The sequence below is a fragment of the Candoia aspera genome, chromosome 1 (genome assembly GCF_035149785.1).
Source record: "Candoia aspera isolate rCanAsp1 chromosome 1, rCanAsp1.hap2, whole genome shotgun sequence".
In the NCBI taxonomy this organism is placed as follows: Eukaryota; Metazoa; Chordata; class Lepidosauria; order Squamata; family Boidae; genus Candoia; species Candoia aspera.
Window position 1 is genome coordinate 215269614 of NC_086153.1, and position 144179 is coordinate 215413792.

At 41.0% G+C, this 144179-nt stretch overlaps 1 protein-coding gene across 1 annotated transcript in view; it reads left to right on the forward strand.

Moving 5' to 3' along the window:
* Positions 1-143719: 143719 nt before the first annotated feature.
* Positions 143720-144179, forward strand: part of DDX18 (DEAD-box helicase 18) — a 19091-nt gene continuing 18631 nt past the window's right edge. The window contains exon 1 of the mRNA XM_063288722.1: positions 143720-143943. Within this exon, the coding sequence (XP_063144792.1) occupies positions 143793-143943 (151 nt within the window). The 5' untranslated portion in view covers positions 143720-143792. The remainder of the gene's footprint in view (positions 143944-144179) is intronic.

Below are 144179 nucleotides of genomic sequence, written 5' to 3' on the forward strand. Positions count from 1 at the left end.
TTTTTTATAAGAGGATTGGGCATGTTGCAGTGCTTGTTGAATTTTTTGCCAAGAGTCTGTCAGATTCTGTGCCCAATCGGTTAGAGATGAAGGCAGAGATTGTGGGTGTGGGAGTTCAGGTATGGGGACAAAATCACGGCCGAATACAGCTTTAAAAGGAACTTGGCCAGTGCCTTGATGAACGGCATTGTTATAAGCAACTTCAGCAAAGGGAAGCAGGTCTACCCAATTGTCTTGTTGATAGTTAACAAACGCACACAGATATTGTTCCAGTGTAGAATTAACAGCCTCAGTAGATCCATCAGTCTCCGGATGCCACGCCGTAGAGAGGGCTTGCGTGGTTCCTACCAGTTTCATAAATGCCCGCCAGAATCGTGACGTAAATTGTGAACCTCTGTCGCTCACCAAACGGGAGGGGCTCCCGTGAAGGCGGTACACGTGTACAAGAAATAGGCGGGCCAGCTGTTGCACGGTGGGAATGGACACACAGGGGATGAAATGCGCTTGTTTGGAGAATAAGTCTTTGACCACCCAAATCACTGTTTTACATTGACTGGGGGGTAGGTCAACTATAAAGTCCATGGAGATTTCCTGCCAAGGGTAGGCGGGGTTAGACACAGGTTGCAGCAAGCCTTGGGGTTTACCAACCTTGCGCTTAGTCGCCGCGCAAACAGGACAAGCGGCTACATAAGCTTTAATATCCCTGATGAGAGCTGGCAACCAAAACTGACGTCGGGTGAGATGGAGGGTCTTAAGGTACCCAAAATTTCCAGCCAGTTTATCATCATGGCAGTGCAGCAAGATCGTCTTTCACAAAGCCTCTGGTACGTAAAGACGATCATTTTTCCAGGCAAAGTCCCCATCAAAAGTAACAGTGTTTAGGTTTGCCTGCAACCAAGTATCAGATTTCAGGTGGAGCAGAAACTGTTGTTGCAAATCGGAGGGAATTGGCAAACGTCCCGGACTGGGAGGAGGAGTAATGGCTGGCCGTTGAGCTGGGTGGGCACGCGTCTGACTGCGCGTCACCGCAGCCAAGCCCAATTGTTTTTCAGTCCACACTGTACCCTGAACTAATGCCGCAGGGCCAGAATCTTGGGGTCTGCGGGATAAAGCGTCTGCCAAAAAGTTTTTCCTTCCTGGAATGAACTTAAGAGAGAAATCAAAACGGCTGAAAAATTCAGCCCATCTGAGTTGCTTGGGGCTGAGTTTCCAACTAGTGCTTAAGGCTTCGAGATTTTTATGATCAGTCCAAACTTCAAAAGGGTGAGAAGCCCCCTCTAGTAAGTGGCGCCACATTTCCAAGGCTGCTTTTACCGCAAATGCCTCTTTTTCCCAAACATGCCATCTCCTCTCTGTCTCCGTAAACTTGCAAGACAAATATGCGTAGGGTTTCAAACTGCCCGAGTGGTCAGCTTGGAGCAAAAGGGCTCCGATAGAGAAATCGGAGGCATCGACCTGCACCACAAGCGGCTTAGTCGGGTCGGGGTGCCTTAGGATGGGTTCAGTTGTAAATAGCTGCTTGAGCGTGTCAAACGCCTGTTGGCAGGCTGGAGTCCACTTAAGTAGCGCGCCTGGATTTTTTGAACGCCGCGTATCCCCCTGAGCTTTAGTTTTTAGCAAGTCAGTGAGTGGGAGGGCAATTTCTGCAAAATTCTGGGCAAATGCCCGATAGAAATTGGCGAAACCAAGAAAACTTTGTAATTGGCGTCGCGTGCGGGGGGGTTCCCAGGCAACAATGGCTTCAATTTTAGCAGGGTCCATTTCAATGCCCCCTTCTGAAATTCTGTAACCCAGATAATCAATTTGCGACTGATGAAAAGCACATTTTGACAGTTTAGCATACAACTCAGCTTTCCGCAGTTTAGCAAGCACTTGACGCACCAAGTGAATATGTTCTGCCATTGTTTCAGTATAAATCAATACATCATCCAAATACACCAACACCCCTTTGAACAGGTGGTCATGCAAGACCTCATTGATGAGCTGCATAAAAACCCCAGGTGCCCCCAACAAACCAAAAGGTAACACTTTGTATTGAAAAGCCCCCAGAGGACAGTTAAATGCTGTTTTCCACTCATCCCCTTCCCTTATACGAATGCGGAAATAGGCTTCCCTTAAATCCAGTTTTGAGAAAATTTTACCTCTGGCCAGATGTGATAACATATCTTTGATGAGGGGCAAAGGATATTTGTTTAATATTGAAACTGCCTTGAGCCCACGGAAATCTGTACATAGCCTCAAAGAACCATCTTTTTTCGGTCTGAAAAGGACAGGTGCCCCCACCGGAGAGTTAGCTGGCTCAATAAAATCCCTGGCCAGGTTCTTGTCAATGAACTCCCTTAATGTGGCCAACTCTTTTGGGGACATAGCATAGATTTTTGGGTTAGGCAATTTGACATTGGGCAGAAATTCAATGGCACAGTCCGTCTTTCGGTGAGGTGGTAAACGATCCGCCTCCTTTTCTCCAAACATATCTGCGAAGTCTTGATATTGTGCAGGCAGCCCTTCTAGTGGCTCAAGTGTTTGTACTGTGGTTGTGGCTGCCCGTCCACCCTCATTGTCTCCCATTAAATCCTTCTCTGGCACCTTATAAAATCCATCAGCAAATGTCACCATTCTATGCAGCCAGTTGATAACCGGATTTTGCTTGACAAACCAGGGCATCCCCAAAATGACTAATGGCCCCCCCACCAGTGCTATGACGAAGGGTAATTTCTCCCAATGACTACCCATTTGCAGTGCCACTAGTCCCGTGGAGTGGGTGACCGGTTTCCCCCCAGCCATTGTCCCGTCCAATTGTGTGAAAATCATGGGCCGCTTCAACAGGAACTTGGGTAGGTCTAAGGCGGCTACGAGATCGGGATGCATCAACGAGCGAGAGCAGCCTGAGTCAAGCATAGCCCACACCTCCACAGTTTGAGTACTGGATCCCAATTTCACCTTGACCATCAGGGTAGGAAAATTCCCACTCACCGAATCGTAGTCGCGCCCATCTCCTTCCACCTGCCCTACGGCGCCCTTCAGAGCAGGTGGTTGCCTTTTCCCGCTGGCTGTTCGAAATCCAGCTCTTCTTCCTCTCCCCCGAATGGGTTGTCGGTAGGATCGACCTCCGCACGGGCAGCCCTCACCTTCCTTGGTCCCGAAGGTGACTTGCCGGACGACTTCCCTGGCCGCTCCTCGGATCTCTTTCTTGGGCACACCGCTGCATGATGTCCCTCTTTTCCACATCTTAGGCACTGCCCTTTTGCAAAACGCCGTTCTTTCTCTTCCTCCCAACTTTTCGGTTTGGGCCGGCTTGGGAATCCCGGGGCACGGGCACTTTTACTTGACTTCCCTTGCTTCAGTTCCTTGTTATGTGCGGAAGTCTCTAGGGCGTTTTCAGCATTGCCTGCCAGCTGAATCCACCCATACAATGTTTTCGGATCATCGCGACCCAAAGCCCAGCGGAGGACCTCCGTCTCCAGTCCCTGTTTAAACATTTCCACTAGAGTGGACTGGGACCAATCCTCCACCTTCCCAGCCAGGGCTTTAAACTCCAAGGTGTAGTCCGCCACGGAGAGAGATCCCTGGGCAAGTTTCCTCAGTGCCCGTTTCGCTCGTTCCTGGGCCAAGAGGTCTTCGAAGTGCTGTTTTAATGCCCACAAAAACTCCTCAAATTCTTCCAATTCCGTGGCTTCATCTTGGCATAGCTGTACATACCAATCCGCTGCCCTCCCCTTTAGTTTGTTGGTGATGGCATTGATTTTGCCATGTTCTGAGCGAAAGCTTCGCCCCCAGTCCCCCATATAATTCCTGGCATTAATAATGAAGAAGGACAACTTGGTGGGATCGCCATCAAACTTTACCATGAAAGGCGGAGGGGTTCTTGTTGACTCTTTCAGCTCAACTGGTTCCGCGAAAGCCAACGAACATCTGCCCACCGCCTGTGACCCTTCCCTGGTCACTCCCAACTCTTTTCCTCTCGCTTGCCGGAAAGCCCAAGTCCTACTTCTGCCCCTGGGTGATGGGGACCTCGCCCCCAGATTGGGCTGTCGGGTTGATATCTCCTCCGGACCCTCTCGCGGGGATCCCGACCCTCGGGAGGGTTTCCTTTAGTATGGCAAGTATGGATTCGATTTTTTCCTCCAGAGTTTTTATGCGCGTGGGGGTAACCGGTTCTTCCAACGGCCCCTTGGTCACCACTACCGTAGGTGACAATGGGATCTCCGGTTCCCAGGACGCCTGGGGCGATTCGACCTCGGAGTCTCCTTCCTCCCCAGTTCGATAGTCATTCCCTGTAGCACCACTCACTTCAGACGGTAAATCCTGGTCTTCCCTCTGAGTGCCCCGCTTATCCCGGCGGGCTGCCCTCTGAGCTCAGGAGCTCGGGGCCACCAACGCCTTTGTGGTGTCTGGCTCTTCCTCACCCCCTTCGCTCTCTTGCAGCCTGGGTTCGGACATCGCTAGCGTTCCCCTTCACCAATCACTTGGATGGGGCTAGCGGAAAATTTACTTATAGATTCTCAGCTTTATGTAATGGTTGCTTACTCCAAAATACTCAGTCTCACAAGCCCAAGCTTAAAGATAACTGATTTATTAAAGGAATAGTATGCAAATACAGAGAAAGCTGAGAATGAGCAAAAGCGCGCCAAATACAAACTAAAAACCCTCGCTTCAAAACCAACCCCACCCTTCCTCCCTCCTAGCAACCACCCCTTCCCAGGTGTTAGCAACCGTTACCCACATCGGCCTGAGAAAGTAACCTTGAACAGAGTCACTAACCCAAACATACATTCCACAGTTGCAGTAAGAAGATTACAGCCTGGCACGGCTGGAAATTTCCAACCCGCAAACACGGGTTAGAAAAGTGACATGCGAAACGTTACAATGTATACAGAACATTGAAACGATGAACATGTCAGCATAACACATAACATTTACTAGTATTCTTACAAATGCTGTTTAAAAAATTGATCCAATCCAAATGTGTGCGTTTGTTCCCCAAATCTTCATCACTGTACCCTAAAAGGATACTTTAGCTACACAGTTAATACTGTACTCTAATACATTTGAAGTTATATGCTAACATTGTTAAAGGACTTATCCTCCCCTTCACTAAATCTTGTGTTATGCATAGGGCCTCCAAAGTGGGAAAAATGGAACAAAACCAACCTATTGCTGTCTTTAGTAGAAGGATTGCCCACCTCCTATCCTATATTTCTGTTAATTCAACTATAATGATTAAGCTAACCCAATCTTGACAAAGAGATTGGTTTTAAGATACATTGAAGGTAGTAGACTCCAATTTATTTGACTGCCAAAAACCCCATTTCCCCAGAAGAACAAAAGATCTTCAGTTGGCACCCACTACCTGGCTTCTGGGATGAGCTATATATCCTGATCTAAAAAAGTCTCAGTGGAGAAGTTCCTGTATGCTTCTCCTATGGGGATGTAATGGAAACATGGGAACCCAGAAAAACTGCAAACCCTTAGAGAGTTTATTGTATCTTGAAAGACAGGGCATTCACATACCCCCATTCACAAATTAAGTACCAGAAACCTGAAGTCTACCCATAAAAATTTTGTCAAAAATTTCCTTTACTTTCGGGGGGGGGGGAGAAATATTTCTATTACATTAAATGAAAGATGATGATGATGATGATGATGATGATGATGATGATGATGATGATTAAAATTATGATAGCACACTATGCAGAATCTAGAGCTGGACTGCACTTACCCTAAGAGTTCCCTTTGGTATTATGAGCAGAGCTGGAGTAATCATGAAGCAGAAATGACACAGGCGGAAAAGTTAAATCTAGAATAAAATCTTCAGTGGAGCAAAATAGAAAGGAGCACAGTGGATTAACACCTGGTATATTTGGGGAGAGAACTGCAGAATCTGATGGCTCATGGAAGGAATCTAAAGGAGCCTGAAACCTACTATAGAAAATAATTTAATGAATTACATTATTTTCCAAGTGTTAGATGCTTTTAACAGTACTTCCATATATAGATGCTTTCTATATGAAGAGAATTTGTCCTCATTTACTAAATACAGTAATACACAATGGGTATGCATATGATGGCTAATTTTAACCAGTTTAATCCAACCCAAGCAATCTGCAATTTTTCTCTTACATCTCAGTTTGACATCTGTTCCATTTTGTTTAAAAAAAGTCATTTCTGTTTCCATCGGATGAATTCTTTAGTTCTTTAAGGCTGCTGCCTATTGTTTTCCTTAGGGAGTTCACCAGCACCAGGACTGCAAAAGATTAGTTGTTAATAATAGATTAGAAGAGAAATCCAAGCAGGTACATGGTCTCCCTCCTCCTTTCCTTCCTTCCCAACTTTCTAAAGTATCTTATATCCCTACTAGGGACACTATTTATCTCCCTATAATTTACTAAAAAGATTTAAAACAAAGCCCTCTTTGTTCACTATTTATCTTCTAGACTGTCAGCTCATCTCTTGTTAACAGATAAGGATTGTCATCTGTCCCAGTTTGTAAGTGTCTCACTTACAGTAATAACCCAGAAATTCTACTCTTTCTTTCATAAACCAAGTATTTGTTATCATAATCACCAGTGGTGACTCACAGCCATCTGTAACTAGCAATGCCATCAGAAACAGCACTGTCTCCCTCTGCTTGTCTCTAGTGGAGTATCAGAATATCATCTTCAGAATTTCTCACTTCCTTCCTTCCACCACTTAATCTCATACACACAACCTATACATATTGAATTCATATTTTGAACACACAGCCTAACTGGCTAACAGCAAGAAGACAGCTTATGCTCATCATCCAGGTATTTATCAGTGAGGTGTAAATATTGCCTACACTTCTGTAAAAGTTAATTGGAAAATAAACAATGAAGATCAAAATTAACATTAAATTATCCACAGCACGTTCAACATTACTCATTAAAAACAAAAACCAGCACTGTTTGCCTTCTAGAAAGCCATGTGACACATCTGGATGGTTGGGTTTATCTGAAGCTAACATTTTGTCACTGACATATTTGAAACTGATACTTATTTAAATTGATACATTCTTTATTTGAAAGTAACACACAATACATCTGGATGGTTGGACTTTTTTTGAAAATGCTACTTCCTGCTTGTCAAAGGAGGTCATTCAACTACTACCAAGTTCATGACTGAAGTTCTGTCAAGACCCACAGAGCTTAAAACTAAAGAAGCAAGAATCACACAAATTTCAGAAATGCATCTTTAATATTTGTTGGGGATAAAAATATATTCTTGAAAACTGTAGAAATAAATTCCCAGGGAGACCTAGAGTGAGTTAATTAAGGTGGAGTCCCGGAAATTTCTTCCTACACATTTCTCATCTGGACTGTGTTGCCCCTTCTCACCTAAACTGTGCTCTCCTTCCATTTCCTTCCTAGCATCTCTCATGGGTCTTTATAGGTAAATACATTCTGGGTAAATCTGAGGAGAAAAAATTAATAATCTTCATGGTGTATGCATACACCATCACAGAAAAGTAATCAGCATGCACAGTCATTTTAACTGGCCCAAAAACTAGAGTTTGCTTCTATCCATATGCAAATCTAGGAATTAGAAGTATTAAAACCATCTCCCAAAACAGGAAATCCACTTTACTTTATCAGAGTTTACTTCCAAATAAGAAATAAATGTTTTAGTATGATTACTGGGGCTGTGCAACAGTTTGAACTCAAGTTTAAAAAAACATTGCTTTAGGATACAAAAAAGATTAGATATGAATATATCACCTGTCTGAATCTTTTAAAAGCAGCCATATATTTTCCAGGGATTCTGGAAGAAGCTGCTTTCAAAAGTTGCAGACAGAAGACTAAATGATTACTTATTTAAACTGGTTTAAAGTATGTAGGTTTAAACTGGCTCAAACTATGTGAGGACTCTGCTTGAGAGTCTTAAGAAACTGCAGCTAATGCAGAACGTTCCAGCTTTATTGTATTGTAATCTTTTTAACTTTACTGTAAACCGCCCAGAGTCCCTCTTTTGGGGGAGATGGGCAGTGATGAAATTTGATAAATAAATAAATAAAAATAATTAAGTTATATAATGGACTCTGCACTGATTGTCAGTTAACAATGGAGCCACTTTCAAGCTTCTGCTGTTAGTTTATAAGGCCCTGCGTAATTCAGACCCAAATTATCAGAGGAACCTCCTGCTTTCTTACAAATTCCTCTGGTCTTTGTATTCTGGTGAGACTATCCTGTTAATTGTATTATGACCTGGGCTGATGCAAAAGTACACATTTGAGAATGATACCCTCCGTGCCATATAACACCCAGTGGAAATTAGATGCACCCACATCCACATAATAGAGAATTTTCATTAAAAACTAAAACTTGTGAGTACAGGCCTTGATCTCTCTTTTTATCAACTGTCCATGTGATTTTCATTTATTATTCATTAAGTGATGGTTTTACCCCTTTGGAGAGTTTTTTTAACTTTTAGCATTTCCTATTTTTATTGTATCTATGATCATGCTTTGGTTTTAACACATCCTTGTTAAAGATGTTTAAAAGAAAGACTGGCTTTAAAATAAATAATGTCCTTTCATAACAAACCCCCAAGGAAGGCTTCATATTTCCAAAAAAGAACTCAAGATCTTCACTAACAAGCGATGTTCTTTGAAACAAATGCTCCCAATTGGTAGAGAATAAACCAGCCTTCCCCAACTGGATGCTTTCTACATAGGCTGCCAATACAAGTCTCAGAGTCATTGGACATCCTGGCTGGAAATTTATTTATTTATTTATGAAATTTCTATCACTGCCCATCTCCCCCCCAAGGAGGGACTCTGGGCGGTTAGGAGGGACTCTGGGTGGAAATTCTGGATGTTGTAGTCCCAACACATCAAGAGGACTCCCACTGAGGGAAAGTTGGGTCAGGCAAACTTAGCCTGATGGGCAATTTCCTGATAATATACTGGAGGAGTTTTCAAGTCAAGCCATCATCTCAGTCCAGGAAAACTTCAATGAGAATGTCAATTTATACCATAGAATGCTCAAGATACAGTGTTTACTTTATTTACTGTTTTTAATTCTTTAATTTTTTTTCCTTTCTTTCTATCCTAAATACTACAGCTGTGCTTGCTTCAGATCTTGTGCTAGAACAGAACATCTCCACTCTTCATCGAAGCAACCCTTCTTGTTTCAGATTTCCAGCCAGCCAGAAAGAAAATGTGGCCACTCTAAGGAGTCAGTTTATTAAAATGAATGGGATGCTTATTTTCAAAGGGTAAATAGATGCACAAAATATATCTATCCATTTCAGCATATAACCAGAATATCAGCAGGACACATTACATTTGTTTCATTCTGCACTATTTGCCAGGTATGAGAGACAAGGGAAATGTTGATATGGGATAGATGGCTGTGAAATAACCATATTTGATTGAAATTCAGTCAAAACATTTCCTATCCAATCTTTCTCACTGTTGCTGCTTTCCAGAAAAAACAGTTGAGCTTTTGAGAGATGCTGTCCTGTGGAGCCAACATTAACATAATTTATAAAAAGAAGCCTCTTTTCTTGATCTAATCTTTAAAAATCATTCCTTCAATTAATCTATTGTGGTCAGTTAACATTTTAACTAAATCTATTGGGTAGGTCTTGCTGCCATTGTTGTTTATTCGTTCAGTCGCTTCCGACTCTTCATGACTTCATGGACCAGCCCACGCCAGAGCTTCCTGTCGGTCGTCAACACCCCCAGCTCCCCCAGGGACGAGTCCATCACCTCTAGAATATCATCCATCCATCTTGCCCTTGGTCGGCCCCTCTTCCTTTTGCCTTCCACTCTCCCTAGCATCAGCATCTTCTCCAGGGTGTCCTGTCTTCTCATTATGTGGCCAAAGTATTTCAGTTTTGCCTTTAATATCATTCCCTCAAGTGAGCAGTCTGGCTTTATTTCCTGGAGGATGGACTGGTTGGATCTTCTTGCAGTCCAAGGCACTCTCAGAATTTTACTCCAACACCACAGTTCAAAAGCATCTATCTTCTTTCTCTCAGCCTTCCTTATGGTCCAGCTCTCGCAGCCATATGTTACTACGGGGAACACCATTGCTTTAACTATGCGGACCTTTGTTGTCAGTGTGATGTCTCTGCTCTTAACTATTTTATCGAGATTGGTCATTGCTCTTCTCCCAAGGATTAAGCGTCTTCTGATTTTCTGACTGCAGTCAGCATCTGCAGTAATCTTCTCATCTAGAAATACAAAGTCTTTCACTGCTTCTACATTTTCTCCCTCTATTTGCCAGTTATCAATCAAGCTGGTTGTCATAATCTTGGTTTTTTTCAGGTTTAGCTGCAAGCCAGCTTTTGCACTTTCTTCTCTCACCTTCATCATAAGGTTCCTCAGTTCCTCTTCGCTTTCAGCCATCGAAGTGGTATCATCTGCATATCTGAGATTGTTAATGTTTCTTCCAGCGATTTTAACTCCAGCCTTGGATTCCTCAAGCCCAGCATGTTGCATGATGTGTTCTGCGTACAAGTTGAATAGGTAGGGTGAGAGTATACAGCCCTGCTGTACTCCTTTCCCAATCTTAAACCAGTCCGTTGTTCCGTGGTCTGTTCTTACTGTTGCTACTTGGTCGTTATACAGATTCTTCAGGAGGCAGACAAGATGACTTGGTATCCCCATACTGCTAAGAACTTGCCACAATTTGTTATGGTCCACACAGTCAAAGGCTTTAGAATAGTCAATAAAACAGAAATAGATGTTTTTCTGAAACTCCCTGGCTTTTTCCATTATCCAGCGGATATTGGCAATTTGGTCCCTAGTTCCTCTGCCTTTGCTAAACCCAGCTTGTACATCTGGCAATTCTCGCTCTATGAATTGCTGAAGTCTACCTTGCAGGATCTTGAGCATTACCTTACTGGCATGTGAAATGAGTGCCACTGTTCGATAGTTTGAACATTCTTTAGTGTTTCCCTTTTTTGGTATGGGGATATAAGTTGATTTTTTCCAGTCTGATGGCCATTCTTGTGTTTTCCAAATTTGCTGGCATATAGCATGCATTACCTTGACAGCATCATCTTGCAAGATTTTGAACAATTCAGCTGGGATGCCGTCACCTCCTGCTGCCTTGTTATTAGCAATGCTTCTTAAGGCCCATTCAACTTCACTCTTCAGGATGTCTGGCTCTAGCTCACTGACCACACCAACAAAGCTATCCCTGATATTGTTATCCTTCCTATACAGGTCTTCTGTATATTCTTGCCACCTTTTCTTGATCTCTTCTTCTTCTGTTAGGTCCTTGCCATCTTTGTGTTTGATCATACCCATTTTTGCCTGGAATTTACCTCCAATGTTTCTAATTGTCTGGAAGAGGTCTCTTGTTCTTCCTATTCTATTGTCTTCTTCCACTTCTGCGCATTGCTTGTTTAAAAATAATTCCTTATCTCTTCTGGCTAACTTCTGGAATTTTGCATTTAATTGGGCATATCTCCCCCTATCACTGTTGCCTTTTGCTTTCCTTCTTTCTTGGGCTACTTCTAGTGTCTCAGCAGACAGCCACTTTGCCTTCTTGGTTTTCTCTTTCTTTGGGATGTATTTTGTTGCCGCCTCCTGAACAATGTTGCAAACTTCTGTCCAGAGTTCTTCCGGGACACTATCTACTAAGTCCAGTCCCTTAAATCGATTCTTTACCTCCACTACATATTCCTGAGGGATATTAGTGAGCTCGTATCTAGCTGATCTGTGGGTCTTCCCTAATCTCTTTAGTCTGATCCTAAATTGTGCAAGAAGAAGTTCGTGATCTGAACTACAGTCAGCTCCAGGTCTTGTTTTTACCAACTGTATAGATGTCCACCACCTTTGGCTGCAAAGGATGTAGTCAATCTGATTTCGGTGTTGTCCATCTGGTGAAGTCTATGTATAAAGCCATCTCTTAGGTTGTTGGAAGAGAGTGTTTGTTATGCAGAGTGAGTTGTCTTGGCAAAATTCTATCAGCCTGTGTCCTGCTTCATTTTGTTCTCCCAGGCCATGCTTACCTGTAATTCCAGGTGTCATCTGACTGCCCACCTTAGCATTCCAGTCTCCTGTGATGAAAATAACATCTCTTTTAGGCGTGTTGTCCAGTAGGTGCTGCAGATCCTCATAGAACTGCTCTACTTCAGCTTCTTCAGCATCTCTGGTTGGGGCGTATATTTGGATCACTGTGATGTTAGATGGCTTGCCCTGAATTCGAATTGAGATCTTTCTATCATTTTTTGGATTGTACCAAGCACTGCTTTAGCCACTTTACTATTAATTATGAAGGCTACTCCATTTCTTCTGTGGTCCTCTTGTCCACAGTAGTAGATCTGGTGGTCATTTGATGTGAAGTGGCCCATTCCAGTCCATTTCAGTTCACTGATGCCCAAAATGTCTATCTTTAATCTTGACATCTCACCAATAACCACATCCAATTTGCCCTGGCTCATAGATCTTACATTCCAGGTTCCAATAGTGTGTTGATCCTTAGAACATCGGATTCGCCCTTCACCACCAGCACCGTCGGCCACTAGCCGTCCTTTCGGCTTTGAGCGAGCTGCGTCATCACGTCTGGGCCTAGATGAACTCATCCTCTGTTCCTCCCCAGTAGCATTTTGACCATCTTCCGACCTGGGGGTCTCATCTTCCGATGGTATACCGACATATCTCTGGTTGTACTGATCCATTTAGTTTTCACGGCAAGAATACTGGGGTGGGTTGCCATTACCTTCCCCAGGGATCGCATTTAGTCTGACCTCTCTGTCATGACTTCCCGTCTTGGGTGGCCCTCCACGGTTTAGCTCATGGCATCACTGAAGTGCTCAAGCTCCAGCACCACGACAAGGTAACGATCCTTTGCTGAAGTTGCTGCCATTACAGACAACAAAATCAGGTCCTCATTCAATCACTCCAGCAAGTTCTTCCAATTACATAAAAGAGTCCATTTGCTCTATAATGTTCTGCCAATCTTTTTTTTAATAATTTTATTAAGCATTACAGTTATATAGATAAAAACTAATAAAAACTACAAGGAATAAAGGAATAAAAAGAAAAGATAGGGAGTGCAGAAAATAACAAAAAAGAGAAAAAAGAAAAGTAGAAAAAGAAAAATAGAAAAATAGAAAAGAAGGGAAAAATAAGAAATATATAAAGAAGTAACTTCCCCCTTCATCACAAGTATAAACAATTTTAACAACTTATCACCTTCTCTTAAAATACAACAATCTCTTCATCCCATATCTCATCTATAAACAAATCCTTATAAACTTGTCATTCAGTCCTGATGTCAGCAAAAGTCCATTCAGGGTTACCAGAGATAGCAACATATCTATTTTAACCCTGATCAAATAAACCAACTTTATATTCCTTCCTTTTACTTTTAACAATCTTGGTCTTTACTCCCTTCAAATCGTGTCCTAGAACTTGATTTCTTTGCCTTTTTTCTTTGTCCCTTCTTACCAAGTCTTTCAAAACTTTAACACATCTCCTTTGTAAATCCAATATAGGAAAATTATCCAAGTCACTCTTCTGGTTTGTTATTTCTATGTTCCTTTTAATTATTAGAACATCATCTGGTTTCATCTGTATATCCAGTATATCATCTTTTTTCAAAACATTCTTGTAGATTGTCATTTTAAAATCCACAAATCTAGTTCAATCTCATCTGGTAGAATTTGTTCCTTTTCCATAATTTCATTTACACATAGTCTGTCTATGATGGCAGACATTCTTAAAATTAACTTCTGAGTCCATTGTTCACAAATAACCTTCATTTCATCCAGCGTTAAAGTATTTTGCTCCATTCTGAGTTAGCAAGTCAAATTTAAGTTTCTTCTCCTTTAATTGTAATCTTTAATTCCTTCTGGCTCCCTCTAGTGTCCAACCTTCAAAGTCCCATCCTATCATTTTTTTTTTCAGAATTCAAAATGACAGCCATTTCCCACAGGAAGGATTCTTTTAATTAATTTCAAAATCTTATTTCAAATCCATATGGACCCTTAGTTTGTTTATAACTTTCCGAAAACAACACTCTAATCACCCTTTTGCTGTTTATTCCAAAAAAAAGAACTTTTCTAAGTCATTAAACTTGTGCTTAAAACTTCTTTTGTTAAGGACTGAAGGAAACTCACCCAATGAATGCCATAAAACTTGCTGATCTGAAGGTTCTTAATATTTGAAAATCAGTAAAAAAAAAATTCAAAAGTGACTAAGAAATTAGGTTCAGCCAAACTTTATGTCCATATAGGCTACATTATGACTGTGAGCTTAGTTGGAATCTCCTCCCAGCCACTCAGCTCACCAGCCAACCATAAAAACCTTCGTTCTTGCAGTCTACTCATGAGGAGCAGCTATCCAGAGTACATGTGGGCAATCTCATGATCTCTCCTTTCTCCAGAGAGATTTCACTGGGCAGCATCCATTGTCTGGCTGCCGATTTCTGCTGTATTGCCTTCCCCACTGTTCAGACCATGTCCTGTTCAGACCATGCACCAAACCAATTCTCAATAAAAGTCTTTATTAAGAACTATTTACAATCAATAAATAAGGAATAAGGAGACTGAAGTAATCAAGGCTAGACAATGTAGCAAGGCAGCACTAGGTATTATCTGGGAGTGAGACTGGATCCAAATGGAACATGAGGACTGGAGACAGCAGATCTCAAACTGGAATAAACCTGGAAGAACATGACATGGGATGGCTGGCTCAATGGATCTGGATGCAAGGCTACGATCAGCAAACTGAAATATGCAGAATCTCAGGCACAGTAGTTGAACTCAGAGCAAGGCTGGACTCGGCTGGAACCATCGGACTGGACTGGATCTCTAAAGTAGACAAGTTGGAGCAAGACTTGGAACTTACCACTGGGCTAGACTTGGCTGGGAGCCCTGGACTGGACTGGATTCGCCAGACAGGAGACATGGAACAAGGCTTGGAACTTGGGATTCGGTTTAACTTGGCTGGAAGCCCCGGACTGGAATGGATTCACCAGACAGGAGATCTGGAACAAGGCTTGGAACTCGGAACTAGGCTGGACTCGGCTGGTAGCCCCAGACAAGGCTGGATTCACTGGGAAGGAGACTTGGAACAAGGCTTGGAACTCAGAACTAGGCTGGGTTTGGCTGGAAGCATCATGTGTGCCATGAACACAGATCCTGAGCAAGGCAAGCAACAACCTTGGAAATTTGCAGGGGTTTGTGAAGAGCAATTGCAGTAAACTGCTGATGGGTGGTGGTGTGAAAAACCCTCAGCTCGGGTGTGCTGCAGAGAGCAACATGAGCTCTCGAAGCTGGAGGCAAGGTGCTGGCTGCCGGGCTTGGGCGATGCTGGTTCCTAAAATGCAGTGGGTCCAAAGATCCCTTCCTCAGAATTCAAGTCTGATGCTGCTGCTTCTTCAATCACAGACGCCACTTCTGATGTCAGTAGGGAATCTTCTTTTGAAATTGCAGGTCTGGAGGATCAGTTGTCTCCAGCAGCATGCTGTCTGCGCTGCTGCCTTTTATCCCATTCCTTGGCACGCCTGGAGTCTCCTGCAGCCAATCAGGCTGCCTTCTCCTTCGCACACTTTTCAGCGTGTCTCTGGCACGCGCTGATTGACATATTCAAATCCCCCTCCAGATCTCGCCCAATCAGCATTGTAGATTCTTCCCACTCTGCTCAAGTTTCGTTTCTCCAATTCCAGCACAATAAGTTTCTAATTCCTCCTCTGACTCAGAAAGTGAAACTAAATCTGAGCCAGAGGCAGGCCTGGTCCTGACATCCACTCCTTCAGGAACATCTAGCTCACCATGTCCTCACCAGAAGTCAGATAATGTCCTGCCCATCTTCAATATACCTTTTCTTTGTAAGATATTGGGAAGTTTGGTAAGGCTCAGCTCCAGACTTTCTTAGGTGAAGCTGATTGTTTAAATCTTTTCCAAGCAACTGAACTTCAGGGCAGAATTAAGTTTGGACAGCTCAATGGATGATAAGTGCCTGGAATTAGACTGGGAGCTAGTGTGTCTGCCAGGGGTCAGAAAATCAAGATGGTAGCTATGATTTTGCAATCAACCCCCCATCCCATTTTTACCTACTTCTGGGGAGCCTTAAGAGTTGGATTGGTGAAGTGGGATCCAGCAGTTCCAACACTAAAAATTGCCACACCACAACCTCCAGATTTAGCCCAAAACATTCAGAGCCTCAGTTTTCCAGTCATTCCCAATATATTAATCAATGAAGTTATATTCCAACATTGCAGATATAAAATTACCGTATAGCACTCAGAAAGACAATTTTCATATTCATTATAAATTTCAATTCAAAATACAAACAACAGATAATATGGTCATAATATTTCAGTCATTTCTTACACATTTCCCTAAAAATGGGATGTGAGTATCCTCATTCATTTGGGAGGAACTTATGAAAAGCAAATCGTAATCAACATCTGGGAAGCTGCAGATGTTAGATTATTTTTCTGTCATGTTGGGCTGCTATTGACAACGACCTGGATAGTTCAAGCAGCACAGAATATTACATAACCAGGAATAGCAATTTGTTTGGATTGTGCCCATCTTAAAACAGCTATACTGACTGCCTATTTGCTTCAGGGCCCAGCTTAAGCAGTCTGCTACTTCTTATGCATTCAGTTGCTCCTCAAATAGAAGCTACTTTTAAAAGAAAGAAATACTGCACGTTCTGTAGCATTCCTGCCCAAACAGCACTCTCTCTTACAATTACATAATTTCACTGAACAATTCTGGATGCCTTGAATGACTCCCCTCTATCAGTGTCATGATTGATGGAAGTTTTACTGCTTCAAAATATCACAGAACAGCCCACCCTAAGCCCCAGTTTGAGATTGGTTTGATGATGGTAACAGTAACCTTAGAATTCTGGCACTTTCGCAACAGTCTCTGTTGTACGCTGGTATGCAAAAAGCAGACCCGAAAGTGTGAATAATGTGTCTTTGTGTGCTCTGGTGTAATCTCAAAGCCTCAAAGCACTGAGTGAAACAGTTCTGCCTAAAAGCAGAACAGACGGTTGGGTAACGAAAGGGAAGATTAATCAGCCCATAGGAAGTGGGTAGTTTAATACTATGATGTGTAATATATATTTACAGTAGCTTCCAGTGCCTACTTCCAGCTTTTTGTTCATGGCTCATCTATGTGCAGTATGCCTTGGCCAACATTGCTCTTTGATACACCTTGAAACAGGCAAACTACAAGGACCAAATTGAGTATAAGTGTCAGCATCATGACAGGACTGACATGTTATGACATTATTTAATAACATAAACAAAACTCCATGCTGAATATCTTTATTAACTCATGTTTTCATATCTTCTGTGGGATATTTTTTGACCTTGTTTTACTCAAGAGATTGCCCTGTGCTTTACATCTAATTTATCTGTCACCACCTTAATGTATATAAAGAATATCAGGTAAAGGATGGACAAACTCAAATGATAGTAGATAGAGCTCACTTTTGAGGATTGATAATATTAATATTGTTGAAAGGATCAGGAAAAATCTCTGATGTCATAATAAACACTGAGTTAATATCAGTACAAAATGAGGTATCACCACTTTAATATTAAAGTTGTTCTTTTCTTAACATTAATATCTATCTAGACCCCTTTCAGTCAGGATTCAGGCCTGGATATGGGATGGAAACAGCATTGGTCACACTTATGGATGATCTCTGGAGGGAGCGGGATGGTGGCAGTGCATCCATCCTTGCTCTTCTTGATCTCTCAGCGGCTTTTGATACCATCGACCATGGTATCCTTTTGGGGCGGCTCAGGGAGTTGGGGGTGGGCGGCATGGTTTTGCACTGGTTCACCTTCTTCCTCCAGGGCCGGTCCCAGTCAGTGGTGATGCGGGGGAGAGATCCGACCCTTGACCCCTCCATTGCGGGGTGCCACAGGGTTCAGTTCTCTCTCCTCTCCTATTCAACATCTACATGAAACCACTGGGTGAGATCATCCGTCACCATGGGATGAGGTATCATCAGTATGCTGATGATACTCAACTGTATATCTCCATCCCAGGTGAAGTAAGTCATGCTGTGACTGCCCTCTCCAGGTGTCTGGAGGCTCTGGGGGCCTGGATGGGGAACAACAGGCTTCAGCAGAACCCTGGTAAGATGGAGTGGCTGTGGGTTAAGGGCTCCTCCGTATCTGGGACTTTGTCATCTTTGGTTCTGGATGGGGTTGCACTGCCCCAGACAGACCCAGTGCATAACTTGGGGGTCCTCTTGGACTCACAGCTCCTGCTTGAAGAGCAGGTGGCAGCCGTGGCCAGGAGGGCCTTTGCACAGCTTCCTGTTGTGTGCCAGTTACGCCCCTTCCTGGATCGGGAAGCCCTTCGAACGGTCACTCATGCCCTTGTTAACTCCCATATTGACTACTGCAATGTGCTCTACATGGGAAGTATCCGGAAGCTTCAGCTAGTCCAAAATGCAGCCATGCGGCGCCCCTAGAAGGGCGCATATAACACCTTTGCTACGCAAGCTGCACTGGGTACCAGTTTGCTTCCGGGTCCAATTCAAGGTGTTGGTTATCACCTTTAAAGCCCTACATGGCATGGGGCCAGGTTACCTGAGGGACCGCCTCTTCCCCGTTACATCTACCCGCCCCACCCAATCTTGCAGAGAGGGCATGCTGAGGACCCCGTCAGTAAGAGAATTCCATCTGGCAGGGTCCAGGAAATGGGCTTTCTCTGCAGTAGCGCCTGCCCTTTGGAACATCTTGCCCCCGGAGGTGATGCTAGCCCCTGGCCTTTCAGAGAAACTTGAAGACCTGGCTCTGACAGCTGGCCTGGGGCAGGGAGGAGAGGAGACATGCCTGGGGTTGGCTAGTGCCTTGAAGTGCCCCTTCCAAGTGAAGACTGAATGAGATATAGCCATCCAGACTTTATTTTTATCTATATTATTAATAATTTGTAATTTTATAATGTAATGTATATATTTATTGTTTTACTGAGTATTTTGTTGTAAACTGCCCAGAGTCCCTCTGGTGGGAGGAGATGGGCAGTGACAAATTTGATAAATAAATAAAAATAAAAAAATAAATAATACACACACACAAACACACACACATTTTATCATTATCCTATAATTGGGAAGGTCTAGTCTCATAATTTAATTAAATTAAACTGTAACATATACACACAGATATATAGAGCAGCCTTCCCCAACTATAGTAGTACTCTAGTAGCCTTCACGTTTGTAAATTAACACACAAATGTTAATCAAATGTATGGATTAACACGTGGCCATTGCTAAGAATTCTAGACCTTGAAATCTATACGGCTGGCAAAGCTGCTCTGTAGTCTTCCCGCAACATTCCATTTGATGATGAGTGGTAGCAATAACAGGAACAACAACAACAACACATTTCTCATACCCTTGGTTGGGTTTTTGTATTCTGTGAGAAGAACTGGAGAGATGGGACTTTCCTGAGAGTACTGGCAACTGGAAAGAGAATTCTCAGATACACAGAGCAGCATCCATTCAATTACTCTTTTAATTACCTGCATTAAACTGGTGATAGCTAGTCAGTTTCAGGGTTTTGCACTGTGGAGGCCTACTAGTTGACTAAACTGTTTAAGAAAAAAGGCTGCAGCTGTGGAAACTGGGCTCTGGTCTCCTTTGCAGACAAAGGGGCATTGTAAAATAGTTACTAAGACCAGTGAGCAGATAGAAGGGGGTGGTCTCAGTGTAGACCTGCTGGCCAATTACAGACAAGCAAATTGCCACTCCTGATTGCATCTCCTCAAGCCTCCTCTTCAGTGTGCCATGGATTATCCAGGTAGGAGGTCTTGTTATATTTCCCAGGGAAAATACTACTTTATAACAGAACACTTGAACCAGCTTCTGCCTGCCTTGGCAGCAGACCACCTGCAAGATGGATGCTGCGTGGTGATGATCTGTCCTCAGCAAACAGTTAAGTGGGCTGTGCAGATGAGCCCTGAGAATCAAAAGGGAGGTTTCTGCACATCTAGAGGAACTGCAAAGTTTGTAGAGGTTTAAATGAACCACTCACTGAGAACTATAGATGTTCAATAATCTCCAGGAACCAAGAATGCTAATTGAAAAACGTTCGTAACAAATCATGATTATGGTTTGTATTTCAAGGAGAGAGTGAGAGGCATTTCATTACTGTTGAATAATAAAGTTAGTGGGTGGCATAAGAGGAAGAGAGACTACATCAAGCATGTGAGAGCTGAGGCATTTGACAGTATAAGAGGGAGAAAGGGAAAGGAATGCGCTAAGTGGGAATGGGTTTAGGGGATTATAATTCTCATTGCATTAACCTGTGACTTCAGTTTACTGAGAATGCATTGTTTTCATTCTTTTTCAGAGAAATACCCTATTGAGAGACGATGTGAAACCTAACATTCCAGGAACAGATCCAGCTATTCAAGGGTGATTCAGCAATTTTTTTTGGAAGTTCATGCTCCAGATTGAAAACAATTTGGAAACACTATGCACTGCTTCTAGTTCAAACAGTCTTGAAGAAATCGCAAGACTACCCCTGGATTGGGATGGGCTCAAGGAGGAATGGAATGTTCTTGAGTTATCTGGAATGTTCCATTCTTGGAACTTTAAGCCCTGTAATTCCTCACCCTGTTAAACAACTTTAAATAAATGTCAGTAAGTCCCAGGCTCAAAGAGGTTGAACTGGGTGTGTACTCAGACTCAGAACAAAACCCACATCTAGGGCAAGTCAGGGCAATTGAAAAGTTTTATTCATATAAAGTGAAGTAAATGTCTCTAACCCACATGTCCCAATTCACAAACCTCTCTGAAATTTCAGCCCAGTTGGTCATTTGAAAGCTCCATTGTGTTGCAAATCATCCCATTCCATTGTGACAGCCATTGTGAGGATTAAAAACCTGGGAGGACAACTTGATGGGGAAGAGGAGTACCGTATTCAGTGATCAACTGTTTTATTCTAAACTCAGAACGATCCTTGAGATCAGAGAACTAATGGTATCCTGTTTGATGGATGGTCAGATCATAGGGATGGACTCTTTCTTTTCCTTAATTGGGCAACAACTGAGGACATCAAAGAAGGGCAAGAAAGCCTTTGAGGCAATACTTTCAAGGTTGCAGTCCATCTGGGGAGACACCAGGACTGTTACCAGAAGAGTGCTTGGGGGAACACTGAAATAGTCTTTTGGAAAGGAATGTCACCACTCTCTATGTAACCCCACTATACAGATGGTTAACCTATTCTCCTTTGAAGCCATTTAGTGGCCTTCTAGAACCACAGAATGGAGCAGAGCTTAACACAGAGGAGAAGCTGCGCACAGAAAAAGAATATTATCTTAGATAGCTTCAGTGAGCATGCCAGAAAAACAAAGCTTATTGGTCTTACACATTCAGCCCTCCCGAGCATAAAGAATCACACACTTAGACAGATTAGGTTAAGATAAGTAAAATAATTCTTACTGACTTTATTGTTGTTACATCCACCTTCAGTGTAAAAATGAAGTTCCTTGTATCTTCTGTTCTTTCTAAATTTAATTCACCCTAAACTCTCAGCCTTACAGCTGCCAAGAGCTGCGTGGAAGAAAGGGGGAAAAATCCTTCTTTTCTTAGGCCTGACTGCATGGCCCAAGATGGAGGGAAGAGCAGCCAAAACATGCTGCTTCTCCAATGGTGAAGGAGGAAGAGAGAGCAAGAGGAAGTGGGAGTGGCAACAAACAGCTTCCTCAGAGTTGCATTGTGGGACGAACTCAATTTACATACTAATGCACATGCTAATGAGGCATGCTGGATTTGCCACGACCTCCAACACCCCTTCTCAAAAAAAAAAAAAAAACAGAGAAGGCCCTGCATTGTCATATAGTAGAGGTAGTTTGTGTAATCTCAGGCTTGAGATTATCTGTAGTAATCTTCTAAATAACTGCCCAACCAGTCCAAAGAGAAGGGATATAAAGGGATATATTGACTCCAACCACTTTCTCAGGCATATTTTTTTAACAATACAAGAAGAATCCTCAAAGAAAGAATAGAATTCCTTTTCCCCAAATCATGGTCTGGAACTGAGAGTGAACTGAGAGTGATTACCCTTGAACTAACCTGAGGTGGGGTGTGGTGGACTATTTCCTGAGCCTTGGACTCTGACTTTGAAGTGAGTTAGATATCTATTCATAGCCTTAGTGTGGATATGGAGCAGAGTGCTCACATTTCTCCACTTGCATTCTCCAAGAATAAAAATATGCTGATTGCCAGCCCCTTCCTCAAAGAATTCTTAAAGTAAAGAAAGCAGAAAATGCCACTGGTGTGTGCTTGGTTTATCCCAGGTCTTTTATTTCTGATTATCTGCCTCATTCTACAATTTCAGAGATTTATTTACTTATATATTTATTTTATTTTTATCCCGCCTTAATTATTTTTATAAATAACTCAAGGCAGTGAACATACCTAATACTTCTTCCTCCTCCTATTTTCCCCACAACAACAACCCTGTGAGGTGAGTTGGGCTGAAAGAGAGGGACTGGCTCAAGGTCATCCAGCCGGCTTTCAGGCCTAAGGCGGGACTAGAACTCTCAGCCTCCTGGTTTCTAGCCCAGCACCTTAACCACCAGACCAAACTGGCTCTCAGCTGTATAATGGCTTGGTCTGAGCTGAAATCTGGCTTCTGATTTAAGATTTCTCATCTGTATTTTTGAGGGAAATGCATTCACAAATTACATTTTCATGTGTTTTTAATGATCAGGAGTGCATTGAACTGTTTACATACACTATTTCAACCTTTAGTTCTAATAACTGCCATTATAATTTTAACCACGTCATCAAAGAGAGAGGTCCAAAGCATTGTTACAGAGAGATTTACAAATAGTATTTACAGCCAGACAGTCAAACACCAAAGACAACCAACAGGAGCAAAGCTTTTCTGTGTCAAACAGACAAATCATTACAAAAGGAAAGCAGATTGGTATGTCAGTTAAACGGTACAAAGATAAACGAGAAACAGTCACTTTATCTGTTTCAAATGTTTGGACAACTCAACGCAACAATGCAGACGGAAAAAAGAATTGCTACTGCTGAAATAAAGAAAACGCAGGACAAATGCAAGTTTGAATAAAGAGAGAAAAACTAGTAAAAGGTAATTTGTTCTCTTGGCAATAAACCATTTCTCTTGGCCAAGCATGCGAGCACACACACAAGTCCGCACGCACACACACCTTTATTGATTTTTTTATTTTCAATAAGTAAGAAATGGTAATTATTCAGGAAAAAGTCACAAGACGCAAATGTTTAAAAGCTTCTCTTTGTTCTGACAGTCATTTCCTATGTTTATGTGGCTGTCATATTCCATTCTTTAACATTTTCACCAAGCATTCAGAAGAAAGGTAGAAAAACTCTTTTGTAGGTGAGGGAGTTGCCATGGTAATCATTAAAAGGGATATCTTTGAAGGAGCTTGACTCTTGAAGGATTCAGAATGTTTAATTAGAAAAGAGCATACAGGAATAGAGAGAAAAAGGAGAAATGTGGAAAGATATACCTCTTCGAGTGTGGAAGCCACCACACAGTCTTGGTAGGAGAACATGGCTGTTGCAAATGCCGCAACTTCTCCTGAAGAAAAGGGCAGAAAATAACATGCTGTTCTTGTTCCTTGCATTTCAGATGAAATCAAAGAGTATTACTTTTCCAACTCAGTAACTTTAAACAGCCATCCGTGACTGTTTTCATATTAATATTTTTTTCATTTCATTTTTTGGCTTCACATTTTCATTGCATTGTGATGGTTAGTGTGTTTAGCTTCAATGATTTCAATCAAGTTGGTGTAGAGTATGATGGTTTGGGTGGATTAGGGCAAGGCAGACCACAAAAATCATTGTCAGGGGCCTCAGGTACCATTCTGGCTTTTGTGAGAATTGAATGGAGGTCAGGGACTTGGTATGTTACCTTCAGGGTCTTCAAGCAAAGGAAACATTTTCTTATAAATCTAGAGAACAAGCAAAAATCAGGTGTGGCCATATCTCTCTCATGCATAAGTAAAAGGTACCCCGCAAACATGTTACCTTGTAGATAAGTTATAGAGCTATTATTTATTTCATTTCTAGGACTAATTATCAAGGAACTCAAGGCAGCTACAAAGTGGGTTAAAAACCCTATATAAGAATAAAAGAAGAACAAAAATAATAGACACCTGCTCAAGGAATCCAACAAAATTTTTAAACACCCATAATATGCCAACAGGTTCACAAATTGCCCCAGTGCAGGTCCTACTGGGAGAGTCAGGTCTTTAAGGCCTTCTGAAGGACAGCAAAGTCAGGGTCACAAAGCCCTCAGAAGGAATGCTCTTCCAGAGGGCAGAAGTCACAACAGAAAAGGCATGCTGCTAAGATCCCTTAAGGTGACATTTCTTCATCAAGGGAACCTGGAGCATACCAACTGTGTCCAATCTTACAGGATGGTCAGAGACAATTGGAGAAAGTTAGTCCCACAAATAATCAAGCCCAAATTGATTTGTTTGAACATTTCTAGACTTCCTTCATAACCTAAAACTCCAGTTAATAATAATAATAATAATAATAATAATAATATAATAATAATAATAATAATAATAATAATAAAATGAAGCCCATAGAGCAGAACTCCCAGGTCACATATGCCCCATTGCTGCTACCCTAAAGAAACTTGAAACAAAAAGAACGGGATTAAGGCTCCAAAAGGGATTGACACAAGAATCTTCTTTTCCCCTTTTCATCTTTACAAGAATATGTATGAAAAGAAGGAGCGTGAAAGGCTGGGAATATAAGGAAGGATTCAAAACTAAATTCTATCTAAACATCTGCTTTCAACAGTCCTTTCAAAAGATAAGAATCATATATGGATCCTAAACAAGAACTAGGGCTAAGGTTCTTCTGAAGAGATGCAGAGCAGAGTTTAACTCTCTTTGAAGAATTCTATTTAACGTGAATATTATTTAAATATTAAACTCAATTATTTTCGGTATGTGTGACAGAATGTATTTTTGTTGTTTCTTTTTTATTATTTTTTCCTGTCCATTTTTTTATTCACTTAAGCTCTTATTTTCTTGTTTCCCTCTTTTCCCTCTTGTTTAATTATTTTAATGCTTTAACTTAAAATAATTAAATATATACAAGTTTGGACAAGTCCTCTGAGATTTATTGTGCAAATTTCTGCTGTCTCTATAAAGCAGGATTGTGCAAACTTTTGATAGCCAGTGACCACAGCTGATAACTTTGGGAGACTGACAGCTGTAAAAGAAAGAAGCGTTAAGCTGATGAACCATACCATGCACAAAGACGGAACTGGGATTTTCACAGGCTGCTCTCTGTTTAGGAGCTGCAGTCTTTCTTTGTCTTTATTATGGCATTAACTCTTATTTAAAGTTTATATTGCAGTTTTCATATATCTTCCCTCTGATGGCCAACAGCACAAACATTCAGGACATAGGAGCTGTTCTGTGGCCATTAAGTTCAAAACTTTTTCGTAAAGGCTACAGCCCTGGAAGACCATGCCGGAAGAGCTTTGCTTAGGTTAGGTACTGAACAAGGATGATTATTAGAGCCCTACCTGCCCCATATGTGGTGGGACTGCAGTAAAGTTAATTGCAATTTAAAACTTGGTTCCATTCCTTTTATTCAAGGATCTCACATTCAAAATTTTAAAGCTTATAGAAGGTAAATCGGAAGCACCGCAGTGTTTAAAGGAATTAAGCAATTGGTTTGAAAGCAATTTCTGTCAGCCTCACCCTGTTCTCTCTCCCTCTATGTTTCATTGCATGTCTTTTGTCTTACTGGTTGACAGTGTAAAAAGAAAACATACTCCTTGTTGTTTCTCAGAGGAGTGAAGGCTATTCAACCCCAGTTATTCATTTCCATTTTAAGCACTCTGCATAGTTCTAAATTGTTCATGGATTCAGTCCATCCCTGTGTTCCCAGACCATACAAAGAATGACAAAAGGGAGAGGTTCCAAAAGTAGATTAGAAGCTCCAAGAGGCGGCAAGAGCTTCATACTGAGTGTGTTTGGATGGTTTTGAAGACAGAAGGGGGTGTTATGCACTTTAGGGTTTTTGTCTTTGCAGCCACACAGAGAAAATAATTTCCCATTAGTCTATTATACCCACTGACACTTTGGCTGAGTGTTCACTTGACTGGTCAAAATGAAAACATTTTTTAAACCAAATGAAGGGCACTGCATCTGCCAAATTCACTCTAGCATTATTTTTTTTTTAACAACAACAAGAAGAAAAGAGACTTATTTAGGACTGGAGAAGAATGCATTTTCAGACATTTTTTCCCAACATCTACCTTTTAGTCCTCATTGTTTGGAACGTCCATGCTGTCTCTTTAAGTAATATGCCTTAGGACTTCTTTTTTTAAAAAACTGAATAGCTAAAATATTTTAATGTACTTTCATTTTAATGTTGCTTTCATTGTGTAGGCTGGCACTCACTTTGGCATTAGCAAATAAGTTAGTAAATTAGCCCATTTCCAAATTACTCCATTAATGTTTAGAGAGGAGGTATAGCAAGCTGCTAATAAGCAAAATACCATTCAAACAAGGACATGGCTAATACTGACCTGAAAACAAGTGCTTTGTTTTTCACTTGCCTGATTAAGACAGTTTCTAATCACACTTTGGAAATCAACCTTCTTCTGTGAGCTTTAAAGAAACTCCAAGTCTATGTGACAGAAGACCACAAAACCTGTATAGACAATGTCAAATGTTCAGTTTTGATGCTTGAAGGACTATTATATGTGATTAATTTCACCTTTCATTCTTGCTGGGGAGCCCTTAGTAATCCTTGATATTGCTTACTTTGTTGGTTTCATCTTTCCTAACATTTATTGCTTTAAGGTGGGAGTCTTGTGGGACTGACAGTGGTATAATTCTTCTGGCAGAAGGAGCTGTCTTATTCAGCAAACTGAGACTGTAGAGGAGGCCATTTGGTCCTAGCTGTAAAAAAAATAAGATTTTTCTCTGATTTTAAGAAGCCAAACACATTGCCAAAGAATAATCTATGGTTGTGAGACTCGCCTCAAATTTTCTCATTTCAGATTAAAAAAAGAACATTAAATGTCTTCAGTCTTGGACCCTTCTCCTTTTTTCATCACATCTCCATCTTGGTCCTTTCAGGTACCAATCTCTTCACAAAGATATTTGTCTTCTCCCAACCTTGGTTTAAATAAGATGCTAGGCGGGGACATATGTGTCCTGCATCTTATTTAAAACAATATGCTCCCCTGTTGTGAATAAACTTAACATTTTCTCATTTATTTGTACCAGTGTGGTGCTTTCTAAGGTGACAAATCCCTTTCAGAAGTGAGATGATCAGACTTAAATGAGGTACTAAGAATACATCACCATTTATTATTTATATATTGGTTATTTCCAACTGTTTCCAGTATTTATAGATTTATAGATCCAGTGATGGAATACAGTCATAAGAGCATAAAATCGCAATGTATACAAGCAAACATCCTCAGCAGGTATGTGCAAGGACAAGGCACTCCCTCAAATGTATAGTTCAAGAAATTTAGGGCTTCATATTCACTTTCTGTCAAGCCATATTTTGTCCTCAATAATTCCTTCTTCTACATAACCTTTCAGTAGTCTATTTCCATTTTTGTGTTTAAACAGGATCTCAAATTCTAAATTTCTGTAATTACCTGTTCTTCTCTTGCCCTCTCAGTTGTGCCTTCCTTTATGTTGGAAGTTTGTACAAAGCTTGATCTCACTTTAATTTAAACTCTTAGGAATACCTAGGCAATTTTATATATTCTAGAAAACGTAAGTATAAAGGAAAAATCGTAAGCATAATGGGGAAACATGATTATAACATTAGAAATAATGTGGATAAAGTAGACAAATTATTTCAGAATATCAACATTCAGAGACTGTTCCATTAATGTTGACTGGCATTGGCCTCAGAACAGACAAAAATGTTCTCAGTTTTATTAAATTTAGAGGATAAATCTCTAGTTGAAATAATAGACCTGGTTACTTGGAAGCATGCCCCCTTTAACTGATTTCAGAGTACACATGTTTAAGAAGTGTTATCATAGTCCTATTCACCATCTTCTCTTCTTGACTATCTTCCAATCAGGGTATATCTGAAATAGGATTTTCCCCTTGGTGGCATGGTACCCATGCCACCAAATTTGACTAAGAACAAATTAGTTGGACAGCAATGGACTCTAACAGCAGACACTAGGAAGATTATAATTATGGAGGTAGCTCATAAGGTCACCAACTCTAATCAATACAGTTATCCCCTTTGAAACAGGATCCTAACCAAGTGACCAGACAGGAAGAAAAAACAGACTCTTGAAAAGGCATCGCACCTTCACATGTCTTGTTCTACTTATATTATGTACTTTAATAAAGCTTTGCAGTGGCCCTGTATAGACAGTAAGGAAGATGACCTTGATGGAGATACACAAGAACTGTTACCAAAGAGATGAGAAGTTCACAACAGACTGAAAATAAGTGGAACAGGCTCAAACAGACACCTCCCTAATTCACAAGAGTATAAGAAGGGGTAAGAGTTACAGCACAGACTTGCGAGATTCTGTTATTATAGCCACTCTCAATAAAAGTAGTCTTTCTGTGGAGTTTTCCTGGTCTGGTCTACCTAGTAGCTGACACCCTGTAGTAGAAGGCACAGTAGTGAGCGAAGTGATGGAGAATCCTCTACCATTCCCCGATTTTAAAGTAAAATTCAGGTGTCAGACCCAGTTGGCTTTTGTGTGTGGAGTGTGTCGCTGTGAGTGAGCCTGTTGTCTTTCACCTCAGGCAGAAAAATTGCAGCTTGAAACCTCCTAATATGTATGTTGTGTGTTGCGCAGACTTCATAGAAATGATAAAGTGAGGCAAGTGTAACTGCCAAATGAACATGAGAATGCAATAATAATAGCATACTTTACTTGCCTCATGCTTCTGTACTTAGACAAATTATATTCTTCCATAGCACACCAATAGTCAAGACGTCCAATTTACACTAAGCTCTTTTATACCATATTAACAAAGGAGAGACTATAAGACATATTTTACATGGCCCATTAAACTAGGGAAATAAAGGTTTCACAAAATAGAATTGCCTTCTGACAGAAAGAAAACACAAAACAGTCATCACAGCCAGCTAAATATACAGTACTAATTTAGGGTGGCCTCGTTTCCCAAAAATGATGTATGTCATGATGTCAAATCTCTAATTCATTAGAGATAAGAAACCTACATGGCCATATTGTAAATAATCTTAACACCTTCAACAGTGCTGGGATCCATGTGGTTACAGGTAGTCCTTGGTTGACAATGATAATTGGGACTGGGAACTGGGTCACTAAGTGACACAGTCATAAAGCATGATGTCATGTGACCATGTCAACTTACAATGGCAATTCTGGCAGTTCCACCAGTTCATTGTTAGGTGAATCCCACACAGTTGTTAGGCACAATGTCACATGATCACCATTTGCAACCTCCTGCTGGCTTCCCCATTGACTTTGTTGCATGCAGGCAATGAAGGTGACAAATGACAAATGACAATGACATGACCACGGGATGCTGTGACCATCGTGATTGCGAGCCGGTTGACAAGTGCCCAAATTGCAATCCCATGACTGTGGGGACACTGCAATGGCTGCAACTGTGAGGACTGTGTTCAGCACTGTTATAACTTTGAATGGTTGCTGAACAAGTGGTCGCTGAACGAGGACTACCAGTACTTTTTTTTTTTATCTGAGTGGCTGCACGGAATTATATGTATCTCAGGAGTCACTATGAATGTGTCCTTTAAGTACTAAAACAAGAACATGTGAAACTAGGGCAGAGAAATTTGAGATCCTCATAACATCAGTACTTTTCTAAAACAGATTCAGACTTTGGCAGTTTTAACAATCTGATACAGAACTGTACTGCAGTAAAATTCAAGATGGAAATCCAATATCAGTGCAGCTTTCATTGAAAAATTTTTGGTCTTATCCAGAGAAATAATGTAACCTTGCTTGATTCAATTTATAAACTTGTGAAGAGACTAGTTTTTTAAAAAGAAAAAAAAGCAATATAATTTAGGGTGGCATAAACATACAAAAGAGGAGGGAAGGACCCACACTTCTATGCAGTAGTACAGAGGCTCCCTACCCCACCCCACCCCAAAACAGGAACTGTTTCATTTTGGTGAAGTGAGTCAGTCTTTTAATTTATTTCACTATTCATTTTATAATGAAAAACAGCCATAAGTCATATTTCTAACAAGGCCAATGAGAGAGGGGCTAGGAAGAGAGATCTGCTATCAAGGGCAAGGCAGTGGAGCTTTGGGGGGTTATGGGAAATATAACACTGTGAGAGACATAACAAGATATGCTCAGATCTTTGCATATATATTTAAATTTAAATACTGATGGGTGTATTTAAGAGACTTCCATAGGCATTCCAGCAATGAATGAATGTGATTCAGTTGGAGACAAGGACTGCCCCTGCAACATTGCTGACACATATTTCCTGCTTTAGCACATGCATCAAAGCAAGCGAACATACCTGTCGAAGCTGGGGAAGCTGTGTAGTAAAGCAGGAGAATGAGCTCTCTCAAAACCCAGCAGCCCACCCTTCTTGTAGTCCACCAGCCAGCTATTCAGCAGCCTGAAGGAGCCTGGTTAAGTGAGAGAGCTGGTTCTCCCACTTTTCCATACTGCTTTCCTAGCCCACATGAGTGCTCTTTTAACAAAGCTGCCAAACAGCTGAATATACAAAGGAGTTGTATAGTAAAGTGAGAGAACCAGCTCTCTCTCACAACATAGCAGCCGGCAGGTTCTGCCTTCTCATTTTACCACACAGACTACACAATAACTGTTCAAAGGGCTGTGGAGAACTGCTGGGTGCAAGAGCTGGTAGCTGAATCCAACTCTTTCCACTGGTGGGGTGGGAAGACTGTCCATAGAAAAAAAGTGTCTGGGACTCAAGGAATGGGGCATTCCTAAACCCTCTTGAGGTAGCCAGTCAACATCAGCCTGTTCTTAACTCCTATGAGCCACTGCCTGTTCCACCAATACAATAGTCAGTGAAGTGTGTCAGATTTCACACACCTTCAAACTGTGATGGTTTTTTCCCAGTCTAAGGGGAAAATTCCTACTTTAATACTGGAAGTACTAAGGGAACACAAGCCTGTCTCTCTCAAGGGAATAATAAAGAGGTTGCCAGGACATGTTCTTACTATAGTCAGTTGCAAGTAAGCAAAAGTAATTGAAGAAAGGTGTCTCCCCCTGCTGCCCCCGCCCCCAGTGATTTTAAGCCAATGAGCTAGAGAAGCTGACAGATGGGGGGGTGGCAATCCATTTGTTCTGATTCTTCCCCAGTAAGAAAAGTTTCAGAAAAAAATAGCAAACATGTAATTGGGAAGGAAAACAAGGTTTTAGCACCTCTCACTATGCCAGTATAACACTGCTGCTCCGCGAGCTGCATGGGTTCCCAGTAGGCTTCTGGGAAGGATTCTAGATGCTGGTTGTCACCTATAAAATCCTGCATGGCATAGGGCCAGGCTACTTACGGGACCACCCTTCTCCCATTATTTCCATACGGAGTCATGTATATGAAATGGGTGGCCTATAAATTTACTAAATAAAAAAATAAAAAAATTTCTCTCAAGCCAGCAGTTCTAGCAGAGGACCTCTATTAAACAAAGCCATCTTGTTGGACCCAGCAGTTACGCCTTCTCTGTGGCAGTACCTGCCTTGTGGACCAGCATCCCCTGGGGATCTGGATGGCCCCAACCCTATTAATCGTTCTAAGTCTCTGACGACGTGGATATTTCTCAGGATGTTCAGGCCAGGTTAGGCAAACTGTATTGTGGATGAGATTTTATGATCGAAATGTCTCACTTACCTTGGGCAACATGGGCTATTGTTTTTATTGTTGGGTTTTTAATCTTTCTATGCCACCCAGAGTCACTGCTGTGAAATAGGTAGGCATATAAAATATTTAAATAAATCCATACATGAATACTGTATGTAAATAAGCTTGGGAGACTGGAACAAAATTGTGAAAAGAGAAGCATCTGAATCTTCTCTCTTGAAGAATGAAGAACTTGGTTGTTGGTATTTAATGGTCATTTAGCCCTTTGGAAGCAAGCTTCTAAAAGCAAATCAGGGACTGAAGTATGAGGACACCTCAATAGCATCACATCCTAATATTTTAAAATGGTGATAGGAAGCTTATGTAACGTGGAGATCACTACACCCTCTGATCAACTGCTTGAAGCTGTTGCAGCAAAAATTAATGGCATTGATTTATGGAGATATTTCTCTACCTGGACATTATCAGTGTGATACCTGCTCTAGCAATAGCACCATAAAGCTATCTTTTGGCCTCAGCTAATGTCTCATCAACTAGCAGCCCATGGACTGAAAAGAAGGTTTAATCTTCTCTAGCAAGATGACAGGAGAAAATGCTGTCAGCTCAAAAACATATAAACACATATTTGCCAGTGTCACACTTTTTCTCTTCACCACAAGGGAGCCTAAGAATTATCCTTGCTTTCAAATGAGGTGCCTAATTTCTCCACCAAGAGATATTGTGCCTTTTGATACTTCATATTGCAGATACAAGGAAGAAGATTGTATGAAATTGGGCAATCTTGTGTGTTTTTATTGATACACTTTTTGTAATCAGGAAATGCTTACGGTAGATGCTGCTTTTTTATTAGGACTAACTGAAATGCACGGTGCCAGAATAGCCTTCTGAAAATAAAAATGTCCATCAGAAGGAATGATATTATGTTGCCCTGTCAAAACAGTAACCTATTCTTAGAGAAATAAGTTTGACATGAAAACTGCCATGGCTATGTCCTTAACATACAGAATGATAAAAAATGCAGAGCTGGAAAATGGTTGCAAGTCAACTCCTAGATCTTAAGGTAGATTTCAGGCCAAACAGCTCTTCTGTTTCCTGGATAAAAACTTTTCAGAAGAAAAGTGCAATGATTCCATCCCATAGCATAAATAACCATTGTCTTCATTGCAGAGGATGGTGGGAAGATTACAGACTTCATAATTCAGCTTTTCTAACCCTGTCCCATTAAGATTAACTGCAACTCCCAGAATTCCATAACTAGCATGGCCATTGGATATACCAGCTAGGAATGCTGGGAGTTGCAGGCCCAACATATCTGGAATGTTCCAAGGTGGGAGAAGATTGATCATGTGAATAATAGAGGTATACTAGATTAGACTAAATGTCAAAATTATCCAGTACCCTGAAAAATCCACAAGAAAGACATGAAAGAGACAGATCTCTCATTAAATATATTCCAACTTCAATACAGCACCAGGGAACCAAATTATATCCAGTACAGGGCATCCATTGTGGGGGTGGGAGGTGAACAGTCTCAAAAAAAAAAAGTCAAGATGGTGGCCAGGACCATGTGATCAAAGTCCTGCCCCTGATCCAGGGCATGAAAATTAATTCCTATTCATTTGGGTTTTGTGCTACACACCATTGCATTTATTTTGAGACAGCTTTCAGTCATACCAAATGATTCCAGGAGAGGAGACTGAAGCAATGTATCAACCTGCTTCTTATTTATTCTATGCTCATCCTCTTCCTTCTGAAGAGGTCTCTTGAAATGGTGGTAGTTGCTTTTAGGGTTTTTTTTTTCTTTAAGGTACCAGCAGACAGCAGCACCTAACCAACTTGGGCTAATCTAGGAAAGGTTGGGCCTGGTTAGCAGTTAGGTGGAAGACTGTTATACATCAGGTTGTCCAGTGGGGACCAGTATTCAGGTTAGATCATTTAATAAAATAATATTTAAAAGCTACACAACCCAGCGTGAATATGGACCTCAAAAATGTTTTCTATGCAGGCTTCAGTGAAAGAGGATGATTTTACTGAGGAACAACACAACAAAAGCATGACAGTAGTGATGGAGTTTTTAAATGTTAATAAAAGAACTCCAAGCAGCTAACAGCAATCTTGCAGAGTAGAAGCATGGACCAAAAAAAAAGAGAACTTGCACATCAAGCTTAATTACTGTATGTTCAGAAATAAATTGTCTTTACACAGCAGTTAGATGAAGAAAAGTAGAGGTAGCTTACTTTATTCAGCAGATCTAGATACAGGTAGGTTCATAGTAGAAAGGCACTTCATCATTTATTCTTTGTAGACACTTTCTATGTGGAATAGAAAGTCTGTGTGCAAGCAAGAGGGTAGGGGGAAGGCTGCAAGCCGGCAGCCCTCCCTGCTTGCATGTCTGCCCACGAGGTAAAGATGGAGACTGTGAATCTCCCAGACTCAAGGAGGAGGAGGAAGAGGAAATCAGGTGACCCATGTGACTCCCCACAAGCATAATAGAGACACGCCTACCAGATAAGCCCTCTTATTATGCTCATGAGACAATGCTGAGTTGACCCCTGATAATTCCAACAAGTAGTTGATGGCAAAGAAGGGAAAAGTAGCAATTAATGGTGAAATAACATTTAAGCAGGATTGGAGAAACAGCAGTGAACATTCCCTGTACAGTGCAGTTTTTAGGGAAGAATTTATGCTTTGTACAAACCCTTTTCTTTGCTTTATTGAGGGTTTGGGGGAAGTGGAAGGGAAATATTGGTGCATGCATCTTACCTTCAGGGATTAGGAGTTCAGTGGATGGAAGGAAAAAAGACAGGGGACAAAATGCCAGCCCCTATGTAACACATAGATAGGAAAGAGAGAGGAGGAGGAGGGGACCTGAGAGGTCAACTTGTATATAAAGGCAGATTGGGGTGAAGAGGTGGAGAGACAGAGGAAGGAGGACTACCATACCTTTCATGGTCCTGGTTCTAAAGATAGACAAAGCTGCAGAAGTTCATGGAAGGAGGGAAGGAGGACAGGGGACTTACTCAATGCTTTTTGGTTTGGCATTCTCTTTGACCTCCTGAAGGCACACTTCTCCTGAATCCTGGAATTCAGAGGGTGGGCATATATTGCTCCTTTAGGCAATATATTAGGCAAAGCCAGAAGGCTCTTCCAAGTTGTAAAGCATATCTCAGCGGGAGCTGCTTTAAGGATGAGGAAGGCTGTGCTTCTGAGGGCACTGAAGGGGTTGAGTTCATTTCCTGGAAGACCCAGCAACCTCCCAGGATCTGTCACTGCTAGTCTAACTCAATGGAGCATCCTGATAGGCCTCTGCCACCTAGTGGTTATACAGATTGGACTAGCACTGCACTAATCCATTAAGGAGAACTTACATCAGATGGTTCAAAGAGGTTCTCTCTTCCAAGGCTCTTGGAAGAGGTGAAGGATTGCTTAGAGTTGTCTGCCTATGGTGATCAAGGTATTAATCACTGCTGAGAGGGTGCTGTATTAGGTAATCACAAGAATATATTGAGAAGTCAAAAAAATACCTGAAGAAGATAACAGCAAACCACTTCCATATTGTTACCAAAGACTTTATGATTATATCCATGGACAGAAGTTGACTGACCTTGAGGCAAGCTACTTTCCTTTTACAAAATCTGCAATATGGCAAGAAATCATCTTAGCCAGTTTTCCCATCACTTTATCCTGAAATGAATCTAAGAGAAAAGCATAACAGATTCACATAAGACTTTCTGCAGAAACTAATCCTGATTTGGTGACATGGATAAGTTTCTGGATATTTTGATCCCCAAATCTATGGATCAAGTAGATAATTCATGCATATTTCCAGATCTGTTTACTCATGGACAAAAAGAAGGATACTTGCAGCATGTTATGCATATCCTGTATCACTTTAGATAAATCTGCCTTTCAAAAGAACATTGTGTGTGTGTGTGACTGAATGTGTAGATGGGCACAAAAAACAACTTAAGATTTTCTCTGCTCTGCTGTTCAGGTATGCAATTACATTATGCTGCATTTTTTTCTTTCTCATGCAGATAAGAATCTTTTGAGAAGATAGACGCAAACAGTCTTCAAAAATACACAGGACCAATGAAATGGAATATTCCTCAGATATCAGACTTGAGACAAATTTTATTCAGCATTTTCATTAATAACCCTAGATATAGAATAAAAGCCTGCTGATAACATTTATGAATAACATCATTATCACTGCAAAGCATTATAAATACCACTGAGGATGGCACAGTTATACTACAAGATTGGGATTCTATAGTACCCCATAGCATTTTAAAATGCAAGAGTCATATATGATGGAAGTATACTGTATGTTTGGCAACAATATATTTGGAAGATGTATGGGGATAAACAAAAGGCATCATCTTATAAGCTGATTATAATCTTATCTATAAACAGCATCAGACAAGAGAGCAGATAACTATGTGAATTACCCTCAAAGAGGGATAATATATAATAAATCCCAATTCTGGGATCTAAGTATTCTTTTTTATTTCTATAAAGTTTACAAAAATTTAATGTAAATAACAGTGTTGCATAAAAATGCAAGTAGCCATAGAGAAATCATACATAATTATATACAAGAAATACGGTGGGCGCATTGGGCCCTGACGTTCAAAAGGCTGGATTCATGGACCCAATAACTCCTTAAATTGTAGAGTGGGGAGATGAACCTTGTGCATCCTAGCAGAGATCTGGTTAAGAGAGGAAGCTGTGGGGTAACTATACAGACCAGCAATTATGTCTCATAACAGGCCAAGGGAAATTGTACTGATTCCTTCAAGCTGCAGGTTCTTAGGTGAAACAAATGTATAGCTCACTCTTCCCCAGCGTTGTTTTTTCCTACCAACAAATCTAGTTCAGACCAATTGAAAGAATAAAAACAGGAGAAATGATAAGGGTTTATATTCTAGGCAGGGAACAAGTAACCAGTCCTCTTTACTTTATATACTGAAAAATACTGAAAATGGGAGAGAGAGAGAGAGAAGGAGAGAGAGAGAGAGAGAGAGAGAGAGAATGCATGTTAAATGGAGGCATTAATTAAAGAATAGTGGGGGGAAACTTTTCTTCTTAACAAGCCATAGGTTATTTTCATAACAGGAATATTAATGGTCCAGAAAAAATTGGCTCCTCCAGGAGGTCAGGGCTAAAGTTAGAAACTCTGATAAAATAAGACAAAAGTGGAGAAATTACAGCACATCCCAAAGTTCTTCAGAAGCCTGATTCAATTTGGAGGAACATATATAGGTTAAGGATTCAGTGTGTGTGTACATGTGTGTGTGTGTGTGCATGTGTGTGTGTGTGTACACACACACACACTATCTTAGCAGGTGGCAAGCCCCGGCTTACCATGCCTGGGCTTGTCCAGAATCACGTCTAGTTAGCACATCATTGTGATTCCTCCAGGGAACCTCAGTGCTGAAAGCTAGCATGGGAAGCTGAAAAGACATCTCCTACAAGGCAGTGGCCAACCGCTTCCAAATCAAGCTAAGAAAACTGCATGGCTGTGTCCATGAATTCACTAGGATTCAAGTTCATTTTGAAGCAGTGTTTCCCTTTGAGTACAGGAAATAAAGGCCACAGACAGGACATGATAAACCATAGGCTAGCAGTCATTTCTATGTAACCCAAATCCTTGATTTATAAGCACATGGTCACCCTTCTCTTATTCTGCCCATACCATCCTCATCCTGCAGGTGCCTGCACACATGAAACACGCCTTTTCTCTTTTCTTCTTAAAGTCTTCTGTCCTTAAAAGCCCACTCCCTCTCTTCCCATCAATTCCCTTGTAGGATCTGTGGATGGGTGAGAATTTCATTTGGTTCTTTCAAAAATAAATGGCCATCTGTGAAAATGGCAAGAGAAATTTTTAAAAATGTGAATGCAGAAGAAAGCACCCTGACTGAATCCCCTATCCACAGAGAAGGCTTTGAATGCTTAGATTTCAGTCTGTCTGTGTATTCTGCCCAAGTCTGTGGTACTACGTGAGGCCTGCCAGCTTACCACCTTTTTTTTCTCATATATTCCACACACATAACGGCCACATGACAGAGAAGGACCATATGGCTGAGACAGTGTGATATGTTTGCCAAGCTCCATCTTCCTAGCCTGTCAAGTTCATTTTTTCATCTACCTCTGTTACAAAGTAACTATTTATATACTGAAAATGAGAGAGAGAGAGAACGCATGTTAAATGGAAGCATTAATTAAAGGATAGTGAGGAAAACTTTTCTTCTTAACAAGCCACAGGTATTTTCATAACAGGAATATTAATGGTCCAGAAAAAATTGGCTCCTTCAGGAGGTCAGGGCTAAAGTTAGAAACTCTGATAAAACATTGCTTGAAATGATCACCCTGAACATTTCAGTGCATTTGAATGGTACATTACAAGAAACAAAATAAAGCATAATGGGGTAGCACAAGTACATTATTTCCAGACTTTATTATCATGGCCTTGAACTAATGTTCAGATAGAAGACTCTCTTGGATTTTTGATATCTAACCCATCCAGCTGATATACTAGACCAATCTGATCTGTAAATAATCCATAGAATTCAGCCCAAATTTCTTGGGCATAGTTAATGTCTGTGGTAGCAATTCTGAAGCACCAGTATTATCGTATGTCACAGAATAGGTTGCTATTCAAAGTGGACTAATGCTGGGTTTTCGTTTTGTTTTTAAAAAAGCCTTCAGGTTGATCTCAACTATATGAACATATCCATGCTATCTGTTGGTAACAGTACAACAATCGCTTAGCATTGCCTTTTTCCTGGTGTTTTTCTGTTCTCCCAACCTAGTTTATAGTTCTATGATTCTATGGTGGTCTGTTGGTGATACTCACCAGGTCTGATTCTGCTTCAGTTTTGAGGCCAGCAAGTTTGCCAGATCCAATTATGGAAGACCTTTCAGATGAGGAATATATTTTCACCCTTCCTCTGTGTTAGTATGAGTGGTTATGGTGCTGGACTAGGACCAGATCAATCATGCTTATCACAGACACTCAGGGGGTGAATTTGGGGCAGGCATTTTGAGAGTAAGAGTATGCAGCACTGTGAGCTCCTGAAGAAAAGTTCAGATATAAATTTATCATATAAGCACATGAATCAGCTTTCCTCATATATATTCTACCAGATCAGATTCATGTCCGTTTAAACAGTATGATTTAGTCTGATCAGTTGCAGCTTTCCAAAGATTCATCCAAAGCTCTTCCCCACTCTTGCTATTAAAGTACTTTAATAAGGAACTTTCAGAGCTGAATGTGGTTTAAAAAAAAAAAAAATTGGGTGACACGTCCTAGAGTATTTTCAAAAAATGCCACCAATCTGTAACCTTTTATGAGATAGAAAACAAAAAAAGATTGCTGATTGTAGTTCTCCAGGCTGGATTTTTGTGTTGCAGACATTTTTTCATCATCCTGCTAGCTAACATCTCAGTGCAGAAGTTTTGGAGAAGTGAGGTTTGTTGGTCGGCAGTGATTGTATAGCCTTCTGTCTTGCCTGATTTGAGCATGCTTGGATGAGACAGTCCTCTGGGCAGATTTTTTAAAGTGATTCATGCCTTGTTGATGGTTGTTTGTTTGGCTGATTAGAGAATAGTTCTGTCTTATTTTTGTATTGGTTGCTTCCTGAATCATCAGTGATGCTAATAGCTGTGTGATGGGATGCCTTATTGGTAGGGTGTTGCACTTTCCCTGTGATTGTTGCATTGTAGTTGTTTTTTAGTTGTTCAGTTAATAAGGAGATGGTGCTATCTAGGTGTTGGTTGATTGCTGTGTGATGGGGGGAATGGTGTTGAATATTGGTCTGATGTTGGATCTTTGGTTATATCTTCTGATAGGTCCATAGATAAGGTTTAAATTTATATCACTGTGTTCTGACCAACTAGACTGAATACAGAAGAGGTATTAACGGGTTTTATTTATTACAAATTAATGGGCAACTGCAATGGCTGAAGTGTGTGGGCAGGAATTCAGTCAGTGTGGCTGGAGTCAAGGACTGGCATTGTTTGAGACCAGACAGGGAGCTAGGCCGGACTGACAGACCAAGTCACCAGTGGCAGGATGGTGGCTGAAACAGCTGGACTGGAACTGGCTTGCACAGCGGCAAGGCAATGGCAAGACTGAACTGGTTGGCTGGAATCACCAGCAGCAAGGCAGGGGTATAACCAGGCTGGAGGATTGAACTCACTCAGTGGCCAGGCAAGGAGCAGAGACAAATCAGATTGTTGGCAACAAGCAGCTCCGGAGACAGCAGCAGCGCAATGACAGCCAGCAACTCCAGAGGCAGTAGCAACACAGCAGCAGAGCAGGAGATGAAGTTGCTCTACCCAGCTGAGGAGAACGGATCCAGGAGAAGCGATAGTGCAGCAGCAAAGCGGGAAGCAGGAGATGCAGCTGAGAGACATCCCGGGGGAAGCGGCAGCTCAGTGGCAAGGCAGGAAGTAGGAGGTGCGGCAGAGACAGGGTTCTGAGGAGAAAAGTCATCACAGGAGGTAGGGAGGTCATCTGAGGTGGCGTGCTCTGGGAGTACGGCTGGGAGAAGAGAACGGTTGTCACCAACAACCTGTTCTCTGTGTGGGTGCCTTTTAAACACTTGACTTTCCCACCATTTTCTGCGCGGAGTCAATCGCCTTTCGAGCTCTCTTTGCCACTGTCCACTGTCGAGTGCTGATTGGCTGCTGAGTCTCTTCATCAGAGACTCCACCAATCAGCGGCTCTGAAAGCTCTTTGGTTTTTGCTCCCTCACCAACTGTCATCTGGTTCTTCTCCTCCACTCCATCTTCGGAGTCCTCGGACTCCATCTTTACACACTGCCTAGTCAGAATGACTAGGAATTCTCTTGCATTTTTTCATTGTAACTGCTTCTAGGATTTCACTGTTTCCCAGTTGAAGTTATGCCCAAGGCTTTCAGTGTGGGGGAGATGAATGAAGTTGTGTTGTGTCTTTTCACAGCTAGATGTTCATGGATACATTCTGCTAGTCTTCTGTGTGTTTGTTCTAGATAGTGGCATTCTCAGTCATGTCATTTCATTCTGTACATGACAAGACAGAAGGATATAAAACCCCTGCCAGGCAACAAACCTAATTTCTCCAAAACTACTGCATTGATGATCTTACCTAGTAGGGCAATGAAAAATGTGCAACCACAAAACCAAACTCAGAGAACTCCAACAACCCAAATGCTAACTCTGAGCTACATATCAAATTTAATTAAAGTAAACACAAACCCAATAATATGATTACTCTCCAACTGTGTATCATTTTTTTTCTTCCAGCACATTAATTTTTTTCATCTTGCTAAGAGAAGCCTTACAACTTGGAAGTCACTGAGAGTTATATTCCAGACTTTCAAATGCTGAATGAAGCCCTAAGATGTTAAATTGTGTTCCTCTAGTGTAGAAGTTGTGCAGGGAGTGACAGAACAGTATTCCAACTGCCGGATTCGTGCACAATGCACAGACATTGATCACCTCTGTGAACAGAGATAGGACAGCCAGCATTTTGTAAATGCAATATCATGTGGAAAGAATCTACATGTGTTCAGTTTGTGTGTACGTAAAGAGTATACAACATACAGCATGCCTTTGTAATTCCAATCATCCCACCACAAAGATGCTGGCCAAACAACATGTTGTTTATTCATTAAATTTATATCCTGCCTTTTTTCAGGCAACATGAATAATACTTGCTCCCCAATTTTTTCCCACAACTCCTATATCTAGAATATTTTGGGCTGAGAGAATAACTGGCCCAAATGCACCTATTGAGCTTCCATGGATGAGAGTGGATTTAAAACTTTGTTTCTCCAGTCCTGATCCACCACCTTAACCAGCCTGAGAAAGACCCACCAGAAAGGATATTATACTTCCTTCTGCTGGGTGAAAAAAATATGCTGGAGATCATTCCTGAAGACCGCTAAAGTTCCTAAAGAAAGCTTCACCCAGTACATTTAGCCATATATTGCATTTGACTTCATTGTCTTATTCTAGGATTTGAAAGATGAATGTGCTTAGAAATCTTTTCCAGATGAATGTGCTTAGAAATCTTTTCCAGAACATCATGCTAATACACAGTGGAGCCATGCAAGTGAGAATATTAGTGAGGCTTCCATGTATGTTCCCGCCTACTACACATTTTTAGCCCCCATTCCTCTTGACAAATTTTCAGCTGAGCTGCTATTCATTTCCAAGTAGAACTGGGCTAAGAAGAACAAAGTTCCCATCCATTTATCTTACCTTACTAAAGCTAACCTTGATATTCAATAGTTATGGAGAAGGGAAAGGAAGCATTGGAGTATCATGAAAAACAAATGAAATAAGATAAATAAATTATACCGTCCAACATCTGCTTTGAGTTTAACAAACACTCTACATGTTTCCAACATCATGTCTACTACTTGAGGATTACATTCCATTTCTGATTGTACAATCAGATGTGATCCATCATTAGCTGATAGCAAAGCAATGGTACCAATGAGTCCTAAATACTCTCCTTCATTGGCACATTTTGAAAAGGGGGGGAGGGGAGGATGTTAGGTTCCTTCCCTCACTTTAGCTATCAGTAGAACATGTGTTCTTCCAGTGTCTGTAGGCATTTGCTTTTTCTTTTGATAATTCATAATCCTTTCTGCCTCCTAACTTGCATTTCATTTAGCTAAGCTTGGAGAAAACCCCCTGAATGCAGTTACATTGGCATGCAAGTCAACAACCTTGCAACAATCTCACATTTTGATGGAGATAATTCACTTTACCACCAACCCTGATCTGATACCATGAAGAAAAGTAGCTTCTCACATCTCAGTTTTTGCAGATAGTTCCCAAAAGCAATTGGCCCTGTTGTAACCACCCAGATAGCAAACTATCTCAATGAATTTTTATACCTCACATTTCATTCAGGAGCTGCAGGAAGCATCCATATTGCTCCTTCTTCCTATTTTTCCCCACAGTACACTTGGGAGGCCGGTTCAGCTGAAAGAGAGCAACTGGCCATGGTGACCCAATAAGCTTCTGTAGCTGAGACCCAGGTCTCCCCAGTGCCACTCCAACATCTTGACCAGTACATTTTGAAAACCATAGTACTATAGATTAGGAAAAGCTTTTTGTAATTTGTTCTTGGTTTTATCTTGGTTTACTTTTCTTTTTAATTCTGTATCCCCATCAGCATCATGTTTTTAAGTTTTGTTTTGAAAAAATATATATAATTTATATATATTTTTATATATAATTTAAAAAAACACTAAGAACATGTGCATAGCAGTCATATATTTTAAATCAACATTGGGAAGAGGGCAAGATTAGGCGGGAATGCATTATTTTCTTCTAAATCAAGTCAAATATAATCCTTTCATTCTCAGTGGTTGAGCTTTTTAATGGTTGATTTTTACCACATAATTTATCATTTTGGATGTAGTCAGAGATTTCAATAGTCAGCTTCTCCAGTAGACACTTGGGAACATACAGCATGATGTGCTACCTTATGTACCTAATTTTGTTCCTCCTCCTCCTCCTCCTCCCCCTTTTTAACTTACTTATGAATTTCTCTAGCTTTCTGAATATTTCACAATGTATGCCAAGTAGTGCAACCATTGAATCAAATAAATTGCCTGAGAGAAAGAACTGTTAAGTGAAGAATTTGATTGGAAAAGTTTTCTTCTTTTGAGAAAAGCAGAAATGTGCAGTACATCAAAGCCAAGAGCCCAGCCTTTCCAGACTGAACTATTAGGATGAATTAGAAATCGCCAGGCTTTGTTTTGCCCTCCAGCTTTGTAGCTCATTTTAAATTTGGGATTTTGCCCTTTTTTAAAAACCAAATTAGTTCGCCAAGTGCTATTAATCGTTGCATCTTGTCATTAAAATCCCCAGGACTTTTTCATGGCAATGCTAACACTCTGAGCCAGGTTTAGCAAAAATCAACATCTCATTTTTATGCCAACTTGAAACTGGTGGCATAGAGGTAGTATTTATTCTACTTGCATCCTGTTTTGGAGGAAGAAAAACTGCTCACTGAGGGGCTCAAGCTGGTTAGCTTTCAGTATCTATCTTGCAGATGAATGTCGGTGACAGAGTGGGGATCCAGAAATTATTTTCTCCATTGTTGTATTAGTTACTGACCCTGAAGTTTCCTTTGCCTTCCAGGATCTATCTCTGCTCATTAGTTTGAATTACTGACAGTTTTCTTTCTCAGAATGCATTTTTCATATGCTTTTTGCTTGGGACACGTACTAGCTGTGTCCACAGGACATATTTACCTATATGGAACTGAATCATGCTTTACTTTATTAACACAATTGCCTGATTTTATGCCATACACCACATGATAAACTAAATACTTGGGCTATGTAGCTATCCAGATTCAGTCTCCAAAGGGTGCTTCCAGGGTTTGGGGAGGAACACACCTCACTGCAACACTTAAAAGTAGTTGTGTTTCCTAGGGCCACACAGACAGGTGTTACATTCAGGTTCCTGTCCTGTCCAAAGCACTTCTAGGAGATGGAATCTGAAGTCTTATACACTCTGCTAAGTACATAGGCTGGGTTTGTGCAACACCTGGAGACCCACAGATTAGCCACCCAGATTTTAGCTCAGCACATTGTGTGAATCCAGCTCCTGCAATATGAGCCATAAGTTGGTCTCTGTGAGTCCTAATAGATGCCTCTGACATACACTTACTCTTACATAGTTTTAATTGTTTGAATTAAGGTTTGGAACCATGAACATTCAGTATGTACACATAAAGGCCATCATGTCTTTGAACAGGGACTTGAATTAAGTGACCGTTGAATTTATGTGTATCTGGTTTATTTTTTTTAATCTGTTCAATCATGTCCAAATCTCAGAGACTGCCTGGACACATCCCTTTAGTGATTTGCCTGCTTCCTAGGGCTAAGATAGAATGACTGGCCCAAGGTCTCCCAACTGACTTTGTGCCTAAAGCGAGACTAGAACTCATGGTCTCCTGGTTTCTAGCCTGATGCCTTAACCACTGCACCAAACTGGCTGTCATGTGTATGATAACTTTGCTCTAACAAAATATTTAATGGAAAACTTTCTGTAACATTTTGAGAGGTTTCTTTGTAACTTTTTTGATCAGATGTTCATTAACTTGTTTAAATCTGTGTTTTTAAAAAGTCACTGTGATCCAATAGCTACAGAAAAGCAAACTGGTCTTCATCTGGAAAACAGGTAGTCACAGAAAATTTTTAAAAAGATTATGTAACCTTTTTTTAAAATAATAATTTCCTTTGCTGCTATAGTTGGGCTCACAGATTTTCTTAAATTTATGTTGCTTTATCAAATAGGGTGGGTGAGATATATCCTCTATGGTTTATTCGACATTTTCCCCCATTTTTCAATATATTCAATAAAATCCTATAAATGTGTATTAAAAACCATGTCCCACTGTGTACAGTGAATTCCCATGTAACCATATACAGAAGTGCAACCTTTTAAAAATTCAAATAATGGCCTTCTGTATACTCATAGCTGCATTTAATAGATTTTTGACATCTGAAAATAGTTTATTTTATGCTGCACTTTCATTCTGGAACCTTATTTAGTTGGGTGCCATGGAAGTGTTTCCAGACAGTTCTTTATTTTAAGGATTATCCCTTATTTCAAGACATCAACGCTCCACAGAAGGCAAATATATGTGCCTAATTTTGGAACACTCCAGCTACATCACATTTCATAAAACAACCACACCAGCTCAATTGTAGCTTCTGCTGTTGGAATTTCAATGAGGCAACTTTGGGACTATGCAAGGCTTTGTCTTTTTGGAACACATTATTCCTGCTGAGACATTTGTCACCAAGCTGTGGAATAGTTTCAAAAGGTTGTTTTAACAGCTATTCTCAGTGTTCCATTAAAAAGAGAGAGAGAGAGAGTTATGGAACTAAATTGACTTGACCTATGTCGTCAAAAATTGCACAGATTGGCTATTTGTAGAACAAATTATTGCTCAGGTGGCTCATATACATTTGAAATAGGTCTCCATCTACTCCTAAATAAGTCTGCAATTAAAAAAAAAAAAGAATAACAGCAGATGGTTTGTTGGAATCTCCCAGCATCTTCTGCTGCACATCTTCAAATTGCAACTTGAAAGATAATGAGGAAGAAACTACTGAGCTGTTAAGCTGCTAAATGGCCTGCAGTGACAACACCCAGCATGGGCTGGACCATAGTATCAATGAAGATGTAACCAGAACTTCCACCAGCTCTGGCGGAATGGAAGATGGCCAATGCTCAGGAATTCTTGGAACTGTAGTTCAGCAATATCCATCACCTTTCTAGCCCTATATTAGAGACTCAATTTTCAGCAGGCGCCATTCAGCTATTTTGGGCTGGTTAATATCATAATCCGAGTCCCAGCAACTCACTCCTGTGGGAAAGGACCCAAAAAATGTTCTATGATTCCCCTTTGGGTTTGACTGACAGTAAAACAGCCAAGCAAGAGAAGCAACCTTTCGATTGATCACAGAGACCTGGCTGCTGATGAGTTTAGATGGCTGGCTCTGGTCTAGAGATCTATCAGTATGATCAAATGGCTTTCTCTTAGGGGGGTTGGCAAAGCTTGCCTAGCAGACCATGTGGGAACTGGGTTCCTATATACGAAGCCTGTGCAGTACTGTTTCATTACAGCAGTTTCTGTTGTACACTATCATGCCCAGAAGACAGGCTCTGGCTTGTCTATATTATGAAGGTTATCACAGAAATGAAATCATCTGATAGGAGGGAAGGGAATAATTGCACCATTTTCTGCATTTCCATCTTTTTCTGCCAATAGATGGGGGGAGGAATCCCATAGGTAGTGGGAATCTCTAGGCAATTTTAAAACAGTGTAATGTCTCTCATTTTGTCCAAGAAAACTTCTTTCATTAGTCTGACTATTGAACAATTTGAGAGGTGAAAGACAGGGAACAGAAATGAATCAATGTAATTTTTTCCCCCCCAAAGGAAAAGACTAGCTTAATAACACAGAGCTGTAATGTCTGAGCAGACACAAGCAGCAGGTTCAGAATGATGGTTTTGTGTCAGCATCTGACAAGATGAAGATGTGGTGGAAAGATTATACATTACCTTGTGGATAGGTTTCTGTTAACTGGTTCTTATGAAACTGTGTCAGCTTCGTTCCGGTCCTTTTTTCTCCCTTCACCCACCTCTTTAGTAAGTCACTGGAGAGTGAAAGCATCTTTTCCTACTTATTTTGTTTTCATAAAAAGTGACATGGTGACAAAATACAAACTGTGCTCTGCTTAATTGCATGCATGTGAAATGGATCCAGGTTGAAATGCAATAATTAAAGCAATAAATATGTGCTAAAACAGTTAATCAATCCATCCACCCACCTGATATTTCTCACATAGACCACAATATCCAACCAAGTTAGACCCTTCTACATTTCCTTGGTTTCAACAAGAAGAAATTAAGCACATAAGGATTGGCAGAATCACGCTACAGAGTACTGGGCTATATATATAAAAAAGCAGCTCTCGTATTGTTCTGTGTTTGATGGGGTGTTAAGCGAGTGAAATGAAGACTCAAAAACAGAGTCTCACTCAGAGAACGACACTGCTAGCAGACAACAGTATTTTCCGTTACCCTTGAAGGCTCCTCCTTTAGGGGAAATATTTTGGGATGGTCCAATCCTGCTTTGCATTTTAGGGTCATGAGCTTTGGAGTATCTTCTGATAATACCATAGAGGTAGAAGAATCAAGGAAATTGGATAATTGTAGGGAGAGGAAAGTATGACATTGGGGAGTTACAGTTACAATGTCAGACTTACATACTGTATTTCGTAAGGAGAAGAGCAATTAACATCTTCTGCTTGTTTCCTCTTCTAGTTGTTCCCCCACACAGGTTTGGCCACACTATCCTTTGATCTGTAAGTGCTGCTGTTCAAAACCAGGCCAATAACAAGATTTCTATCACCCGTTATTTAACTAATTGAGAGGGGAGACCTAGTAGGTATGACTAAGACCTGGGTCAGAGATCTAGAGGCTGTTAGTTTCTCCCTGACGTGTCCTTGGATATTTGGCATAGCATCAGAGCAGATCAAAGGTAGTTGCTGGAATCTGTACAAATTCTCTTTTTTCCTGAGCCTTCCTGTCCACTCAAATGCCAATTTAGAGTCTTTGAATTTTGTACTGGTTGTGTCATGAGCACTGATGGTGAGCAGGAGGGCGCCCCTGTCCAGGGGGGAAAATGCATGCGTAGTAGTGAGGAGTTGAGCAGCCATTCAAAGAGACACAGAACAGACCCACCTTGACTTTATCTGTCTGGGTTTTATCTGTCTGGGTTTTCCCACGCTTCTTCAGTTTGTTAGGATTCTGTCTTGTGTAGCAGTAATAAACAGTAGAGACCTACTCCTCATCTCAGCGTGGTTCCTGACTGTTAGGACATCAATCCTAACAAACTCCTACTCCCATTGAAAGAGGGAGGAACAAAAAAAAAAAAAGGAGAGACATTTGGGAAAATGTCTTCGGAAAACCAGGAAATTCGGCAAGCCATCCAACAACTCGCAGCAGCCTTGCAACAACACCAACAACAAGTAGATCTCCAGATCAACACATTACAAGCAGCTATGCTACAGCAGTTACAACAACCAGCTCCGATTAACCCACAACTGGTGCCAGCAGCAGCAGCAGCAGCAGCAGCTCCGCCAGTAGTCTTGAGATCCCAGGGCAGTCTACCAGAGAAGTTTGGAGGAAAAGCAGGACAGTTGAGAACCTTTCTCAAACAGTGCACAATGTTTTTCGATGGCAGACTGGCAGAGTTTCCAACAGACCGAACCAGAGTCACCTTCATTTTAAGTCTGCTAAAGGGCCCAGCAGCCAAATGGGCTATTCCCATGGTAGAGAACAACAACCCAATTCTCAATGACTACCAGAATTTTCTGGCAGGGTTCTGAGCACACTTTGATGACCCAATCAGAGAGGTCACTGCCAGCCAGGAAATTCGGAAGCTCAAGCAAGGCAACAAGAGAGTGGGAATCTACATTGCTGATTTCAAGCTGTTAGCAGGAGATTGGACTGGAATGAGAGTGCCTTGAAAGACCAATTCAAACAGGGGCTGGATGAAGAAATTAAAAATGAATTAGTGCGCCAGGGAACACCAGCTACCCTAGAAGGTTTATATCAGTTGTCTGTGGTCATAGATGCCAGGCTAGAAGAGCTCAGACAGATGCAGCCGGGGAGAGGCAGGGGCCTCAGAGCACTTCCAGGATTTCCAGCTCTCTCCGCAGCATCTCCTTACTCAGGACCAGAGGAGCCGATGCAGATCGGGGCAAGCAGGAGGCTTATTTCCGAGGCTGAGAGACAGAGAAGGAGAGAGAGACCCCTCTGTTTCTACTGCGGAGTCCCAGGGCATATGGTGAGAGCTTGCCCAGCGAGAAGCCAAGCAAATTCCGTAAGAGCCCCAGGGAAAGCAGCAGAACCAAGAGCCACCTCCACCTCTACTTCCAACCAGGGAAACTCCATCGGTCTCCCTCCACAGAGCTCAGCAGGGAGACCATCAATCAATTAAGAAGGGCTCATTATGAGGATTCCAGGCAATCCTTTTACTACTTACCAGTCATAATGCATGTAAACCCAGAGCACCAGGTCAAGCTAGAGGCCCTCATGGATTCCAGAGCTTCCACCAATTTTCTTGATGTACAGACTGTACAAGACCTGAACATCCCGACCATGGAATTGCCATGTCCCATAGAAGTTGAGACCATTGATGGCCAGCCCCTCAAGGCAGGACTGATTCGAAGTTTCACAGAACCTTCGCAACTAACAATGGGAGACCATATGAGTGGATCCAACTTTATGTTACTGCATCACCTTAATGTACCTATAGTCCTGGGCACACCTTGGCTGAAGATCCACAACCCATTGTTGAACTGGACTACGGGAGCAGTCTCCTTCCCAGCTAAGGAATGCCAGCACCACAAGATTCAAGCCACTCTTCTCTCTCCAGCAACCAACGCAGTCATGGAAGCAGGGGGGGGGGGTCCAGTTGCCAGCCAAGTATGCAGATTTTGCAGATGTTTTCAGCAAACAAGAGGCCACAGCACTAACCCCCCCTCCCCACCAATAAGGACTGTGATTGCACCATTGAGTTGATACCAGGAGCCAAGATTCCAGCAAGGAAACAATATCCCATGTCCACCAAGGAACTAGCCACCTTAAAAGATTACTTGGATTCTAATCTCCAAAAGGGTTTCATCTGACCATCTACTTCCCCAGCATCTGCTCCTACCTTCTTCGTACCAAAGAAGCCTGACCCATTGGCACCGGCAGCTCAGGAGGTACCCATGAGAGCGGTGCATGATTTCAGCTCCCTCAATAAGGTCACAACCAAGGAAAATTACCCACTTCCCTTAATATTTGATCTGCTAGATTGCTTACAGAAAGCACACATTTTTACTAGGTTGGACCTCAGGAATGCATACAATCTGATCCAGATGAAAGAGGGGCATGAATATCTGACTGCCTTCGATACCAGGTTTGGTAAATTTGAGTACCTTGTTTTGCCCTTTGGCTTGACTAATGCAGGAGCCCTATTTTCCCAATTTATGAATCAAATTTTATCTGATTTACTAGATAAGTATCTGGTCATTTATCTAGATGACATATTAATATTCTCTGAGGATGCTACAACTCATGTAACCCATGTACATAATGTCTTACAAAGACTGAGAGAACCACCTGTTTGCCAAGCTAGAGAAGTATGCCTTCAATTTAACTGAATTACATTTCCTGGGCTACAGAATATCAACAGAAGGCATATCCATGGATCCTTCAAAGGTCCAGGCAATTCTCTCTTGGCAACCCCCCCGAAATGTGAAAAATGTACAAAAATTTCTAGGATTCTCCAATTTTTATCAAAAATTTATAAATAAATGTAGTGACAGGGCCCAACCCCTCACACAGCTTTTGAAGAAAGGATCAAAATTCATTTGGGGGGAGAGGGAGCAAGCAGCCTTCCAAGAATTTAAGCAACTCTTTGCATCCCAGCCACTTTTAAAGCATCCTGATCCCATGAAGCAATTCATAATGCATTCAGTTGCTTCAGATTTTGCTATCACTGCTGTTTTATTGCAATATACTGACAAAGAAAGGAAGACACTGCTTCCTTGTGCATTTTTCTCTCGCACACTCTCACGGGAAGAGAGAAACTATGATGTTTTTAACAAGGAGTTGCTGGCAATTAAAGCAGCATTTCAAGAGTGGAGGCACTGGCTAGAAGGTGCAACCTTTCCTGTGAAAGTTTGCACTGATCACAAGAATTTACAGCTTCTACAAAACACCAGATCCCTCACCCCACGCCAAATCAGATGGAGCCAGTTTTTCTCCCATTTCAATTTTGTTATTTCTTATGTTCCTGGGGCACAGAACTGTTTGGCAGATGCCCTCTCTCAATCCATTCAGGCAACCCCCGCTACTCACCAGGAGGTCCAGGCAACCTCACAACTTTGATCGGTCTATGAGGGGGAACCAGACAGAGATTTTAGCAGCAGGCAGACAAGCAGAGGACCTATTTACATGAGTCAGAGCTCAGCAACAACAGGACCCGTATGCCAGGGCCAGGATGGATGACCTACAGAGAGGCCCGCAAGACACTGCCTCCACATTTAATGTGGAAGCAGGAATCCTCTGGCATAGTGGGTGATTATACATTCCCCCTCATTGAGGGAAGAAGTACTGAGACTTTGCCATGACCATCAAACGGCAGGCCATGGAGGTGTTTTCAAAACTCTCCATAGAGCTCTGAGAGACTACTGGTGGCCTAAGATGACTGCAGACATAAAGGGTTACATTGCTTTTTGTCATACCTGTAGATGAGCCAAGCCTCTCCCAGGGAAGCCCACAGGACTCTTGCAACCCCTACCCACCCCCAGTAGGCCTTGGGATACAATTTCCATGGATTTCATCACTGATTTACCCCCGGTCCAGGGGCTGACTTCCATACTAGTGGTGGTGGACCTTTTCAATAAAATGGCGCATTTTATTATTTGCAAGGGCCTCCCATCTGCACAAGCCACAGCGCAGTTGTTTATGGACCATGTTTTTAGGTATAGAGGCATGATAAATCACTTGGTGAGTGACAGAGGCCCTCAGTTCACTTCCAGGTTCTGGAGGGCCCTTTTCCAGTCATTAGGGGTCCAGGTCCACCTATCATCATCGCATCATCCTGCTAGTAATGGGCAAGCTGAGAAAATTAACCAATGGTTACAGCAGTATCTCAGGTGTTACACCACTTATCAGCAAGACAATTGGCCAGCCCTGCTCCCCATGGCAGAATTTACTTATAACAACTCTGTGCAATCCTCTACCAAGATGTCTCCTTTCCAAGCACTCTACGGGGTTAACCCTCAGGTGTCACCCACCTCCTCCCAGCAGGGAATTGTTCCAGCCACAGCTGATTTTCTTAAAGAGCAACAAGCCACACAGGAGTTGTTAAAGGAGCAGCTGAACAGGGCAAAGAGTGCTTACAAGAGAGCTGCAGATGCTCACAGACAAGAGGGGCCAGCGATTGCGGTAGGAGACAAAGTGTGGCTCTACCAAGTTTTTTACCTCTACCAGACCTTCCAAGAAGTTGGACTCTAAGTTTGTGGGCCCTTTCACTGTGGTACAGCAGATAAATCCAGTGGCTTATCGTTTAAAGCTACCAGCATCCATGAAAGTCCATCCAGTGTTTCACAGAGCCTTGCTAGCCAAAGACCCTCCCCCAAGTACCTTACGATCGCAAATGCCCCCCCCTCCAGTAATTGTGGAGGGGGAGGAGGAATATGAAGTTGAGGAAACTCTGGACTCTAGGAGGAGGGGAAGGGGCATCCAATATTTAATACACTGGAAAGGGTACCCTGAGGAAGAGCACACGTGGGAGAATGCCAGAGATGTGCACGCACCAGCACTGGTTCAATGATTCCATCAGCTTTTCCCTCACAAACCCAAGCCTCGCACTCTACCAGAGATTCCTCACTTGACTGAGCAAGCAGAGGAATCCCAAGCAGAGGAGTTCGTAAGTTGGCAACCTCCACCCCCGCCTGAGGCCAGAGAGAGAGGAGGAGGGGGAGCCACAGCCCACCACCTCGGGCATGCATTTCCCAAGGGGGAGGGGGGAAGAATCTTCTAATTATCTAGCTATTTTCCAGCAGCAGCCACCTGGGCCAGAAGCGTTATCAGACCTGGAGAGCAGCACTGATTCGTCCTTGGAGGAGTTTTCCTTTGAAGAATTTCCATCGTTGCCCAGTTCCCATGGGAGCTTGGAGGGGGAGATGGACTCTCATGAGACCTCTGGAAGGGAGGGGGCTGAAATGGAATGTGAATCTGGAGGGGAGGGTGATGTCATGAGTACTGATGGTGAGCAGGAGGGGGCCCCTATCCAGGGGGGAAATGCATGCGTAGTACTGAGAAGTTAAGCAGCCATTCATAGAGACACAGATCAGACCCGCCTTAACCTTTGGGGTTTATCTGTCTGGGTTTTCCCACGCTTCTTCAGTTTGTTAGGATTTTCTGTCTAGTGTAGCAGTAATAAAGCACTAGGGACCTATTCCTTGTCTCAGTGTGGTTCCTGGCTGTTAGGACAGGTTGCTTGAGACAGTGGTCTTATCTCTCGGGTTTGGTGGGGAAAGATTGGGCTGGTCTATAACTTCTGGTGGGGAGTGATGCATAGAGGCAGCCAAGGCACTCTGGCTTGTGGAAAATCTTAATAATTTCAAGGCGGGAGGTGGGATGAAGCAAAGGCTACCACCAATGTGCTGCTGCCCCACAGCACCTCTCCATATAAAGGGTTGTAAAGTGTGAAATTGTCATTGTGGCATTTCCAAAAGAGGCCGAACTTTTAACAGGTGATTAATTGGCCTGACTCTCCGAGAGAGGCGGAAGTCCCAAGGCATTATGGGAACATGGAAAGGCAGCATTGATCTCAAATCAGTACGTCTCTTGCGCGTGAAAAAGGCCTTTGCATTAGTGCCAAATCCATTATTAGTAGCTTTATTGGGAAGAATAAAGCCTAAGTCAAATACAATAACTGATTCCTGATTCTTATTTATGCAGACTCTGAGTTCAGAATGGACTGCAACTTAATGACAGCTTAATGTAACATTTTTCTGCAGATTCCACTGCCAATGGGTCTTTACTGAGCAACTAGACTTTGCAGATGAAGGCCCTGATTTCTGAACACTTTTCCCACAGAAAGTTATCTCCTCCCCCTCAAAAGTCTTTCTGCTGGTAGGCAATGATGCTTTTACCTTGTGAAGTGTGGAATAACTTTAGTTTTATTCAGGCTCATGTTTTACTCTCTCTTTTTTTGGCTACTTTTATATATTCAATATTTATAGCTTATTTTTATTGTATTCATTATACTATTATGTCTGCGATATTTTAAGTAGTCATGGTCCTGAAGGGTAAATTAAATCAGTAATACATAATAAAGTAAGTTAATGGGTGGGATATGAGTTCCCAGGCTCATCCTCCATCCAATTATGGCACAAACATGTCCCAACATGTTTTAGACAACATGAATGGCTGCCTTCATTCCCTCCCCAAGTAGAGTTAAGGTACCTTTTGGTGGGTGTTGATCATCTCATTGATGATGTAGCTGATCAGCAGCTAGGACCTGCTCAGCGCTTGTTCACCATTTTAGGCTGCTGTAGACATGCCCCCTCCTGCCTGTCACAGAGAACTGCCCTTCATGGCCATTTTGGGCTGAGCCACTGAAGAAACCAGACACCTTGCTTCCGCAAAGGCATCTGTCCACAAAATACCTGATCATAACTTTCTGAAGCACTGGTCAAGTCTGATGTGGTTCCTTAAAGACATGGGTGTTGTGCTTTTTTAAAAAGAGCACTACACTTGTTTTTTAAATGTGTTTCTGGTGCACTTTTGAAAGAGTGCTAAAACCATGTTTAAAAAACAGGACTACAAAGCACTATTCCTATGCTGCGCAGAGAGTCAGTGGAAACTGGGAAAGAGAGTTGGGTTCCATCAGTTGCATGTGCTGGTTCTGTAACCAGTGAATGAATTGCAGGTTTTCCACTGCTTCAGCTGAGAAGGGATTTGGTGTGGCTATACTTTTTATTGTTTTACTACTTCTGGAGTGGGAGAACCACTCTGCCTACTCTTGTTCCTTTAGTTTCTTCATGGGCTACTTCTGAGTAGAGCCAGCCACAGCCACTTACGACAGCACTGCCATTTCCTTGCAGCAGTAGTTGGGGATGGAGCTTGCTTGTTACAAATCATTCTCTCCTGCTTCACCACCGGCTCTTCCTCACCCACTATGCCCTGTGGCTAGGCTATTTATGGACATGGGTTTAGTGCTTTTCAGAAGAGCGCTAGACTTCTGTTCAAAAATAACCAGCAGAGAAATAACACCTGCATCCTGTTAACTGGGCAATGTGACATTCTAAGTACCTGCTACATTTATCCAACCATGACCCACCACATGTTAAGGACAGCAAGGGGTGGTTGTTATTCCTACTGGCAGGTTATGCTCAGTGGGAGGGGAAATGAGGCCAGGAGAATCTACCAACCATTTCCCTTGATTTGTCCTGCCTTAAAACTGTAAGTACTTTATCAATCACTGGCCCGCTTATTGAGACCAAATAGGGATCAGCAAGGAGGAGAGGACCATTTCTGGCAGTATAAATTTTCTGCCAGGTCATGTCCTAGAGCACAGCACTTTAACATGGCCATCTGGCCGTGCCCTGCCAGCCCTGCGTGTCGATGGCACTGAGTAAGGGAGTTTGTGAACTAGGAAAAGGTAAGCTAAGGCTCCGCATAGGAAAATGCTTAGCTGGCCTCCTTCCAAAGGACTGCATATGAAATAAAACTATTTGAATGCAAACCATTTGTAAAGCCCTTGCTGACTGCCTAACAAATGATAATATAAAAATCAAACATGACACTCTACCTGTAGGACCCGACTTTGACAGATGGAGCTGTGTTTAAATAGCTTCTTGTTGCCAGTTCCAATCAGGGAAAATACACAAAAGCAAAGCTCCAAAGGGGAAAGAAAAGTGTTCTGTTCTGGAAACAGACTAGGAGAGGGGTAAGAGCAAAGGGCAGGCAGAATCCAGTTCCTTTACTGTGGTGTCAGTAGGAAAAAGGCTTCTGAGAAACAAGTGATTAATGGGTGTCTGAAGGGGTGGGGCAGCTAAGATAATAGATTCTATCTGTGCAAATAAAGAGAAGAAGCCTCGTTGCATGCACAGTCTGTGCAATGCAAAGGGGCTAGGTTAGGCTGGGTTTTAGCCTCCCAGGGAGCTATTTTCCCCTCAAATTGGTAGCAGATTCCATCAGCTATATTTCAGGGATGAAGATCAAACGCATGTCTAATAATACTGAAGAAGATGATGACAATGGTAATGATAACAGTTCTCGCTGAACCTTCCCCCCCCCCTTGTTTTCTTCTTTTTTTCCTTTCTTGTTGTGCTTATCAGTTTTGTGGTTGTGTTGATGTTGTATGTATTTCTACTTGTCTTTTGTTGATTAGTTCAGCAAAATAAAATGAAATGAAATAACCTTTAAGTGTAACACACTATGAATATCTGAGTGTTATACACCTGCTTGCCAGAATTAGTAAGCATACTGTATCTTGACTGCTGGCTTACAATTGAGGAGCCAGGGGAAATTTATTGTAGCTCCAGTGCTACAACAACCAAAGCAACAGGGGAAAGCTGGTTCTTTGGTTCATACCTTCCGCTCTACATCCATGAAAACTTTGTAGCAAGGAAAAACTGATCTTTCAGCTTCATAGAAAAAAGGAAGGGAGGGGGCGTTTTGCTGTACTGTGGTCAGGGGCAGATTGGGCAGAAACCAAAAGAAGGCATACTGGGAGATGTATAGGTTAAATAGGACATGAGCTTCTAGCTAGGAGGAAAGTTCATTGACTTAATGGGCTATTGCTGGATCAACTGCAAAATTATTAGAACAGGACAGCTGCCACTCAGGAGAGAAGAGAGGAGCCTGGTAGACCAGGAGGGGAAGGCTGCTCAGGGTAGTGACCAGCCGCTGGAGTGGAGGGGTGTGCCAGCCAATCAGATCTGTGGCTGCTCCCAAACTGGAAGGAAGCATGAGACCATCCACTCTGAAGGGCTTATGAGGGCTTGGATCAGAAATTCCTGTTTTGAATTGAAACCGGACAACACAGATGCACGTTGCATTTGTAAGTGGAAGGAGAAGGGAGTGTGGATGGCCCATACTGGAGTGGGCTAAACAGAAATTGTGGATCTGCCCTAAGATTAGGACCACAGTATGTCAAAAATCAAAATCCTCCTCTCTCCCATCATGACCAAGATATACCCAAAGCTTCTATTTACCAAAGCTGTGCACAAATTTGTCTTTTTCTTTCCTTGGAAAGGAGGCTTCTGTTTTTCTTCTCTATTTTTTTCAGGGTGAGAGCATCTTCCAAATTTCTATTGGTGGTGTTTTGGTTACAATAGCACTGAGGATACAACTGTCAGTGCTGTAGGTTCTATTGCTCATCTTTCCATCATTCTGTAGTATTCCAGGATACCTGCACCTCCCAGTCTTAACTGGCCCAATGAGAAAAGTTCTTCCTGAAAATTTCCTATGGATTTAATTGAATAGTGAGAAGCAGGACATCCACATACATTTTGTAATAAAGTTCAATTCTTTGATTTCAAATGAATAAACATTAAAGCCAAGTAGAATAAAAATGTGCTTGCAGTCCACCTGAAAATCCAAAATGACTTATTATTAAATGTATTATTATTAAATTATTAAATTATTAAATTAAATTATTACATGTACCTATTACAAGTAACAATGTTTTTCTCCATTTTTACTATTGTTTTGAGTGGAGATGACTATAAATTCCTAGAATAATGACGTATGGCTCACTTATGAGTAAAGACAGTGTTACATACTTTTCCTGCAGCAAAACCAAGTTACAAACTATTTACAGCAGTCCCATAATGCCCATCTATTGATCAGCCTGATGCATGTTAATATATGGTGAGAAGAGGTATAAGAATAATCTTTTAGCCACACTTTTAAAAACAGAATACTTTCCATGGCCTTAAGGAGAAAATGACCTAATTTAGCACTTCTGATGAAGATGATACTTTATAAATGAGTTTAAGACCATTTCTCAATTAGGTTTACTTAAGTAATTAATCAATTAAGTCCACGTTTCTCAGTTGGACAAATCTGTTGCTTCTGAGTTTGCAGCTTGTTTTGTCTCATTTGCACACACACCTGCCTACACACAAATAATTATGTGTGTATTTTTGTGTGCTATTTTCCTAGGGTACTTTTTTTGCATACATTTCCTAATTATCAATGCAATGGAAAATTTTATACAAGCACATTTTAATACTCGTTTCCTTCATATGGAGAAATGTATCACTAAACTCAGAGGAGGATGAATATAGTGACCCACTGATTCACAAAGTCTGAATTGAACAAATATAAAATCAGAATGTGTACTCTGGAAGATCATGTACAAGTTCAGATAATGGGCAACTTTGACAGCCAGCTACTATGACCCACCTAGCACTCTGAGAGCAGGTCCTTCTGAACTGTTTCTTTTTCTCGATTCACTGCAGCCTATGGGTGGCATACATTCAGAAAATCAACAATTATAGTCAGATAGCAGCTTATGTTGCAACAATGGCCAGGATGAGCCACCCTCTGGGACTGCAATTGTTAGCAATTGTTTGATTTGTATCAAGTAGAAATAACTGAAGATCAAACTATCCTTTAGTTGGTAAGAGCTCTCAGCTGGATAACCCATTTAAATCAGACAGCTGAAAAGAGGAAAGAAGAATAGTGTTTCTTGGCTTATTTCCATCCCTCTGACAACAATAGATTACTTCCTACAGCACATTAGCATTAATTCTGTTTTATTAATATTTATGCCCTAATATGGTTGGATAGTTCTAAAGTTGTTTGCACATAAGCAAAAGATCTCACAAGAGGCAATCTGTAATCCAAAATAATGATGAAAATTAATTGCAATGCTTAAAGGTTTTGTTCCAGTTCATATTTTAATGTCCAAGTTTAATGACTGGTATGGTGGTACACTGAAAGATTCCATTATGTTCAAAGTCCTATTAGCTGAGACATAATGTAAATTCATCATTTCAGGCACTTTCAAATCTCATTCTGACCTGCAATGCTAAAATCTGATATGGGTACCTCATATGTTTGTGAAGATAAGGAAGGTAGGGGTGTGTGTGTGATTCTGAATAAGTGCTGCAATCTGCCATGCTTACTTGCCTTCCAGCAGATTTTATACAGCTGCATTACACATGCTACCAAAGTGATCAGGAAGAACAAATGAGTTCTGTTAACTTTTCCTTCCTGCACCGCTTTCAGAAGTCAGCTTGACCTCTGGTAGCTTCATAGACATGCCCATGTGGTTTCTTGACAGCTTTATGGAAGCAGTTTTTGATTGCCTTCAAGTTTTTTTTTTCAACTTCTTGATCTAACCTATAGATATAGGATTTCCTGGTGCTCTCCTAGCAATCAATGCCTATCTTATCTGATTTTTTTAAGATTGGTAGGCACTGGAATGATAAAGTGATCATTTCTCAAAGTCTCTTAACTTTGCTGTAACATGACCAGCTTCCATTTCTTTCCAGAAATAAGTTCTGTTCATTTTATTTGTACATTTTTGGCTATATTGATATTTATATTTTTCCTCTACATAATTCCAATTTTCACAAAATGTCTTATGACCACAGAGAAAACTCTGAAATGATGCAGCCACTACCACTTTTATACACAAGTAGTGGCAGTCATATCAGAAGTCTCAGTTTATGCAAGATATCAGCTCTTATTTTACTTACAATTGTGCAATTGCCCAGTATCTTGAATGTGTGTCAGTACCTGGCTTCGTACCTCCTAGCTGGTGGGTTGTAGGCAACAGCATGTTAGTTTGCAAGGTAGTGTCTAAATGAGTTATTTGAAAAACATGTTTGGCTGATTGTATATGATAAAAGATTGAAAGAATTAGTGAAGTATACAATGTGATGACAGGTTCTCAATGTTAGACAGGATTATTTAGATCATTTAGTAATTGCAAGAGTGAACGTTGGAGAAAAAAATGGACATGGAAGAAAAGGAAAGAAATGAAAAATGAGAGTGAAAGTAGAACAACCCTGGGAAGATAAAGTAAAAGTTCTGTATGAAGAATTATTAAAAGATAGATTAGTATCTAATCAGAATGAATGGAAAATAGACTTAAGGAAAAAAGATGTGGAAGTTGTAAGAAATATACTACAGAGTAAATCAAAAGTATGTTGAGTTACACTGATAGGAAGTGTGACAAAGGATGCTTGGTGAACTGCTGTAGTGACAGAGGTTGTGGGTGAGAGCGATTATGTTCAAAAAATGATTGCTAGAAAAAAGAAGACAAGAGAAATTTATTGTATAATGAGTATGCACAGAAAAAGGTAGATGCAATAAATGAAGTCCTAAAAAGCAAGGAATGGTTAAGATTTTAAAAGGTAGAGAAAATGCAGAGCAATTTTGATGGGAAAAAATTTTGTTTGGGCATGAAAAGAGCTAAATAAGGAGCTTCCAGCAGAGTGGATGGAATTAAACATAAAATAATCTCACCCATTTTACAAATGTATTCCCTACCACCTTTGTGAGAACTCAGATCTTGGAATAGAGAAAATATTAGACAGTGGCTTCCTGAAAGGGATGCTAATAAAGACGCAACTGTCAAACATTCATCCAAATTTTCATCCTGGTACTGTCATTATAAAAAACATAGAAGCTTCACCCAGTACCTGGTTAACATAACCAGTGCATCACTGAGAAGGGCTTTAATGTCCCTTCACCTGCAGACCACACCCTCCCCATATCTCGAAGGGAGGTTTTGAAAGCTCCCTGTCGAACAATGCCTCTGTCCTTGTGATGCTGATCAAGTGGAGGATGTTATCCATTGTGTACTCCACTGCTCCATTTACAATGAGATCAGGACCAAATGATTAATGGCAGATGAACTCAAGAGCTCTGACCTTGAAAAACTGATTTATCTTCTTGCAGACGTGTTTCCAACTGTTAGCAACCAAGTTGCTACTTTTGCTCTGCTCTCATTTAAACTTAGGAAGAAATACTTAAGTTTCTTCGTTGTAGCTGTGGCTCTATTTTGTTGTAACCTTTTTTAATGCTTCTTTTATTATTTTATTTTATAATTTCATAATTTTATTGTGTTATTGTTATTATATTTTATTGCATTTTAATGTTATGAGCTGTGGTTACAAAAATAACCTTTACTTACTCACTGAAATTATGAAATGTTTGGGATGCATCTGAGGTGAGAGAATGCTGGAATACACTGGAAATTTGCATAAGAATTATTGTTATCCTACTCTGTGACATGAGTAGGATTGAAATGAATGTTATAAATGTTAATGTCAAAAAATGATGAAAAGAAAGTCATACATGCTCTGAAAATGTTGAAAAAGGGTAAGATTGCTGATGTAGATAGCATTACATGGAAAAATATTAAGGTATGGATGTGATATGCTTCTGGAGTGATTGTGCAACTTACTTAATATGCCTGAAGATTGGGAGAATGTTGTTTTTGCTGAAAATTTAGAAAAGTTGCAAGAGTGAATGCAAAAACTACAGGAGTATGAATTTGCTAAACTTACCTAGGAAATCAGCAGAATTCTGATTAAAAGGGCAATTGTGCAAAATTTGGAAAATGCAGTGTAGCTTTTTGATCTATAGGAAAAGTACAGACCACAGTTTTGTTCTTCAGCAGATCACTGTATGAATATGAGAAAGAAATTTTTCTGCACATGTGTATAATAAAGTGAGGTAGAGGTAAAGGTAAAGGTAAAGGTAAAGGTAAAGGTTTCCCTTGACATGAAGTCCAGTCGTGTCCAACTCTAGGGGGCGGTGCTCATCTCCGTTTCAAAGCCAAAGAGCCGGCGTTTGTCCGTAGACACTTCCGTGGTCATGTGGCCAGCATGACTAAACGGAATGTCGTTACCTGCCCGCCAAAGTGGTACCTATAAATCTACTCACATTTGCATGTTTTCGAACTGCTACGTTGGCAGGAGCTGGGACTAGCAACGGGAGCTCACCCCGTCATGTGGATTCGAACCGTTGACCTTCCGATCAGCAGGCTCAGCAGCTCAGCAGTTTAACCCACAGTGCCACTGCGTCCCTCTATAATAAAGTGAATTAGCTTGAATTATGAAAAACAGAGTCGAGGGTTAGTTGTGGAATGCAAAAGGGACAGTTTGATTAATTAATTAATTAATTAAATTTATATGTTGCCCGATTCCCAGCAACACTGGATGATTGACAGATTTAAAGCATCCATGAGAATACATGGAATGTTCAGCAAACGGCTCGACACAGAGCAGAAAGTAGAATAAGATGTGCATTGTCCTCTTGATTTTTCATGTATTTATGGATAAAAGTGTAAGGAATGATTGTGGTTCTGTTAGAAGTATGATGATTGACAATGTGAATGGAAGTGTACTTTTATCTGCAGACTGTGCCATCCTGTTGTCTGAGAACATCAATGATTTGCAGCAAGTAGATAAGTTAGATTGCATGATGCAATGGGAAGTACATACTTGAAAATTAATGTATCAAAGACCAAGGCAGTTGTGTTTGACAGGAAACATGAGTGAATGTTTGAAGCTATATATAAATGGCAAAAAAAAAAAAAAGGCAGAGCAAGTACATACATTTTTGAACCTTGGTAAAATGTTTACTAGAGTTGGAAAAATTGATAGAGAAATTTTAAGATAAATAGTGATAGAAAGGAAGTGGAGAGTATGTGGTCTGTCGTGAGGAATGAATGTTTGTCAAAAGCAATGAAAATGGCTGTGAATAAGAAGGCATTTCTGCTCACTGTGTTAAATCAAAGTGAGAATTGGGTATGTCAAATAAAAAGAAAAAGTAACTTGAATGCGGTAGGAACAGGATACTTAGGAAGTGTTTGTGGTAAAACAAAAAGAAAAGGGGTCAAGAATGAATGGGCTCTGAAGGAATGTATATTGATTTCAAAAGTAAGTACCAGTGGGGAAAAAAGTAAACGGAGGTGGTTTGATCTTATAGAGAGAAGCAGATCACAAAACAACCATATAAAGGAAGAGGGAAGGAGTTGAGAGCAAGCAGAAGACTGTAAAAGTCTTGGTTGGAGGGAAGTGATGGGATCCTTAAAAGGACAGCTGAGAACTTTAAAGAACAAAAGGCAATGTATAAAGTATGCATGGATTTGATGGAAGCAAGGATGGTTTACAAGGACAGAAAGATAGGAAGAAGTGTACTGCATGGTAGTGGTGCAAATTGTAATTACACACATACACACACACACATTTCTTATTCCATGTCTTTAATTTCTCTGGTTCTATCTATCTATCTATCTATCTATCTATCTATCTATCTATCTATCTATCTATCATCTATCTATCTATCTATCTATCTATCCAGTTTGTATAGCTGCCCCTCTCAACATGTAACTCTAGGTGGTGATCAATATTAAAAATAAAAATGGAACCAATTACAACAAAAAGTACAAAAAATAAAATACATAGCAGCTGAGGAAAATATCACAATAATCAATTATCAATAAAACCAGGAGATGGGTCCCTTCACACACTCGGGACTCCAGGCCCAGGCACTGACTACTTTTTATTCTTTTTCTGTGTGTTGAATAATATTGCTTTCCTCAAAATGGAATATGATCAATCTGTATGCATATATGCAGTTCTCCAGTCCAAAAGTAAAATATCTTTTATGGTCACTCTTCTTAACCTACTCAGACAAACAATTTTTGCAGCCAACTTACTTTTCACATAACTGTTCTACCAGAAAAGCCAGTGATATCAATTATATTGTCTCCTATCTGAATCACTTTGGACAACACAAATATTTCATTGTTCATTTCTTCTCTACCTTTTCCCCTTCTTCTTTAAATGTTAAAGTTTAATAATTGAATAGAGGTAATTCAAATGTATGGATAGATATAATATCAGGGAACAGTAAAATCCAAAGTACTTGTGACATCATAGAGGAGTTTGTGCCTGCACCTCCAGTCTTGAAAGGGTTATATATACTGTATATTCTAAGGCAAATACACTTGAAATTGTTTACAACAATTGCTTACTGTAATTACTAAACCTTGGCCTGAACACATAAGAATTCAGGCCTAAAGACTGCACTTTTACAGAAGGATAGGCCCATTTTCCAAAGCTTACTTTTTCTCACCTTAAGAAACTGAATGCATGGACATCTCACAGTCTGTGTAAAAAGGAGAATCAAAAAAACCTGTCTTGATTCTGTGTGGTATAAAAGAAGTCAGAGGAAACTCTTGCAGGCTTTCAAGGTTCTATTATTATATGCTACAACAATAAAACAGAGTTCTAATTGTCTTGGAGTGTCTGATTCCTCTCCTGGCCCACCTTGAAGGGCTGACACTTCCAAGGATGAAAATTCAAACTGACCAATTAGTGCCTTGAATGACCTTATGAGGGGTCTTCCTGGTGATTCCTATAATGTCTGTTTAGCTTGAGGCTGAGTCACTGGAAAATCAGCATGTGGCTTCGGGTAGGTTTTGGTTTGGGATATGCCCTTTGTTTAGAAGAATGGTCCAGAAAGTAGGAGGAGAAACTGAACCCATCTCTATAGTCCTAAATATATAATTCTCAAATCATCTGCTCTAAAAAAAATCTGTATTTTCCCTGAGGAATGTTTGGGGTATTGGAAAGAGGAAAGGGCTATCACATCTAGGCTGCAAAATCCACTAGAGTTAGAACTTTCTGGGTCTCCTTGCTGCCATCTAGTGGTTGTCTGGATTTTTGCAGCTCAAATTTGGTAGTCCTGAAATAAGAGATGACAGAACTATATTTTAGCAACCATAAGGGTTTCTTGAAAAAATGATTGGTAGGGAGCAGTGAAGTTACCTCCTTGATAAACCTTCCTGACAAGTGCTTCAATCCCTTGATAAAGAAGATCTCTCCAGGGAAGAGCTTCATCTATGACAACCATTTCATACAATCATGAACGAACTTCAAATTTTGTGTGACAAGCATGACTACTGTCTGAACCATGAAAGAATCAGACAGTTTTCTCTCACCATCTCTAGCACTTGTTCCAGTTCTATGAAGCCAGAAATGTCATGTCTGGAGAGATGGAATTCAAATGCTGGTACAGAAAGTAGCTTTTGCCATGGAAAATATGTATTTTGGAAATAACTATAACTATTATTCTCAGCCCTGGAGTTAGAGGTAACTCCATAAAAATATAAGCTGTATTTCACATGTCTCCATAAAAATATAAGCTGTATGTTGACCGTTCTTTATAATGCACACATATCTGCATATATGTTTATTGTATTCCAAGCAGCTTATTTAATGCTATGTTCACCCAGAACGCCATTCCATTTATGAAAAGCAATGATTGAAGCATGTTACAATTGTCCAATGCCCCTTCCAGAGAGGAAGAAAATCCAGAATGACTGGTTCTGCTTTGAATGTATTAATCTATTTAAAAAATATATTTATCAAATAAAAAAAGTAAGTTACATGTGGGAATAACTGTAACAATACTGTTGTTCATGTGGAATGATTTCTTTGGACTCAGAAAATCGCAGTACTGAAGTATCATTGATTTTAAAACCACTGCACTCATAAACAGGGTAATAATCATTTTGTCAAAATCATGCAATAACAAAAAAAGTTTAACAAAGAGTGTTCAAGGTAAGAAGTTTGGGAACATGAACCTTGAATTAATGCACATTTACTGTAGTTTATGCAAATTACATCTATTTAATCTTACTTCACTTGGTTTTACTGCATCCCCGTATTTCGTATAATTTTCAAAAACAATAAGGACAATGTTTACAAAGTCACTTTTATTTATTTTAGGTCTATCAGATCTCAATTTTCAGAAATCATGATGACCATTAGATGGTGGCAAGGAGAAACAGAAAACTCTAATTCTTTGCTGTCCTCTAGTGATCATCTGGATCTTGGCACCTGAGATTCGGCAGCCCTCATTTCCTTATTTGACGGGGTAGATGACTGTCACCTAGAGATAGTACATATGCATGTCAAGTGTGCCAGTGCACAAGCCAAGGATACAACCACTGAAACATCCAACTCATTCTTCCATTGGTCTTGCATATACTGTAACTCATCTCTGTTCCCAGCTTACTGAGAATAAGTGGCCTGCTAGCTACAACTAATGAAGTGTACCAACTGGATTTAAGAAGGTTGGAAGTGAAGTGACTACAGACTAATGCCTTATTCTATTTAAAGGCATAGATATAATATCCAGGCGATTATTTCCCACATCTCTCCTTCCTTGCGTGTAGAGGATTACCAAGATGGCCTTGAAGAAGGAATTCAACTGCTATTAGGTAAAACCCCAGCTTAGCCCTGAAACTCAAGATTGTTCCACCTTGATTCGCTTTGGTATAAAAGGGCGGAGAAAGACACTCTGTCAGATTTTTAAGATTCTGTTATTATACCCTGAAACAATAGAGTTCCAGTAGTCCTTGAGGTATTTGGTTCCTGACCTGGCTTACCCTGAAGGGCTGACATTGCAATATGATGGTAAGGCTTACTGTTGGCTTCAGTTTCCACCCTATCAGCCCTAGTCTTGAGCTAATCAACACATGTAGATCTCTTAGATGAGAGTAAACAGATCACAAGAATTGTGTTTTGTGCATTAAGAGTAGATGGGCTGGCTACTGGTGTCAGCTTAACCAAAGAAAGCAACCCATATAATCAGTCTTTTTAAACATTTGTATCTAGAACCTTTTTTTAGCATAACCTTATTACTGTATGATAAAACACAGGTAGATACTGCATACAGGTACTCCTTTTGTTATCCTCTGTGAATACTCCTCAGATGCCATGAAACGTAACTTTTCTTCATTGTGAAATACAACGTTACATCACTTCTTAAACATATCACACAAGAGGTGTCTTAACTGAGGTCTGGAAATTCATTGGCTTAGGATCAGGGTGTGACTTATTTCGTTTTCCTCAAATGTTTTCAAACTGGCAGCTAATCTATGAAACTTTCTTTGGCTGATTATACCTCTGCTGACATCCGTACACAGAAATATTACTGAAGTATACACTTTTGAGAGAGAACAAAGGAAGAGGACAACAGTGACGATGGGGAATTATTATTATTAATAATACCATCAATTCATAAAGCACACAGACTCTGTGCTCACCAATTTCTTTTACAAATCAAAAGCAGCAAGCAGTCAAAGCAATTGCACAGCACTGTTATTTACCCAGAATTACTACATTGCCTCTGGAAAACTTTTCATGATCTGATCGTACAAAAAGCACCATCTTCTCTATTTCTCCTTTCAATTAAATGGAGAAGCAAAAGGCATCCCACTATTCTGCCACAGGATAGCATGGTCAGCATCTGCAGTTTTAAAAAAGCATCACTTCAGGATGCTATTTTCAGTGTTAAAAAAGGTATGGCTACTGCAATTCCACCTTCCAGAATACCAAAAAGCTTAATTTCTTCTGGGAGGGAGGGAAGAAGGGGAAGGAAGCTCCACGGAAGATTCTGCAGTTTCAGTTAATTATCAGTGCCACAAGAAGCACTCCTGCATTGTTCCCACTATTCCTTTCATCTGTGCATGGTTGTTGTCTTGTTATGTGAGAACAGGGAAGAAAAGTGATTCTGGATGAAGCACGAGAGAGAGGCCTTCATTCTGACACAGTTAGTGATTGATTAGTAAGTTTCAGCAAACTATAACTTGTTATAAACAAGCACTACCCAAATACATTTTTTCTACTGATGTCTTTATTCTGTGGCCAATCAAATGCAATAAAGCCATCATAAATGGGGTTAAATTTTGGCACTGAGACAAGGGTAAACCCTAGGATAGGCTTATTTTCAAAGACTTGTTTGCAAGAGACTGTTACGGCCTATAGACTGTTTAAATAAACTTTGCAAGAAGGACTTTATATTTTTAGGCATGAACCTGGAAAGACATATTAAAATTTCTTGATGAACAGGAATGACAGAGAGCAAAGCAATTACCAGGGGCATGTTATTGGGATGCTGATGAAGCATAAATTCAGTCAGTGGAAATGTAGTTCCATGGATAACATAGTACCATAACAGCTGGGAACAGTGAAAGTTGGAGAAGATCGATGTTTTTTTATATATTGATGACTCTTCCTTTTCCTCTTAATTGGCAAGATTCCCAACATGAGTTACTTTCTATTTTGTCTCAACACTGCTCTTTCTCCTCAGATTTCTGTTCTTTTATATTGTGTCAACATTATTCCTTAAAAAGTTTTTTAAAAAACAAATGGCTATCCTTGTTCTTGATGGGGATTGAAAGGTTCTGTGAGTGACAGCTGGAATCTAACCTGAGCAAGGATTTGAGAAGCAGGCTATATAAGGAACAGAAAGGAGATTTATTTATAGGAAATACATGATAGCTAGCAGTTAGCTACCTCCATCCCACCAGGAGGAGAGTCCAGGATCTGTGTCTGTGCATCTGGGAACAAAGGCCGAAAGAAGTGACCTCCGATTAGGAATCACATACACAAAAACCTGGCAGGCGGACAGATCTAGAGGAGATACAAAGTGAATCCCTAATTCTCTATCAACAACCTGCTCCCCTCATGTGGGCAGTAGGTCATCAAGTGCTGAAGATTTGGACTTCCATCCATTCCCTGAGGTACTCTTTTGTAACAAATGTAGATATACATAGTCATAGAAGTATCTTTTACATGTTATTTAGGGCAATATGTCGGTGAAGATTCTCAGTCATCCGGGTGGAATTGTCTGTAGGTTGAGTCATGGCAACTGGATTTCTTTCTTTTTGGTAGAAATGTTTCGCTGCTTGTCCAAGCAGCTTCTTCAGTCTGGGCAAAGGTTGGTGAGAGGACCTCATATATGACTTCCAGGGTGGCTGCATTATCCCTACACCTGAATGGCTGTTATTTGTGCCATGGAGGTGTGGACTGCCTTTGGGATGTCTTACTCCTAGATCCTTATTTACAGCAGTTTACATGTTACATGTTATTTAGGGCACTTTTGCACATCCACCAATTACATCCAAGACCGCTGACCATTGGAAGCTTTCCTGTGACTTTCCTGCCTGTTGCTCCCACAAGCTGACCAATGCACACTCCAGCTAAATGGGAGAGGGGGCATAAAAAATCTGGCCTCTTCCCAGCATTCCTCTTCTATCCTCAGCTTTGCCTCCCTGTTTGCGTTCATGGCAAAAATGACACGTTCCTCCTCTTCTCAATTATTCAGCCTGGGGAAACAACAGCTTGACTCCAGCAGGGAATTAGGAGGCAGGAAGCAGACCAAGGCAAGCCTGCCCCACAGTTCCAGAATTCATGCCTCAAAATTGTCTTCACAATATTAATGCTGGAGGTTGAGCTGAGCTGCAGGTTAATCAGCTCAGTTGCAGACAAACTTCTGGAAATTAGCATCCTGGGAATGCAGGTCTGGCACCAACCCCAGATCAATGCAAATGCTGTAAATGAAGTGCCCCTAAGCTCAGCTTTGGGTGAGCTAGGAAGGTGTCCTGACCTCCCTTCCCTCTTCTTGTCCTTTCTCCACACTCCCGAGTAATGAAGCCCATTATAGCTGAGGCAAGCCTGGCAAATCCTAATGAGAAGCATGATAGGCAGATACTGCACATTCTGTACTTTGCGAGGCTTCCTTTTAAACCCAGAGTGTGATTTCTTCCAGCTGCCAGCAGACTGGTGCTGTGAAATTCTAATACTGTCGGTAGCTATACCTCTGTCACTCGCAGGATGGGAGGCTAGTTGGACACAGAAGGCGAACAAAAGCACCTTCTGCCAATATACTTGGCTTGCTTCCTATAGTCCCAGCACTTACCTAGCAAAAATGAAATAACAGCCCTACTGATTCAGCTCTGGTGGGGGGGAAAGAGGCCCTCCAGAAGTTCAGGTCTATGTTTTCAAATGAAGAAGTCCATATACTGTTCTTCCAAACCGTTTTTAGCAGGCTTTAAGATGTTCTGTTTCGCATCGGTTTTTATATGTTTATATATATGTCATGTGATTATTAGTACTTCAAAACAGAACTGAAATACCGCTACAAGCACCTAAATTATTTGGAAGACTTCCAAGATCTTTAAGTTTTGATGCAGATCCTACATGCAGCTTTTGTAAATGATTCTACAAACCCATCCATGAATGCACAGAATGTATTTCTTCATTTTTTCAGTAACATGCTCCACTATAATACAAACATACAGCACACACACACATAACTGAACAACTCAAGTCCTAAAAGAAGTAGACTTCAGCTTCTAGTACACTAACTATACTTATATTGAGCAGGGGTCCCAGGGTCCTGCCCCTAAGTGTCTCTGCTTCTCTGGTGATGTCACTATATTACTGCCATGTTCCCTGTAGTCCTCAGAATTTCTCCCGACAAAAATGAACAAATGCAGAGGAAGTTCCTCTGTTCTACACACATATACATCTTTATAAAATGTTTTCTCAGTGTTCTTTGAATCCTTGCAAAATAACATATAAAATATAAAATACCAGATTCAAAATGTTGGTGATAGATTTTGAACACATACATGTCATAATGCCAAGGTGCTTTTAAAGAATACCCTTAGTCTAATTTTAAGACTTACATCAATTTAATGGGGATATATCTGTTGGCAGATTGCTGGGAAAGCCTTTGGCCCAGGAGAGATCAGAAAAGTCACACACCAGGCATTTCTATAAAAATAATTTTATTTAGAAAGCAAAACATATTTAAAAGGCTTCTGCATTCTTGCAGGCTCTCAGAGCAGCTACATGCCTATACAGCAAGGAAACAGAAACTAAAACAAGTCCAGGCAAGTTCCTCCCCCCAGGTGCAAAAATCAACATCTGAAAAGGGGACCGTTGAATTCAACCTCTGCACCCGGCCAAAATGATTAGTTACCATAGTAACCTTAATCTGTAGTAGAAAACAATATATTAACAATATCCTGGATCTCCCAGCCAATCTGCTGTTTCAGTAGTTATGTGACAACCTTACTAAGAAAATTATATTACAAGTGCAATGCAAGCAGACTTCCTAGCCCTTCAAGTAGAGCCATCCTATATGATTTTTTTTTATTCTGTGCCAAAACATAATAATTAAAAAATTAAATTTTGGTTGGTTTAAATGAAGAAGGGAGCCCAAAAGCCATGGACTGGTTGTGGCCACTCAGTACCCATTTTGCAGCCAAAGAACCCTCAGGTTATTCCAGCAGCATAGAGGATCAATATTACTGATCAGCATAGAGAATCAATATTACTGATCAGCTATGCACTTCTTGATTTTTCATCCCTTAAGCCTTCCTCAAATTGCCCCCCAATATGGTCCCCAAATTGATCCCACCTACTTCCCATTAATGGCCATAATTCAGTTGCAAACACTCCTTTTTGGGGCCATCTGCTGGAGCTTAACGTGGGCTTGGAATAAGCCAATTATTTGCATTCATGGCAGTATGGTTTCAGTCCTGGGTATAGAACAGAAACAGCTTTGGTAGCCCTTATAAATGACCCTTACTGGAAGAAAGACATGAGAAGTGTAGACAGGTTGATTCTTCTGGCTCCTGTAGCAGTCCATAACATCATTCATTATGGGACATTGCAGCTCAGAAGGTTGGGATTTAGATGCACGGTATAGCATGGCAGAGAATGATTCTGTCTGGCTCCCAAATCCTTGAGTTGTAGGATTCCACAGGACTGTTTTCTTTCTCCCTTGCTATTCAATCTCTTCATGAAGTCATTGGGGGTGATCATCTGAAGATTTGGAATTTAGTGTCAGCATGCTAATGATGCTCAACTTTCTCTTTCCTTTCCTTCCCCCTGAATGAGGAGAGCCTATGCAGATGTTTGACAGTTACCTGGAGGCTGTGATAGATTGGTCAGGGCCAACAAATAAGAGCTCAATCCCAATAAGTTGGAGGTACAGAATTAGGAAGGTTCTGAATGAGGCAGCAGCAGTTCTGAAGAAACAGGTTTATGACTTGGGAGTTCTCCTGGTTTCCAACCTGTTACTAGATGCAGAAATAACATTAGTGGCAAAGACGGCCTTTGACCAACTTTTGGGAGGTGGGCAACATTAGTGATGACTACTTGGACTAAGATAGGACACAGCCTATTCTGTTCTATGAGTCAACAAAAAAATATGCTGGCAAAAAAATTGCTACCCTAACTACTAAGCTTTTTCTGTTAATATAACAAATCCAGCAGCTGGCGCTATCTTGATGGGTTTAGTGTGGATCTATCTGGTGGATTCCCCAGGTTTCTTTTTTCTCCAACCAAATATTGACAAATACTGTAGAAAGCATCACTTGGGTATTACATGGGCAGATGTTTCTCTGAAAGTCAGATGTCAAATCTCACCTACACACAACACTGACCTTTTAATTAATTTAGTCAATTTATAAGCTGCCTCAATTGCTGGAGTGACTCTAGGCAATGTAGAACATTAGAACATAAAAACAAAGTAAACGAAATGAAAACTCCAAACAAAACTATGTTAAACATGTTTGCTTATTTATTTTCTTATTTTACAGGATTTAGAGCCCTGACCCCCAACTCCAGAACAACTCTGGCAGCTTACACTAAAAACAAAAAACAATGAAAAAAGAAAATCCCATGTTCCTAAACAAGTATACTCCCTATACAGGTTGTTGTTGTTTATTCATTCAGTCGCTTCCGACTCTTTGTGACTTCATGAACCAGCCCACGCCAGAGCTTCCTGTCGGTCGTCAACACCCCCAGCTCCCCCAGGGATGAATCCATCACCTCTAGAATATCATCCATCCATCTTGCCCTTGGTCGGCCCCTCTTCCTTTTGTCTAGCATCAGCATCTTCTCCAGGCTGTCCTGTCTTCTCATTATGTGGCCAAAGTATTTCAGTTTTGCCTTTAATATCATTCCCTCAAGTGAGCAGTCTGGCTTTGTTTCCTGGAGGATGGACTGGTTTGATCTTCTTGCAGTCCAAGGCACTCTCAGAATTTTCCTCCAACACCACAGTTCAAAAGCATCGATCTTCCTTCTCTCAGCCTTCCTTATGGTCCAGCTCTCACAGCCATATGTTACTACGGGGAACACCATTGCTTTAACTATGTGGACCTTTGTTGTCAGTGTGATGTCTCTGCTCTTAACTATTTTATCGAGATTGGTCATTGCTCTTCTCCCAAGGATTAAGCGTCTTCTGATTTCCTGACTGCACGCACCTAGAAATACAAAGTCTTTCACTGCTTCTACATTTTCTCCCTCTATATCAATCAAGCTGGTTGCCATAATCTTGGTTTTTTTGAGGTTTAGCTGCAAGCCAGCTTTTGCACTTTCTTCTTTCACCTTCATCATAAGGCTCCTCAGTTCCCCTTCACTTTCAGCCATCAGAGTGGTATCATCTACATATCTGAGGTTGTTAATGTTTCTTCCAGCGATTTTAACTCCAGCCTTAGATTCCTCAAGCCCAGCATGTTGCATGATGTGTTCTGCATACAAGTTGAACAGGTAGGGTGAGAGTATACAGCCCTGCCGTACTCCTTTCCCACCCTATACAGGTAGACCTCATTTAATGACTGCCTCATTTAGTGATTGTTTAGAGTTACAACAGTGATGAAAAAGTAACTTTATGACCAATCCTCGCATTAATGACTTTGCAGATCTGTAAAGTAAAGGAAAGCTGAAGTAAGATTGTGAGCACGGTTGCAGTTTCACTTAGCAGCTGCTTCACTTAACGACCAAATTGCTGGTCCTAATTGTCACTAAATGAGGACTACTGAAAATACAACCAACAGGGCTCCACAAGCATCATACCCTAATGCCTGGGAGAATAGTAACATATCAGAAAGGAAAGCACCATAAATATCAAGGGAATACTATCCCAATACCAGTGTAAAGTCACAAATTGTTCTGCTGCAAAGACTGCTGAAAAAGCCAAGTTTTTAGGGCCAGACTTGGGGAGGGGAGGGAAGGCTACTCCAGGAGCCAGAGGGAGAGGACATGCCTTTAGCAGCCCAGACTGGACGAGAGGAGCTGTGAAGATCCCATCCCTGATCCTATCAGCAATCAAATGGTTAGTGAAGTGTGCCATTTTGTATCTATGGCAAAAACTATGTCAAGAGGAAAGGGAAAACAGGTAAAGATGATTTTAAGCAGCCAGAGTTTTGGGCTACGGATAAGATAAAGACAATATCATATGAACTTGGGATTAAAGATGGTTATTGAGGGATATTAGTGCCATGGTTAGAGGAAGAAAACCACCTATAGTCTATTCTCAATTATACATGCCCTAATAACATATCAGTTAGATTACTGCAACAAACTCAGCACAGGGCTATCCCTGAAAATAGTCTGAAAGTTATAGCTGCCTGATTGTTAAGTGGGGCAGCTAAATAGAGCACGTAAGACTGGTTTGGAGAGGCCCAATTGAAAGTGTTGACATTAACCCATAAAGACGTTAATGGCTTGTGTTTTCAAAGTCTGTCTCCTCCGGTGCCATCCAACTCCTGCCGGGAAAACTCTCCCTGCAGACCCATCAGTGGATTCCTGTGGTAGCCAGGAATAGATCCACCTCCTCACTGACAGAATCCTCCTTATGGAACTGTCGGCCTGGAGATGTTTGGCTTGTTTTCTTTCAGAAAATGTTTGAAGACATGACAGTTTCCCCAGGCATTTATGGGACAGCAATTACTCTTGGAAATGTTTGCCTTGAATTTTACCTATTATTTTACTTTTCTATTTTTTAAAATGAACTTTGCTCAAATATTTGTTTATTGTTTTTAAGCACTGTTGGTTTTATTCTGATGGTTTTATTGAAGGATGGTGATTGATGATGATGAAGATGATTCTTTTGTAAACCGTTCTGGGACTCTGTGGGAAGAAGAACATAGGAATGGTTATTATTCTAAATAGAGTTATATGCCTGAGCTGAAAGCAAATTCCTTTTCTACAGTAAACCAGAGCTATATACAAAAAGATACACCACTTTTCAGGGGAAGGATACACACACACACACACAAACACACATTCCCTTCTCACCCCTATGGGTGGTATGTGTCTTCCTCCACCTCAGGCCCGCCACCAGAGGCCTGGGAGTTTGAGGGTTCTGCACAGTATCTTGGCTGTTCCTAGCACTGCTCTCTTCTGGACAGAGAGCTCTGATGTTGTTCCTGGGATCTGTTGGAGCCACCCTCCCAGCTTGGGGGTCACAGCCCCAAGTGCCCCTACCGCCACTGGGACCACTTTGTCCTTCACTTTCCACATCCTCTCTAGTTCCTCCTTCAGGCCTGGTACCTCTCCAGCTTCTCATACTCCTTCTTCCTGATCTTGCTGTCACTTGGCACCGCTACATCTATCACTACCACTGTCTTCTGGTCCTTGTCAACTACCACAGAGTCTGCTATTATTGTTTAATTTTCATTAGTCAATGAGCTTTTCTGTAGGCTGTTCCACTCCAATTACCCTGAAACCATAATCCAGGTTTATTTATTTTTAATTTTTCAATGATCTATTTATATTTTTATGTATGATGCTCTTTTTTCTGTACTTTTAATTTTGCTTCAAACTAAAATTCCTAGAGGAGAGAAAATATATACTGTATCTGAAAGTTAATCCAATTTCTTCCATTTTTAGAATCCTCTCAAGCAGGCCTCACCACCATGATCAATTATCAATTTGTATTCTTGCTCTTCAAGAAAATATGTTGCTTATCTAATATGTTATACCTTGAAGTAATTAGAAAATAAATATGAATAGATGCTTATGGCTTTTATATTCTGCCTTCTAAGGATTACATAATTTATCATGTGCTGTAATGTTCCCTTCAGTCAATTCCCACAACCCAATTCTGTTGCTTCATATTGGCCTCTGCGCCCTTGTGCTAATTACTTTGATTAACTACAGGACAGACTTAATAAGTTTACTGATGCCACTGTTTATGAAAGTAAATATCCTGTAATCCCCTCTATATCAATAACGAACAGGAACCTGACAATGATAAAGTTTCTCATACAGTTTCCTTTTATACTTGAGATAGATGAAGTTTCTACCAATGGACACCAATGTGCACTTGAGTCCCATTTGGAGGAAGAAAGCAAAGAGCATATAAAACTTCTAAGCCAACAAGATTTTAAGTATGCAACCAGGATGTCAAGTTTCATTTAAACTATTTCTGAGAAAAGGGGACAAACACACTGAGCAATCAATCAGTAGTTTTCAAATCTACTCAGATGGAGGAGAATCCTTTCTACAGAAAATTTGTCTAGGGAGGAACCTTGGGATTCACAGGAGTATTTTGCATGTAGATCATCACTGTGCAGATATTACCAGCCTTGTCATTATTTATTCACTTTATTTATTTACTTACGTATTAGCTGCTCCAAGCAGCCAATTCTGAGCAATGTACAGCTCCTCAGATACATAATTTGGGATTTAAAAAACCAGATAAATTATTAATTTGGAAAAAGAACCATGCATTATAATCACATATAAAAACTAGGAACTACATTCAGTACAGTACAACCAAGTCATCATTGGGAGATATATGATAACAACCCAGCCCCCCACAGCTTGTTGATATAAGTGGGTTTTCACCAATTTTCTAAAAACCAGGAGAGAGGGGGGCATTCAGATGGGGGGATACTACTCTAGAGGACTGAAAAGGCATGTTTTTGTGGCTCATTTGGACATTTCTAATCAAGGAACACATGCAGAACCATCTGTTAGGTCTTTTCAGACAGGCAAAAGTTATTGCGAGAAGGTCCCATAGTTATCCAGCCCTGAACCAGGAAGGGTTTTAAGTTGACAACCAGCACCTTGAATTGCATTTAGAAGCCAACTGGCAACCACAGCAGGTCTTGAAATAGAGGTATTGCGTGGATATACCCATCCCTACTTGAGCCACTGCACTTTGGACTAGCTGTATCTGCCTTTTGTATTAACATTTATACTCAACAGATTAGTAAAAATAGTCAAACTGTCCTTTGGGGGACCTTTTTCTGATGATTGGTCTAGTCTCTAAGGAACTCCAATACATTTCCATTAAATTTTTAAAACCACTACTTTTGTTGGCAATACAAGAGAACATTTCAAATTCTACATGAAGTGGAGGCCATTCCAAGTCTACATAGACATTTATACATATTAATGGGAAATGGTGTACAGATGAAGGGTGGTGCTGGAATCATAATAATTTTGAGATTTAATAGCCAATTCAATAACCCAAAATAACTAGAGGCATTTTATAGCTGCCTCTACAGCTTTTCTAACCCGTTAAAAAAACATCTCCAGCTGATGCATCCATTGGAAAAATGGAAAAAATTAGTCCTTCCACATGAATATCTTCTACCAGAAATTGGTCCCTCTCTAATGAGAATTTCTTGGATTTAGCCTTTCCAAATACATATTAATATTCTGCAGTCTTTATCTTTTACTTTTTCTATCAGGTAGTAATGAATAAATAGCAACCAATGTTTCATTTCCCCCTTCTAGTGTGCAGAAATGCTTTCTGTTCCCATCTTCATTGTAGATGCTTCAGCTATCACCTGAGAGTAAAAAAGTTACTAAGCCATGTCCCATCATCATTCTTAATCTTTATGTCTCATCTATTTGGGTTTCCTATTCCTTGAGGAGCCCAGCTGAATTGGCATGGTACTACAGTTCTCCTGGGCTTTGTGTTTTAAGTGAGTAATTTTTCCCTCCATTGGAAACTTAAGGTGGAATTTCCAATAAGCAATAAAATAATGGAGGATTGTTCTGGAACAAAAAGTAGAACTATTTTCTCATCTAACCCATTCTCTCATGTTGATATAAGGAGAATATCAGCACAACTGAAACATCAATAAATGGATTGTGAAAAATTATATGCATCCATTTACATATATAGCAGTACAGACATGGAAGAAAAATATCTGGTCTTTAAAAAAAATGAAAAGGAGAGTGTAATTCAGATGTTAGCCTTTTAAAAAAAGAAAGAAAGAAAACTAAAATGAAACTGCCGTTGAAACAAAAGTAGTAAGGCCAGGGACAAGTTTCAAATGGTAATGATAATAGAAAAGGCAAAGCACATATCTTCTCCAGCGCCAAACATTTAATGAGGATGAAACAAATTTAAGATTGTAATCTCAGACTGCTTATTGGGTGCCAGCAGTAATCCTACAACAATGTGGCACTCTGGCATTTTATATTAGGAACAATAGTGTAGAGAATTGCTCATTTTGAAACATATTATCTATCTCCTGAGTCACCCAATCTAAATATCTCTAGAATGTACATCTTCTCTTTCCTAGATAATTGATTCTGATTTTGCATTACTGCTCCCTCTTCTAGGAAACAAATTAATGGTTTATCAGGCTGTGACCAAGTCTACCATCATATGATCCAAGCTAGTATAGGAAATAACCACCACAGCTGGTTTCATACAACTTGAACCAAAATCTCAGGTGGAGTTCTAGTTATGTTCTATCACTAACATCTGGAACTCTTTAGACTGCAGGACAGTCAGATCCAAAACAGACACCTCATTTGATTGCCCAAGTATATCTCCTGGTAGACTCCTACAGCTGTAAAATCAGAAAGAATAATTGCTTGGAAGGGATTTCTAATATTCAGACACCCTGCCTCTGATTCCTCAGATCACACTGATACCTTGGCTTAAAAGACATTAGCAGTACTGAGGACTGACATATTCCTTGCTGTATGGAGTGGGGTCTCTGTATTGAACATTAGAGCTTTATAGCATTTTTTATTTTAAAGAGGAGCAAAAGTTTATTTTAAAATAGATACGAATGGTGTGAAGAGTATAAACAGAGGCATGTTATTTGGCACCCTTCTGAAAGGAATGGTTATGCCATAAAATTGTAAAAGGCTTGGGGCGGAGAAAATAACTGATACCAACTTATTGCTATCAAAGCTATTGTAAATGATATGGATAGGTGATCATGAAAGAAAGCAAGGAGTCCATTTCAGAATGACCACTTTCTGTACATACTGCAATTCAGGATGAGAAAATCAGACAGGGAAGTCTGGTTTCACCCATTTCCACTTCTCCCTATGAAATGCATAGGCATTTTCACATGCATTTCTCCTGGATATGTATTTTTATGCAATTTTGCAAGCCATTTTCCCCTATTACCATGCATTTTCACCCCATTTGACTTAACTGTATTCACTGTTCCTTGAAATCTGCTTTTTTTTTTTTTGCAGTGTTTCAAACTGCATTGGAACATTCTGAAGCATCTCTGTTTTGACTTCTAATTGTCAGCAATTGTGTATGCAGGTCCAGAAAGTCTTAATTAGCTAGATCCCTATAAAAGTGTGAACCAAATACATGTCCACATCCTTCCTAACTGTAATGTATACTCTGTTCCCCACCAATATTGAATTTATGGTTTTATAATTTCTAGCATGAGCAGAGGAAGTGCCAAGTCCCTGGAGGAGTTAAATGTCTCCTACTCCCAGTGGCTCCGTCTGTCTGTTATTACTGGATAGTAAAAGAAAGGCATTTTATACAGACTACAAAGCACTCTGTTCCTTATTAGTACTTCACATTTCCAAAGGCTAAGCCCTGACATTTACTCTGAACTAATCTTCCTGAATTTCACAGGAGTAATATTGATTAGTTTATTGGAGAGTTTAGGGCACGAACCACAAACAATGGTTCACAAGAGGCATGATATATGGCAGTTTTTTACCGAAAGGGCACCGATCCCTTGCTTACGCCCTATAAAACACGTACTTGCCTGTATCTCTCGCTCTCTACACACTACAAAATCTTTCCTTTACTCAGTGGCTTTGTCATATACTGTAAATATATGCTAACCTCTGCCTTTAATGAAGGTAGTAGGATAAGGGAGGGTAACTTGTGACCAGACTCTGCATTTTCATTTTTTTTCCAGCCTCCAAGAGTCACAGAAAAGATACCCAGGGACCTGATGACATCAGCAAAATATTTCAGCCTATTTTTTGAGGGGAGAGGGGACATGAGAAGTGTTGAGGGACTGATGGCTGGATTAAGCCTTGCACACTATTCGTGGTTCAATTTGGTCCCTTTTTAAAAGCAAAACAAGGGGATAATTGTCAAAAATCTGCGGTTTTCCTGCCAAATATCAGTTTTATGATCTAGGTATGCTCTGGAGGCTGCAGAACAGATGTTGGGAAGCCATGTGTGTGCACTGCTCACCACTGAGTTTGATAAATGCTTTCCATGTATTTTAGCTGGCCCAGCTTCAACAAAATTCTTACCAATAAGAGAGGCAAGACGGTAGCAGCTCTGAGGTTTGTCTGAATCAGAGTAGAATTCTCTACATTGTGCACAGCCAAGCCTTTCATTCCCACATGTTTCCATTTGCTCTAACCAGGGTGGCCAAGAACCACATTGGGAAAGGGCAAAGGAGGTATGTTGGAGGGTTCAAAATATCAATCCCTAAATCTGAAAAAAATCTCCCATTAAGGGATAAATCAATGAAAAAGAAAATCCCCCCCAAAATTAAAAGTGCTAATGTTATCCTGTCTACAGTAATTCACATGGCAAAGCATAGTTCCAACTTCCAGTGACAAACCAAGCTGCCACATTCACCAGTGACACGGATTCATATTCTTCTGACTTAGAGAAAGAGTCTTAAATTTAGAGATACAGGGCAAATCAAGTTGTGTGAGAAACCAGCTTATCAGCCTGTGAAGTGCCTTTCTTGTGAACTCAGCATCTCCACACCTGGCCTTATCCCCGCATGCATTCCCAGATACGGCCTGTGCTGTGCTGTGCATCTTACTATTTTTATACTGAAGTTCATGCAGTGGTCAAACATGGCATTAGCTTGGTTCAGGGCATACACATAGGCATGACTAAAATGGGTAAACTAACATACACTTTATCTTATTAACAGGCATGATAAAGCTTTGGTTGACCAAACCATGATGGACAGCAGAGGTCATCAGCCATTCAGTGATGATGATCAAGACATATGGAATATAGTGACTTGAAATGTAGGAGGAGTAAATAGTCTAGAGCATAAATTAACCATTAAAAGGAAAGGAAGAAAACTAGATGTTCATGAAATCAAGAGAAAGAGAACACTGTAATTGTATTGTAATTGAATGGAAGTGGTCTGATCTGATGGAGTAAGAATATTTGCTAAAATTAAGATGAGTGGAGAAATGTTCAGATGTGCAAATGCTGACAGAAAAGCAGTGGGAAATATGTGGTCTGTTGCCAAGAATGAATATTTGTTGACAGGAACAAACTTCACTGGGTATAAGAGCATACCACTTCTTCTTCTTTTACTGTTGGAGGTTGAGGAATGTATGTGTGAGTTTTCCTGAGAGCAGAACACAACTGGAGCAATGATAACTGAAGTTTTTGTAAGTATAGCAGAAATGAGATTTATTTACAGGAAATACATTATGGGGATAGGCAAAGCTTAGCACATAAAAACTGTCCATATTCACCACCTTCAGGATAGCTTATGTAAATAAATCTCTGATCAGTACTAGCCAGGGATCCAACACAGACACATTGTCTCATAGTAAGATAATATCCTTTGTATTTAGATCATGGCAACCAGGTGATCCTTGGATCCACACAGACTTCCAGGGCTTCCCTAATATTGTACTTACCAAGTGTTGCAATGCAATCAACCACATTTAGAATTCAGTGGTCCACAAGGTCCCTGGTCCTTCATCTATCAGATACAAGATCAAAATAGTGTTTTCTAGTGGTAGCTCAGCTGGATATTGGCTGACAGGAGAGATGACCAATCTTCAAAATTTACTTAGATAGAAATCCCTTTTTAAAAAAAAAAAAAAGGCAAGGTCTTTGCCAGTGGAGTACTTTGAAGTTCAGCAATTGGGAGGGTATTGAATCAGAGATAAATTAAGCCCAGTAGCTTTTTCTTGTACTTCCATTTTGCATGGAATACAATTTCTTTACCGTTCTTTCCCCACAGCAAAAAACTGTAAGTAATTTCAAATGCTGGGAGTGAGAAATCTACTAAATAGAAGAATAGCTTCACCCAGCAATTGTGTTTAGTTATTGTTTGTACAGCAAAAGCAGATCTATAATGCTATTTTCCTCTCTCTGTAAAGCTTTCTTGCCTTTCAGCACTGTCATTTACCGTAGTTTCTTTTAGCCAGGCTCAAATCACCTTGCTTTATTGACTTTATCAGATGGCATGAAGTTTAAAATCTGCTAATGGAGCCTCATTGTTATTGGGTTACATTTGACTCCATGATGTCTGAGGACCCTGTTAAAATACATTTTCCTTTGGAGCATTATCAACATCTTCTCATAATGAAGGACATCCTGCTTGTCTCTGACTGCACCAGGCAAGCACAAAGTGATTTTTTTCCCTCCCTAATGCTGGTGAAGTGATTTTTCAAAAAGGAAAGAAAGTGCAGTTCAGCCACCAATTGCGCTGTAAAGCTCTGAAAAACCCTTCCATAGCCCATATCTAGTTTTCTTATCCAGAAGACGTTATTTGAATGTTTTATTGCTAAAATCTAGGATGGTCATCTTCATTCATCTCAGCAGCCACTTCTTTCTCCAACGGTGCACTCCAGGCTAACAGCGCATCTTGCAGCATAACCTTACGATGTATGTTACAAGGAGGAACTGCAGTTCCCTATGGAGCAATTTGCTGGAGGTCTTCTGGTCCCTTGAAAGAAGCATCTATGACCCTTTATTTGTCACCATGCAAGAACAGCCTCAAGGTAGCTCAAATCCATCAGGCCTTGTCACCTATTATCTTGGAAGGAAATCAGTTAGTGACTCTGAACAGAAGCAACAGAGGCAGAAGCAGGATCAGCTATGGGGACAGCAAATTCCATGCCAGCCCTTTTCAGCTACCTCATGGATTGGTGGAGAGCACTTTAATTCACTAATGGGAAGATGAGGAGGCAGGTCCAACAATCCATTTTTACAAGATAAAGCAGTGTTTCTCAACCTCAGCAAGATGTGTGGGATTCAGCATGGCTGGCTAGGGAATTCTGGGAGTTGAAGTCCACACACCTTAAAGTTGCAAAGGCTGAGAAACACTAAGCTAAAGGAAAGCAAATGGCTGTGTTTGCAGGACATATTTAGCCCATTCACTGGGGGTTAGCAATTTGTGAAAACCTGGCTAACCCCAGTAAACCAGAGGTTAGAAAGAGTTAGCCTCACTGATTGTTTGGGGTTAAGTGACCCTCCCCCAGATGAGAGCCTAGAGTAGGCCTGCAAAAACAGGGCTTCTCTAGGCACCAGGACTTTGAGAGCTTTTTTATTTTCGTATAGCCTGGAAGTGCACAGGAGGCGTGAAGTGCAACATAAAAAGGGTGGGGGGAATAAGTCTTCCCCAATCCATCCATAGTCATGCCAATCCCAATCAAGTATCCCTGATATGCTGATTGAGCCAAGCCTCAATAAACATTCTAGAAATCTAAAACTTCAGCAAGAGCAGGAGACCAGCCACAATTGTCCCTGTTTTATGGAACTTTTAACTTTTTTTTCCAATAGTAACTTTATTAGAAATGACACTTACAATGATAAAAAACTAATACAAGCAAAAAAAAAAAGAAAAAGAAAAAATAGAAGGTGCACAAAAGAAAGAAAAAATAGAAAAATAGTAAAGAAAAAGAAAAGAAATATATAAAGAAGTGATTTCTCCCTTCATCACAAGTATAAACAATTTTAGTAACTTATCAACTTCTCTTAAAATACAACAAATGATATTCTTCCCATATCCCATCTCTTACCTATAAACAAATCCTTAAAGCCTCGTCATTCAATCATGATCAGCAATAGTCCATTAAGGGTACCAGAGATAACAACATATCTCTTTTGATCTTGATCAAATAAGCCAATGTTATATTCCTTCCTTTTACTTTTAACAATCTTGATCTTTAGTCCCTTCAAATAACTTCCAGGGGAAAAATGCCAAGCTGAAGACAGCTCTGCTCTTTTGATGACTGCGTTGGAATGAAGAGCTAGAGAGTAGACAGTCTTTGCATTTCCTCTCTGGACAAGGAGAGAACTTGAGATCACTCACAAGTGCTCCAGACAGTTGCTGCTTATGAGGAGACCGCAAGCCAGCACTCTCTGGCAGGTTTAGAGCTCTGGGAGACGAGGGAATAGCTATGTTACTCAAACCACAGTTGGCACCTTTAAAAGGACACTGGGTTCACATACTTCCTTTTTTAATCACTTTTTGGGAATTGCTTGTTAACTATTTTTCAGCTGTTATGAACCTTTGGAGCAACAAGTCTGAAATCCCTGGGTGAGTTTCCTTCAATCATTAGTAAAAGAGATTTTAAATACAAGTTTAAGGATTTTTTTTAAAAAAATGGGGGGAAATAAACAGCAAAAGGGTGATTAGAACTTTGATTATGGAAAGTTACAAATGGACTAAGTGTCCAGATGGATTTGAAATAAGATTTTGGAAATAATTATAAGAATCCTTCCCATGGGCAAATAATTTTGTTTTGAATTCTTTTTTAAAAAGCATGATAGGATGGGACTTCGAAGGTTGGCCTGGATAATTTTCCTATATGAGATTTACAAAAGAGGCTTGTTCAAGCTTTGAAGGATTTTGTGAGAAAGGACAAAGAAAAAATGAAAAGAAATCAAGTTCTAGGATGTTACTTAACTTTGGTCTTCTTGTAGGGTATTTTTGGGGGTGATCTGGATCCTTCTATGTGTTATGAGAACCCAGATAATTGCAGTTTATTCCTCAAGCCATGGCCAAGCAAATGATGGCTTAGTACAACATATGAAATCAAGACTGGTAAGTGATAATAAGGAGACCAATGAATGAGGATCTTTCATTGCATCTTATTTACAAGCATGGATTCAATTTCTTTGTATTGATATAATGCCCATTGATTCAGATTAAGAACAGCAGCCTTCTCTAGCCCTCTAAGATGAAGGAAAGTCTTTTCATAGATTTTTATGTGTCAGAAGATCCCAAAGGTAAGTTAATTGAATATCTGCTTGAAGCAACTAGATGCGTGTGTTAATAATTAGGATAATAAGCTTTTAGTGGAAACCGCTATCTTTTCTGTTAGCACCAGCTGTAGAATTCTAGGCACAACGTTCAGCATTTTATAATTTTTCAGGAAATATCACAACTAAGCATTTTTCTTCTTTTGTTGTAGCTTTAACTACCAGTTATTCCTTGACCCTTTCTGAACACTTCTGTGCTCAACTTATTCAATGCTTGCTAAGTAGCCTAAGCTGGATAAATTAAATTACCCACATTTAGAATTACCTGGTAATAAAACATGTGGCCTTTTGGAATCTATATTAAGGCTGTGCAGTACTTAAGATTCAAAGGTTAAAAGTGCACTGAAGGGGCAGGGGTGGAACATAACACCTGTTGGCAACTCCAAAAAGCAGCTGCATCTTTTCGGGGATTGCCCCCATATGCTCCTAAACACCTTTGTGCTTTTAAATCCAAAGCAGTGTGCAGCATTTAAATATAATGGCACTAATGCAAAGAACTTGCATTAAACAAAAATCAATTTCCCAAGAATGTGAACTGCAAATTATATTAGTTAAAAATGTAATATATATTACGCACCCCATAATTATCATTCAGAAGGAATTCAATCCAGTTGACTGAGGAGAGGGACAAAAAAATCTTGACAACCTTTTTTTCATTACAGACCTGAAGCCCAAGCAAACAGGTATTGTACTCTTGATATATTTACCACTCATCTCCATGCTCATGGAGCATTTATTTTAATTAGGAATTAGCAGCAAGATGGGATCCCATTTGGACCTAGGAAAATCCACCTTCCCAGCCACTTAAACCATTTTGTTCCCAATCAGTAGAACAGTTACACCTACAAGAGTCCTCACTGGTTAGGATTTGCCCCCTACAACTGGAAATTCATGCATCTGTTCAGGCAATGAAATGTATGGCAAGAAGTTATTTTGTCAGTGGTTAGCCTGTTCAGGTATCTGCCAAGGTTGGATTTATCAGTGGTCATGGCTGATAAAAGCAGCCTATATTGACTGACTGGGACTACTCAAGGCCTGAGTAGGAACGGATGAATACCATTCAAAATAGTGCTTACATAGTAAGTCATATCTAAGAGTAAGTGACTATCTGGATTCATTCTTGACCTGTACCTTCATTTTTTTCTTACTCTTCTATTGGCTTGATTCCCTATTTCAGTTCAGATCCAGAGCTTCAGTTTGGCTTATCTCCTTCCTGATTACTTCACATTGGCTTCCTATAGATCCAAATCGTATCTCAAATCTAGGATCATGGACTTTTAGCATGGGGAGAATGAGGTATGATTGGAGTCTCAGACCCAAATTGTACCCTGTAAAATGTCTTATTCTGCAGGCTTGCAGAGTCTGATCTGCCGTGAGCATTCAGACAAACAGCCTGGACATCTGATATCTAGTGACTGATATGCATTTGGTCTCATCTCTCTTAGACCTACATTCTGATATTTTTTTACTGCAATTCTAAAAGTTTCATCAGTCCTAAAGGAAAACTGTACTGCCACCTTGTGCCTCAATTTGGAGTTTTTTTTTTTTAATGTTCCTGTGGTTTTTTTTCCAGAGAATGGTTGAAATAATAGCAATTTGTTTTGGGAGTGATATCAATCCTAAATCTTTGTCTTCTGGCTCATAAATTGCATCCAAATGGAATAACAGAGTTGATGGAGACGCTGATCTACACAGACATTGTAGCAATATATTCCAGCAAAACTTTGCCTCTTTCATTTGCATTATTTATCCCAAAGCTTTAAGGTTGCTATCTATTCAAGAGAGTCTTCATCAGCATAATATCTTCCAGAGGTGTTGAACTTCAAATCCTATAATTCATAGCCAGAATCCTGGCTAGAATTATGGAAACTGAAATCTAACAAATCTAGCAAGGCTGCCCAAGATATTTCCCAAAACTCATCTTGCTGGTTAATAAAAGCATCAGTTTGTTTCAGATCACTAGGATGAGTGATTGCTCAAGGATAATTCATATTCAGTTTACATCTGGTCAGAAACCTTCCTGGGCTCTTTGCTAGTGGAGAAATCTCCCAAATTTATTTATTTATTTATTTATTCATTCATTCATACATACATACACACACACACACACATATACATACATTTTTTCCCACAGAAGTTTCTTATGCAAAAAGAAGAAAAAGGAAAGATGATCTGTGCGGCAAATTATTATGACAGTATCTCTCCTGGGGATTGATACACAAGCCACTTGAATGCCAGGATTTAATGTAATTTGTGCAATAAAATTGTGGCACCATGCAAAAAATTCAGATTTGCTGGGAATGGGCATTCAGTCTATGAGTTCAACCAATGCACCTGTCTAGGAAGTCTCTCTCTTGTCAATAATAACTTGTACAAGATAGGTAAAAAGATGAAAGCCAGAAGACTGGAAAGTACTTTAGCAAGCTGACTGCCAAAGAATAAAATAATAAGCATGATTCAATCTGATACATGAAGTGAAATCTTCTTTCCAAGTACAAGAAGTAATTTTGAGTTTTCCCCAAGATAGTACTCCCAATGAAGCAAGCAAGTCTACTTGTTCCCCAGGCCTGATCTGGCAGCCACTTAGATACGGAAATGTTTTAACTTATTCTTTCCCAAGCTGTTAAGGACAAAATGTACAGTATTCACAAGCTCATTTTTTGCACCTTTTTAGAATCATTTTTACTTTGCTGTCATGAAGGTGTCATTCAGAGGGAATGATGCATATATTCTCAATAACATACAAGCAAATACATTGAAGACCAATGTTTTTAGACTTTGCATCAGGATTTTAATGTCAGGAGAAAAGTAGTGAACAGATATGTCTACAGTTTAAATCAGTGGAGGTTAAGCTATTTTTCCTTCAAACTTTCTAACCCAAATCCTAAAAATATTTCTGTGTAATAGAAAATCTGGAATTCAAATGGCAAAAGGTGTTGCCTACAGATGGTAGCACCTCGTGTTTGTATGGGAAACCACCAGGAAGTCCAATACCAGAGACTAGGTTGTGAAGAAGAAAAAATCCACAAAGAAGACAATGACAAACCCTAAGAAAACAATATGGGCATGACTGTGCAGTCACTGAGTGCTGAGGATGACTTAAGAGAAACTGCCTTTACAGTAGAATAGAATGACGGGGTTGAATGGATCTCATCAGTTTAGCCGCTGTCCCCCATTCCCTATCCAACTCACAGACACATAACTCTCTCCGTGAATGCATTATATAATCAAAGAACCCTACTGTTGGAAGAGACCACTTAGGCCATCAAGTGCACCCCCCTGCTCAGTGCAGGAATCGAGATTAAAGCATTCCAAGCAGATTGGTTATCTAGTCTCCCACTTGTACACATCCACATCCACTCTCTAGGTAACTGGTTCCAGTGTCAAACTGTTCTTCCTGTTAGAGATTTTTTCTTATGTTCCATTAATTAGACTCTGCTTTCTTGGAACTTAAATCAATATTCCGTGTTCTGCACTCTGAACACTCTTCTTCTATGTGACATCTTTTCAGGGACTGAAAAGGGCTTTCATATCCCCCTCAGTCATTTTGTCAAACATTCTGTGCTCTTTTAATCTCCTTTCATGGTGTATAGCCTCTTGATCAACTTCGTTACCCTTCTCTGAATCATATCCAGTTTTTCTGAATTCTTCTTAAAGTGATGTGCACAGTACTGGAGGTCAGGTCTGACAACAGCAGTATAGAGTAGAATGATTACTTTCCACAGTTTGGAAATTATATGTCTGTTGATGCAGCCTAAAATTGCATTTGTCTTTTTTTGCAGCAATATGACATTGCTGGCTCTATATTTAGGTTGCCATCAAACTATTATTTCAAGATGTTTTCTGGAAGTACTGTTACCAAGCCAGTTATTTCCCATCTTATATCTGTATGTATGCTTTCTCTTTCCTAAGTGAAGAACATTGCACTTATCTTTGTTAAATTTCTTTCTGTTACTTTTAGCCCATTTCTTCAACCCATCAAGATCATTTTGAGTTTTATTTCTGACTCCTGAAAATACCATGGACAGCCAAGAAAACAAATCAATGGATCAACAAACAAATCAACCCAAAGTTCTCACTCAAAGCACAAATGACCAGGCTCAAATTATCCTATTTTGGACACAATATGTGAAGGCCTAGGTCTCTGGAGAAGGCTCCAATGTTGGGAAAGGTGGAAGGAAAGAAAAGAAGAGGATGACCAGCAGCAAAGTGGATGAACTGAGTTACAGCAGCGAAGAGTGCACCATTGGAAGACCTGAAGGAGCAGGTTAGGGAGAAATTGTTATGGAGAAAGTCTATTTGTGTGGTTGCTACGAGTTGATGCTGACTTGATAGCACATGATCAATCTGTCTTCTAAGGAATGATATACAGTATCCCATTGTATTCTGTACAATCTGCAAATTTGATAAGCATTCCCCCACTTCTTTATCCAAATAATTAATGGAACTATTGAATAGCAGAGGATCCAGGACTGATCTTTGCGACATCCCAATATCTCTTTCCAATCTGATAAACCATCACCGATAAGCATTCTCAGAATATGATATCCACTTAATTATCATGTCATCCTGCCCACATTTAACTAGCTTATTGATCAGCATGCATGGGTTATTTTGCCAAATGTTTTGTTCGACTCAAGCTATTTTATATCTACAGCATTTCCACAGTCTATAAAGGCAGTTACCTAATAAAAAAAAAAGACTATATTAGTCTGGCAAGATTTGTTCTTGACAAATCCATTCTGACTTCTGGTAACTACCACATTATTTACAAGGTGTTTACAGCTCAATCTCTGTATCTCTTCCCAGGCACTAGTGTCAGAGTGATGTCCTTTAGTTTGCTAGATCTTCTTTTTCCCCACTTTTTGAAGATAAGAAGTACATTGGCTATCTGACACTTCACTGGTTCTCAGGATTTTTTTAGAAATATAAGTGATTTGTAGAGAGTCAGATAGATGACCTTGAGGGAAACAGGCAAAAACTGTTACATAAGCTAAGAGGGATGAAACAAGACCCCTTAAGTCCTGGGAAACAAGATAGTATTTGGAAAAGACGCAGACATGCACCTCCCTGATTCACTGGGGTATAAGAGGGAGGGGACGTAAAGCACTATCAGGCTTGCGAGATTCTATTACCGTAGAATGCCTAGCTCCAGTCTTCCTGTGGAGTTCGTTTCCCAATCCAGTCTACCACATAGTGCTGACAGGTTTAGTCAGATCATCAGCTAGTTCCTTCAGTATCCTAACATGGAATTCATGTGACCCTGTCAATTTTAACTCAAAGAGGATCTGCCTGATGAGGTTTCTCTTCTGGTTGTAAGAAAGAGGAACTAGCAGAAAATCACCTCCAGAAAGGGTGCCAGAAAGAGTTTCTCATGAATGGAATTCCACTCTTGGCATATTTTTATCACTCTTACGTCTTATGATTGTACTGCCAAGAATTACAGGTAACTTTTGTGATGTTCAAACACAAAAAATCACTCCCCGAAAGCTGAATCCATGCTTGATTATTCTTTCTCATGAAAGCTCAGACCAGCATTTTTTGCCCTGCATGGGTGAAATGCATGCTATGCCTTTGATGGATATTCAGTTAAGCAAGGAACAAAGATTCTGCCAAGGGTATGGGCAAGTCCACTTCATTAAAGGTCATGGTATGTATACACTTGGAGTTATACACTTGAAAAAAAGGCTATCTCAATAGAAAAGCTTGGCCGGTCTGATATGTGTGTTTTTTGTTGTTCATTCCTGCACCGTTTTAGCCTTTCCTGTTTCTCTTTTAGACTTGTATTCTATCGGTCTTACATTCTGCATTATGTGTCTTACTTATACCTTGAAAAATTAATAAAAAATAAAAAATAAAACCAAAATGCACATTTTTAATTATTGTGACTTGACCATAAAATGCCAGGCATTTTAAACTTCAAAGAATCCTTGACTCATTCTTTAACCGTGTAATTAACCACTATCCCTTCCCATCAATGACTTCAATTCATGTGAAGGATATCAAAGCTTTGTCAACCTTTGTCTTGTTTCCAGTAAGTCACATTCCACTACAATTGACAAGTTGGCGCTGTGTTCCTGCTTTTCCCTTGTCACGTGTAAAAATGATTATCTTTACCAGGAATGGGTGATAGCATGTCAAAATGCAGTGTCTCCCTCTGTTTTCTTATCTCTGCAACTAACACTGTCCTGGCCACATAATCAGTTGAACCTTGACTACTGGGTTCAAGTACCACACAGATGTACCACACAGTTCCACACAGTTATCAACACAGATGTTGATAACTAACTATTTTATTTAAGAAGGCTAGTATCACTCTCTAACTTGGTTAGAAAAGCCCGAGATTTTCAGTGCAGCAAGACTTCCAACAGTCCAAAAGAAAATGAGAGGCTGGAGGCTGGAGGCTGGGCTCTACCTATATTTGGCTTCCAGCCATGTGTCTCAAACTAGGTCTATTTAGCCTATCTTGTTGCTTATTTAGTCAAAACAAAACAAAACAATGCATGACCATTTTGCTGCCTTATTTCCATGGTGTGATCTGGGGGGTGGGGACTGTGGGAATTACAAAAATGGGGCCCCGTGCAACTTATTACCGATGTGGTGCTTGCTCCTGACTTAAGGAAGCTGCACACATTTACTATGCTGAAACTCAGTACACTGGGGATAATATTTCTAGATTGCTACATGTAAGCCAACATGCCTTTAGAACTCTACAACACCTAATGAGAAACTTTAGGGAGAAGAAGAACATAGGCAATTTAGAACATTATAACATTAAAACACCCTAGAATTCTCTTTTAATGCTACCTTGGAAATACAGCTTAAAAGTGCATTTTCATACAAACATGCAAATAGCATTCAACACATTACTGTTGTTATCACTGAAGTCAAGACAGTGGAGAATTGAATAGTCAGGCATACAAAGTTTATTCATCTAGGGCAGTGTTTCTCAAGCTTGGCAGCGTTAAGCTGTGTGGACTTCAACTCCCAGAATTCCCCAGCCAGCATGCTGGCTGGGGAATTATGGGAGTTGAAGTCCACACAGCTTAGAGTTGCCAAGGTTGAGAAACACTGATCTAGGGGTACCGTATGGGAACTGCAAAAATCTGGATAATCACTAGGTGGAAGCAAAGGTATATAGAACACTCTAATTATCTATGTGAAGGAAATCAGGGATCTTTGCTCAATATTTAACTCTGCCAATTTCAGAGTAAAATTTAATTTTTGCTTTTTCCCCCTTTTTAATTTTTTTTAAATTACATTTTTTCTCACTTTGGGGTGGGCAGGACTATATCTGCAACGTTGCCACTTGTAGGTATTTAAGTTGGACATGGCATGCACATTTTTTTTTCTTGCTCACTATCTAACTACCTAACTAAATATTACAGTTAATGGCATTTTACTTTGTACCATGGAATGTTAGAGGGATTTTTAAAAGTGCTTTTTGCATTTTGCATTCCAAAAGATAAATACATATATTTTGATGGGGAAGATCTATTTAAGTGGCAATTCTAAACATGTAAGACATGCTGTAATTTTGGTTATTAGATTTTCTAAGCCGACTACTGAAGAAATATTAAGACTTTTTAATACTTAATATCAGATTGGATGAATATCAGCCATTCCCAAATCTATATAGCCCAGCTATAGATTGTCTAGAACAAATGAAAAATTGTTTTAAATATCTGTCAAAAAATCATACAATAGTTGGACGCATTCTGAATCAAACTTTGGCTTCCTCTTTGGCTTCCATCACCCAAATCAGATTCTTGGTGTGTATTTTCAAAATTGCATTTCCAAATTTAGTGGATATATGGCACTCCATTACTCCTTCCCAACATTAATATATTTATTTTTTCTATACACAGAAATAGTTTTCATCTAGATTATTCCTTGATATCTCATTTCTTGGTCCTAAGTCAAAAGATGCTATTACAATTTCACATCATGCTTTGGTGAAGTTTATAGTCTTATTTCACAAAAATTTAAATACGTTTTAAGTGGACCTTGAATGTATCTTTCCTGAAAAACCAGATGGTTAATAGAGGAGAGGGTAGAGTTTTTTTGTACTAAGAGGGGCTCAGTGGTATGAGACACAGCCAAAGCATTTATTCAAGGTCAGGTTATAGCATATACATCTGACAAAGGGAAAAAGCAATTAGTTAAATCTCTAAAGGAGACATTTAATTTGGTAAACTATGCATTCTATCCAACTCCTAATCAATAGAGATCCTGTTTCTGTTAATTATGAACTAAACAAGCTTCGTGCTTCCAAAACCACTTTTTTATTACAATTTACAAGGCAACAATACTGGAAATGGAGAAAAATATCTACTGTATTAAACTACTGGCCTTCACACTTAACAAACAAAGCAATATAAAACTCTACCATCAATTTTGTTGGATACATCATTCCCATCCACAGAATTGTTTCCTTTATGGTGCAGAATAGAGGAGGGATCACCTGATGTCCTACTTTCCATCACCATTCTGCTACTGTTATGTACATAAAAAGGTTAAAGCTGGAACAAGCTGAAGTCCACTTTTTTTTGGATGGTACATTCACAGTATTGTTTCCAGTGGTTCTAAAAAGTTCTTTTGTACCTTTTGATTAAACATAGAGATACAGATAATGTAGATTATTATTATTAAGTCTTCTGTCCTTTTTATCTGTCTCTCTTCTTGCTTTTCCTTGCCTTTTGTCCTGTTTTTGCCGTTAACTTCTTTTGAAGTTTGCTGATGTTTAATAAATAAACATCAAGCTATATTTTTGCTAGCTGAACTGAGTGTGTGTGTGTGCTTGCTCTGATCTGATCTGGTTATATGGACTGAGTGGGAATGTGCTGGGTACAAACTAAACTGGAAGATACCCACAGTACTTATGCAGTAAGTTCAAGATAATAAGAGGAGATACATACATACTGTAATATAGGTCTATTGTCACCATTTTTAATTTTCTTTTCTAAACTGTATAGTTCCAATTCTTTATCAACATATTATGAGATAAGTTCTTGTTTGCAGAATGTAAGATTACTATACTACATTGATTACAGGACCAGGCCACTAATCCAATTTTACTTCTTTCATTTTCAGAAATTGTCACCACATTTAAATCTATTTAAACATGTTCTGGTTCTGATAGCATTTCAGCTGATTGATACAAAAAGCATAGTGGAATTTTATCTTCTATTTTATTAGAGGTACGTGGTGAAGCATTTTCAGCTAAATTCCTATCCTACAAATTTTACAAATATTACAGTTATTACCAAGCCAGGCACAGATCCTAGCCTTGACTTATAGTTATAGGCCTATTGTTGCAATAAATGTGGATGCTCTGATTTAGCAGCTACTCTGCCTCATGTAGGACTTGTTCTTACAATGATTTGGCACACAGCCCAAGTTAGATTTAAATGGGACCATAGGGTTTTGACAACATTAGGTTGTTAATCAACGCTCTTCTCCTAACTCAGATGTGGTGCTGGCTACCAGCTTGGCTGGCTTCAAAAAAGGGCTGGACCAATTCATGGAAGCTATGGGAATCAATTAGCCTTGGTGGGGGCGTGACTGCCTCTGAAGGCCATATGCTGGATGATGAGTGGGCTTCCTTGTGCAGTTGGTTGGCCACTGTGAGAACAGCCTGCTAGAATAGATGGGCCAGGGGTCTGATTCAGCAGGGCGCTGCGTATGTTGTTATGTTGTTATGACAGACAATCCAGTAGCTATAATGTCTTTGGACTATGAGAAAACTTTTGATATAGTTTATCTGAAGCTTTGGAGGTAGGTTTTGACTTATTTCAGGTTTCCCAAAGTTTTATATACTTTGGATTGATATGAGCTAGCTAAATCATGAGTAATTAATCAAGCTATGTTCTCTCCTTGGTTAACAATGTCAGTGCACACCTCAAAGACGCCCTTTTCCCCTTTGTTTTCAATTCAGCTACTAGTGCCTTTCTAATAATGTTTCTTGCCTGCCTTATTCTGCTGAAAATACTAGATTATAAAATGGACGGCATTAAATCCACTATCTGCATTATCTGTGTTTTATAGATAAATGGACTTCCTAATAATTTTGTTAATACATAAATTGATCTGGTTGATCTTTTGTTTTTTTAATCCGTTCAATCATGTCCAATTCTCAGAGACTGCCTGGACAAGTCCCTGCAGTTTTCTTGGCAAGGTTTTTCAGAAGCAGTTTGCCATTGCCTTCTTCCTAGGGCTGAGAGGGAGTGACTGGTCCAAGGTTACCCAGCTGGCTTTGTGGCTAAGGCGGGACTAGAACTCACAGTCTCCTGGTTTCTAGCCTGGAGCCTTCACCACTACACCAAACTGGCTCTCGGTTGATATAAATTAGAGTAAATCAGACCTGATTATACATGGCCATAGCAATAATGTTGCCAAACAGAAGGTTTAGGTCATAGGACACAGTCAGCTGCGTGATTGGAATCACCTGTGGCCTGCCTCTCACACAGCTGCCACAGCTGGCTTGTCCTGCAAGTATACCAAGCCTGGTGCAAGGCAGAACTTGCCAGCTTTAAAAGAAGGCTGGTTGGCTGGACATAGTTGCTGGTTGGGAAGAGAATGTTGCATAAAGTGGATCCAGCTACAGTGTCAAGGTGTTGCGGGGTCCAAGGAGAAAAGACAGCTGGAAGAACAAGTTCACAGAGAGCAGCAGCAGAGAGAATCTCATCTGGCAGGTCAGCTAGTAGAAAGGAGTCCAGTAAAGACTTCAAAAGTGATCTTTAGGCCAGAAGAGTCAACTAGTCTGGAAGAAGTGGTGAGGAACTGGTTTAGCAAGTTGGCTAGTGGAGTTGAAGAGGCAGTGGTAATGAAACATGCAGTGAAAGCAAGCAGCTTCTGGGAGCAGTGCAGGCACCCCTAAATTCCAAACTGGGGATGGAGAAAACATCCCAAGTGGAGCACCCAAAACTTGCCAGCTGGAGCAGCCAAACTACCCCAGTCATGGAGATCCAGGCAGCTTAAGTCCCAGTGAAGGGCTAGCTGGGAGTCCAGACTCAATCAAGCCAACCAGCAGCAGAGCCAGCCCAATCGCAGCACCTGCTAACAGGGAAGTGTCTGTGACTGCATGTGTGGGCTTGGAGGGAGGAAGCCCAGAATCCAGTGAATCCAGTGCCAGTTGCCCAATGGCAAGGAAGGCCACCAGTGAGGAAAAGTGTTTGGGATAGAGAAGAGAGTGAGGAGAGAAGAAAAGCCTCGTTTCCTATACTCAATCATATTGAAAAATAGCCAAATAAAACTCTGTAGCAGATCAGCAGGTATGGGTCTGGGAGTTCATTGGGAACTAGCTTTACAGTAGCTACAGGAAGAGTGAAACAAAAGGCAATTGACAAACAGAAGGGTGAAAGGGGAAATTCCAATTTTAATCCATTCCAGTTATAAATAATGGATCATGATTAAATATCCAGAAACAGAATTTTACTTTCTGTAATAAAACGCAGGGAGGGGATCCCAGAAGTCCATGTGTTGCCTAAGTTTATGCTATCCCCCAAAAGATCCTCAAAGATCCTTGAGCTAGGAAACACTCTGAGTGATAACTCTGCTTAACAAAGGCCACTTGCAAATAGTCTCCACTTAAATGGGAGTAGGAAGACTTTCTCTAGGATATGGCATGAGCAGGCAGAAGTGTATCAATGAAATTAGCTGAAGCCCAGAATCCAGTGAAGCTAAGATAAAGATCTAAGACAAAGATCTAAGACAAACATGTAAGATAAAGATCTAAGACAAAGATCAAAGATCTGCATCATGCAGTCAATGTATACTGGAATGATGAAAAGCTGTGAAGGCACTTGAGGACTTTTCCCTGAGACTAACAGCCCCTAGTGATCTGGGCAGGGCCAGACATCTTGTTACTGGGCATTTATTTGCAAAGTGTCCCACATGCCCAGAGTGTAAGTTTACCCCTTCCTTGCATCTAGGGGATGTTTCCTCCTTAGAGAGATGGCCTAGGCCCTCCCTACTGCATGGTTCCTCAAGGGTTGTTTTAATGGCTTAGTAAATATAGGGGCGGGATGCGGTGGCGCTGCGGGTTAAACCGCTGAGCTGCTGAGCTTGCCGATCGAAAGGTCGGCAGTTCGAATCCGCGTGACAGGGTGAGCTCCCATTGCTAGTCCCAGCTCCTGCCAACCTAGCAGTTTGAAAACATGCCAATGTGAGTAGATCAATAGGTACCGCTTCGGCGGGCAGGTAACGGCGTTCCGTTTAGTCATGCCGACCACATGACCATGGAAGTGTTTACGGACAAATGCCGGCTCTTTGGCTTTGAAACGGAGATGGGCACCGCCCCCTAGAGTCGGACACGACTGGACTTAATGTCAAGGGAAACCTTTACCTTTACCTAAATGTAGGGGCAGATTTCATTCCAACCTTTATTGCTAGAGCTTCAAGGTGCTCCCAGTGATACTGAGTACATCTGGATTCAAGCAAGCCTATTCTAAGGCTCAGCTGAATTGACCCTTGTAAAACAAGGGCTCTCCACCCTTTCAAGCTTTTCCAAATTCTCCTTCCTTGATGCATTATGAAAACACTCAGGGTCCTGTCTTTAAAAAATATTCAATTGTCTTGCAAAGTCATCAGCCAGAGATGCTCTGAACCAGGGATTAATCTGATTTTTGTTGTTGTTGTTCAGATACTCCTTTATGATCTTTGTAGTAAAAGGATATGCTTCATTGCAAAGGTTTGGGTTCCAATACACTTAATATGGCAAAAAAAAAAAAAAAAGTAATAGTAATAGAACTTTCCTCTTAAAAGCAGCAAGTGGTAGCAATGCCATTCTTCTTCAGCCATGATTCATAATCACCCCCAAAAGAAGAAATGATTAAATCCACACATTATAATTTGAACACTGCATGACTATCTGGGCAGTGAATTGTTTCATTCCAGGCAGGCTGATGATAAAGCTGTTGCCTCCGGCGATTGTTTTCTAATGGATGCTATTTCTCAATATCCCTTCCTCTTCTTTTTAGTATATATTCTGGAGTCACTTTGCATACTAGATCTCAAGCACCATGTTGAGAAACAAATTTCCTACTAAGTGTCTGATGCAAAACATCTAGATAAATGTGAAATGACTAGAGACTGTAGCAGTAAATACTATTTAATATTTTAAATAGTATTCTTATTAACTCTCTATCAGATGTGGTCTTGGCCCAAACCCTAGCTTAGGAAATAGGTGCATTGCTGATATTCTTAACACAATACATACACAAGCAGAAATGAAAAATGCATCTCTCTCTCTCTCTCTCTCTCTCTTTCCTTGATTTTTAGCCCTTTTTTATTTTTGGCCAACTCAAGGTCACATACAGTACATCCCTAATGCTCCCACCTTCTATATCCCCCACAACAACAACCCTGTGAGGTGGTTGGGCAGAGAGTGAGTGACTGGCCCAAAGTCACCCAGCCAGCTTTCTAAGGGAGGGCTGCAACTTACGGTCTTCTGGTTTCTAGCCCATCTACTTAGCCTTTAAACCTAACTGGCTCTCACTTATTAAAATTTATTCTTATTAAAACTATACTGATTAGCATATTGAAAAACCAATTCCAACATCAAATGTTCTTTTTAGGATGATTCTTACCTTCTGTTGTTATATGTAGACAATATGCATTATGACAATTCCTCAAGCCACAACCTGGGAAGATATTACGATTTGAGTCTCAAAGGGCTGCTTATGTACCTACAATAACCTACAATAACTCATCCAAAAGATATCCTTCCAACAGCATATGTCCATTGAACATGTATTGATAAGGGCATATCTGAGTTATAGCTTCCCACTCCTCTGTTATAGATGATTAGGATGTGGTGATGTTCCCACATGTTAAACACAGTTTAAAAGTAATAATGGATATGATTAACCTTGAACAAACACATGAAAAATTATTCCTCTTTTGGACAAACCAAATGTGTCGACCTTAAGAAGACACTGGAAGGTTCACTTTCTACCTGGATGAGTGCCAGTATGTTACAGGAAAGAAGAAACCCAGAAGCACGGGTATATTCTAAAGGTGAAAGGGGAAAGCTTTAATAAAAAATGAAAAGAGATACAGAATAAAATCCCAACTTTCCCTTTAGCTGGACAGAATGCAGAATAACCCAAACAGAGTTAGAAGCCCAGGCTTAACATGCAAGTGTTGACAGGAAGGATACCGGGAAGAATAGCATGGCTTCCAAGCACAACTTCACCAGGCTCAGCAAAAGGACCTTCAGCACAAGAAAGTATGGACAATGACAACAAAGCCTGTGTCCTGCATTTGTTTGGTCAATAGGCTGCCAACCAGAATCAGTAAAGGGAAACAAAATATGCACAGATTCCTAAGTAGCGCAAAAAGAATCAGAGAAAGTGGGCAGAAAAAGCAAAATCACAAAGACCTAAAGGTTGTAACCTTCTATAGGGGCAAACCGATAGCACTGAGCAAAAGTAGAACTAAGGCACTTCATAAAGATGGCAAGCTTTAAGCTAAGCTAAGGAATCAAAGACAATGCAAGATACCAAACTGACTAGCAACAGGGTCACTGGGAGATTAAGTATTGTCTTATGAGGAGAGGCCGAGGTCAAGGCATGCGAACAAAGACAGTTGTATTCATCAAAAAGTGGATGAACCTAAGGCCAAGAGTTTCCAGGAACAGGATGGCCTACTCTGTGCTCTAAGTGTTTCTCTTTCTCTGCTCTCCCCGTCTTGCCCCAGTCCTAAAGTCTAATAGATGTTCACTCCTGAAATTTCAGGGCAAGGGAAAGCAAGAGGGCCAGAAAAAGAAAGATGGTCATTTCCCGACAATGTTTTTGTCAGCTCCACTGAACATCCCACCTTGACTGAGAGGCAAAACTTGGTAAGGTCCATCAGGCAGGATGCCTCCTCCAGTTAATTCAGACCTGACAACGCGGACAAGCTTAGGAGAAAAAGAAGAGTAGGAAAACACCTGTGTGTGCATACACAGACACACCAAAACTCAGAAGGATAACAAGAGAATCATGAAAGGTATTCTGTGTTTTTCATTTGCACTGGATTTCAAGCTGGAGCCGTCATCCACAAAGCCACCACAGCCAACAAAAGGTGCTTGTAAAACTGAAGGAAAGAGAATTTTGTGCTCATGCCAGTGGCAAGAAGCTGTTTATGAAGAGAATAAAAATATTCCACAGAATCACTTTGGGACTGCTCTCACTACTATGTTTGCTTTGTGGAGCTGCATTAATTTATTTCAAGCTTGGGGTTTATCTGAAACCACAGCAAAGCTGATATTTTCATTTGAACAGCTGTGGCTCTAGAGATCTCGGGTGGATCCATTTTCCTGTTCGTAGGAAGTCTTGCCGTATTTTGCATCCTGGAGTTTTGTTCCTGGAGGTTGTCTGTTTCTGTATGTCCTGGTTGGAACTTATTTTCCATCCTACAATCAACCTTTAATTGTAAACCGCCCAGAGTCCCTCTTTGAAGGAGAAGGGCGGTGACGAAATTTGACATACAAATAAATAAACAAACAAACAAACCTGCCACAGCAAAATACCACCAAGCTTGCAGCTATTGGAAAAAGTGACTCAGCTCAAAATGGCTGCATCGTCACAGCTCACAGGGGGTTATAAAAGCAAGAGAGGAATGATGGCAAAGAAGCTGGAGATGTTTTGGAGGCTTTTGTATGTATGTATGTATGTATGTATTTATTTAACAGTCAACCTTCCCTCTCAGGGCTTCTCATCAGAGCAGACTTTTTTATCATTTGATTTTTTTTTCAGTCTATGGCAAATAAAATATGCATGAACTTTGGGGTGTGGGGAGGAGTTCATTGGATTTCATGTGGGAGTGGGACTCTATGACTTGTGGTTCATCATGGGATGGCACACAGATTAGATCGCTATTTCTCAACCTCAGCCACTTTAAGATGTGTGGACTTCAGCTCCCAGAATTCTCCAGCCAGACTTGCTGGCTGAGGAATTCTGGGAGTTGAAGTCCACACGTCTTAAAGTGGCTGAGGTTGAGGGACACTGGATTAGATAATGTATGTTGCATTCTCCTATCAGTCAGCTTGAAAGAATGAAGATGAACCCTGATAGGTTCATAGTGTTTTCTGCATTTTGAAGTTGACCATGGTAAAGATGATTGCTGGCAACTTTGCTTTGTGAGGAATTGGGAGAAGGAAATGCTGGTAGTATGGAAACACCCCAAGATATTCTTTCGTTTTCAGCCTGGATTAGTTCTTTTGGTCCTTGCTTAATGCCCTTGGATCTACCCAAACTGTTCCATTTCCAATTAATTCTGCATAAATTAAGTAACGCTCTGTGGCTTTCACCAGTTAATCGCAGCAAGCAATATTGCAGAAGCTGGATGATACACCTGTATAACAGACAGAGGTTTCCATTCCAGAGAACTGCACCATCCCCTCTCCCAGCATCCATTCATTCAGTGCTCAGCAGAAAAAGCCTTATAAGCACAGAGCTGTTCATTGTCATTGGAAATCCTGATTGATCTGGTTGATCGATAGGTAACTATCCACAGGAAGAATGTTTTATCGTTAACTAAAAAGGGAAGTTATTTTCCTTCAGGGCAGTCTTTACTCCTGGTGACTTCATGGATGCAGCCATGTAGTTTTCTTGGTAGTAATTCGGAAGTGGTTTGCCATAATATCTAGAAGTATATCACCAGGGGGTTGTTTGGTTAGATAAACAATTATTTTAGCATTTAGGAGATTTTAATGGTTTGAAATGTGCATATTTTATTTATTCATTTATCAAACTTTATCACTACCCATCTCCCTCCCAAGGAGGGACTCTGGGCAGTTTACAATAAAAATGAAGTTAAAATCAAAACAGTTACAAATACAATAAATACAACTAAACTAAAATGTGATGGAGTCTAGATGGCTGAGAGCTCTTATCAGTCCGTGAGTGTCATAGGTCCATCAAAAATCACTCTAGGGTGCTAGCCATCCCCAGGTGTGGCTATTCTCCCTCCCATTCCAAGCCTGCTGGCAAAACCAGGTCTTTAAACTTTTTCGAAAGTCCAGGAGAGAGGTGGCCTGTCTCACCTCTGGGGGAAGGATGTTCCAAAGGGCGGGAGCTACTGCAGAGAAGGCATGCTTCCAGGACCCAACTAGATGGAATTCTTTTACAGATGGGGTCCACAACATGCCCTCCCTGCATGACCGGGTGAAATAATAACTAAATTATATACAGGGTATATGCAAGGATATGTGTCTCCCTATTCTTGCTTCCAGTGCATGTGTGTAAGGGCTATAACTTTAATCCCACTGAGAACTTATACAGCTTTGTACCTTGGCTGGGAGTCAGCCAGGGTGAATATAAGAAAAAAAATGGGCTTCAGGATTTCTTGTGATGGGAATGAAATAGGAGAGATTGATACAAGAAGTCTGAATGCAGAAAACTGTAGCTATAGTTAATTCTTTTGGTGTGCAATATCAAATGAACTACCTTTGCAGAAATATAATGGGAGCAGAGACATAAGAAGGTGAAATAGCCTGTATGTATAATAGCCACAAAAGGAAAAAGAAAAAGGATAAAACGTAAAAGGATATTTTCCCCATTTATTTTAAGGAATGGTATTACATATTTTAATGTCAGCATGTCCCCTGAGATTTGTATATTTTGGTCACATAGTTATCCAATTAAAATGGAAGTCAGTGTGCTATCCTTAGGCGAGGACTGCTGCCAGCTGCAAAGTTTTATAAAGTCTTTAATCTTGTCCATAAATATTTAATAAGAATTGGTTGGTACACAAGCCAACAAGAAGAAAGAAATCAAAACCAGTCGTTCACTGCTAATCTTGTTCCTTTGTTTAGACAAAAGATACATTCCTTGCAATAATATTCTTTTTAAAAAGTAAAATCATTATTTCCCAGCCTCTTGCCCTGAGCAATTTTTGAACAGCACTGATTCAGTGACTTAAAGTAACATCTGCTTTCTTTAGTTGAAAAGATCACAAAGTTATGTCTTCGCAGTAAGCACTAAAGTGATGACATCATAGAGTGAATAGTATCTCTCTGTCTTTTTCTCCCTGTCCAAGAAACTGTGGTTGGGGTGACCAATGGTGGACTGAAGGCAGTCTGAGCATAAGGCTCATGCTGCTTTGAAGGCATACCTGTCAGTCACTGAATGCAAGATTCTCCCTTCCCAACATAGTATATCGTTGTAATTGAGCAATAAAAAGGGATTACAGCTCAGTAGATGCTCAATGTAACAGATATCGGATACAATAGACAAAATTCCCATTTATTTTCAAAGGATACAATTTGCACCATTTACACAATAACATCACAATGGATGACACCCTCTCTGATTTAATGGACTCTACACAACTGGTCCATTAAATCAAAGTGACACTGTATTTCTTTTTGGCATGACAGAACTGCAGAGTGACAAATCAGGGACCGAGTCTCATAAAGGCTCAGAGCTGGAATACAGCAGGTTTAGGTTCATTTGCTCTGCCTCAGATAAATGAAAATCTTTTCTAAATTACCACATCCCATCTCAGAATGCACATCCTTCATTTATATAACTGGCTCACATGTAGCTAATGTGGCAAAAACCTTGCAGGAAATTTTTGTCTTAGGACACAGAGAGAATGCTGAGGCTATAAGACATTTAAGGGGATAGGGCACAAATAAGTCACTGTTTTTAAATATATCAGAAAACATCCTTAATGTATATGTTTTCCTAGATTATATTTTGCTTAAACTCCTTTGAACTATTAAATCAATGATGATTTTTGTTTTTATCACAGCATCCTGTTACATACCTGCCATTTGCACAGAATGAAGGTAATGCACTGATTAACATTCATACATGCAATGAAAAAGATTATCCTTTGGAAATTTAACTGTGCTGAGGGTGGGATTCTTAGAAAACTGCAACAGAGGTTACCCATCATTTTTCAGGACACTGTTCCAATTCCAATTGTCTGAGCCTATCTGTCCAGAAAGTCATTACAGTTTTAAGAATAAAAAGGTCATAGTGCTGGGCTACAGTGTACAATCTCACAATACATCAAAAAACAGATGTTCTAGTGTTGTGTACTTAGGCGGCAAGACATCATGAAGTGCAATTTTAGAGTTTAACTGAAAAGCTAACAGACAAGCTTTTATTATAGTGGCCTGCTTCAGACTTACCAGTAGAGACTAAAAGTTCACACACTGGTCCATTATGGGAAATAGCCAAGTTGGATTCTACCAAGTAAAGCCCAGAAAATGCTCAGATTACCAGCGCTGACTTTGCTGAACTTTTGCACAAACTTTTGTGCCTCACTGAAGGGACTAGCAGGACAGACTTCTGCTTTAGCTCCTTGAGTGACCTTATGAAAGTCATAGGTTTTTTTTTCCCCCACTCTTTTGAACTTTTGCAGAAAAGGTTGGATATTTTCCCAAAGCCTGTTAAGGCCCAGGAGGTTCCCCAGTTCAAATGGCCAAGATTGCAGTGCATTCTGCCAATATCAAGGAGCTGACATAAGGTGCCCAACGCCCATTGGGGTGATGTTACAAGAGGAATTTAGACTGTGTTCAGTGGGGGAATGGCGATATTTATTCTTTCACTTATTATTTATTTAAAATATCTCTTGATTTCAACATTTATTCAAAATGCTTTAGCAATGTCTGAAACTCTCAAATTACTATCAGTGCTGGAATACGTTTTGTACGATGTCTGTGGTTTTTTGCTTTAATAAAAAAAGTGTAATGCTAATGTGGATACTAGTTATCTGCAAAAACTCTGGAATAAAAGGATACATGCTGTACGATATTAACAAACCTAAGGGTCTTAAATAACACTAAGGGTATTAAGTACGTTTCTTACAATCTTAACATGAGATTTATTCGGCATCTTTTAAAAGGATTGGATGTTAACTTTGTTATATTGGCAGTAAACAACAGGTGAGCCGACACTTACTCATATCATATGGGTTTGTCCTACTGTTGATCTTTTTGCTTTGTTACTAATATTATGGTATTACAAAGATAAGTACAGTTTCAAAGTCAATGTATTTCTGTATTATAGTAAAAAGAAATTGGAGTTTTATCACCATATGGAGAAGTACAGTTTGATGCCAGATTATAACCTTTGATTTTTATTTGCTTTCTATTTATAAAAGCGGTATCTATAAATATAGTAGAAATACTGATCAATATCATTTTTCATGATCAACGTTTAATTATTAGTTTAAATTAGGCTGAATGGTTTCTCATATGTGGCATAATTTGTGTTGGGGGTTTCCCCCCTGTTTTTTGTAATTTTTCTCTTTTTCTTCTTTTCTATGCAAATAAAGCAATAAAAATATTTTTTTTTTAAAAAAATTCTGGTCTGAAAAACACCAGAAGGCCACCAGAGGTATATTTTCTGCATAGTATCTCTTTACTACCATCTCATGGTCAAACTGATTTTTGCAGCCTAGATAGAGTATCCTAGGAAATTATTAACTCTAAAGGGATTAATCATTCATGGCATGGTATGTAATCAAAGTACACTGTGTTGCCACTCTCTTCTAAGACAGGTCTGCGTTACTGCCCAATGGAAGGATTTGGACTGAAAATATAAGAGGTCCCAGCCATGCTAACAATAAGCAGATCTGAACCTGAGATGGGAGACTCCCTGGGACTCCACTAAAACAAAACCAAAGATGTAAATACAGCAAATTGATGTTACAGAGACAGCAAGCTTTTTTCAGAGGTTCGCCACACTGGCCTTTAGATGGTCCTTGCAGGATCACATTGCAGCAAATGAATGGGGCCAGGACAAAAATTACATCAAATTAAGTATTAATTTAATCACATTCAATTAATTGATTTTCCCCTTTGCCCAACCATTTAATCAAATTGAATACATTCATTTAAATTAAGTACAAATACATACTGCCTTATTCAGTCACAGACACGATGACATTCTCTCACACTCCTGCTCTTGCTCCTGCTCATACACACACTTTCATGCTAAACTAAGAAAATAGGCTTCCTATTCCTACAGCAAACTCTCTGAAGTTCTCTGCTTTCCAAAAATTGAAAATGAGAGATCGGCAGTGGAGAGCTGCTGGGAGGAGGCCTGAACAAATAATAGGTGGAGTTGCTCGGTACACAATTATTTTTTGAATACCTCTTATGCATTCCTTCTTCAGCTTTTTCCTATTAAAATAATCCCAGTCCAAAATTCATGTTTCATACTAAAAAAAGCAGTATTTTTTTTTATTTAAGAAAGGAACAAAAATGTAATATATACAGTATGTAAGGTCAGGGACCATATCTCTGTTTCTAATCTGCTAGCTAAAATGGTTTATATGGACAGCATTGTTGTTGTTGTTGTTGTTGTTGTTGTAGAAGTGCTGGATTTCAGGACAAGCACTTATCTCATTAATTTTGTTCTTCGTATCTGATGCTGCCCCCCTGAAGTTCTGCCAGGCTGCCTCATCATGGTGGTGGTGGGGGGGGGTGTTCCTGGGATGGATGCGGAAAGAAAGCTGGGAGTATACCTCAAGAGTACATACTCCTAGCAGAGTCACCCAAGGAGTGAAGGTCATCCCAGCTGCCCAAGCAGACACCTATATCAGGCAGCAGCAATATAAGAAGCACTAAAGGCAGATGATCACTTTAGTGACAATGGCAAAGACATAATTTCATTTTGCACGGGAGAAGGCAAAGGCAAACCATTCCTGTATTTTACCAAGAAAACCACGGATAGACAAAGTGATTGATGATATAGTGCCAGATAAAGGACCCCTCAGGTCAGATGGCCTCAACATGCTACTGAGTAAGATTAAAACTTTCAGGACATATAGTTGTTGATGTTGCCATACAGGAAAAGAAAATTGAGACTTCCAGTGGGAATATGGTGATCTGAACAGCTGTGCTCGCAGGCTCTGTGGGCAGGACTGACAACGCGGCAGTTTTTTGTGGGTTTTCAAGCAGGTTTTCCCTGAAGCCCTGGAGCATTTTCATGGATAGAAATTGCTTGGAATCATCCCATCTATCCTCCAGAACAGTGCCTTGCAGCCAGAGGATCACAAACAGTGTTTGTGCTAATCTGGTAAGAGACGCCAGGAGGCTGGGACGTCACAATTTCCAGGCCGCGCTGTAGCCTTAAAGGGACACTAAGATTGGCCATCCCATTCCAAATCAATTTATATATTTTTTAAGTTTATGTACCCTAAGAGAGGCTTTCTACACCAAGGAGAAGCAATCTCTCTTGGTGCTTATCATTATTTTTGGAATTAATTCTTTTTTTTTTTTTTTAAGTTTTCACTTGTTTCCCATCCAAATACTAAGGAGGATTGAGAATAAATAATTGCCTCCCTGCTATTATTTCTGTACTGAATTTGAAGAATTTAATATTTTCCTACACGTTGAATCTGCTATTTTGAATCTTCAGCTTTCTGTTGCCACTTTCCCTGGGAGCTGGCCATTAGCATACTTTCACTTGTGTCAACATCTTTCAGAAATTTTCCATTAACTCCTATTTTCGCTAGTCAATTATCTAGGGGGTGCCATAATCTACTGCCTGAAACATGGAGGATTTCAAGCAGACTTTCTCAGAGTTCCATTGTGAGCTTAAACAGATTTTTAAACAGATTTTATTATTATTATTATTATTATTTTTATTATTATTATTATTATTATTCCTGTCAAGCTATTATGCAAGATATTCGGGACATTGTAGAAAACATCAGCTTTAAAATGTGTCATCTGACTGGGGATGTTGTGGAAGAGGTTGAGGTGCTCAACAAGGATAGAAATATTTCTACTGACAGCAAGATTGAGGCTTTTCCTGATGACCAGATTGTGGAACTGAAGGAATTAAAGGGACAGTTTGAATTGCAAACCATAAATGGAATTGTTTTTCTGATGGAAAGTTATGGGAAGGAAGAGGTTTTTTTCTATGGGAGGTTTTTTGCTGAGAAGTCGGAGTTTTTAAGGAGGCAGTTGGGTTGTTTGATTTTTTTATGAAAAATGTGTTGTGTGTAATGGGGAGATACGTGAATGCTTTGGTATACTTTGAAGTTGGGTAAAGAATTAAGAATGTTCATTTGGATTGCTTTTAAGGCTCGTTTGACTTCATACTCTTTTTTAATGACTTGGATTAAGATTAATAAGGTATAAACAATAAGTGTTTGGTTTTAGGTGTAATAGAATTAAGATTGTTATAATTGCAGTATTATTAATTATAAGAGCAGACAATGTACATGTTTTTTTTAGTTTGATCTTTGTTATAGTGGACAGAAATGTATAGAATAGTGGTAGGAAGGAAATAATTAAATAAATGTTGGTTTGGGGGAGGGAAGTTGATTAGGAGGTTTATATATTTCTTTTTCTTTTAATATAAGGGGAAGGAGCAATTGTATTTAGTGATTTTTATAATGTGCTAATGAAATAATTTATAGAAATAATATGATTTTGGCTTGATATAGAGTACGGGATTGATTATGGAAATTGCTGTACATTCTTGCTGTTAAAAGTTGGAAGTCACCTCTTTATGTAATCTTTAAAATTCTTTTTTTCTTGCATTTTCACACCTTTTTAGTTTTTTCTTTTTTCTTTTTGTAGGGTTTTTTTTTTGCTTTTTTGTAGTTTTTATCTTTGCTTTAAATCTAATAAAATTCTTATTAAAAAAAGGAAAAGAAAATCGAAACCTGTAAAGACAGAACTACAGTGGGAATATAAGAATCATGAACATGGGAAAGCTCAACACAGTGAAAGCTGAAATGAATCAACTGCACTTTGGCATCTCAGGTATCAGTGATTAAAATGGACTAGATTTGAACACCTTCATTCAAAAGAACATACTATTACTACTCAGGGCATGAAAACGAGATCACATTATTTACATAGTCAAATTGACTATTATTGCTGAAAGGAGGTAGAAGAGCTCAATTATACCTCAAAGACATTACTAGGGGCTGACTATGGAACAGATCGTAAACTGCTCATGGTCAAGTTCCAAGCCAATTAAAGTAGAAGAAGAAAGCCAACCAGTTTCAATGATATGATCTTGAGCATATAGCCATAATCTTCAAGAAGAGCATCAGGAATTGCTTTGAAATCCTGAACCTAATTGACAGAGAACCAGAGGAACTGTGGAATGAAATCAAAGTTATTAAAAATGAATGTGAAAAGAGACTGCCAAAGACCCAGAAACAAAAGTCAAAAGGATGTAAGAATAAATGGTGAAAATTTATTCACCATTTGGCCAAGAAAAGATTGGCCAAAGCCAAGACAAAGATTTCAGGAAGAACTTAACAAATAATATCAGAGCTGTTAAAACAGACAAGAAGCAGTATTACAACATCTGTAAAGACACAGAAGATTGAAACAGATATGGAAAAACAAATAAAGTCTTCCAATAGATGTCCATATACAGGAGATTCTACCTTAAAGTCGTATGCTAAAGGATGCTAATTGACTGATAGTAACTGATTCCAAGAACATCAAACATATGTAGAAGTGTCATGCACTGCCTACCGCTGAGTAAGACACAGACGCTGATTCATAGGAGAGCAGGTTCTGGTTTATTCATACGTAGAGTCAGTTGCGAAAAAAGCTGAGAGGGGAGCGCGCCGGTGCGGGGTTTAAATACCCCGCGCCGGTCAGCGCCCCCTAACCCTGGGTTACGTCATCCCCCCTTTGTCCTGTATACTGTCGTGCCGGTAGGTGAAGGGTTGCGGGGCCCCAGCTGTTGCCCCGGGATCGCCCATCATCGGTTTCCTCCTTCAGCCGGTGATTGCTGTCAGCTGGGCGATCTCCGTTGCGCTTTTGCTAACAGCTTGGGTGTGCCTCGTGATCCGCCTTGTCTTTGTCTTTCCTTCTTTCTCTTTTGTGTCCTGATGGCTGAATCATCCGCCCAGGGTCTGTGTCTGTTGTTGTGCGTGCTATGCTTATCTTGAGTCCCTTCCTCTGCTTCCTCGTTATTGTCATGTGTGCCGTTGTGCTGATGTCTTCAGCTCAATGGCACTCATAACATACTGCCCCCTGTCCAAGTAGTGCCCCCCCCCGGCCTTCCGGGTTTTCACCAGGAGAGCTGTCAATTTTTTTTTTTTTTAATTTCCTGCCGGAGTGTTTTCGCCCCTCCCTTTGTTCCGCCTTCTACCTCGTGTCCATCTAGGGTGTGTTCCCAGTGCGCATGCCCCGACCACACCCTGGGCATGCTCATGCCCTGGCCACACCCTGCTTGTTTGGCTCAGTTCGTCGAGGAAAGAGGCGTGGCTGGTCGGGTGCTTTTCAGCTCCAGGTAGGGCCCTTATCTTTTTGTAATTGCGTCGTCATTGTTATGTGTGCATCCTGGGCGTTGTCCCCAGGCATGCACTGGTGACCAATTGTCACTCCCTCGTGGGCCCGGGGTGGGGGGAGGGTGAGTCCCGGGGGGGGAGGTCTACCCAAGTCGCGGGCTTGGGGGGCCCTTTCCCCTGGGGGCGTGGCGGGGGGGGCCGCGGGGAAAAGGGTGTTCAGGGGCCAGTTCAGCTTGTCGCCCCTTTGGCTTGTCGGGGTACGTCCAGTGGAATGCCCGGGTCAGGTCTGGCGCCTTGACGTGTTGCGCCGCCACCCATTCTGGGTGGGGGAAGTGTTTCCATCTTACTAAGTAGTGTAATGTTCCCCGTTGACGGCGAGAGTCGAGTATGTCTCTTACATCAAAATGTTGTTGGCCGTCGATCATCACTGGGGAGGGCAGTGGCGTGCTCGGGTGCCATCGAGAGGTGGTTGCAGGTTTCAGGAGGCTGGTGTGAAATACCGGGTGGAGTCTCCGTAGATTGTGCGGCAGGTCCAGGCGTATTGCCACCGAGTTCACTATCTGCGTTACTCGAAGCGGCCCGATATACTTAGGCCCCAGTTTTTTCGAGGGTTGAGGTGACTTCAGGAATTTGGTGGATAGGTAGACCATATCCCCTGCCTGGAACGTCGGTTGCTGGCGCCGGTGCTTGTCGGCCTGCTCTTTGTAGGCCGCCTGTGCTTCCTTCAGCGCTGCTGTGATTATTGGCCACGATTCCGCTATCTTCCGTCCCCAGTCACTAGCGTCCACTTGGGGTCCCGGTAGCTCCGGTATGGGTACGAAGTCGCGCCCCGAGACTACTTCGAACGGGGTTTTCCCCGTGCTCGTGTGGACGGCGTTATTATATGCGACTTCTGCAAACGGGAGCAGTTCGACCCAGTCGTCTTGGTGGTAGTTGGTGTATGAGCGTATGAATTGTCCTAGGGTGGCATTGAGGACCTCTGTGGCTCCGTCTGTCTGGGGGTGCCAGGCCGTGGATAGGGCTTGTTGGGTCCCCGTCAGCTTTAGGAAGGCCCGCCAGAATTTCGAAGTGAATTGTGTGCCCCTGTCGGTCACCACGCATGCGGGACATCCGTGTAACCTGTACACGTGTATAAGGAAGAGTTTGGCTAGTTGTTGGGTGGACGGGACCGATGAGCAGGGGATGAAGTGGGCCTGTTTCGAAAAGTAGTCTTTCACCACCCAAATGGCCATTTTCTTCTGGCTGGGTGGGAGATCTACTATGAAATCCATGGAGATTTCCTCCCATGGGCGGGAGGGCTCCGCCACCTTTTGTAAAAGTCCCGGGGGCTTACCTGGTGCCCGTTTAGCCCTGGCGCATGTCGGGCAGGACGCTACATAGGCTTTCACGTCCCGTCTTAGCGTGGGCCACCAGAATTGACGCGGTGTTAGGTGCAGGGTCTTTAGGAACCCGAAGTGTCCCGCTTGCTTGGTGTCGTGGGATCGCCTGGCGTTGCGAGTCCGGGACATATATTCTGCCTTCCCCCCATGCCAGGTCCTGTGCCATCGTCACCTTGTCGGGGTTTGCTAGGAGCCAAGGGTCGGTTTTGAGGGCAGCGGTGAGGTCCGCGCGTATCCCCCCTGGCAGTTGCGGTTGGCGCCGTCTGGTCACTGGTTGCCCCACCGTCGGTTGCGCCATGGGGTTGGGCTGCCTCCGAGCGCCGCTCCGGGTGGTCACAGCCATCCCCAGCTGGGAAGCGGATAGGACCATCCCGATCATGTCTGGGGCGGGCTCCTCGTCTTGGGGCAGTCGGGAGAGGGCGTCAGCCAGGAAGTTCTTTTTGCCCGGCATGAACTTCAGCTGAAAGTTGAAGCAGCTGAAGAATTGGGCCCATCTGACCTGTTTTGGGCTGAGGCGTCTGGGCGTTCGGAGGGCCTCGAGGTTCCGGTGGTCTGTCCAGACCTCGAATGGTTGGGTGGCTCCTTCCAGTAGGTGCCTCCATGTTTCCAACGCCGATTTTACCGCGAAGGCTTCCTTCTCCCAGACGTGCCAACGCCTTTCTGTCTCAGAGAATTTCCTCAACAGGTAGGCGCATGGTTTCAGGACTCCTGTGGGGTCCTTTTGGAGTAGGATGGCCCCCAGGGAGAAGTCTGAGGCGTCGGCTTGGACCACGAACGGCCGTTCTGGGTCCGGGTGCGCAAGGATTGGCTCCGTGGTGAACAGCGCTTTCAGCCTGTTGAATGCGGTTTGGCACGCGGGAGTCCAATTTAGTACTGTGCCCGGGTTCTTGGCGCGCCGTGTGTCCCCCACCCCTTTAGTTTTGAGGAGGTCTGTTAGGGGCAGGGCTATCTCCGTGAACCCCCATGCGAATGACCTGTAAAAATTCGCGAAGCCGAGGAAGCTCTGGAGTTGGCGCCTGTTACGGGGGCGTTCCCAGTTCACCACCGCCTCGACTTTTGCGGGGTCCATCTCTATGCCTTCTCCGGAGATTCGGTACCCCAGGTAGTCAAGGCGTGCTTTATGGAATTCGCACTTTGAGGGTTTGGCATAGAGTTTCGCCCTTTTTAGTTTGTCAAGGACTTGTCTGACTAGGGTCACGTGTTCCTCGTGCGTTTTGGAGTAGATAAGGACGTCGTCTATGTAGACCAGGACCCCTTTGAACAGGTGTTCATGCAGGACCTCATTGATGAGCTGCATGAACACCCCCGGGGCCCCTGCTAGTCCGAATGGCAGCACTTTGTACTGAAAGGCGCCTAGGGGGCAGTTGAACGCAGTTTTCCATTCGTCCCCCTCCCTGATTCAGATTCGGTAGTACGCCTCGCGAAGGTCCAGCTTGGAGAATACTCTGCCCGTGGACAGGTGGGCGAGCATGTCTTTCACGAGGGGTAAGGGGTACTTATTGGATAGGGAAGCTGCGTTGAGGCCCCAGTAGTCGGTGCAGAGCCGCAGGGTGCCGTCTTTTTTCTCTCGGAATAAGACGGGCGCTCCGACCGGTGAGCATGCTGGCTCTATGAATCCCCTCTCTAGGTTTTTGTCGATGAACTCCCGAAGGGTTGCCATCTCCTTTGGGGTCATCGAGTAGATCTTCGGCCTAGGTAAGGGGACATCGGGCAGCAGGTCAATCCTGCAGTCCGTCTTGCGGTGGGGGGGTAGTTGATCAGCTTCCGCCTCTCCGAAGACCTCTGAGAAGTCCGCGTATTGCTCCGGTAGGTCTTCTGGGGTAGCTGTGTTGTCCTGGGTTGCCGCCTCTGCTCGTCCCACAGTGGGGTTGGTCCTGCCCGCCGGAACTGGCGCCCGGTACTCGCCGTCGTCGAATCGGAAGGTGCGGGTCTTCCAGTCGATGCGCGGGTTGTTTGTCGCGAGCCATGTTATTCCCAAGACTACGATGGGCCGTCCTATGTGGGTTACCACGAACGATGTTCGTTCGGTGTGGGTACCCATTTGTAGGGTGACCGGCTCGGTCTGCATCATGGCTGGTTTCCCTCCCGCTGTTGAGCCGTCCAGCTGGTGAAATGCCAGTGGCGTGGGGAGAGGGAGGCAGCGTAGGTCGAGTTTGGCGACTATGTTGGGGTGGATTAGGTTTTTCGAGCACCCCGAGTCCACTAGTGCCGCGGCTGTGGTGGCTCCATTGCCCACAGAGAGCTTGATTGCCGCCATTATTACGGAGCTTTCGCCGCTCTGTCGAAGTGATCCGCGCCTCTGTCCCACTACCTGCCTCGCGGCGCGTTTTAAGGCAGGCGGGGAGCGTTTCCCGCCGGCTGGTCTGGGTCTACGGCATCCTCTCCCCCCCAGTAAGCGTCCCAGCCTTCGTCCGGTGTCGCTGTGGCTCCGGTCATTCGGCGGTGGGGGGGCGGCGGCGGGTTAGTTGGTTTGAGGCTAGGTTTCAGTGCGGGTTTAGGAGCGCTAGCTGGGGTTCGGTTGGAGAAGCAATCTGCCATTTTGTGCCCCATTTTTCCACACCTCCCGCAGGGCCCGCGAGTAAATTTCTTCCTTGGATATGTGGGACCGGCCGTCCCCACGTGTGGCGCGGGTACCTTTGGGCAGGTGTTGGTTTTGTCTTCCGTCGTTGCCATTAGGAAGGTGCGGTGCGCGTGTTCTGCTCTCCCCGCGAGGTGGATCCAGCCTTGCAGAGTCTCCGGGTCGTCCCGGTAGAGAGCCCATTGGAGTACTTCACGGTTGAGCCCCCTTTTGAACATTTCTAGCAGGGTGGTCTCGGACCAGTCGTTGATCTTCCCTGTGAGGGCTTTAAATTCGAGGGCGTAGTCCAGGACAGTCCGTGCGCCCTGTTTGAGGCTTTGGAATGCGCTTTTAGCCCTCTCTTTGGCTAGCGGGTCCTCAAAGTAGCGCTTCATCTCGGTGATGAAGGCATGGAAGTCAGAGAGGGCGGGGGAGTTGGACTCGTACATTTGGACATACCAGTCCGCCGCCCGGTCTTGTAGTTTGATCGCCACGGCTGCGATCTTGTCCGCTTCGGAGTTAAAGGAGTGTCCGTGCCGCCCCATGAACTCCCTGGCGTTCGTGATAAAGAACGACAGTTTCGCGGGGTTCCCGTCAAAGAAAATGGGGAAGTCCTTTGGGGCCCGGGCGTTCGGTGAGACCCCTCTTCTCGCTTCCCGACCCATGGCTTTGTCCACCTGGGACGCTTGTTGGTTAGCATTTGGCCCATGGGGGTGCGACGACCCGCTCGGGGTGTGGATCGGGGTGTGTACCTGCACGGGAACGTCGTTGTGAGGCGCGGGGGACATCAGCGATTGCAGCATGGTCCTGAGGTCCTTTAGCTGGGCCTCCATGGCCGCGAGTCTGGCTTGTGTTTCCCCGTCCGAAATCCGCGCCGCAGCTGGGGTCGGGTCTATCGGTGTGTCCGCAGGGTTGAGCCGCCGGTGGGGTTCAGGCATTCCCGTCCGCTGGTCAGCTTCCTCCGTTTGGGAGTGCGTCGGCTGGGTTGCCTCTCCGTCCTCCACCGTGCTTGCCGCAGTTGGGCTGACGCTCCACGCCCGTGGCTGGGGTGCGATGTGGGGCGAGGGGGTCTCCGCTGGTCTCGGGAGGTATGTTGCTCCCTCCCGTGGCCGGGTCGCCTCCGCCTCCGTCTCCCTCTGGGGTTGGAGCTGAGGCTCGGGGTGGGCCGGGAGGGTGTCCGTGGCTCCTGGGGTCCGCGGTGCCTCTGGCCTCGATCGGTCCTCCTCCGCTTCTTGCCGTGCGGTTCGCCCGCCTTGGCCGCGACGCGTCAGCCTCATCGTTCTTGGTCTTCTCACCGTCTATTCCTCCCGCAGCTCGTTGTTGTCCAGTGGGGCTCGGCGAGGCTGAGTTTGTGACTCTCAGCTTTATGTCATGCACTGCCTACCGCTGAGTAAGACACAGACGCTGATTCATAGGAGAGCAGGTTCTGGTTTATTCATACATAGAGTCAGTTGCGAAAAAAGCTGAGAGTGAGGGGAGCGCGCCGGTGCGGGATTTAAATACCCCGCGCCGGTCAGCGCCCCCTAACCCTGGGTTACGTCATCCCCCCTTTGTCCTGTATACTGTCGTGCCGGTAGGTGAAGGGTTGCGGGGCCCCAGCTGTTGCCCCGGGATCGCCCATCATCGGTTTCCTCCTTCAGCTGGTGATTGCTGTCAGCTGGGCGATCTCCGTTGCACTTTTGCTAACAGCTTGGGTGTGCCTCGTGATCCGCCTTGTCTTTGTCTTTCCTTCTTTCTCTTTTGTGTCCTGATGGCTGAATCATCCGCCCAGGGTCTGTGTCTGTTGTTGTGCGTGCTATGCTTATCTTGAGTCCCTTCCTCTGCTTCCTCGTTATTGTCATGTGTGCCGTTGTGCTGATGTCTTCAGCTCAACGGCACTCATGACAAGAAGGAATAAAATGACATTTATTTATTTGTTTATTTGTTTTATTCTATTTATCAAATTTGTCACCACCCATCTCCTCCCATCAGAGGGACTCTTTACTGACATTCTGTACAATAAAGAGGTCAACATCCAAGGTAGCTTAAAAGATAATTCCTTATTTACAAAAACCTCTAGTACTGTAAGTGGAAGTTAGATCAGCACTCTGGTCATTACCAAGCTGAAACATCTGCATTACCCAACGCAGATTAGATTCCATACAAGGATATGAAGATGCCATATGTGAGTGAGAAAGACTATACAATCTCTCCTTGTTTATTAACCTAAATACTGAATATATTTGGGGGGACGTTGGGTTGGAAGAAGATAAGCATGCTTTTAAAACTGGAGGAAGAAACATCAGTAACCTACACTATGCTGATGACACTACCCTGATAGCCGAACGTGCAAATAATTTGCAAATTCTAGAAATGAAAGTCAAGGAGCACAATTTAAAAAATGACATGACATTAAAGAAGACCAAACTAATGACAACAGGTACAGCAACCAGCCTTAGAATTGACACTGAAGATATGCATAGCTTCTGCCCATGATCAGACTCATGCAGGAAATGGTTTTCCCTGTGATACTTTATGGGAGTGAGAGTTGGACTTTGAAGAAGCAGGATAAAAAGAGTATTTATACTTTTGAGCTTTGTGTTGGAGGAGACTTCAACATGGATAGCCAAGAAAATAAACAAATGGATCATAGATAAATCCTGAGCTCTCACTCAAAGCTCAAATTGTGTGACACATTTTGCAAAGACTTAGCTTCCTTGAGAAGTCTGTAATGATGGAAGCAAGATGGATGGACTCAATTACAGCAGTGATGGGTACACCATTGGAAGACCTGAAGCAGTCACTAAGAGCCGATATCAACTTGATGGCACAAAGCAATCAAAATCAAATCTGATGTTATGTCAGAAATTATCAGACACCAGACATTTATATTGCCAAAGGGCTTTTTTCCCCAAAAAAGCAGAATAAGAAGAGTATTGTTGATGGGTGCTTCTTGTATTCCTTTCCTCTTTTTGGTGCAACAAATAAAATGTGTGGAATATAGGAAAGCATCTGGTTGCTGTTTTATAAACAGTTGGAAGTGAATAGCTAATTTAATTAACAATATTCAGCAAGGAGAAATGGAAAAAGCAGAAAAATTAGTCATGATTTGCCATCAAGGCTTCCTTTAGATTTTCAGAAATGAGATTACATTTAGAATAAACAGCTGTGAAGCTGATCATTATTCCCAATGTTCAAAATTAGAAGCCTTTTAGATTCTCCTTTCTTAAGTCTGACAACAGAACTCAGTAAGGGCTATATATCAAGCAGGCACATACAGAGCTGCAGTTGTGAATATATTTCAGCTGCTTGAAAGATTGGAAGGCAAAAAACAACAACTTGTAACCACTGCTCAAAACCAAAATATTGCGGATCAAAAGCCACCAGTAACTTGAGGTGCCAGGAAATACAGCTGGTTAATTGAGTTTATATCTGGTCCCTTTCTTGGAATGCTCAGGATAGGTAATAAATTATTGTAAAAGAAAATAACTTAATCTAAACTGAATAAACCATACATACCTCATTCCTGTCTATCAAATGCCAGGCAAGTAAACAAACAAACAAAAGGTTTTCTATCATATTTAACGTATGCTTAGACCCAGAGCTATAGCAAATCATCAGGGAAGGCTCTTCATTTAATGGGAAGCACTTTTTGGAAACTCTTCCTTTAACTGACCTTGGAAAGAGTTGAAGGTCCAAAGAAAAAGAGTGATTGACAGTTGCTCTCCAGCAAAGGTCTTTTCATATCACAGGCTACCTGATCCTTTCCTCTGGAGATGTCAGAAAGATCTCTTGCATTCCAATCATGTGCTCTACCACTGGTCCATTTGCTGAACTATCATCCATCAAGGTAATGCAAAGAGAAAGTAAGTCAAAGGAGAAAGGCTTCTGCACTCATTGCATCCTCTTATTCATAGCGCAGGAAGACATTTCCATATTTAAATACCAGTGTTCAACCAGGGCATCTCTAACATCCAGCTGGGTCAGGAGGAGAAACCACACAATCTCTAATCTTACCTTTAGAAATGTGCATTGCATTTTGCAGAGCTGAGTAATTCATTTATAGACAGACATTCATTTTTCACTTATATTCAACTACTAGGCTTGTAAATATAGGCCAATACTACAAAATCAAATTTCAAAGTGTTCTTCAAAAGGGAATGAAAACTAGTTAATGATGGTCTGTTTTACCGTCTGCATTAGCAGAGCAGCATTCCAGTCTGGCAGATGTATTTATAGATTTAAGGTGGGAGGCAGGGAATTGAAAAATTCAGGCATTTACTTTTGTTATGTCACCTAATGTAAGGAGTCTTTGTATGCCTCTTCTACTAATTTATCTAGTTGTTAAAGTAAATTACACAAAAACCATTTTCAATGCAAATTATTCTGCTTTTGTTCTTTGATGTGCAGACTTCAATGAAGCCTTCTTTAAAAAAAGTTTTTCCAATACTGCATATACTTTTTTTTAGTTCAATGATCATATTCCGAATGCAAGTTTCAGTAGAATACCTTCCTTTCTGCATTTTTTTTTAAAAAATAGGAGATTCCATTTGATGTTAGCATCTTATCTGATGCATGCAGTTTTTGCCTCTATGAAATCTGGCAAGTACTACATTGATTTATTTTTTTATTTCATACACACACACACTTATATATATATATATATAGAGAGAGAGAAATACTATATATACGTATATACTGTACATGTATATATAGGTATACATATACATATAGACATACATACACACAAATGATCTGATGAATATTGTTCTCATGTGGCTGTTCCAGAAACCTAGAGTTTGGCAGTTTTAATATTACTGTAAGCTAAGCTTGACCTTTAAATATTAGCATTTAAGTATTAATGAAATAGCAGAAAGAAGTCAAATTGACAGGTGTTAATACGAGTTAAACAACATAGCCAACTAATATTATATGCTGCTTTGAATTTCCCATTAGTTGTAACAAGATATGTAAGTAGACCTCTGAATGCTGATCTGAAAATGTACTTGGGGAAAGAAAAATATTCCAGACAGAATTAATGATCAGGAAACTGACTTGGAAGTAATTATTCTTCTTCCATAACTTTTGGGGCAAATGTCTGAATTGCACACATATTTAATGCACTTAAGTAGACTTGCCTGTGCTCTTAACTGCTTTGTCATGTTCCCTGTTGCAAGGCATATGTGCATCACAACGGGGAACATGCACATTTGGTAAGAGGAAGGGATAAGCATAATCCCTAAATCACTCATACATCCCCCAAGCACCCATATCCAGAAGGGAATCCCCAACACAATAGATAAGCCCCTCAGACCAGACTTGGCACCCATAAAGAGAGAGGGGGAACGCCTTTCCATTCCCCCAGGGGATGCATTCACACCTCCCTCAGGTACACATGTCCACAGAGGAATATCCAACATAATGGGAGTGCCCATCAGACAGGACTTAACGCCTATCGAAAGATCGGGGAAACGCCTTCCCATTTCCCCAGGGGACGCACCTGGTCCGGACGAAGACAGGGAGACAAAGGAGATCGCCGGGATCGCCCATCAGCTGACGCATCGCAGTCCCAAGCACCCATCCGGTCCTGGCTCGAGGGTGGAGAAGCACAACGTCCGCCAACAAAGTATAAACAGGGCACCCTGTCAACACCTAAGGATTCCCGTCTTTTTCTTTGCACGCACTCCGTTCTAATAAAGCCAGAAATCCTTAGACCTTCTAAGTGAGTCTGTGTTTTATTCAGAGCATGGCTGCCCTGACATGCTTTCTCTTTCCCTTGAATTGGCTTACGGTTTCAGTCATTTCCTAAAATACTATTCTTAGAGGCTCCTTTTCATTTCAGTTGAATTTAGCTGATTCAGTTGAATTTCCACCATCTTTCTCCTCTTCACCTAACCAACAAGCATCTCAGAAATAAATATGGATCTCAAACACAGCTTGGTTTTAAGACTAAAAAGGAAGAAGAAATATTTGAGGTTCAAACCGCTGTTCAGTAACAGTTGCTTAAGCAACACAGTGTGATTATTCCTCCCCACACTTCCTTGTGAACTTACCTTTGAAGTGGAATTGTGGAATTGTGTTCATTGGCCTGTGAATAAGGAACAATATTTTGATAAAGATAGGTTAGACTGAGACTGACACAAAATAAATTTGTCAGCAGTGCCATTTTCCCCAGAACAACAATGTCAAACCATATTATGATCATTGATCAGAAGCACAGCAAATACAAGAAACAAAATACGTAGTATATGTTTTCTAGAATTGGTTTCAACACGCTGAGGAAGTTGGTTCCTCTGCCTACCTATGTGCCTTGAATAACTGCTTCAGAGTGACCCTGTACTAAACCTTCAGTTCAACCCTTTTATGATAACTTGGAAAGGCTATACTTCAAAATGCAACATCATGTACCAACAGAAGGTCATTTCAAGCTTTATATTTATAAACTGAAAAGTTCTGGTAGAATCAACTGTTACTTGTAGTTGTATATCTTCACATATGAGGGCAGGACACACAGTCAGAGTGTTCAAAGCTTCATATGGCCCTTAAAAAACCTTAGATGGGACTTCCCAGACTCCCAAAAGTTGTCACAAAATTGTAATTTTTAACATGGAAGAACATGGGGTTTATTAAATAAACTTGGTGTCCTGTGATTGACCTGCATTTTTCAATTAACACCTGGAAGAGAGGCTTAGACAAGCTAGCTCTTCCTATTTACTCTTGGAAGTTGTGAGATAACAGACATTTTGCTGTAACCCCAATCAGATAATTATTTCCCTCTTTTGTAGTAGCAGGTGCTCAGTGCCTGCTAGACCCTTAATACTCATTAAGATCTAACCTTCCTTTGCTAATGCCTAAACTGAGCAACTCTGGGGTTGGAAGGGGAAAGAGAGGTTGCAGGGCTCTAAAACGTGCCCAAAGAAAGCAACCCCTGTATGAGTCAAATTCCAAAGACCTTCCTCATCACTTGGGCTTATCATGGCAGATGGAGGAAGGACGCCTAGTGCTGTGAGTAATTAATGGGGACAATTTAAATAAACATGACCCTGTTGTTTCAGTCCTGACACCTCTTTTAATGTCCTCCTCCTTCGGTATCCATCCTGCAAATTCTAAATCAGTCAGCAATACAAGAATTTCAGAAAACACTTGGAAATTCACAATATGAATTGTACTTAATTCATTTAATTATTACATTTAAATACAGATTCAATTGCATTTAGATTTTGGTTTGGCCGCACCTACTTTTTGGAGCAAGGACTTTGTTTGTTTCTTTACAGGTCTTACATGGCTGTCTATCTCATATAATAAGTCTAGGCGGCTCACAATAATGGTCTTCGTTTTTGCATTACTGCCATACACTTTTTAAAACTTGCTTTATCCAAGCTCAGGATATTTGTCTGACTTCTCCTATCACCAGTAGAGCATTTGAGCTCCATGCTTCCTGTTAAGTTATAATGTCCCTCAAAGTGTTGAGGCAGATATGTCCTCCAGAAGGCCCTTTCAAATGCTTTCCCAGGATTATCTCCACATACATGTACATGTACAATTGCTTCACTCTGCCAGGAATCCCAATAGAAGTGCTTGTCATTGCATGCGCGCATCTCAACAACCTGGGAAAGTCTTCAAAACAACCATGTCAAATCTTCCAGATTATATGTTCATTATCTTTCACATTATATGCCTATTTTTATGAAGGGATTAACTTCAATATCATCTTGGCAGCAGCCTCAGCAGGCTAGGAGGCCTGCTGAGGCTAGCAGGCTAGGAGGCACTTCACTTACCCAGTGTGGTTTGAATATGTTGTGAAACCCTAAGAATTTTCACTGTTCTTTTTTCCAGCAACAATCTAGCTAATGCACTCTCATGAAAAACTATAGTACGAGTCACAATTTTCATGAGCAGTCTTCTAATTCTTGCATTGGCACAGGAAAACTGGATTCATATCCCATTTTGACCTTCTTTAAAGTGAGAGAAGCTCTATGAGATGAGCCTGATGACTTTTTAATGCATTTTGGGAGATGATTCTGTGTCCATATGGACAAAACATGGTGAAACAGACTGGCTCCAGGTTGGCAAGGGAGGGCAACAAGGCCGTATATTCTCCCCTTATTTATTCAGTTTATATGTTGAATATATATTAAGGGGAGTTGGATTGGAAGAAGATTAATGTGGTTCTAAAGTTGGAGAAAGAAGCACCAATAACCTGCACTATGCTGATTACACTACCCTGATAGCTGAAAATGCAGATGATCTGCAAGCCCTAATACTAAAACTCAAACAGCCCAGTGAGAAAATGGGACTAAATTTTTTATTTTATATTTCAAATTTCATCATCGCTCATCTCACACAAAGCAAGATTTATATTCTTTATATTCTTTAAATATAAAGATCACTCTAATGACAACAGGTAGAACAACCAGCCTTAGAATTGACAGTGAAGATATTGAAGTGGCAGGTAGCTTTTGCCTTTCAGGATCAACCATCAACAGTAAGGGAACAAGCAGTGGAGAAATATGCCACAGACTAGCACTTGATAGAGCAGCCATGAAGGCCTTGGTAAAGATATTCAAATGCTGTGATGTGTATATACCTACACAGATCAGAACTGTGCAGGCCATAGTATTTCCTGTGACACTCTATGGAAGTCAAGGTTGGACTTTGAGGAAGCAAGATAGGAAGAGTATTGATGCCTTTGAACTTTATTGTTAGAGAAGACTCCTGAGAATACCATGGATAGTCAAGAAAACAAACAAATGCATCATTGAACAAATCAATCCAGAGTTCTCACTTGTGGCATAAATGACCAGGCCCAAATTATCCTACTTTGGACACATTATGCAAAGGCCTAGCTCTCTGGAGAAGGCTGTAATGCTGGGATAGGGGGAAGGAAAGAAAAGAAGAGCAAGGTAGACCAGTAGCAAGGTAGATAAACCCAGTTACAGTGGCAATGAGTACACCATGGGAAGATCTGAAAGACTAGGTTAGGGATAGATCATTTATTTATTTATTTTAATTTATTCGATTTCTATAGCCACCCATCTCAACAAGTGACTCTGGGAGGCTATCATCATCATGATCATCATGGAGAAAATCTATCGATGTGGTCGCTGGGAGTCAAAAACAACTTGCTGGCACATAATCAAACAATCAAAATGTGTTCATATTGTTTGTGCATTGCCAGAACTATTAGATTGAGACTGTATACAAATTTTGTTAATAAGTAAATGCCAAATTTTGGAAATTTTACATTATTGGCTCAACAGTTCCTAGCATTTTATTTTATGGGAACCACTACATCATCACTGTATGTTTTGAGGACCACCATATAAGTCAGGAATTGGCAGGCACCTTGCACACAGAAACTCACCCTGACTGAATCCACAGATCAGAACATTAAATAAAATATGCCAGGCATCACTGAGACCATTTATTATATTTATTTATCCAATTTATATGGCTGCCCATCTCACACAAGCTGACTCATCAAAGATCTTGGGTAAGAAAACAAAAATCATTCCAGATCGAGTTATCTTGATACTTAGGATATTACATGCTTATTTTTATTTTGGTGATTGCACCAAGGATTAACTTCAATATCTGCTTGGATGATCAGTACTCCTATATAGTTGATTGCAAAGAGTTGGATTAGATGTCTTCTGCAAACTTTCTACTAGTTAATATTTACAGTCCTAGTAAGATCCTTTAAGCACTGATGACATTTTCTATAAAATTGAGCCTCCACAGGAGTTCTTTCCTGAAGTAATATTGCTCTTTAAGGATTACAGAAAACTCTGTTTTAAAGTCTGATGGAGTTAGTCTTAAAGATCACTAGGTGATCTTAGGCCAGCAATCAGAAATCTGTATTTCTCCAGATGTTCCTGCATTATAATTCCCCACAATCCCTAAAAGCATGGCCTATGGTTACAGGTGCTAAGAGTAGTAATTTCACAACATTTGGAGGATTTCAGTTTTCCTATCTTCTCGTACACATCTGGAGCTTTAGTTCATCTCACAGAATTGTGATGAGCATAAAATAGTATGATTTATGTGTGCTGCCCTGAACCCTTGGAATAAAAATGGAGATCTATGTAAGTAATAACATTTTTTTCCACTGAATGGAGAATGGGAAAGAATGGGTTCATTTAATCATTATGCCTTTTACCATATGTCTTTGCTCCTCTCTCCTTGCACTAAGGAAGGGGGAAAAAACTGTTGTTGATATTAAAGAAATATAACCCTGTGTCCTGATGCTTACTTTTTTTTTTCTTCTTCAAACTGGACTTACTATGTTATGTGCTGTAGTTATAGCATCAGAAAAAAACCATTTTCTAAAGCCTGGATGGTGAGTGGGATGGCATTTCAACTCCCTGTGACAATAAGAGTTAATGTAATCCTGGGACTGTGGGGAACTACAGATGTCTCCACTCATTGATGGAACTCCCTGGGTTGCTTTAGATCAGCCTATCTCAAAGGATTGTCATATAGTGTGGTTAGGGTTAGAATTAGGAGATACTTCGTATGTGTATTATAGCTATTTTAAAGCAAAGATGGGACACCCATGGCCCTCTAGATGTTGTTTGTCACTGGTGAGGGACGATGAAAACCACACCATTATGGCCAATAAATGGTTATGAGTTATCCATCTGCATCTTACAGCAATACTTATGCTGCAGGGAATCTCTGAAGATGAACTTGCACAATGAGGAATCCAATGACTAGGTCATACATATATTCTGAGTTTTGCTAAGCTATTAACCAGAATCAATGTTTTTTTTCAGGCCAGGAATCATAGTTTGCCTCGAGTGGCTGGGCCAAGAATTACCACTGGAAATAATTTACATTTTAATTTCATTTAAATGAAACCAATGTAGTCAAATTCAGTTAATATAATTACTCTCAATGCAGTGTTTTTCCTCTCCTCTACAATGATGGGAGGCCCTACCAAACAAGCCACAGTCTGGCTTAGCTTGATGGTGAATTTACAGAGAATTTGCAGCCATGCTCTTGAGGAAATGTTCTCTTCATACCTACTGAGTCCTCATTATAATATAGCATTCACTGGTAACAAAGCCCATTATTCTGTAGAAGCATTGAAAGTAAGGGACTGTTCAAGGGGCTTCCTGTTTGGAAAAGTATGTTCTGTTCCTATAGTTTCTGATGGACAGATTGCCCAACTTGTTGTCATTAACTGGCCCAAAGTGGTCCATGCAATCTTCATGACTGACTTTCCACCTCAAAGAAAAGTCCTCAGTTTACCAGGAGCTGTTTCCTGTGTTGCAATAGATACACAATGGTTTCACTACTCAAATTTCTTCCAGTTGGAGCTGTCATATACATTCACTTTAAAGGTTTCTGTATACTGAAATCATCCTGGTAAAGTCAGTGATCATGTTTTTTGTTGTTGTTTATTCGTTTAGTCGCTTCCGATTCTTTGTGACTTCATGGACCAGCCCACGCCAGAGCTTCCTGTCGGTCGTCAACACCCCCAGCTCCCCCAGGGACAAGTCCGTCACCTCTAGAATATCATCCATCCATCTTACCCTTGGTCGGCCCCTCTTCCTTTTCCCTTCCACTCTCCCTAGCATCAACATCTTCTCCAGGATGTCCTGTCTTCTCATTATGTGGCCAAAGTATTTCAGTTTTGCCTTTAATATCATTCCTAAAGTGAGCAGTCTGGCTTAATTTCCTGGAGGATGGACTGGTTTGACTTTCTGGCAGTCCAAGGCACTCTCAGAATTTTCCTCCAACACCACAGTTCAAAAGCATCGATCTTCCTTCTCTCAGCCTTCCTTATGGTCCAGCTCTCGCAGCCATATGTTACTACGGGGAACACCATTGCTTTAACTATGCGGACGTTTGTTGTCAGTGTGATGTCTCTGCTCTTAACTATTTTATCGAGATTTGTCATTGCTCTTCTCCCAAGGATTAAGCGTCTTCTGATTTCCTGACTGCAGTCAGCATCTGCAGTAATCTTTGCACCTAGGAATACAAAGTCTTTCACTGCTTCTACATTTTCTCCCTCTATTTGCCAGTTATCAATCAAGCTGGTTGCCATAATCTTGGTTTTTTTGAGGTTTAGCTGCAAACCAGCTTTTGCACTTTCTTCTTTCACCTTCATCATAAGGCTCCTCAGTTCCTCTTCACTTTCAACCATCAAAGTGGTATCATCTGCATATCTGAGATTGTTAATGTTTCTTCCAGCAATTTTAACTCCAGCCTTGGATTCCTCAAGCCCAGCTTGTTGCATGATGTGTTCTGCGTACAAGTTGAATAGGTAGGGTGAGAGTATACAGCCCTGCCGTACTTCTTTCCCAATCTTAAACCAGTCCGTTGTTCTGTGGTCTGTTCTTACTGTTGCTACTTGGTCGTTATACAGATTCTTCAGGAGGCAGACAAGATGACTTGGTATCCCTATACCACTAAGAACTTGCCACAATTTGTTATGGTCCACACAGTCAAAGGCTTTAGAATAGTCAATAAAACAGAAATAGATGTTTTTCTGAAACTCCCTGGCTTTTTCCATTATCCAGCGGATATTGGCAATTTGGTCTCTAGTTCCTCTGCCTTTTCTAAACCCAGCTTGTACATCTGGCAATTCTCGTTCCATGAACTGTTGAAGCCTACCTTGCAGGATCTTGAGCATTACCTTACTGGCATGTGAAATGAGTGCCACTGTTCGATAGTTTGAACATTCTTTAGTGTTTCCCTTTTTTGGTATGGGGATATAAGTTGATTCTTTTCCAATCTGATGGCCATTCTTGTGTTTTCCAAATTTGCTGGCATATAGCATGCATTACCTTGACAGCATCATCTTGCAAGATTTTGAAGAGTTCATCTGGGATGCCATCGTCTCCTGCTGCCTTGTTATTAGCAATGCTTCTTAAGGCCCATTCAACCTCACTCTTCAGGATGTCTGGCTCTAGCTCACTGACCACACCGTCAAAGCTATCCCTGATATTGTTATCCTTCCTATACAGGTCTTCCGTATATTCTTGCCACCTTTTCTTGATCTCTTCTTCTTCTGTTAGGTCCTTGCCATCTTTGTTTTTGATCATACCCATTTTTGCCTGGAATTTACCTCCAATGTTTCTAATTGTCTGGAAGAGGTCTCTTGTCCTTCCTATTCTATTGTCTTCTTCCACTTCCGCGCATTGCTTGTTTAAAAATAATTCCTTATCTCTTCTGGCTAACCTCTGGAATTTTGCATTTAATTGGGCATATCTCCCCCTATCACTGTTGCCTTTTGCTTTCCTTCTTTCTTGGGCTACTTCTAGTGTCTCAGCAGACAGCCATTTTGCCTTCTTGGTTTTCTCTTTCTTTGGGATGTATTTTGTTGCCGCCTCCTGAACAATGTTGCAAACTTCTGTCCATAATTCTTCCAGGACCCTATCTACTAAGTCCAGTCCCTTAAATCGATTCTTCACCTCCATTGCATATTCCTTAGGAATATTAGTGAGCTCATATCTAGCTGATCTGTGGGTCTTCCCTAATCTCTTTAGTCTGATCCTAAATTGTGCAAGAAGTTCGTGATCTGAACTACAGTCAGCTCCAGGTCTTGTTTTTACCGACTGTACAGATGTCCGCCACCTTTGGCTGCAAAGGATGTAGTCAATCTGATTTCGGTGTTGTCCATCTGGGGAAGTCCATGTATAAAGCTGTCTCTTAGGTTGTTGGAAGAGAGTGTTTGTTATGCAGAGTGAATTGTCTTGGCAAAATTCTATCAGCCTATGTCCTGCTTCGTTTTGTTCTCCCAGGCCACACTTACCTGTAATTCCAGGTGTCATTTGACTGCCCACCTTAGCATTCCAGTCTCCTGTGATGAAAATAACATCTCTTTTTGGCATGTTGTCCAGTAGGTGCTGCAGATCCTCATAGAACTGCTCTACTTCAGCTTCTTCAGCATTTGTGGTTGGGGCGTATATTTGGATCACTGTGATGTTAGATGGCTTGCCCTGAATTCAAATTGAGATCATTCTATTGTTTTTTGGATTGTATCCAAGCACTGCTTTAGCCACTTTACTATTAATTATGAAGGCTACTCCATTTCTTCTGTGGTCCTCTTGTCCACAGTAGTAGATCTGGTGGTCATTTGATGTGAAGTGGCCCATTCCAGTCCATTTCAGTTCACTGACGCCCAAAATGTCTATCTTTAATCTTGACATCTCACCAATAACCACATCCAATTTGCCCTGGCTCATAGATCTTACATTCCAGGTTCCAATGGTGTGTTGATCCTTAGAACATCGGATTCGCCGTTCACCACCAGCACCATCGGCCGCTAGCCGTCCTTTCGGCTTTGAGCTAGCTGTGTCATCACGTCTGGGGCTAGTTGAACTCATCCTCTGTTCTTCCCCAGTAGCATTTTGACCATCTTCCGACCTGGGGGTCTCATCTTCCGATGGTAGACCGACATATCTCTGGTTGTACTGATCCATTTAGTTTTCACGGCAAGAATACTGGGGTGGGTTGCCATTACCTTCCCCAGGGATCGCATTTAGTCTGACCTCTCTGTCATGACCTTCCCGTCTTGGGTGGCCCTTCACGGTTTAGCTCATGGCATCATTGAGCTGCTCAAGCTCCAGCACCACGACAAGGTAACGATCCTTTGCTGAAGTAAGAAGTAGCATGAATTAATCACTTCATGAGCTTCCTTCCAAGATAGTATTTGTATTATTTAATTTTTGGCTAGCTTACTTTGTCTTGTGCATCTTTTGCCATGTCAGTTATTCCTTCAAGTGTATTCACCAGAGCTGGAATTACTGAAAAAGTAAAGCTTCAGATCATATTCCCAGACCTGCTGTCTCCCAGTCCCAGATTCTTTACAATTTTATTTTTAAAAAAGAAACTCTCTCTTCTGTTAAAAAAACACTGCCATCTGCTGGCTTTCCATGAAACTGAAACAGTTGATTTCAGAAAAAAGTGGCACTCCATTTAATGCATGTGCCTGATCATAAAAGCCAAGTTTGCTTTGAACTTGTATGGAAAATGCCAGTGATAATAAATGAGATTGCATCTGAAAATACTAATGCAGACTTACACAATGCAGGTTAAATTTTAAAGCAACATTATTCAAATTAGAGCTTTGTGCAGTTTAAGAGAGAGACACTCTTCTGCAAGAATCAAACAATCTACTAAACAGCAACATTATCCAACATAAGATACAAAAAATTACTTCAGAGGGCAGGGAGCTTAACAGAAAGGGCAAGGAAACATAAACTAAACTGCCAAATTACAAAGGAAACATTCCCCGTTGCCAACACAGTAAAGGCATAATTATTACACAGAGTTACACATTTGTGTTGTCTTTAAGTGAGTCAATGACTAAGGCTTCGCTTAGAATGCCACCTCCTACAGCCTTGCCAATTGAGTGTGCCTTGATAGTCCTTGCCCTAGGAAGCTGACATCTGTTTAGTGGGAACGGGCAGCGAAAAACCATCACAGCCAATAGACTAAGATAATCAGTAGATAAATGACAACTGATCCAAGACAGCACAATGTACTATTTGTGGTCCTTTTTATGTCTCTCTGGCTCTATCTATCCTATCAAAGAGAATATCTATAGCTCAGGGCAATGAAACGTCTGCAAGAAAACAACCAAGCTCAGAGAGCACCAAGGACTCCATGGTCTATCTATCCTATTTAATTACTTTGAACATTGGGGAGGTACTGCTGGGGGTGAAAGTGTTTTAGCTTTTCCTCCCACATCATGAGCTGAATTGTGTTTATGAAAGAATGTTGGCTACACACAGATACTTGTTATGTAATCATAGAAAGGGAAGAGGTCCCAAGGATCTAATACAGCTTGATGTGTCTGCAGCTAGGCATGATAACCCAGAGAGACAAAACATATGTTATGATGTCAATAAGTTCTGCCAATTACATACCTGTGTGCAATGTTGCTATGCAAGTACAAAAAGGCAGGTTTTGCATGGTGACATTGTGATGGACATTTCATCACTTATCTCCCCTGCCCCAACTTGGACACTTTCTGTGGATGCAGCATTCATCACAAGCACCTTCTAGATGTTTTGGACTACTTCAAATGGGCAACCAGCAGCTTATGAGCTGCATGCGGTCTCTGCGTACCATACACATCTCATTCCCCCAGAGCGGACAAGGCTGAAGATTTTGAACCTTTTGAATGTTTTGTTTGGGCAAGAGATTTAAGAGACGTGGATGCCTTAAGATCTGACAACTTGCAAAGGCTTAATTCCTCTATAGCTCCTTTTAAAACTCCAAACACCTTGAGCTGGTTTTTTTTTTTCCATTTTTGTGGAGTATTAAACCAAGAGCAAAGTCTCCCCTTTTGTCCCTTACACCCCACCCAAAGTGAAGCAAACAATAAAAAGGGGCCCCGAAAAGTTGAGCCCCACTCTCTCTGATCATGGCAGAAGAGAAAATGTGTCTTGGGTTACATAGTCAAACAAATATGATGATAGAGAATGCTGATGTAGTCCAACTTTCTGCTATTCCATTCCACCACCACCACCACATTAATACCACCAAATTTTACTTGAACATCCATGATAAGCAATGTCTGCTTAAATCCTCTAATACAATTTAGAAGCTGAGATCAAACAGAGGGGAGAACAGGCCAGATCGCAGCAATCTTTCCTTTTATCACACAGGTATTAACCAACAATCAAGCAAGAGATGGCATCTCATCAGTTTAATAAGAACCACATAGCAATGTGTCCATCACATAGAAGACCACAACAACAAAGAGTACAGCCCACCCAATCATGTACAAGACTGGTAGAAAGGCAACTATATATTCCAAAAAAACCAACAAACTTCACTTCTGCAAGATCATAGCAATGAAGATGCTACCTAGGTGGTAACGAAGTATCTGCATATGGAAAACCAACCTCAGAAAACCCCTACAACCCAACTTCATTATGACTAAGACAAAACGTTTTTTCTGTATTCACCCTGTGCATAACAAGCAATAACTGATGAACTAGAAGATAATAAAACTAAACTAAACTAAAATCTAGTAACAGTTCTGAGGCCAGAATCACTATGGTTAGCAGGGCTGGGCGTACTTTGAAAACGATTCTGAAAAAATGGTTCAGTCATCAGGCAAGCTCAGACTCAACAACTCCCTGCTATTCATGAATATAGCCCATCTTTTTTCAGTCTTCTGTGCAAACAAGAAAAAAAATGCTGCTCGAAAAAACAATACAGGTATCTCAATTTACCAGACCACAATGCAACAGACTTTGTATGGAACAGACCAATTTTCTGCATCAATTTAGTGTTATTTGCATAATAACATTGTTATGCAAAATGACACAAATTGCTCCAGTTGAGTACTTTCCAGTTTACCAGACATTTGTCAGTAATGGATCTCCCCAACTCATCTCTTCAGACAGAGTTTCACTGTACTTTCACAATTCAAGCAAAGGAGAAAAGCTATTGCATACATCCAACGCACACTGGGTCTAACTTTTCAATTAACGCTAGATTTTTTCTTCTTCTGTAGATGAATAGGTACTTACTATAAATTGGCCAAACCAGTTCTGTTTTGTTAGAATTGGGGGAGCTGGGGGTGGCGACAACCGACAGAAAGCTCTGGCGTGGGCTGATCCATGAAGTCACGAAGAGTCTGAAGCAACTGATCGAATAAACAACAGGCAAGGCACTCTAGGAAAGCTTTTTTATCCCAAATACAATTGGAATGTTAAGGAAGGCATACCTGCCAAGTGTGTGAATTATGAGCTGGCTGCTGATTCTGCAGCTTCTGATTAATATACACATTATTCACTTGACCCAGCTGCAGCACCGTTTGCAAAACAGGCATTAGACACATTATCCAAATATGAAGATATTTAGGTTGTTAAATGAAAGAATGCCAAGCTTTCAGGATATTATTTAAACATTCACTGCATATGAAACCTGATTTGATTAATCCATGCTTTGGATGAGGTCAAGTCACAGCCCTTCCTATCTAGAGTCCTCCAGATGGCCATGATAGCTGGAAGCTAATGGGAGTCCAATTCATCTGGAAAGTATCAGGTTGAAGAAGGCTAATCTAAAGGATGGAACACTTCCAACTCCCTCTTTCGTGGAGCAAGATGGAGCTGCCTTCAAAAACATAAACAATTAAAAATCAGCCATTTTTTTTCAAATATGAAAATAATGTAGGATTTAAGCAAGGCTTTCTTTTGATTTTAGTTTGAAACATTAATGCTTATTAGGAATATGCCAAGTAAATGGGTTTAAGCCTTAATATCTGCACTCAGTGATAATCCCAAAATCCATAATAAATCTAGAAAACCATTTACCACTTTCACATCTACAAGACTATTTATCACTTTTACATCTTCACCATCAAATCTCCTTTTAAGTTCATGATTTGTCTTCCTAATCTTTCTTTACTTTCAGCTAAGAAAGTGGTACTGACAGGAAGCTCTGGCGTGGGCTGGTCCATGAAGTCATGAAGAGTCGGAAGCGACTAAACGAATAAACAAGAAAGTGGTATCCTCTGCACTGTTCAAAGGGTTAGTATTTTGACCTTCAATTTTGATTCCTTCTGTCATGTCTTCTAGTCTGGCATCCTTAGAATATATTTTCCATATGAGTTAAACCAGTATGGTGACAACACATTTCCTTTTTTGAACCACCCATTTCTCCCAACTACTGCATTATAATGTCAGAGATATTTAACATTCCAGATAAATGGGTAACTGAGCTGACTGGACAGTGGAACTGCCAGGGCCATGCAGGACACCTTTTAATTTATATTCTAGATGGTGGAGTGAACTGAGGAGAAAGGGATGTCAGAGTGTGCTGGAAAGTGTTTGGCCTGAGAGATTAGAAAAATCACACACCAGGCATTTCTATAAAAATAAATGTATTTACAGAAAGCACAAAAACATATTTTCAAGCTATGCATTCACACGCGCTCAGAGAGGACTGGGAAGAGAGGCTGGTAGAAAGGAAACTGAAACTAGTAAGCCCAGGCAAGCTGCCCTCCAGGCAAATCAGGAGCTTTTAGCTTATATGGTCATGCCTTTTCAACCCCCCCCCCAAAAAAAACTAAGGATACTTAAGTTTGACCTTCTGACTCTGCCAGAGTGATTTGTTACCATAGTAACCTTAATGACTTTACAGCCAAAAGCAGAAAAAAAACAAATACCAACAAGGGAGACTGGAAATGTGGATGGAAAGACAGGCCTAAGGAAAGCTCAGAGTGGCAAGCTGGCTGGGGAATTCTGGAAGCTGAAGACCACACATCTTCAAGCTTTCAAGGTTGAGAAACACTGATCTATTCTAAGTATAACCCTGCTAGTTAACTGCTTGTATTGGCTGGATGAAATGCATGCTTTCTGCTAGCGCAGTGTTTCTCAAACTTTTTCCTCTCAGGACCTCTCCCCACTTTTAAAAATTATGGAGGACCCCAAAAGAGCTTTTGTTTGTATGGGTTATGCTTATCAATATTTACCGTATTAAAAATTAAAATTGATGTACTCGCAACCGCTACCACTTCTCACTTTTGATGGGATTTTAATACTGTATTATTTTTCAGCATAGGGTGACAAATTATTTGGATTTCACAGACCCCTGAGAGGGTCTTGAGGGACCCCCAGGGTTCCTCAGACCACACTTTGAGAAACACTGTGCTAGTGGATCCCTCTTCTGAAATGCCAGGAGTGTTGCTAAATGCTGTTCAGTAGCACCAATTGCAAGGAGGACTTGGGTCTAGTGCTGGAACCGTTAAACTGGAATTTAAATTGCTATCTGATTAGGTATTGTTATACATTCTATTATTACTCTGTCTTTTAATTGTTAGCATTTTAACATTTATTTTTGGTCATTAACCATAAAAAATAAGCTAAAATTCTGAGCATAAATACTTCCATATGAGGTCTTTTGTTGTTGTTTATTCGTTTAGTCGCTTCCGACTCTTCGTGACTTCATGGACCAGCCCACGCCAGAGCTTCCTGTCGGTCGTCAACACCCCTAGCTCCCCCAGGGACGAGTCCGTCACCTCTAGAATATCATCCATCCATCTTGCCCTTGGTCGGCCCCTCTTCCTTTTGCCTTCCACTCTCCCTAGCATCAGCATCTTCTCCAGGGTGTCCTGTCTTCTCATTATGTGGCCAAAGTATTTCAGTTTTGCCTTTAATATCATTCCCTCAAGTGAGCAGTCTGGCTTTATTTCCTGGAGGATGGACTGGTTTGATCTTCTTGCAGTCCAAGGCACTCTCAGAATTTTCCTCCAACACCACAGTTCAAAAGCATCGATCTTCCTTCGCTCAGCCTTCCTTATGGTCCAGCTCTCGCAGCCATATGTTACTACGGGGAACACCATTGCTTGAACTATGCGGACCTTTGTTGTCAGTGTGATGTCTCTGCTCTTAACTATTTTATCGAGATTTGTCATTGCTCTTCTCCCAAGGATTAAGCGTCTTCTGATTTCCTGACTGCAGTCAGCATCTGCAGTAATCTTCGCACCTAGGAATACAAAGTCTTTCACTGCTTCTACATTTTCTCCCTCTATTTGCCAGTTATCAATCAAGCTGGTTGCCATAATCTTGGTTTTTTTGAGGTTTAGCTGCAAACCAGCTTTTGCACTTTCTTCTTTCACCTTCATCATAAGGCTCCTCAGTTCCTCTTCGCTTTCAGCCATCAAAGTGGTATCATCTGCATATCTGAGATTGTTAATGTTTCTTCCAGAGATTTTAACTCCAGCCTTGGATTCCTCAAGGCCAGCTTGTCGCATGATGTGTTCTGCGTACAAGTTGAATAGGTAGGGTGAGAGGATACAGCCCTGCCGTACTCCTTTCCCAATCTTAAACCAGTCTGTTGTTCCGTGGTCTGTTCTTACTGTTGCTACTTGGTCGTTATACAGATTCTTCAGGAGGCATACAAGATGACTTGGTATTCCCATACCACTAAGAACTTGCCACAATTTGTTATGGTCCACACAGTCAAAGGCTTTAGAATAGTCAATAAAACAGAAATAGATGTTTTTCTGAAACTCCCTGGCTTTTTCCATTATCCAGCGGATATTGGCAATTTGGTCTCTAGTTCCTCTGCCTTTTCTAAACCCAGCTTGTACATCTGGCAATTCTCGCTCCATGAACTGCTGAAGTCTACCTTGCAGGATCTTGAGCATTACCTTACTGGCATGTGAAATGAGTGCCACTGTTCGATAGTTTGAACATTCTTTAGTGTTTCCCTTTTTTGGTATGGGGATATAAGTTGATTTTTTCCAGTCTGATGGCCATTCTTGTGTTTTCCAAATTTGCTGGCATATAGCATGCATTACCTTGACAGCATCATCTTGCAAGATTTTGAACAGTTCAGCTGGGATGCCGTCGTCTCCTGTTGCCTTGTTATTAGCAATGCTTCTTAAGGCCCATTCAACCTCACTCTTCAGGATGTCTGGCTCTAGCTCACTGACCACACCGTCAAAGCTATCCCCGATATTGTTATCCTTCCTATACAGGTCTTCTGTATATTCTTGCCACCTTTTCTTGATCTCTTCTTCTTCTGTTAGGTCCTTGCCATCTTTGTTTTTGATCATAACCATTTTTGCCTGGAATTTACCTCCGATGTTTCTGATTTTCTGGAAGAGGTCTCTTGTCCTTCCTATTCTATTGTCTTCTTCCACTTCCGCGCATTGCTTGTTTAAAAATAATTCCTTATCTCTTCTGGCTAACCTCTGGAATTTTGCATTTAATTGGGCATATCTCCCCCTATCACTGTTGCCTTTTGCTTTCCTTCTTTCTTGGGCTACTTCTAGTGTCTCAGCAGACAGCCATTTTGCCTTCTTGGTTTTCTCTTTCTTTGGGATGTATTTTGTTGCCGCCTCCTGAACAATGCTGCCAACTTCTGTCCAGAGTTCTTCCGGGACCCTATCTACTAAGTCCAGTCCCTTAAATCTATTCTTCACCTCCACTGCATATTCCTTAGGAATATTAGTGAGCTCATATCTAGCTGATCTGTGGGTCTTCCCTAATCTCTTTAGTCTGATCCTAAATTGTGCAAGAAGAAGTTCGTGATCTGAACTACAGTCAGCTCCAGGCCTTGTTTTTACCGACTGTACAGATGTCCGCCACCTTTGGCTGCAAAGGATGTAATCAATCTGATTTCGGTGTTGTCCATCTGGTGAAGTCCATGTATAAAGCCGTCTCTTAGGTTGTTGGAAGAGAGTGTTTGTTATGCAGAGTGAATTGTCTTGGCAAAATTCTATCAGCCTATGTCCTGCTTCATTTTGTTCTCCCAGGCCATACTTACCTGTAATTCGAGGTGTCATTTGACTGCCCACCTTAGCATTCCAGTCTCCTGTGATGAAAATAACATCTCTTTTAGGCGTGTTGTCCAGTAGGTGCTGCAGATCCTCATAGAACTGCTCTACTTCAGCTTCTTCAGCATTTGTGGTTGGGGCGTATATTTGGATCACTGTGATGTTAGATGGCTTGCCCTGAATTCGAATTGAGATCATTCTGTCGTTTTTTGGGTTGTATCCAAGTACTGCTTTAGCCACTTTACTATTAATTATGAAGGCTACTCCATTTCTTCTGTGGTCCTCTTGTCCACAGTAGTAGATCTGGTGGTCATTTGATGTGAAGTGGCCCATTCCAGTCCATTTCAATTCACTGACGCCCAGAATGTCTATCTTTAATCTTGACATCTCACCAATAACCACATCCAATTTGCCCTGGCTCATAGATCTTACATTCCAGGTTCCAATGGTGTGTTGATCCTTAGAACATCGGATTCGCCGTTCACCACCAGCACCGTCGGCCGCTAGCCGTCCTTTCGGCTTTGAGCTAGCTGCGTCATCACGTCTGGGGCTAGTTGAGCTCATCCTCTGTTCCTCCCCAGTAGCATTTTGACCATCTTCCGACCTGGGGGTCTCACCTTCCGATGGTATACCGACATATCTCTGGTTGTACTGATCCATTTAGTTTTCACGGCAAGAATACTGGGGTGGGTTGCCATTACCTTCCCCAGGGATCGCATTTAGTCTGACCTCTCTGTCATGACCTTCCCGTCTTGGGTGGCCCTTCACGGTTTAGCTCATGGCATCATTGAGGTGCTCAAGCTCCAGCACCACGACAAGGTAACGATCCTTTGCTGAGGTCTTTATACCACTACAAATCATCTCCAACTCTCGTGGATAGGACCATACCAGCGGTGCGCAAGAGATGGGCCAATTTATTGTGGCTTTGCTGTGATGTCTGTGTAAATGCAGTAATGCTAATTTAAAACAACAACAACACTGCAATGCCGTAGGATTTGTGTGCAAGTCATTTTCTTATTTACATGAACTGCCTCATCACCATTATCCCAGCTTCCTGGAATTCAGCCTTTCAAGGAGAAAAATGACTTAATGCATGCTACAATATTACAGTGCTCCTTCCCACTGTAATTTTGAAAAAAAATGTTTGCATAAAATTAGAGAAATGCATACAACATGCAACAAGGATGCAGACATGAGGAAGGGAGGCAGTGTCCATGTGCACAAGTAATCTATTTTATTTTCCTTTGTCCAAGGTCTGCAAAACCTTGAGGCAGTGATTCTTGCTTCTTGTTCTCAGCCTTTCAGCATGGACAGATTTGTAGATGACCACAGCTCATCTGCTTTTGGGTGTCTGAAGAGCGAAAGAGGGCAGTAGGGAAGTGCCTCCATCATAGCAATCCCACTTAGAGCCCTTTCAAACTGGCTTTAGCAACCCAGGATCTACAAAATGAGACCAATTCAAGTGTGTAGATTTGTATGAGGTTTTGCATGTGTTTTGAAGAATCATTTAAGGGTCAGATGCTGCAGAAGATCAATTACTGCAAGCCATCCAGACTGACCGATGGGCTTACAAAACCCTCCAAGAATACAAAAAAAATAGAGTTACTGCTAGAAGACAGGCAAGGTTAAATTAGTTGACATCCTCCTGTGCTCCTTGGGGAAAGGATGCTTCAGAAAACTGTCAAGATTTAGAATCACCAATTGTGACAAGTGGTGCTTGAAATGTCTCTCTAAGCCAGATAGAATGGAGCCTGTGTGAAGAATTCACAACTCCAATTAGAGGCTTTTTAGCTTCAGTGACAACCTGAAATGCATTCCCAAGGTTCCCCATACAAAATTGTCATTCGGTAAGCCCATGTACATCTGTATCATTCCAAACTTTTCTAAAGGTTGTCCAAGAGGAAATGTTGAACGTGGCTGTTTATAAAAGTCATCCCCTAAAGTCAAACTCATTCAAATATAAATCAGATTTCAGATATGAATTTGTTTCCAATCATTTTATAAGTGCTCTGCCAAACAGTTAAGAGAAAAACAAAATGAATCTGAACATGAGCATCTCCTCCTCCCTCACATACACATATTAAATCCACACATTCATGGCACAGAAAAGTATCTTTTATGAAGATCCTAATCATAAAGGGTAATCAAATATTATTCCAATTTCATTGCTGTTGTGGAAAACGAAACTGTTTTGTTTGCACCATCTACCGTCCAAATGAGGATGTGAACATGTTTGCCAGTAAATCAGTAGGACAGTGTGCTTTGCAATGGGACTGAAATAAAGCAAGCTCATGTGGCCCACTGCTGAAACAAAAGGGTTTCTGAAAAATTTAGTTGCCTGAATTTGGGAAACTGCTCAACTAACCTTCCAGGAATTCAGCTAAACCTCCTGCCTTAGACCGTCCAAGGAAGTTTTCATTATGCTCACCAGCACAGCAAACAACAAGACAAATAAATAGTTGATCAAGTATTTCCATAAGACACTGTTCTGTCCCATACTGCTATAATTCCTGCCAAGGAATAATCAGATGATTGAAAAATCTAGACTGGCATTTTTTTCTCAGGCTTCAGGCCAAAGCTTGATGATCATTAAATACAAAATAAAATTGCAAACGTGCATCAGTTGAAAACATAAAAGCAAAATAAAAATAATAAATCAAATCACCAGCCAGATTTAAAATCTGTTTCAGGCATGAACAGGCATGACCATGAAAAGCCTATCATATGTTACCACTGCATTGGTTACCAGGAGGTTTCCAGGCCCAGTTCAAATTTCTAGTGATGACTCACAAAGCCATATAAACCACTTTCTCAACCTTTTGACCCTGGAGGAACCCTTGAAATATTTTTGCAGGCCTCGGGGAACCCCTGCACGTTCAGGCTCAAATATAGGCCAGAAGTTACAAGATTATTGTATTCGTTTCATGGGTAGGCCTGTATATATGCATTAACAGTGTTCTTAAACTAAAAATAAAGAATGAAACCTACCTCTTTAATGTGAAGTTGCCCAAATTTGAAATAATTTTTAAAATAAATCATGATCTCCTAAGGAATCCCTAGTGACCTCTCGTGGAACCTGAGGGCTCCATGGAACCCTGGTTGAGAAACCCTGCTATAGATACAATGACCCTATTTTCTTGGAAAAAAATAAAAGACAAACCTGAAAAAGGAAAATTTGAAAGAGGTTCATAAGGATTTTTTAAAAAATGTTTATAACTTTGCTTCGCAAAGGAAAATCCAAGAGCAAAATCAAGAAAATAAATAATTAAATAAAATAAATCTAAAGGGCAGCTTTCTGAAATAAAGGATCTATGGTCACTGTGCCTATAGAGCATAGCAGAGCTACAGTACGTCAGGCAACCCCTTGCCAGAATTGAATTTGCCTATCCAGTGAGAACATCTTGGGGATTCTCCCCTTTCTGAAGTATGAGGGATGTGGACAAGGCAGTATGTCCCCACCCTTTGGAAATCTTTACCCCTTCTCTCATGGTTTTTAGAAGATCCTTAAAGTCAATTTTATTTAATTGAGGCTTCAACCCTAGCTAAGTTTTACTGGCAGGGTTGATTTATTATTGCTGTTGGTTTTTTATATTTTTTATTTATTCCTATCATTGGTTTTATAATGTTAATATGCAACTTGTGTAGAGTTGGGCAGACTATAAAACTGTTAAATAATGCATACCTTTGTCCTGGCAAGAAGTTCTAGGCTTCAAGAGCAGCTGCTGAGAAGTCTACCTCATATATTCTTCCTACACTTGTCGTCCAAACCAGACCACTTCAGATATTAGAGCACAGTCTAAGGGCTTAGCCTCATGGCCTGCTATTCTCAGCAGAAAGGCACTCTGCTAACTACTTTTAAACACCATGTCTTCCTGATGTTGCCTTTGTCTTATACGCAGTCCACCATGAGTGGGAAGACAGTACCATTATGCTTTTTGCAATTCCTCCACTATGCCAGTGGCCTGTTAAGGTCTTTCTTAACATGGAGCAAACGGTCTCTCCCCCCCACCCCGCAGCTCTCTGTCTTCGACTCACTGTTGACTCCTGGCAACCAGCTGGACAAGCCCCTAAAGTCTTCTTGGCACGATTTCAGAAACATTTTGCTATTGCCTTCCTCCTAGGGCTGAGACAGAGAGTGCAGTGCGGTAGAGGACAGGTCTAAGGGGAAGTACTGTAGGATTAAGCCCACTCTGTATCTTATATAAGCTCTGTCCCACTTTAGCCAGCACCCTCCTCCCTTAGTCACCTGTCAGCTGGGCTTTTTTAAACTTGGGTCTTTGGTCCTCCAAAAGAGTGATTGACCCATTTTTTTTAAAAAAACCCAAGTGACAGTTTACAGGTGCAGAGCACCTCTGCACCAGCAACTGTCACTCAGGCAGGTTGGATATCCAAGGGGAATAAAGTTTCCACCCCAGGTAACTACTCATGATCACTCAGCTGTGCCCTATCAGGAGCATAATTACCGTTTTTCCTGCTGTGTGGGAGGGGAAATGAAGCCAGTTCTTGCCCTTACATTCTCCCATAATAAAGCTGTAAAGTCAGGATCATTTACAAGTCCCATAACTAAGGCAGATAAAAGCTCCGCTGTCAGGGCAATAAAATTATGCCAGTATATATTTCTGCCAGCTCAAGCACATAAGGAAGCACATTAATAAGGCCATGAGGAAGAGGCCTAAGTGCCCCAGGATAGGAGTAGCGGGAAGCTCTGAAGGCTGCAAGAAATATCTATTATTCTGCTACCCATTCCTTTTCACTTAAAAGAAAGCCAACAATTTTTTTTCTATATGTCTGAAGCATATATTTGAAATGCCCAGAACTGCTAGATTACTTCTAGACATTTTGTTATTTCTAATCCCTCCTCACCAATTTACCAGGGTGAACTGTGGATTATACAGTCAGTGGGAAGTTAAAAACAGAAAATTTTATCTGTGGGATGTAGAAAAGTATGTGCAAAACAAGAACAGAAATACTAGAAACATAATTAGGACAGGCAAAAAGTAGTCTAAAATATGACAGGATGATGATCTGGTGAAACCCTTTTGTTTAACTTCAATTTTTGAAATATTTATTCTAGAAATTAAACAAGACAGGAATATATATTCATCTTTGCTTACAGAATCCAAATGATTTATGTAATTTTACATGCAGTGGTCTCTTCCCATGTTCCCTTTTCCTATTTGGGAAGAGTAATCCAGTAGGGATTTAATATCTCCCCTCATCTTCTGTGTAGCACTTCAAAAGCATTCAGAATACAGTACTCTATTTCCCACACAATGTTTAAGTAATTTTTATAATACTCTGCAACTCAGGCCACCAATTTTATTATTTCCATATTACCATTTAACCTAGGAGAAGCTTCTCTGCCCAACCTCATTTGGGCTCCATAGATACTTTTAGAAAACAAAAATAGGGAGTGGCTGCAGCCCAAGGGATTTGTTTGGAAGTGTGCCATGTGAACTGGATATTTTCTGACTGGATGCTTGAATCTATAATATGCTCTCAAAAATTCCAGTGCACCTACCAGTGCAAAAAGATTGCATCCAGATTTCTCAACCAGGTGCCCATCAGGTGTATTGGGCTACAATATCCATCAGTTCCAACCACTGCCCATTCTGTCTTTTTTTTATAGTAATTTTATTAAAAATTATAATTACAACACTAAAAACTAATAAAAACTGAAAAAGCTAAAAGAATAAAAAGAAAAAGTAGAAGGTGCAGAAAAAAAGGAAAAAAGAGAAAGCGAAAAGGAAAAATAATATAGTAAATAAAAAGAAATATATAAAGAAGTGACTTCCCACCTTCGTCACATGTATAAACAATTTTAGTAACTTATCTATATTTATTTGTTATTTGTAATTGTTTTAATATGGTGCACTTTTGTATATTGTAATTTTATTGTATATTTATTGTTTTATTGATTATCTTGTTGTAAACCGCCCAGAGTCCCTCTGGTGAGAGGAGATGGGCGGTGACAAATTTGATAAATAAATACATAATCTTAAAATACAACAAATGATCTGTTCTTCCCATATCCATCTCTTACCTATGCACAGATCCATAAAACCTCATCATTTCAGTCCTGATGTCAGCAAAAGTCCATTAAGGGTTACCAGAGATTAGAACATCTCTATTTTAGCCTTGATCAAATAAACCAACTTTATATTCTTTCCTTCTAACAATCTTGATCTTTAATCCCTTCAAATAATGTCCTAGAACTTGATTTCTTTTCATTTTTTCTTGTGTTTCTTCCATGTCATTCTCTATAAAACACACTGTAATTATATACACGCATACATGTACACATTGGAAAGATTATTATTTCATATCTCATCTTTCCAGTATTTTCAGAGCAGTTTACAATAATGTAATCTGCAAATACAATATACATGTATCTAGGATATGTATCTCAAAGAAGTAAATCCCACTGAGTTCATCACAAGCATGCACAGGATTGCCCTGTTAGAATGGTATTAAAGCAGAATGCAGTAAAACATAAAAGCAAGAAGTTGAACAGGGCACTTGAACAAATCCTGTTCTCAAAACCATAACAATAAACAAATATAAAGCATCTGACAGTATTACAAAACAAATACTATATATGTCATTCTATGTTATCAGAAACACAGGGAAGAATTTGCTTCAGTACCTACACATTCCCATGCAAATCTTCATCAGTTTAAGTTAAAATAAAGATTCAAAAATGTGATTACCTTATTGTGGAACAACCCACATCAAAAAATAAATCATATGAAATGGCCTTTGGAGAGTTTTAGCACCACAGCGGTCAATGCAGAGTATGTCATCCAATTCTAATATTATGTGCAAATGAGCCAACATATGTAGTCGCATGGCAGGGTAACAGGTCCTATATTGGGCCTTATAGCTTTTCTATGCCACACAATTATAAAGATCCCACCCTGACCATCACCAAGATTCTCCAATTAATCTTTTTTTAATTAATTGCATTTTAAAAATTGCTGAATTAGTACTTTCCATTATTTTAAGCAATACAGGAGTATTTATTGGGACAATAGTAGCTCGGGTTCATTGTACATTCTTTTTGGTCTGGTACCTTCCGTGGCTTTTTTTTTACTTCCCAGTTTCATCCGCGACTTTGAGATTTTATGGTGGTTTCCCGTCTGAATACTAACCAGAGATCTGGTATCTCAGGAAGAGTACAAAAACAGAGAGAAAAAGGCATCATGGATGGAGATAACTTGTCCGCACAAACGCCCTAAACGGGACCACTATTTTGCACTTGATTTAATGATAGTCCGTTTCGAAATATTTTTAGAAATACATGTAGAATACAAGACACGTACTTTCCTTCCCCTGAAAGAATTTAATCCGGGACCATCAGCATCCACCATCCCTTTTCCTTCGTAAAAACCAAGCGAAGAAAAAAGTAGTTAAACCCCAACCCGCCCTGGGCGCTTGCCCCGCTTGTCCTTATTAAGACTAACGTTGCTTCCTCCCAGCCTCCAGAGGTCGCTGCAATGGCGCCTTTGGCCGTGGGGATTAACGTCTGAGGCGGTGTTGGATCACCTCATGCTGTCATTTCCGATTACGTCCTCTCCTTCCTTCTTTCCTTCCTTCCTTCCTTTGGCGCACGTGTGGTGCGTCGCCGGCCCTCCGGTTTGTGCCGTTGCGGGAGGTCGAGATGGCGGCGAATACCGGGAATCTTCCGATGCGGCTTCTGCGCAAGAAGCTGGACAAGCGCAACCGCAAGATCCGTCAGCGCAATTTGGCCCGGCAAGGAGCCGCCGACCAAGGTCTGGCCGCGGCGGCATCGCTTGCGGGAGAAACGCTGGGTGAGGACGTCATCTCTCTATCCGAGTGCCTTTTAGTCCCAGAGCCCCCAGGGTGTGGGAGAGCCGGTGGCATGATTGAAGTGGAATGGTTTCAGGGCAGATTCGATGCCTCTTGCCCACAAAGGGAGTCCCAGAATGCGGCGTCGTTACAATGCCAGTATAGTTAGCCTGGGTTGAGTGTGCTTCTGAAGAACGTCTGACACAAAACTTTATTGGTGTATATGCACCATCCTATC